This window comes from Petaurus breviceps, unplaced genomic scaffold (assembly GCF_028583685.1).
Source record: "Petaurus breviceps papuanus isolate PSGF00001 unplaced genomic scaffold, PetGlider_PUasm1.0 90740, whole genome shotgun sequence".
Taxonomy (NCBI): domain Eukaryota; kingdom Metazoa; phylum Chordata; class Mammalia; order Diprotodontia; family Petauridae; genus Petaurus; species Petaurus breviceps.
The window spans coordinates 9,071,695-9,199,192 of NW_027187330.1; the positions used below are offsets into that span (position 1 = coordinate 9,071,695).

A 127,498-nucleotide genomic window follows, 5' to 3' on the forward strand; every position below is an offset into this window, starting at 1 on the left:
CCAAGAATACAGGAATGGTTCAATATTAGGAAAACTCTTAGCATAATTGACCATATAAATAACAAAACCAACAAAAATCATATGATTATCTCTATAGATGCAGAAAAAGCTTTGACACAAAACACTGTTCATTCCTATTAAAAACATTAGAAAGCATAGAAATAAATGGAGCTTTCATTAAAATAAGTACTATCTCTATTTAAAGCCATCAGCAAGCATTATCTGTAATAAGAATAAGCTAGAAGCCTTCCCAATAAGATCAGAGGTGAAGCAAGGATGCCCATTATCACCACTATTTTCAATATTGTACTAGAAATGCTAGCTATAGCAATAAAAGAAGAAAAAGAACTTGAAGGAATTAAAATAGCCAATAAGGTAACAAAATTACTGTTCTTTGCACATGATATGATAGTAAGAGAGAGAATCAACTAAAAAACTAGTTGAAATAATTAACCACTTTAGCAAAGTTTCAGGATATAAAATAAATCCACATAAATTATCAGCATTTCTATATATTATCAGCAAAATTCAGCAGCAAGAGATAGAAAAAGAAATTTCATTTAAAATAACTGTAAACAAGAGTTTACCTGGCAAGATAAACCCTGGAAATTATATAAACACAATTACAAAACACTTCACACGAATAAAGTCAGATCTAAAATTAGAAAAATTCCATTGCTCATGAGTAGGCCAAGCCAATATAATAAAAATGATCACCCTACCGAAATTAATTTACTTATTCAGTGCCATACCAATCAGACTACTAAAATTATTTATAGAGCTAGAAAAAATAACAACTAAATTCATCTGGGAGAACAAAAGTTAAAGAATATCAAGAAAATCAGTGAAAAAAATTTGAAGGAAGGTAGCTTAGCAGAACCAAATTTCAAACTATATTACAAAGCAATAATCATCAAAACAATCTGGTATTGGCTAACAAATAATAAATGGATCAGTGGAACAGATTGGATCTACAATACACAGTAACAAATGACCATAGTAATCTAGCATTTGATAAATGCAGAAATCCAAGCTTTGAGGACAAAAACTCACTATTTGACAAAAATTGATGAGAAAACTGGAAAGTCGTTTAGCAAAAACTAGGTGTAGATTGACATCTCACACCACACAGCAAGATAAGGTCAAAATAGGTACTTGAATTTAGACAAGAGGGTGATACCATAAGCAAATTAAGGAAGCATGCAATAGTTTACCTGTCAGACCTATGGAAGAGGGAATAATCTATGACCAAACAAGAGATAGAAAGCATTAAAGGATATAAAACAGATAATTTTAATCACATTAAATTAAAAAGGTTTTGCACAAACAAAACCAATGCAGCCAAGATTAGAAGGTAAGCAGAAAACTGAGGTTGGGGAGGGGGTAGTTTACAGCAAATCTCTCTGATAAAAGCTTCATTTATCAATTATATAAAGAACTGAGTCAAATTTATAAAAATGTGAGTCATTGCCTCAATTGAGAAATGGTCAAAGGATATCAAAGCTATCTTTATTCATATGAAAAAATGCTCTACATCACTATTGATTAGAGAAATGCAAATTGAAACAACTGAGTTCCCACCTCACATTATCAGATTGGCTAATAAGACAGAAAAGGAAAATGACAAATGTTGAAGGGGATGTGGGAAAAATGGAACAATAATGTACTGTTGGTGGAGTTATGAATGGATGCAACTATTTTGAAGGACAATTTGAAACTATGCCCAAAGGGCTATAAAATTGTTCATATCTTTTGCCCCAACAATATTGCTACTAGGTGTGTATCCCAAAGAGAACAAAAAAAATAGGGAAAGAACCTATTTGTACAAAAATATTTCTAGCAGCTCTTTCTGTGGTGACAAAGAATTGGAAATTGAGGGGATGTCCACCAACTGGGGAATAGTTGAACAAGTTGTGGTATGTGATCGTAATGGAACACTATTGTGCTATAAGAAATAATTATGCTAGACATAACTGAACAAGATGCCCTCAGAAAAACCTGGAAAGATTTATTTGAACTGATGCAAAGTGAAATGAGCAAAACCAAGAGAACATTGTACATAGTAACAACAATATTGTAGTGACAATCAACTGTGAATGATTTAGCTATTCTCAGCAACACAATGATCCAAGACAATTCTGAAGGACTTATGATGAAAAAAGGTATACACATCCAGAGAAAGAACTGATTGAGTCTGAATGCAGATCAAAGAATACCTTTTTTTTACTTTGTTTTTCTTGTGTCTTTTTATTCTTTTTAGTTCTGCAACATGGCTAATGTTTTGTATGACTACACATGTATAATCTATATCAAAGTGCTTGCCTTTGGTGGGGGTTAGGAAGGGGGAGAAAGAGAATTTGGAACTCAACATTTTAAAAAATAGAAGTTAGAACTGTTTTTATGTGTAATTTAAAAAAATAGAATAACCTTTTAAAATGACCTCACCTTGAAGTCGAGATTTTATAGTTCATAACCTACCTCTGATACTTAGCAGTTATCACCATGTAATTTCTCTGAACTTCAGTTTCCTGATCTGTATGATAGGGATAATACTGACCCTATCTGCTTCACAGGGTTATTGGAAGGAAATAATTTTGCAACCTTAAGTCTCTACTTAAAGCTTGTGAGCAGTGACCAGGTCTAGGACTCCCTGAGATACAGGACACTGAGCTTAGCAAAAAGGAAGGGAGAGTCAAACAGTGGCCAGGAGCTCTTCAGGCTCTTTCTTTCCATCTGTTCTCTCAGGGACAGACCTAAGAGGATACTCACCAGTTGGGATATCCCAAAAGTCCCCTTTTGCTGGGACTTGGGCTTTGATAGTTTAGGTCATTAAAAGGAAGGAACTAGGGGCGGCTAGCTAACACAGTGAGTAAGAGCACCGGCCCCAGTGTCGGGATGACCTGGGGGATCAAATCCAGGCTCAGACACTTAACACCCACCCAGAAACACCTGGCCGTGTAACCTTGAGCAAGTTACTTAACCCCAATTGCTTTAGAAAAAAAAGGAAGGAATTAAAAACTGAAATCCCAGACTCATTCAATTCAAAGTAATATTTGTTAAAAGTGGCTTCTGTGTACAAGACACTACGCTAGACATTGGCATTACAAAAATAGCTACCATAAACAATCTTATGTGAACTCAATCTTACATCACCCAATCTTACATGAACAAAAGATGTTTGAGGTTCAGCTGGGATACATCTCCCACAGTCTTGTCATAACTAAAGATCACTACCCCACTTTTGGTGGGATACCAGGTTCATCAAGCTGTCTGGGTGAACATTTCTTCATCCCTAGAGATATGAGCCCCTACTATGCCAGACAATTCCCCAAAAAGCTATTACTAGCAGAGTTAGCAGAGCTTTGCCCCAGGGTGTGAAACAGCTGAAGGAGATACTCCTTTCCCTTGAGGAACCATCTCCACTGTGACTATCATCTCCATGCCTTATTTTTTATCCTCCAACAGCCATGCCACCATGTAAGCACCATTCTTGAGTCACTCTCACCCACCCCTGCCCAGTTTCCATTGTCCCGGTGTCTCACAGGGTCCCCTTCCCCCACAAACCCCAAGAGAGAAAGAACCAAACCATCCCTCTCTGGGGTGGCCATGCCTTTGGTCTGCCTGTCCCTTCACCCTCAATCTGCCCATTCCTCTTCTCTGCCTCCAGGCTGGGCTTCTTCCTCCTATGCTTATCCTCTTGTCCCGCCCCCCTTCAATGTCCTCATTTTTCCATTAAACTAATGCCTCATCATGGTGTGATGGTCACCACAGGGCTCCTGAGTTGAAAGGAAGCTCCAAAGGCATTTAGTCAATGCATACCTGAGACAAGAATGCCCTCTATAACCTAGAAGTGAGTAGGTTCAGCCTTTGCCTAATGCCCTTCAGTGAATATCCAGTTTAATATATCCAGGATTCAGAATTTTAACCCACTACAGCCTATATTCTCTTTTAGGATAGTCCCAACTGAGAGGAACATTTTCCTTGTCTAAAACCCAAATTAGCCTCTCTGTACCTTACATCCAGTGCTCTTAACTCTGTCTTCAGGGACCAGGCAGAATAAGTTCATATGATAACCCTTCAAATATTTGAAAGAGCCAAGATCTTGGCTGGGCCATTTCCTAACTATGGGATCCTAGGCAAGTCTTTTCACCTCACTGGGTCTTTGGCTATGTGACATCAGAAATCTTGGGTTCAAATTCAGCTATGATACTTCCTAGCTTGCTTGGGCAAGTCTACTCCCAACCCTTCCACTCAACTGGTTTGCCTCCAGAAAAAAATATTCCCAGTTACATGTCAATGTTAGACAATACATGAAGCCAAATTACAGGGGATTTAATTAAAACAGGATAAAAAGGTAAATACAGGATCTGAATCAGGTAATAACCGTGGTCCTCAGCCCCAAAATGACTTCTATCCCTAAATATTTCCTAGGAGCATAAAGCAACTCCCCAGTGAGTCCTAGTGTTTTCTAATACCACAAAAGAACACAACCAGATCACTCCTGGCTTTGATGTTGAAGATTAGTCTGAAACCACAGTACTTCTGTAATCTCAATCTAGCAAGTTTCTTTCTGCATGACAGTGAGGGGACCAACTTCTCAGATACATGAGTTTCAGGACCCTCAGAGCCAGGTCTATGCTGACTATGTCAGTGCCAGGCATCAGCGTGGTTTAGATGCAGCTGCCCTTCCTTTCTATCCCTCCTATATTTACTGCTACCCACATTTCCAACCACCTGGCTCAAACAGCCTTTTATGGGGTTCTTACAGTGCTTTTTTAAGCCTTCCCATCCTGAGAGCATTCCTCATCCAAAGTATGCATTGGGTAATGGTACCACACCAAAGGCCTTCTGGGAAATGCAACCCACATAATATCCCCACTGTACGTGAGGTTCTCTTGGCCACAAAGGTTAAAGGAACATAAAGCCTATGGACATGGCCCTCTATATAAGGAGACAAATGATCTCACCAGAAGGAACTCAGAGGCATTGCTGGTATTATGAAGTCCTGGGCAAGAAACTTAAGACCTTAGGGGAAAGCAGCTGGTATTTTCTTCACTGCTGCCAATTAAAGGTAGAGGCTTAAAAATAGAAAAGAAAACTTCAGAAGTGAACAAATGGTTAAGAGGATGTTTTCTAAGAACAGGATTTGGATTTCTCAACCCTGGTTTTAAATACAGGAGTGATGATGGGCTCTTGGCCAGGGATGGAATCTATCTAAAGAAGGCTGATAAAAAATATATTTGCCTAGAAGTTTGCAAATCTCATCAAGAGGGCTTTAAATTTTAAGTGGAAGATCTGGGATTATCTAGCATAGAGATTTATTGGTGGAAGCTCAGATCTTTAGATATGAGCAATGCTCACCCAAATAGCTCATGAGCCTGACTATAGGGAAGAGGGTGTCACATTTACATGCAACATATAAATCTCCAGGAGTGGGTATTGGTCTTCAGTTTTGACAAGTCTCTGGTGGCTCTGGGAGATATGTTCTAGGAGAACCCAAGACATCTTTTGCTCATGTAAAATTGGGTCATGTAAGACTCAGTTCATATAGAGTTGTTTATGCAGATGGAATCTGCTGTCTATTTTTGTAACCCCCATGTCTGGCACAGCGTCTTGAACACAGCTTTGTTGAGTCGTTTCAGTCGTGTGATCCCATTTGGAGTTTACTTGGTAAAGATACTGGAGCGGTTTGCCATTTCCTTCTCTAACTCATTTTACAGATAAGGAACTGAGGCAAACAGGGTTAAGTGACTTGCCCAGGGTCACACAGTTAATAAGTATCTAAGACCAGATTTGAAATCAGGTCCTTTGAATCCAGGCCTAGAGCTCTTTCCACTGAACCACCTAGCTGCCCTACATTGCACACGGTAGACACAGTTAATAAAAATTACTCTGAATTGAATGGGGATGGGATTTCAGTTTTCAATGGGATCCCGTTGGTATGGTAAAAGTCAGCTTGAGGTGATAAAGGCCTGCACCAAGTAGCAATATCAGAGGAAAGAAAGAGGCATATAAGAGATATTTCAAAGGTAAATGCTACAAGACTTAGCAACATTTTGGAGGGGGAGTGAGGAGTTGAGGATAACAACTAGGTTGTGAGTAGGAAGATGGCATTACCGTTGACACCACTAGAGAAGTTTGGAAGGCAGGGAGAGTTTAGGGGAAAGTAACAAGTGCACTTTTGGACTTGTTGAGTTTAAGGTGTCTAAGAGACATCCAATTTGAGATGTCTGATAGGAAGTTGGAGACAAATCTGAAGGTTAGGAGAAAGGTAAGGGCTGGACAAATAGATCTAAGATCATCAGAATAGAGATGATAATTGAAACCATGGGGGCTGATGGGATCACTAAATAAAAAAGTATAGAAGGAGAAGACAAGAGGGGTCTGGGGGATACCCACCTAGGTGAAGATGCAGCCAAAGAGACTGAGAAGGAGCAATCAGACAGGTAAGAGGAGAACCAGAGTCATGTCAAGGAAACCTAGAGAGAAGAGGGTATCAAGGATAAGAAGGTGATTGGCAGTGTCAAAAGCTACAGGGAGGTCAAAAAGAATGGGGCTTGAGAAAAGGTCGTCAGATCTGGCAATCATGAGATCATTGGTAATTTTGGAGAAAGTACCTTCAGTTGAATGATGAGGTTAGAAGCCAGACTACAGGAATTTAAGAAAATGAAAGGAAAGGAAGTCAGTTATAGAGGATCTCTTCAAGAAGTTTAGCCACAGAGGAGAGATTTGGGACCATAGCTAGCAGGGATGGACAGATCGAGTGAGGTGGGGTTTTGAGGATGGTAGACATGGGCAAGTTTGTACTCCTATCTCTGAGATTATCAGCTTCCATACTCTAGCCCATCATTCCCCTCTCTGTGCTTTCCATCTCAGCCACCTCAGGAATTGTTAGAAGATGCAGAAATTATGCTCTTAGATGTACTTCTATAGGAGGCAACTGAGGCTTTGACTGACATCAGACCCCAGAACTGTGTCCATGGGGGTGCAATCACCATCCCATTCCACAAGACTCCATTTGCCTATGAAATGAAAGAATTGGGTTAAATAATCTCCAAGATTTCTTCTAATTCTAAATGTTATAATTCTATAGCTCTTCACCCATAATGCATCACTTAGCCCATTCCACTTTCTGATAGCACTAATTATTTGGAAATTTTTCTTTATATAGGCTTGAAATGACTCTCTGCAACTACCCATTGTTCCTAGTTCTGAGGCCATGCAGAATAAAGCTAATCCCTCTTCCTCAGAACAGACCTTCAGATACTTAACAACAGAGATCATGTTCCCTGTTCCTTCTACAGGAACTCTTTTTTCTCAGCCAGGCATCCTCAATTCCTTTCATTTTTGTCTAAATGATAGGACCTCTGAGCCATTGGGCACCCCTGCTTGCTCCTATGGACATGCTTCCTTTTTATCGGTGTCTTTCCCAAAATGCAGTGCCCACATCAAAGACAGAGACAACATTGAGATAACATAGCAAAATTTTAGAATGCAGCCAGAGCAGCCCCAGGGAAAATTTTATATTGTTAAATACATTCAACAAAACAAAGAACAAAACAATGGACAGAACATGCAGCTAAAAGCAATGTAAGGTCATAACGACGCACACATACAAAAATATCTATAACAACTCTTTTTTTGTTATAGCAAAGAATCAGGAAGTAGATGTCCACCAATTGAAGAGTGGCTAAACAATTATTACGTATATGAATGTGTAACTAAATTTTGACATATTCAATATGAATGTAAATGAATATTGCACAATATCTAATGAAATGGATGATTTCAGAGAAATCTGGGATGATTTTTACAAACTGGTAAAGACTGAAGTAAGCACAACCAGGAGAACAATTTATACAAAAACAACCATGTTGTAAAGACTTTGTCAACTTTGAGAACTCTGATTTATGCAATGATCAATCACAATTCTAAAGGACTGATGATGAAGCGTGCTATCCACCCACTGACAGAGATGACAGACTCAAGAGTGCAGAATGAGATGTTCATTTGAGAACAGCGCCAATAAAGGAATTTGCTTGTCTTGCCCATATATATTTACTATGAGGGTTTTTTCTTTTTTTTCTATGGGATTGGGTGGGAGGAAGATAGGGATAGGGAAAGAGAAGAAAAAGGAAAAGAATTTTTAAAAAGGTCATTGAAGCATAATTGCTTTAAATGTACAGAAAGAAGACCTGAAAAAAACACAAGACAAATAGAACAATTTTGAATGGGCTATGTGAATTTATTACATATTATTATGTATTTTTATATACTTTAAAAGGAAAGCAAACTGTTCAAAATAGAGATTCTCAGTTTCATAAACAATTCTCTTCTGTTGTATCATACATATGGAAAGATCCATTTTGTTTGGTGCTTTAAAAAGGAAGAAAAACCACTGAGAATTCTAGAGAACATACAATAAAATATATACCCTCCTTTATGGCAGAGAGGTAGAGCACAACAGAACAGAATATTTTATACAGTGTCAGAAGCAGTCAATATGTTGAATGTTTTTGCTTAATAGTTTTTTTCCTTGTCATGGGGAGGACTCAACCTTGAGAGGCTGAAATGATTGTGATCTATAAAATTTATTTTTTAAAAAAACTTCCATAAAAAAGATAAGTAGTCTGTGTGGATGTCTATTTTATTTTTCAGACTCAGCTTGTTACATAAGTCGGGATGCGGCTGTTTTTGTTGCATACTAGATCTTCTCATTCTTATTCTTCTAATATAATATTGATTTTGATCTTAGCTCAATAGTCTGACTGCACACAGGCAGCTTATTCAGAAATGACTCCCCTATCAGTCTGCTTAAGATAGCATCAATTTCATTTCTTGTGATGTTGGATGTTTTATCACCTAACATCTCCTGTCTCTCTTCTGGAAGAAAGTGTTCGTGGATGGAGGCATGAGGTTTCTGGGTAGTACACAAGTCCTTTCTCATTTCTTGAGCCTAAGCCATATTTTATAAGTGATTTTTCACTGTCTTTTTTCCTGCAAAAATTTTTTTTTTGCATTGAAGTCAGTGAATAAGTATATGTTGATTTCATTTGGAGAGTCTGATCAAATTCTGCAAAGAATGTCTTTGCCTCCTCACCTCTGAAAAGAGCTGCGATTTTATCCATGTATTTTTTGTTCTTGGCTGGGGCATGATTAGCTCTCCCTCCCTCTTCAAGATATTTTGTTCATGTTGTCTCCCTTTCCCCTCCCAGGGAATGTTTTCTTTCTCTCTTCATATACCCAGCACTCAGCACAGTGTCTAGCCTCAAGGAGGTACGTGATAAATAATAGTCTAGTTTTATTTAATTAAACTTCCCCACAGATATTTTTCCATACTAGGATTGGTTGGCTAGTGTTATCATCCTCCACCCCTAACATCCCCCACTTTCTGGTGACATCAGACAGTGATCTCCTTCCTCTGTACCCACAGTATTGTTGCCTTCTCCCCCAGGGCTTAGAACACAGAACTTTTCGCCTTTATTTAGCCTTGGGCTTGGAGTTGGGAGACCCTGGCTGTGTGACCATGGGCACATAGTTTCCCTGAGCTTCAGCTTCCTCATTTGTAAAATGGGGAGAATGTCACTTGTGCTATCCTACCTGACAAGGTTGTTGTAAACTTTCTAACACTGCAGAAACATGAACTGTTGTTTTTTCTCACCACTTTTTGCTGCTCTGACTACAGTCACAGTGGCAGACACCAGACCCACAGAGACCAGGGTCCAGCTTCTCCTTGGATACAAACATAGTAACAAGGATGTGCCAATAATAATCACTAAAACTAACAACTAATATTTATGTTTACATAACAATTTTTATTTAACTAATTAATATTTATATAACACTTTAAGTTCTACAAAAGGTATTGCATATATTATCTCATTTGATTCTCCCAACAACTAGATAAGGTAGGTATTATTATCCCCACTTTACAGATGGAGAAACTGAGTCTGAGAAAAGTTGTGAGGTACCTAGGGTTGCCCAGTTAGTAATGAAGTCATAGTTTTAATTTAGATCTTTCTGACCACAGGTCTATTGGTCTATCCACTATTCCACACATAATTAATTAGGATGCATGGTTTAGGAGCCCACACCAACTCAGAAGAGAGTTCTCAGAGCTGTTCCTCAAAAAACGTGATAAAGGAAGAAAATGTAAGCCGTCCCCATTTTTCATTGAAATGTCTCCTTGGATATAGCATCAGAAAGCAAAGTGGCAACAACCAAAAAGTATTCCCAAAATGTTGTCGTCTTACATTTGACAGCTATGGCAAGATTTATTGGAACTTTACAAAGACATAGACCAGGTGGACAAAAAGGAAAACAGGCACATCTTAGAAGATGCATACACTATGCCCCTAGAAGTCACAGAAAGACAGGATTGCCTTGATTTAGTCACCAAATTGCATGCCTTAAATCTTTTTTTTTTTTAATTTTCCTTAACTATTCTAATAAAAAAAAATGTGCCCCCACTGCATCAGAAAAGGTGGTTATATGCCAGGGAGCCATGAACATGAAGAAGGCTTAGCTCACTGGGGGAAGGCTCTCGTATTTAGAGTTCCCTTGGGAAGCAACCAAACCCCTCCTCCCCCCCCAATAAAAACATCCAAAGCCTTCTGCTTGGAGCTCCAGAGCCTGCAGAGTTCCACAGAGCTGCCTGGTCTGATGGCAGACATCTCTAGGGCAGGTGATGAGGCTGGAATGTCAATGAGAGAGGATCTGTACACATGTAGTAAGGCTTCTCCTGACACGTCAGGTCTGATCAGCTCAGCAGGGTAAGTCCCCACAGCAGCTACTTTGCAAAGCACAGGGTCACGTGTTGACATTGTTGCTGAGTCGTTTTCCTCCTTACCGATACTTTTGCTTCTTAACTAGGCTCCAGAGGAGAGCATCAGTATGTCTCCCAGGTGGATGTGGTCTAGAGCATCTACTCAAAGTGCAATCTCAACATGAGCAAAGTCCCCAAGACTCTTTAATATATGCTCAAACCTATGCAGCTAGCCTGTATCTCTGCACATACATTGGAAAGTCCTCCAACCTCTTCCCAGTCTCCCTGGGTCCCAGCAGTCCCAATTTAGGATTTAAAACGTAAAATCATTACCATATGATATTGCATGAATATATCACAATTGGTTAGTATTCCCATTTCCCATGACATTTTTAACTTCTGGAGGTGCAAATTGGTCTAGTCATTTGGGAAAGGAATTTGGAACTGTGTCTAAAGAGTTACCAAAGAATGAAGATAAGAACCCAAATGTACAAAAATATTTACAGCAGCTCTTAGTTTATGGTGGGAAAGAACTAGAAACTAAAGAGGTCTCCAACAACTGGAAATGGCTTTTAAAATTATATATACTATTGTGCAATAAGAAATGGTGAAAGAAACCTAGGAAGATTTGGCTGAAGTGAGCAGAACCAGGAGAACAATTTATACAATAAAAACAATGTTATAAATATACACAACTTTGAAGGATTTAAGAAGTCTTATTAGTGCAATGACCAGTCACAATTCCAGAGGACTGATGATGAAGCATGTTATCCACCTCCTGACAGAAAAGTGGTGGGCTCAGGGTGCAGAATATGTGTATGTGCATAAATGATGCATGATTTATAGATTTAGATATAAATGTGTACATGTAAATGATTAATTGTATGTTATATAAATATATTTTGTGCTTGTGTGTGTATACACATAATACATATTTATGTGTGCGAATGTGTATAAATTATGTACATGATTTATATATTTATATACACGTGGATGTGTGTGCTGTGCGTATACATACATAGGTGCCCATATACATTCATTTGTATATATGTGCACTTACATGCATGTATATATGTCATATATAATTTATAGATGTGTGTGTGTGTATGTGTGTGAGATAGCAGCACAGGTCTGGAATCAGGAAGTCCTCATTTCAAATCCAACTCTGACACTGTGTGACTCTGGGCAAGTCATTTAACCTCTGTTTGTCTGTGTCCTTGTCTATAAAATGGGGATAATAGCACTGACCTCCAGGGTTGCTGTGAGAATCAAATGAGATAATAATTGTGGCGTGCCTAGTACAGTGCCTGGCACACAGTAAACACTATATTAAAAAAATGTTACCTATTGTTATTATTACACGTATTTGTTACAAGGATTTTCTTTTTTTTTTTTTTAATGGGAGAGGTAGAAAGGAAAGACAATTTTTAAGAAAAATAAACAAAATTTAATTTTTAAAAATATTCTTATCTCTTTATTTCATGTAACCCAAAAGAAAAACACGCAGAATACATTTACTGTTTGGAATCTGAATTTTAAAATACACATAGAAATTTAAATTCTTTGCCACTTCTCACCCTAGAAAAGATCTGAGAACCTTCCTTAATCTGTCTTCATCCAGGCTTTACCAGAGCACCCAAGGGCCTTTTAGGGCAGCATTCCTATGGAGAAAAGAGAGAAAGGAATTTTCCCAACTTCCCTGAAGCTCCTAGTGGTTTGGTTAGCAGTTCATCAGGAATCCAAGCAAAGAGGGCTGCTTGTTATCTGCATTCCAACCATCCCCAGTCTTTACACTCATCTGCTTACCTTGCCACCTCCATCAGATCTTTTTTGGTTTTTGTTTGTTTGCTTGCTTTTTTGGAGGGGGGAAGGTAGGGCAATTGAGGTTAAGTGACTTGCCCAAGGTCAAATTGCTAGTTTTGTGTTAAGTCTGAGGTCGGATTTGAACTCAGGTCCTCCTGACTCCAGGGCCGGTGCTCTATTCATTACACCACCTAGCCACCCCTCCATCAGATCTTGCTGGTTTCTCTGCTATCTGAGAAAATCTATATGATCACAGAATATTCAATTGGAGATGTATAATTCGGAAACTGCATGTAGGAGAGAGATTAGGATTGAATGCATAGATTGGGAAGTCAGCAGCAGAGTTCACTGAATTTCTAAAAACCAATGAGATCAGTCGAGAGAAGTGAAAGAAGAGAAGCCAGTTCAGTCCCGTGGAGGACATCCAAGTTTAGAAGGTATGAGACTGATGATGAACCAGCAAAGGAGATTTGGAAGGAACAATTTAACAGGTAGAAGAGCCAGGAGAGAGCAGGGCTATACAAGCCAAAGAAGGAAAGTCTTTTGCAGAAAAGGTGATCATCAGTGTTAAAAGTTGCTGAAAGGTCACTTGGGGTACTTTCTCTGACGTGGGCTCTCAGGAAAGCTACCCTTACTTTAGGGTAGTCTATGGCCACTCTACCCTACCTCTCCCCACCCAAAAAAAAACTACAATTCATTAATCACCCTGATAGTGTTTATTTTTACCTGCCTGCTAGAAGACAAGTAGGGTCTAGAGATGGAATTGTAGATAAGAAGGGATTGGAGGTGAACTTGAATAAGAAAGAAGATATTGTGAAGGTGATTTGAAGGCTTTTGAACTCCTAATAAGTCCAGAGATTGAATTGGGGGAAGGAGAGAAATTTTGGAGAACTTGAAGCAAAGGATAACAATATGAGCTGTAGGAAAAAAATGATTAAGATGAAAGGAGAACTTAACTGATAAAGTAAGGAAGGAAAAGTCAGTAAAATGCTGTAACTGGAGATCCAAGGTCTGGGAGAGAAGGGAAAGGAGGATGGGTGTGAGTCTGAAGTCACTGAGAGGTGATAAAAGGGAATTAAAGGGATGAATGTTAAGGAGGTTCATTAGAACTTTCCTGGAAATACCCCCGAGCACTTAAAAAGATTAGGACAGAAAACTTTAATCAATATGGAGAGGCAGGGAAATTTGTCAGTGACTTGCTCCGGGAATGATAGTTAAACATTTATGCCATATCTAAGTGACCACCACCTTTGTTCAATGTGTAGACTTGGTCTCCCTTCTGAAAGAGGTGAAGGCACCCAAGGAATGCTTCAATGCACACCAGGTCAAAATAAAATCCCTTAAAACACTAAAAAGAGGGATTAAATGGGGAGGGAGAGGGGAGCAGAGGGATGGTATCTAAAGATCCCAGAGGAAACCAAATCTGTGTCAGGAGGTTAGAATATGGGGAAATGTCAGGCAAAGGAGGAAAGGAACAAAAGACCGCAGTATACTTGGAGATGAGAAATAAATTTGAGGCTCTTCCTTAAAAAGGATGCTGGGTGCTCTGAGCAGGAAGTAGGAGCTCATTCTCTAAAGAATAAAATGTATATAGAATAAGATGTAAATAGACCTGTAGATGTTATCTTGTGAGAGATAATCTAGTAAAGGTCAGAAGAACACCAAAAAAAAAAAAAAAAGTGGTGGCTGTTGTGATTTCCTGTTAAAAGGTTTTTAAACCTTGTAATAACAACAGAAAGGTATATTGCCTTCCTGAGATTGGTGTCCAGTATATAAGAGACTTGTCCAAATAGGTGAATACTACTCAGTTCTTATCCACACAAATGGCCAGAAGCAAACTAGAAAATACTAGCAATGATTACAAAGTCTCATGGGAAGACACTGAATGCCATGAAGCCAAAGATAGTGTTTCCATCTTTGCTTGCCATTGAAGGAAAGGGATAAAGGGGAGAGAAAAACTGTTTTGGTAAATGAACAACTGGCCAAGAAGATGCCTGAGAAAGGACTGGATTTTTGGACCAGGATCCAATCTAGGAGTAGAGTATACTTAATAAAGCTGATACAAATGTATTTGCCTGGTGGTATTTAGCCAATATCTAATCAAAAGAGCCTTAAAAAAAAAATAGGAGAGAAGAGTGACTATATGAAACCACCAGGCTAGATACTATAGAGAGTGGCTACAGAGTAGGGAAGAAGAATATCAAAAGTTCACAGGAGACAAAAATCCAAAAAAGGGAGCCACAAACAGACACAGTCTCAAATATTTTAAATTACTCAAATGCTTTAAGTTTAGACAGCAAGCAAGGTATACTAGAGGTCCTAAGGTAAAGAGCCAAATTTGTCTTCATGGGTATTACAGACACTTATTGGGATTAAGAACCACAACTAGAATGTGGCCCTGGATGAGTATATCTTATTCAAAGAAATAGAACAGGTTTTAAAAAGAAGAGGGGGTAGCATTATATATTTTTAAAATGTGCTCATGCTTAAATTAAGAAACTAGAAGGGAAAATCGTGTTGGAGAAAAACTGGATGAAGATCAGTGGCAGCAGAAGCAACGTGACCAGAGTATACTATAGGTCACCTAGTCAGAAAGAGAAATTAGATGAAGAGTTTGGAAATACTGATCCACAGCTCAGCACAAACAGATGCCTCTATAAGGGAGAGGGAACTGTGTAGGTGAGTGGGGCAAAGAGCTTCCTCTCATTATGAAAATCTACTTTGGCATTGAAATTAAACTACAAACTAGGGGGAAAAAAAACCTAGGTGAGGAAGGCAAGGTTTTTTTTCCTCCAGCTTCTGAAAATCCATGATCTTGTCTTTATTAATTATTTATATTTCTCTTGGTTCTTATAGATCGAATCTTCTATTAAGTTCAGGATTTTTTTTAACAAAGTCTTGAAAGTCTGAGAGTTATCAAATGTACTTTTTTTTTTTCATTCAGGATAATACTTATCTTTTCGTGGTATGATATTTCTGGTCAGAGCCCCAGTTATTTTGCTCTTCGATATGTTGTGTTCCAAGACCTGTGGTCCTTTAAGATGTCTCTGCTGCTAGGTCTTGTGTAATTCTAATTATGGCACCATCATATTTAAATTATTTTAATCTTGATGCTTTTAATATTTTATGCTTGAACTGGGGGTTTTGAAATTTGACTATAATATTCCTATGAGTTTTTCTCATAGGATCTCTTTTAAGTGGTGATCAGTGATTTTTTTTTTCTATTTCTACTTTCCTCCCTTGTGCTAATGCTTCAGGACAATTTTCTTTAATTATTTCTTATATTATTGTATCAAGATTTTTTTATTGTAACTTTCAGTTAGTCCAATTATTTTTATATTTTCTCTTCTTGATCTGTTCTACAAATCTGTTGTTTTTCTTATGTTTCACTTTCTCTTCTATTTTTTCATTATTCATATTTTTAAAAATTATTTCTTGATCTCTTATAATTTCACTGGCTTCACTTTACCCAATTCTAATTTTCAAGGTATCATTTTCTTGCTTAAGATTCTGGATTTCCTTTTCTAATTAGTTGACTTTCCTTTCATACCCTTCTTGTTTTTCTTGGATTATTCTTATTTTCTTCTTTTAGTTTTTACTCTATCTCTGTCACTTGATTTTTAAAGTCTTTTTTAAGATCTTCTATGCGTTCTTTTTGGGCAGGTGACCATTTGATGTTACTCTTTGGGGGTTTCTTTACTTCAATATCTTCCTCTGAAGATGAACCCCAGTCATCTCTATTCCCATAATAGCTTTCTGTGGTTGAATTCTTTCTCCTTCACCTGTGCACTTTTTTTGGTAATAGCTTGACTTTTGTAATCACCTCTACCCCTGGGATATGGGAAATTGTGCCTCTTGCCCCAGATCTCCAGTTCTTCCCTCTAGCATGGAACCAAAGTCAAACCTCCAACCTCCTCTAAGTGCCCACAACCAGGGCTTTCTGTCACACTGTTTCTGCACTTATTGGGCATGTGCTGGCTCCTTCTCGCCCCCACCACTCTTTGCAACACAGCTGGCTCTGGCATTCCTGGTCAGTAGAGATTCCCTAGAGCTTCCTGGGCTCAGATGCCCAACTCCTCTCACTATCCTGGGGGTAAAAGTTCTAGGGATTGGGGCCGAGGCAGCTGGTGGTACTTTTTAAAATAATTTTTACTACCTATTGTTTTTAGGTCACCTGAATTTTCCAATGTATCCCTCCCTCTTTGTAGTCCCTTCCTAGAAAGCCTTCATAACTTTTATTTACATAAATCCTTTATAACTTCTATTTGGTGTTCAAAGTCCTTCATAACCTACCCCGCTCCTGCCTTTCCAATCTTCTTACACCTTCCTCCCTGAAATATACTCTCAGACACTCCACCTCTCTGCTCTGGGCAACCAAATACTGACCTCCCCGGAGGTTCTGAGGTCTACTGGGTGGTGGAGGGGTCTCAGGCCCTCTCTCACCAAGAACCAACACAAAACCAAGAGTGCATGGCCCTTACTGTCTCTATGGTGTCTATTTCCCCCTATTTCTAGGTAAAATAGATTGTAATGGCTATGACCAGCTTTTCTTGAAAGATCAGCAGAGAAAGAATTTCACTCAATGAAATGTATGCAAGTACAGCATAGGAGAGGAACAATGTTCAAGATTCAGTCAATTGGTAGCTGAGATACAGAATCATCCTACAGCTATGTTATGTTTGGACATGAAGTTGGTAGAATTATGTTAAAAGTCTGAGTCCATTATCCCCATGAAACAAGGTGGTTTAGAGAGAAGTGTCCTCTCCCCCACTACACACACAAGTGTTGGAGGAGAAATACTTGCATTTCTGTTCTTGTTATATCTTCACAGTAAATATTTCTTTGTAAAAGGTCTTGATGTTAATTGATTCGATGGAACTGGGATGTTAATTACTGGTAGTTATCAGTGGGGAGGGCATATCAGAATTCGTGGCTTAAATAATGCCCCAAATGCTCAAAGTTTAAACACACCAAAAGGATTAGAAGTCCTAACCTAGGAAGCCAAATTTTACCTTATCACTGATACTTGGTGCAATAAGACATGAATATAATATTGCTCTGGATGTACATATTAGAGGAAAATACCTGCAGTGCCCCAGGGAGGTGTAAACCTTGAGAGAGGAAATGTAGGAAGACTCACTCTATAAAAGTGAGTACAGAGAATTGCTACCTAACAAAGAGTGAAAAAGAGAAAGAAAAAACCCAAGTCCATCAAAATTAATCAATACATTGGGAAAGTTGGTATTATCTATAGTCTTCCACATCCACAATCCTCAATTTCTACAAAGAAGAGAGGAGGTACCCTCATACATCTTGAATAGTTATGTGGTACAATGGACAGTATTGGGCCTAGAGTCAGGAAAACTTACTACCTGTGTGACCCTGGGCAAGTCATTTAACCTGTTTGCCTCAGTTTCTTCAACTGTAAAATGGGGATATTAGCATTTTATGTCCAAGAATTATTGTGAAGATCAAATAGGTAATAATTATAAAGTCCTTAGCATAAAGTCCTGGCACATAGCAGACACTTAATAAACACTTGTTTTTTACATTGGGGCCAAAACTAATCACTATGATTTCATAATATTGTTTAGATTGTTTTGATTCTTTTCATTTTCACTGTTGTAATCATTTGTATAATTTTTTTATATTTTAAAAAATATTTTCTCTCAATTACCTTTGAATACGATTATTTTTATTTTTTGCTTTTTGGAAGGCAATTGGGGTTAAGTGACTTGCCCAAGGTCACACGGCTAGTTTTTGTGTTGTGTCTGAGGCCAGATTTGAACTCAGGTCCTCCTGACTCCAGGGCCTGTGCTCTATTTAAATACAACTTTTAACATTTTTTTTTATTTTGAATTCCAAATTCTCCTTTCCCCTTTCCCTTCATAGAGAAGACAAGCAATATGATATAGGTTATACAAAAGCAGTCATGCAAAATATATTTCTTTATTAATCATGTCATGAAAGAAAACATGGAAAAAAACAAACAAGAAAAACAGAAAGTGAATGCCTTAAAAAGCCGAATTTGCCAGATGGAAAAAGAATCTCAAAAGCTCAATGAGGAGAATCATTGCTTCAGAATTAGATTGGAGCAAATGGAAGCTAATGACTTTATGAGAAATCAAGATGCTGTTAAACAGATCCAAACAAATGAAAGAATAGAAGGCAATGTGAAATATCTCATGGGAAAAACCACTGACCTGGAAAATAGATCCAGGAGAGATAATTTAAAAATTTTTGGACTACCTGAAAGCCATGATCAAAGTAAGAACCTGGAAATGATCCTCCAGGAAGTTCTCAAAGAAAACTGCCCTGATGTTTTAGAACCAGAGGGCAAAATAGAGGTTGAAAGAATCTACTGATCACCTCCTGAAAAAGATCCAAAAAGAAAACTCCTAGGATATTATAGCCAGGTTCCAGAATTCCCATATTAAGGAGAGAATATTACAAGCAGCCAGGAAAAAACAATTTGAATACTGTGGAAACACAATCAGGAAACACATGTGATCTGGCAGCTTCTACACTGAGGGATCAAAGGGCTTGGAATATGATATTCCAGAGGGCAAAGGAGCTGGGATTAAAACCAAGAGTCACCTACCCAGCAAAACTGAGTATCATGTTTCAGGGGAAAATGTGGTCATTCAGTGGAATAGAGGACTTTCAAGCATTCTTGCTAAAAAAAACAGAGTTGAATAGAAAATTTGACATTCAGATACAAGAAGCAAGAGAAGCATGAGAAGGTAAACAGGGAAAATAAATCATAAGGAACTTATCAAAGTTGAACTATTAACATTCCTTCATGGAAAAACAATAATTGTAACTTATGAAACTTTTCTTGGTAGTTGAAGGGAATAGGAATATATGTGTGTATATATATATATATATATATATATATATATGTCTATATATGAGGGAATATGGGCATATGAATACATATGTGAATGTGTATATATGTTTACAGGTATACATAGATAGAGGGCACAGGACCAATTTAACAGGAAGGAATGATACTTAAAAGGTGAAATTAAGAGGTGAGAGGAATATAATGAGAGGAGATGGGGAGAGACAGATTGGGGTAAACTATCTCAGACAGAAGAGGCAAGGGAAAATGGTTACAATGGAGAGGAAGAATAGGAAGGCAAAAGGGAATGGGTCAACCTTATTCCTATTGAATTTGGCTTGAGGAGGGAATGAAATACACACTAAATAGGATATCTCACCCTCCAGGAGAGTGGGAGGGGGAAGGGGAAGAGAGAGGGGATGATTGAAGGGAGGGCAGGCTGGGGGCGGGGGGGAGGGAAGTTGGAAGCACCCACTTTTGAAAAGGGATGGGATCAAAGTAGAGAATAGAACAAGTGGGAGGTGGGATAGGAGGGAGGGAAATATAGTCAGTCTTTTACAATATATCTACTATGTTATTGTTTTGCATTAGCCACACATGTACAACCTATACTGAACTGCTTATCTTCCCAGTAAGGGTGGGTGACAAGAAAGGGAATGAATCTGGAATTCAAAGTTTTAAAATCAAATATTCAAATATGCATATATGTATATATATATATATACTATTATTAATACTATTTTACATGTAATTGGGAAATAAGATATACAGGCACTGGGGCATAGAGATCCACTGGAAAAGTCGAAAGGGATATGGGAGAAAATATGGGAGAGAACAGATTGGAGGAGGGGATATCCTGTGGGACTGCTATTTTGGGACGGTGAATGGGGGAAAAATGGGGAGAAAATTTGTAATTGAAAATCTGGTGGAAACAAATGATGTAAATCAGAAGTTAATAAAGCATTTGAAAAATAAATAATTAATTAATTTTTTTAAAAAGAGAGAAACAGAAAGTTTTTTTAAAATGTTTCAATCCACATTCAGACTTCCATCAGTTCTTTCTTTGGAGATGGATAGCGTTTTTCATCATGGGTCCTTTGGAACTGTCCTGGATCATTGTATTGCATAGAAGAGCTAAGTCATTCAGTTGATCATCACACAATATTGCTGTTACTGTATACAATGTTCTCCTGGTTCTTCTCATTTCATTTTGCATCAGTTCATAGAAGTCTTTCCAGGCTTTATCTGAGAGCATCCTGCTTGTCATTTCTTATTGCACAATAGTATTTTATCACAATCATATACCACAACTTGTTCAGTTATTCTCCAATTGATGGGGATCCCCTCAATTTCCAATTCTTTGCCACCACAATCAGAACTGCTATAAATATTTGAGTACAAATAGGTCCCTTTATTTTTTAAAAATCTATTTGGAATATTGTACATTGTTTTTATGTTTCCATTTAATTTACTTTATATCAGATCTCACAGCTTCCCATACTTCTCTGAATTCAACATATTCATTCTTTTGTTTACACAGTCAGGTAATATCCCATACCATTGAGATACCACAACTTTTTAAGCATTATGCAACTGATTCGTACCTACTTTGTCCCCAATTTTTGCTACCACAAAAGTTCTGCTATAAATATTTTTGTTATGTGCATTTTTTCCTTTTATCACTGACCTCCTTTAGGTTTATGCCTAACAGAGGAACCTCTGGATCACAAGGTATGGAAATGTTAGTAGCTTTCTTTTTTTTTTTTTAAAGCAATTGGGGTTAAGTAACTTGCTCAAGGTTAAACGGCCAGTTATTTCTGGGTGTGGTGCTAAGTATCTAAGCCTGGATTCAATCCCAGGTCATACCGACTCTGGGGCCAATGCTCTTACTCACTGTGCTACCTGGCTATCCCAACTTTCTTTTAATATTTCCAAATAGCATTCCAGAATGGTTGGACCAATTCACAGCTCCACCAATAACACATCAATGTATTCATCTTTCTATATCCCTTGCAACATTGACCATTTTTATCTTTTGTCTTCTTTGATAATTTGATGAAGGTAAGACATTAAGAGTTATTTTGATTTTTTTTTTGCTATTTGGAGGGGGAAGAGAGGGCAGTTGGGGTTAAGTGATTTGCCCAAGGTCATACAGCTAGAAAGTATTAAGTGTCTGAGGCCATATTTGAACTCAGGCCCTCCTGACTCCAGGGTTAGTGCTCTATTCACTGCACCACCTAGCCACCCTGATTTGCCTTTTTTCTTATCTGCTATCTGTAACATTTCTTCATATGGTTGGTGGCCTGAAATTCTTATTTTGACAAGTATCTGATGATATTTCAGTGTCATGGTGCTCTTTTGCCGAAAGCTGGTTATTAACATAGTAGGCAAATTGAACTTTGTTGAACAAGAAATGGCTGGGATGTCTCCCATTGATAGAACCATAATTCACATTTTCAGGTCTTCAGTGGTCCCAAAGCAGAGATGATTGTCCAATTGTGATTACATCAAATTGATGTAACCTATTCTGTAAAATCATTAATTCCTCAGGGGCACCTAGTTTCTAGGTACTTCAAAAGGAAATATAATTTATTACAGATTTATGATATCACAAATAATAAAAAAGCATAATCTATAATAGCAAATTATAATATTTTAGCTCTAAAAATTTGATGAAGTAGTAATTCTGCTAATTTTTTTTTACTCATCCTAAATCCATTCAACACCTCTTGAGGGTGGTCTGCCATTTGTACGTTTTTCATTCACTATACTTCAGTTCCAACATGTCCATTATTCCTCAGTCACAGAGGACTCAGAGGCAAATGGACCAAATTGGGCCAAAGTGTTGCCATGGTGGATAGTATTCACTAGATCTTTAACAAACACTGACATTGTATGTAAACAGATCTTGACTTAGGAATACTTTGATTTTGAAATGTATATAGAGGGGCGGCTAAGTGGCACAGTGAATAGAGTACTGGCCCTGGAGTCAAGACGACCTGAGTTCAAATCCAACCTCAGATGCTTGACACACTTACTAGCCATGTGACTTTGGGCAAGTCACTTAACCCCAATTGCCCTCCAAAAAACAAAAGAAAAAAAATGTATATAGAAACATGTGACCTATGGGGAGCATTGAAAAATGGAAGAAAAGCTTGGAAGAGTTGAATTTAGGATAATGGAATCTTAAAGTAGGAAGGGGCCTTAAAGAGCATCATGTCAGACCCCACCCTCAGTTCAGGAATCCCCTCTTCTGCCTCTTTGGCAGGTGGTCAGTTAATTCAGTCTTTGCCTACATACTGTATAATGAGAAATTTTCATGAGACAACCTATTTTATTGTTTGGCAAATCAATTCAAACTTTTGCATTGACCTAAATACTGGATGGGGGCAGCTAGGTGGCCCAATAGCGCATAGAACAATCGGATCTGGAGTCAGGAAGACATCTCCCTGAGTTCAAATCTGGCCTCAAGACACTTACTAGCTGTGTGACACTGGGCAAGTCACTTAATCCTGTTAGCTTCAGTTTCCTCATCTGTAAAATGAGGTGGAGAAGGAAACAGCAAACCAATCTGGTATCTTTGCCAAGAAAATCCCAAACAGAGTCATGAAGAGTTGGACATGACTGAAAAGGACTGAACAAAAAATATTGGATAGTTTAGCTTCCTAGAAAATTCTCCTCACGTTGAGCCCAAATCTGTCTCCCTCTATTTTCAAATGGTTGCTTTTAGTATTACTCTGGAGCTACCAGGAATAAGTCTAAATCTTCTTTAATAAAAGAGCCCTTCAAATCACTGAAGACAGTTATCATGTCATGAAAGGTAGCTGAGTGAAGGGTTGACCATAAGAGTCAGAACTTGCTGGGTGACTATGGAGAAATCATCTAACCCTGCAGTGGCCCTGCAAGTCTAAGACTATGAGCTATGTTGGAATTACCGATCTAAGGTGGTAGGTTTCCATATCAATAGTCTATTTCTGGTTAAACCATCTCATTACCGTGTTTCCCCAATAATAAGACCTATCCTGAAAATAAGCCCTCCCCTTACTGTGTAAGATTCTTCTAAAATAAGCCCTCCCCCGAAAATAAGCCCTATTGAGATTGCTACTGTAGTGAAGGTGATCCCCTGCGCTACACGCTACATTACGGCACCCTCTGTATGCACCGGTCCCCCCCACCGTGAAACGCATGCCGCGCTCCAAGCTGCATCCAATCAGAGCTGCAGCAGTGAGCGCGTCATCCTGTTCTTCCCCAGTGATTTGCTTGCTGGCACCATTGAGAGCAGTGCCCCGGAGGAGAGCTGAGGCAGGACAACATAAGCCCTCCCCTGAAAATAAGCCCTCTGGTGTTTTGCTTTCAAAAATAATAAGACAGTGTCTTATTATCGGGGAAACACAGTACTACTCATCATATAGTTTAATATATTTTACCATCCTGATCACTCTCCAATTTGCCCACTTCTCTCTTCAAATGTGCAGACCAAGTCAGGACACAGTATTGTATCTGCAATCTAACCAGTTCCCAGTATAAAAGGCCTATGGCCCTCATTCTGGACACTGTTTTTCCACTAATTCAGCTTAGACTAGAAGATAACATTAACTGTTTTGGTAACCATGTTACACCATTGATTTGTAGTAAGCTTGTAGGTCACTAAAACCTTGGTAGCTTTCCCTCACAAACTAGTCCTATGACAGCAGCAACCCCATCCTTCCCCCAAACTACCAGCCCTACTTCTAGACAAGCCCTGGTGGCCAGCATCTAGGAAGTCAATCCTTGTAGTCTGCAGGTTCTATAGCCCTTGACTCTGCAGCTACAGCTACTACTGGGAAAAGAGGTTTTGCCACCAAGGTTCTGTCAAATGGTTCAACATTAGAAATGGTTATGTTTTTATCAGCAGCTGTAATATGAAAGAAAATACAATTACATCTGCTTTGTCACACCTAAAGGACCAGGGGATCTTCCCATTTGATTTGCAATTGATGTGTTGTTTCCCCTATTAGAAAGTGTGAGGTTCTTTAGAGAAGGGACTGTAGCAGCAACCACACTGGCATACCCAGGATGGCTATTAGCACAGGTTCCTAGATCTGCTTTACTAGAAAAGATTGCTGTTTAAGGGGTCAATAACCTTTTTTTAAATTACATTCCTTAGTTCAGGGGAAAAATCAGCAACCTGAACTTCAGAGAAAATCCAAAGAAAATAAAGAAAATACAAGCAGAGAAATAAAGACGAAGAGACAGGGCTTCTGAGAAATTACCACAGATCAACAGAGATCCAACTGTCTGACTAAGGCAATACATACAGTTCCCAGAGAGAGAAGGACCAACATCTGGGTTTTTCAAAGCCTAGGGGCTCCTTAATGGCTACCCAGAGGCTCATCTGGTCAATCACAAGAACACTGTTCCAATAAGTGAGCCCCAAAACAAAATGCTAACCTTAAGAGTATACATACTCTTTCTGGAGCCAGAGGACATCACAACCCTCATGGCTTGGTGCCTGATTAGAAATTAATAAAAGGTGTGAAAGCCTTCCTACAAACTTCCCAATCAAGTTTTCCATAGCTCCACTGGAGGCCTATTAACTAATGGGAGGGGAAGATCTTAAATCCCATTAGCATTACAGGGACTGTCTAGCTTTCCTATCCATTTCAACACTTAGTACAATACTTTACACATAAGGGCTAATAAATGCTTTTTCATTCAGTTATTCAACACATCAGCTATCCCTGTTTTTTGTCTTAAAACGTTTGATCGCCAAACATGCCTTCAATTGTCTTCTTTTGAGCTAGGGAATAAAATGTTGCATCAGGGCAGGGCCAAGGACTCATGATATATGTCATTAAGAGATATCTTTAGGTTGATGACAACATACTAATAAATGTCATTTAAGTAGAGTTATTCAATCAGTTATAAATTTAATTGTTACATGAGATTGCTTTGATGTATGGGTTGGACTAGTGCTAAAGTTCCTTCAAACTCTCAAATTTTGTGTTCAAGTCACGGCAGGAGTTATAGGATCATCTATATAGAGGTCCACAAAGGTCTTGCTTTTTTGATTTTTAATTGTCAAGACAGAGCACTCAAATCAAGGGGTCTTGGCTGTCCTTGGATCACAGTTTTTCAGATAGAGAAGACACCCTGCTCAGGCTAGGTGTTGGAATATAGAGGGCTGAGCCTCGAGTCAGTAACGCCTGAGTTCAAATCCAGCTCAGTCACTTCCTGTGTGACCCTCAGCAAGTCATTTAATGTTTGCCTCAGTTTCCTCAACTGTAAAATAGGGATATTAATAACATTTACTTCAAAGAGCTATTGTGAAGATAAAATGAATTAATATTAGCAAAGCTTGGCACAGTGAGTGCTATATAATTTTTTTTCCTTATTCTATCATAGTATGCAGCCCCTGAGGTCACAAGCACAGGTCCCAAACCAAAGAGGTCCTGAAAGAGTAGCAGAAATGTCCAAGGAATACAGCTAGTTAGTCACAGGCCATTCCTGAAACCCCAACCCCAACAACCAACAGTCTTAACAGGCTTTAGAAATTCTTTAGAAATCCCAAATCCTTAGAAAAACAAAACTTCTCTGAACAATCTACAAATGTCTTCAAGTAATTAAAATCAACACCTAGAGAATACAAAACAGATCAAATCCAATGGTCAAAGTTGACACCCTAATACTAAAGATTGTTTCCCATCCTTATTCCTTATTCTTGCTACAATATTTTTGGCCTAACTGTCCTTTTCCTGCTTTTTATCTCTTTGGGGGTAGTAAACCTAGTAGTATAGCTGGGCCAATGAGTAGTCAATTTAGTGACTTTTAGTATGGCTATACCAATTCTCACCTGTCAACAGATCAGTGGGTTTTCTGCACCCCCTTGAATAATCATAATTTCCTTTTTGTGATTATTGCCCAGACTGATGTATGAGCCTTAAATGAACAAAAGATCAATTTAAAACATAGATCTGATTAAAAGACTCCCTCCCCTGCTCAGTCCTCTGGTCTCTACCTTCCATGCTTCCTACACATTATTCTCCTTCACACAACCCCAACAGACCAACTAAATCTTCCTTGCAATGCTTCCTTCACTTTGGCTGTTTTAAATTCTTTTTTTTTTTTTTTTTTACTTTTTGGAGGGGGAAAGGCAGGGCAATTGGGGTTAAGGGGTTAAGTGATTTACCCAGTCACACAGCCAGTGTTAAGTCTGAGACTGGATATGTCAGGTCCTCCTGACTCCAGGGCCGCATTCTATTCACTGAGCCACCCAGCTGGCCCTAAAATTCTTTTATAGCCTTGGCTCATTCCATCTTTTTATCCAATCTTTCCTGACTTTCCCATTACTTTGGAGACTATATTTACTAATCTGTGTACATGTTCTTCACTCTTCTAAAGATTACTGGTTCCTCGAGGGCAAGAATTGTGCAACACTGGTGAGAAGAGTGAATTAGTCCAACACCCAAATGTCTTGTGAACAGAATATTGTTAGGAAAGGAGTCCAGAATAGGCTACACTTTTGAAGAACCCCAGATCCAATATTCTGCATCAACTCCCATGAATATAATCAACACTTTGCCAACTGGGTTGATTTGGATTAAATTTAATTTCCTTTTAAGGAATTCAAGAGTCCTTGGGGCTAAAAAGGAATAGCACCCCCTGCAATTCAATAGCAGAGTACTACAATCAGATTTATCTGGCCATGGTCTTTTGCTGGGAGGTGAGTGGAAGGTATAGAGAAAGAAAAAAGCATTGGGAGTATGAGGCTAGAGATGTTAAACTTCACCTGCCTGGGGTTACATGTCAATAAAGAGATTCTGAGCAAAGTCACAACTGCACAGTTTACACAACTAATTCGATGGTCATAAATTGCATATGGAAACCTATTTTGAAAACCCAAACTCTCTCCAAATGTAGGCTAGCACATGATGAAGCATTTAAAAAACAAGTCAACACAATGGGGAGTTCTCAAGTTTATTGGAAAGAAGGCAAAAGTAAATATTAAACAGCTCCTCTTGGTGTTTTGAAGTTCATCCCAACTGTGGGCTGGGTAACTTGCAGGTTGGACAAACTACCAAAGTCCTGGAATGATGAGAAAAAACATTTCTAAATATGATGAAATCTTGATTCCTTAAGACATACCCAGAGAAATCTCAGGAGGTTCAGGACCAGCCAGTGATCTGTGACTCCCTAGTCCAGACCGCCACATTTTCCTGTCCTCCATGTCTGTTACAGGCATAGTACAAACCTGTTAGAAACTTTTCTCAGCGAAGTAAGTGGGACCCTGGGGTAAGGGCAGAGTTCTGACAGGGTTTCACTTAATTCTTTCTCACACCAGTTACAGGATTAACAGAATCTAAGGATTAGATGACCCATAGATGCATTATGTTCCAAAAAGTTTTGTTCTCTCACCCACTGTCCCCTGCAGAGATCCCATAAAAGCTTCAACCTCAGACCTCTATCTGGTTACTGGTTCTTAGTCTCCAGTATTACCAGACCAGAAGTTCAAGGTTATACTCACCAGGAGTTTCAACATTTCTTTGGTATCAGGGTCCACTTCGATGATTTCCTGATCCAAAGCAGAGACCTAGAAAAGAGGAATGAGATTGGTCACTCACTAACAAGGAGACTAGATTTTCCAACACATTTCCCACGTAATTCTCCTTTTCCCTCTATCCAAATAAAAATATCATTTCAATTCACCAATCATCAATTAAATACCTCCACGGTATGTGCCATAAAGTTACCCATGAAATGGTTAGAGAAAGCAGGCCTCAAGAGTTAAGACCCAGTTCAAATTCCTGCTTCTTTCTCATAGGACTGGGTGAACCTTAGGTAAGACACTGAATAGTCGGGACCCCAGAAGCTCTCAAATGATATTAGTTGCAGACAGTCACTGCTTTAGGAGAGATGTTTCCACTCCATAGTGCAGGTTTTCCCCCTGTAATATGCCAGGTACCTTGCTTCTCAATCAAGTCTACACTGCAGTTTTGTCTATCCCAAATCACATTTTCCCTAATTCCAAAAATCTCCAAAAGATGGCGTCACTCAGAAAAGTTGCTTTCTCATCCTGTATAACTCTTGTCCATGTCCTTCCATAAAACAAGAAATACTGTTCTCTGTACAACAGATAATCAGGCTTTGCAGTTACTAAAGAGGAAAATGGAACTTAGAGAAGGGAAGAAGCACCAATACCAAAAATGCTTCTTTGTGAACTCTCAACTCCCCAAAAGGCACTTTCTCATGAGTACACCACCCTCTACATACACTACAAGCACAGCAGGAACTCAGCAGTGACTGGTCACAGCATAGTGGAATCTAAAAACCCAATTTCAATTCTAGCCCTTTGTTTAACAATGTGACAATTAGCAAGTCACTGTAATGGGAATGTAAATTTAAAGATCTTCCCTTCCCCTAGGCTAAAGTGCACCTGGAGCCTGGGGTGGGAGGCTTGTTTTTCAGTAGATACTTCTTGATTGGCCAGTGAGTCAATAAGGTCATTACATTCTCTGAGCCAGGAGAAGGCTATATATAAGCCCAGATGTGTAGCTTTGTTTTGGGGCTCACTTTGAGAAGTGTTCTGTGATTTGATCATGAGACTCTGGGAAGGCGTTGGTTGTTGAGCCACACACCCCCCGCCCCCGCTTTGAAAAGCCCAGATGCTGATTTGGTATGGATGTAATGGTTGGACAGTTTGGAAAGCTGTTTACTTGATCTGTTTCTGTCTTGATAATTCTGTCTGTATATTTTGAAGTTCGGGGTGCTGACCTTTTTCCCCCGAACGAGGTAAACGATACATATTTGACTGATTAAAGTAAGCTTGTTAACCCATTTTGAGTTGCTTTCCTTTAACAAAGCAGATCTAAGAACCAGTGTTGGTAGCCACCCTGGGGACGCTGGGGTGCTTGCTGCTAGTCACCTAACCTCCCTGGGCTGTTATCCTTTTCTGTAAAATGGTCCTCCCTTACTGAACATTCTTAGCAGCCCAAAGAACAAGAGTCAGGAAAAGGGGGAATGGCCTGTGTTCAGCAGGCAGAAAACATGTTTTTGTTCCAGAGGGTAAAATCAAGATCAATGGACAGAAGTTTTGGGTCCAGTGCAATTACCAACAACAGAACGAACACCTTCAAAGTTAAGTGTTGTTCCATCGCGAGAGGTCATTGATGGAGGTGATCGAGAAGGCTAAGGGATTTAAGGTCCTTCCCATCTCTAAGACTCTATGAGTTAACCTGGTGGCTCTATACCACAAGAATCCAGACAATTGGTACACATGTCCAAAAAGCCAGAAAGGTACCTGTACCTTTCACCTCTGCACCCTTCAGCATGGGGTCTCATACACTATGGGGATTGTGTTTGATGGATTCAAAAGCTAAATATCAGCATGCCCCCAAGCAAAGGCTGACTAAGCATCTGCAGGAGAAAACAATGCCTTGGGCTAGTTGGAAAGCTAAGTCAATGCTCAGGTCCTTAATAGTGTGATCTGAAGTAGCTCAAGAAATCACTCAGATTTACAGTGGAGAAACCTAGGAAGAAAAAACTAGACAAGTACCCAGCAATGACAGCAAAAAGTCAAGCATGCTCAATGCTGAGGGCTTTCTTACAAGCAGGACTAGGGCCTGAAAAGGATAGAAGAACAAAGTAAAATCTCTTTAGAAAAGTCTCAAGAGTTTCTGCTTGTTTAACTTCAGAACTTATTTAGAAAGGCTTATTCTTGCTGCTCTGGAACCCATACCTACTGCCCAACAGGAAGAAAAGAATCAGAGATTGAGGGGTGACCAAGCTTACCTCAGGGACATAGTTATCCCTCCTTTCTCTTTCTTCTTCCTGCAGTTTGATGGAGATACCTCTCACAGGGCCTCTCTGGATCCGCTTCATCAGATGAGTAACATATCTATAAACCAACAGCACCAAACCCAATTTCTAACACCACCAGTCATCAGTTGTAGCATATCTGAACAAAAATGAGCAAAGCTGGAGGCACATTAACACACAGCAGGGAAAAAAAAAAACCGGTGGTGGGAAACCTAACGGCCCAAAAGCTTCATTCCATTTCACTTTAGAAATATTAGCTCTGAACTAACTCACTGTGTGTAGATTTGTTTTAGACACATTCCAAACTAACTAGAAAAAAAGATATCAGCTAAGCTACCCACTGCTGATCCCAATCACCAAAACAAATGTCACCAACACTTCACTAAGCTGCAGGTCCTGGGGTCCATTAACACTAGGGCACAGCTCCCAGGGATTCCACTGCAGGTAAACTCTGGCAAGAGACACAAGCACGTGAACGAGAACACTTTGTTGATGGCAGAGTGAAGGACTGAACTAAAACAAGTGGTTGGACACCTGCTGATGTGGAGTTGTAATGAACAGGAAATCCACTTCACTTGGCTCAGTGGGCAATACCAACCCTGTCAGCCTTCAAGTAAATCTCAACTGTCATTTGAGATTGTGTCATTTAAGCGTTCATTCTGTTGTTGGAGGTCAAAGTCATTTTTGTGATAATCTCTCACTAAGCAGTTAATGGATTTGGAAATTAACAGATAATAATGCTCCGTTCAGAGCACTTCTTCCCCAAGTTCCTCAAAAAAAAAAAAAAAACTTTTTGGGGTGGCCAGGTAGCACAGCGAGTGACAGCACCGGCTCCAGTGTTGGGATGACCTGGAGATCGAATCCCGGGCTCAGACACTTAGCACCCACCCAGAAACACCTGGCCTTGTAACCTTGAGCAAGTTGCTTAACCCCAATTGCTTAGGGGCAGCCAGGTCGCTCAGTGAGTTAAGAGCTCCGGCTCAAGTGTCAGGATGACCTGGAGATCAAATCTGGGCTCAAATACTCAAGACACTCAGAAATAACTGGCCGTGTATCCTTGAGCAAGTTACTTAACCCCGACTGCTTAAAAAAAACAAAACTTTTTACTTTTCTGTTTGCATCCCTAGCAACTTGCAGTTTTTGGAACACGTCAAGTGCTTAACAAATGCTTGCTAAACAAATCAGTATGCAGATACAAGAAAGGAAAAAGGGCTCCTTAATACAGCCAGAAAACTTTCCAAATAGGTGAAAATACCAGATTGATTAACCAATCAGTCAAGGAGTTCAAGGACATAAGATGTTCTTTAACGAAAAAACATCTTCATGCTCACTATCTCAAAAGCCAATTGAGTAACATAAATGTGAATATTCTAACCCTGGCAAAAAGCTAGACTAAATCTTAAAATGATCTAAGATTGTGCTTGCACATACTACTCTTGAAATGTCATATCAGTTTGTAGATAAACCTTCACCTTTGAAACCAGGGTAGGGCAGGGTTTCAGACACCATACAACAGGATACCTTCAAATGTATTTTGCCTAGTTCAACTTTTCACCAAATTTGTACATAATTTATTTCTCTCTTAATTTTAGTCAGATAGCAAGTAAAAGCCAATATATTAAATCAATAAGATCCTCAAGCCTGCATTCTAGGGATGGTTCATATATAAACGGTCTCAATTTTTAAATCTGTAAAATGGGGACACTATCTGCCTTGCATACTTCTAAAAGTTGTTGAAATAATAACCTCCACCTGATTCTGCCATCTCTCTCCTTGTAGCTAACCTCCTTAAAAATGGTTGTCTATGATGGGTGCTGCCTCCAATTCCTTTCCTCTCTCTCTTAATTCTGCAGCTTGGATTCCAGGCTCACCATTCAACTAAAACTGGTCTAGACAAAATTACCAAAGATCCACGTAATCTTCAAACCCAATGTCCTTTTCTCAATCCTCACCCTTCTCTGCAGTCTTTAACACTGTCAATCACCCTTTTCAATTTGATGTCCTCTTCTCTTTAGGTTTCTGTGACAATTCTGTTTCCTGGTTCCACCTGTCTAACCTACTCCTTCCATTGTCTCCTTTGCTGGATCTTCAACCTACCACTAACTATGGGGATGCTCCAAGCCTCTGTCCTAGGCCCTCTATCCTATTTTATTTGATGATCTCACAAACCCAAATGGCTTCAATCTTCATCCCCTTTGTCCAGCCCTAACCTCTCTCCTAAGCCCCAGACTCAAATTTCCAATTGCATATTAGATAACTCAAAATGGAAATCCTGTTGCTACCCTTCCCCCTCCTCTTTTTAGAGCCCTCACCATCCTGGTGCAGATACTCATCACTTCACACTTGAGCTATTGCAACAGCCCACTGGTTAGCCTCCTCACCAAGTCTCTCCCCTACTTCAGGCCATCTTCACTTCAGCCATCAAAGTGATCCTAAAACACTGATATAATCATCACCAAATTCGATAAAATTCCAGTGGCTTCCTATCTCCAGAATCAACTACAAAATCTTATGGTTGGCTTTTAAAGTTCTTCATAACTTGGCACCTTCCATCTCTCCAGTTTTCTTACACCCACTTTCACATACTGTGTAATTCAGTGACCCTGGCGTCCACGCTGGTTTTTGCATATGACACTTATCTCCCACCTCCTCACACTCCAGCAACCCCATATACAATCAGCTATTGTGTTTCTACCTGCCTTCCTCTTACAATGCCAGGTCCCCATCATCTTATGCCTGGTCTATAGCACTGATAGCCTGCCAGTCTGTCTCCCTTGACCTTTCCCCAGCTATTAAACTGCTCTCTCTTAAACTGAAGATCTGGTCATGTCAGCCTCCTTCTTAATAAACTTAAGTAGTTCCTTATTAACTACAAGGACAAACCTAGAATCCTATTTCCTACCTTGCCCAAATCCTTACATTCTGCAGCTCCCAGTTTCAATGACAATGGCGTCCTTGCAGTTCTTCAAACATGAAATTCCATGCATGGTCACTGGCTATACCCCATGCTTGGAACTCTCCTCCTTAACTCTACCTTCTGGCTTCCTTCAAGTCTCAGCTGAAGCACCACATTCTACAAACAGCCCTTCCCAGTCCTCTGCTTACTCAGAATGCCTCTCCTGAGATCACTCCTAATTTATCCTGTCTAGAGCTTGTTTGCACATTGGTATCTGCATGTTTTCTCTTTGTTAGGCTGAGCTCCTCAGGAGTTTGACTTTTTCTAACTTTCTTTGTATTCTCAATGCTTAGCACTGCTGATTAATGGATTAGCTAAGGTTCATTCTAGAAAAACCCATTGGAAATATAAAAACTTCAAAAGCCATACAACCCAGACTATAAAGCCCTTTTCTAGATCTCTAGGAAGTCTATAGTTTCTACCCAGCAATAGAATATACCATCAATGGTCAAAAGTATCACTGTCCTGGGAAATCAATTTATACCACTAGAACAAACTGCCTGTCAGACCTAACTCAAAGGGTTGCTCCCTCAAAAATCTCTGGCAATTTCTCACTATTTACCACATTTCCACAGCCCTCAGTCAAATAACCATGGAAAGGTTACTTTATCTCCTTGCCCCCATTTTCCTAGACCATCAAAGGCAGGAATTTTATGTACCCCAGTCACTTAATAGACCCAAACAGAAACCTATGAAGTCAACAATCATTCATTTAGGAATCACCCCCTCCATGCCAGGAACACAAAGGCAAAAACAGTCCCAGCTCTCAGTGATCTCAGTCTAAAGAGGGAGACACCACACAAACACTAGGAAGATACAACACAGACATAGGGTGAATGGGAGGTCACCTCGGAGGGCAGGCACTGAGAGCAAAAAAGCTAGGAAAGGGTTTTGGCAGAGTGGGACACTCAGATCTGAAGGTCAGGAGGGAAAGAGGACGTGTTTCAGGCATGGGGACCAGCCAGTGGGAATCAAAGCTCAAAAGGAGCCAGGATGCCAGTGTCAGGGGATCAGAGCATGAGAAGGGGAAGCCCCCCAAAGCAGGAAGAGGCCAGGGTAAGAAGGGCTTCCAAAGCCAAACACAGGACTTGATCATCGATCCTGGAGATTACAGGGAGTTGTTGAAGGGGGTTTTAGGGGAAGAAACAGTCAGATTTTCAGGCTCAAGCCAGGAGCTACACTGACAGACCTTATTCTGCTTCTGGGCCCCTACATTCCAAGCAACACCATCTCCTAATGCCTGGAATGCCACCCCATCAAAATATTTTACCCTTCAAGACGCCTCTCTTTTGGAGCCTTTCTCTAGTGCATCCCCCGAATCTTTTCATGCTATTACTTAACAGCTCCTGAGCACTCCCCATAACCACCCTTCCAGACTGCATCAAGTGTTTTGTTTATTCGTAATGACTGAGACCAAGTGGCCTAGAGTAGCCAGGAATGTTCCTATAAATTCAGAGTGTAAAAAGAGTATCATGGCACCCGCTCACTCAATGAACCTCTGTGACTCCCTATTACCCACAGGATGCACACCAGGCCCTTCCTTATTCTCCCAGCCCCCTCCCACGCTCTAGGGTCCAGCAGCCCTCCACTCCTTTCCCATCCTCCCTGCACCTTCCAACCTCACCTGGGACCGCCCTCCCTCCTCCTGTTTCCCTTCAGGACTCCACTCAAACCCAGGCGTGCTGCGGGAAGTGCCCCCTCCCCTTCACGAGGGCTGGCACATATCCCCCGATTGAGCCTAAGCCTGTGGAGGGCAGGGAGGGATCCCGCTGCCTCCCTGCGCCTCTCGGCACTCCGCACACAGCAGCCCCTTCCCCTTTCTGGGCCTCAGTTTCTCCTCCTGTAAAACGGGGAAGGCCAGCTAGCTCATGCCCAGACTGTTTCCCCTAGCTCCGCAGCCCTTTACGGCCCCGCAGGGGGCGCACCACCGGGGAGGGGGGCAAAGGGAGAAGCGGCCCGGCGCCGGCTCACCCCGCGATCTTGTTGCGGAGCTTCTTGCTGGGGATGATGGCGATCTCCTCGCACACGCGCTTGTTGGTGTGGAAGTCATTGCCTAGGCGGGTGTAGTACTTTTCAATGATGACTCGCGCCGCCTTCTTCACGGTCTTGGTCCGAACGCGACCCTAGGGGCGGAGGAGAGTGAGAGGCCGGGCCGGGCGCTGGGAGATGGACCCCTTCCCACGCCGCCCCCGCCCGCCAGGCCCCGGCTCGGGCCAGGCCCGCCGCGTCCGCGCCCCGGCCCCTCTGGAGCCCCGGCGGCAAGCCCCGCACACGGGACCCTGCCAGCCACGCAGCCCCAAGGGAGCGGCGGCTCCCGGGCTCGCGGCTAGCTGCGCGGGCCTCAGGGGAGCCGAGGATGGCGGCGGATGGCGGTAGGCTACGGCGCTCAGCAGCACCTACCATGTTGGCTCCGGAGGGTGAAGGGAGCAGAGGCTGCCGGGAAAAGGTCTATAAGGAGGCGGCAGCTGCGCGACTTCCGCCTGAGCCGGAGACGCGAGCTAAACACCACAGCGGCCTCCGGCGGGCGGGAGGGCAAGTGCAGCATCCTGCGTTCCGGGCTCGAGCCTCGGTGCGGAGGCGGAGACTGGTGTGGAGGGGCGGGGCGAGTGGGGGGGAGCCCAGGCGGCCGGGGTCGCGCGCGCCTTCGTTTGCATACAGGTACGCACCCAGGGATTGGGTGGGGGGAAAGGCTCGGTTCCTGGCCGCTAGCTGGTGCTTACTGTTTTTTAAACTGTCCGGGGCGTGCCCATGCTGGGGGCCAGGCAGGGCGGACCTTGGCGCAATCGTTACTTTTTGTTGGGCCACTCTCCTACACCGCCCCCCCCCCGCCCAAGGGGCGAACGAAGGGGAGTTACTCAGCCCTCCCCCCATCCTCAGGTGGCTACCCACGGGGCCAAGTCCCGGAAGAGAAGCCCTCGTTAAGCACCGGGGAGTGCATTGGCCGGGGCCGAGACGGGCAGGCACAGGGCACGTAAGGTCTGTCATTCTTGGGTTGTTCTGGAGCCGTGGCTGGAGGGTCATGAAACCCTGGGCACGTGCTTTCCCCCAGCCTTCAGTCCGCATTTCTATCCCAGGGGTTGTGGGGGGAGCAGGTGTTTTCAGCGCCTGCTCTTCAGGCCCAGAACCACTTATGGATGCGGGAGCCCTCTAACCCAGCAACCCTTTCAAGTATTCTCTTGACATTCAAGGTAGGGAAAAACTGCTTCCTCCTTTGGTCTTTGCCTCTCCTCAGCATCGGACCCATTTAACTCATGTTTCCTTGAAGGGTGGTGTAGGATAGACACCCAGCTCCTAATCCTGCATCAACTAAGAAGGTTTGAAAGTGTTTTCCTCCTTCCTTATGTTTCCCTAGGTGAGACAGCTTTTTTGTTCTACCTTATTGTAGTGCAATTTGAGAGCCAAATGAACAATTTCCCTTCCACATGCCTTCTCTCTCAGCTGGCCATTCAGGAGCTTAGGCCCTCCTCAGGTTAGGCTTTGCTCCAGAAGTATTCCCAGAGCCTAGACTCAACTCTTAAGTCCTCAGGCAATGTCACATCCCTACTTTGCTACCAGGTATGAATTATGCCTGAAATCCACCCACTATGCTTAGCTAGAATTGCAGGGACAGCCTGCCAAGTAGGGCCAGGGAAATGAGAAGAAAACCTGGGGGACCTATGGCCCCAGGGCAATAGGGAATAAGTAAAAGGGGCCTACAAGACATCAACAAAGAATGTCATTCAGGACTTGCTCCTCCTAGATCCACATAAAGAACCGGTAGCCACCGTTAATTCCTAGGCCAAAACTTGATCTGGCACCACCAGGAGTAAACTAAAGCAATGGGAGAGATGAGGGTAGGCAGCTCTCTGCTCTCCTGACACCGGAGGAAGAAAATGCCTCACCTTCAGTATCAGAGACTATTAAGACTATTAAGGAGAGTTCAGAGTCTATCCCAGTTCCTCATCCCATCCCTTATCTTTCCTTTTTACTGTACCTCTGTATTCATCGAGACTCTGGGTAAATCAATGCCCCCAGGGGCTTGGGATGAGCTCTGAAAGAGGAATGGCACAAGTCATGATTTCCTAGGACCAATTCTAACAAGCTCTAGCGTGACAGATATATCCTTTATTCTTTCCCCTCTATGAGAAGATTGCTCCTAGAAGAAGCTGCCTATAAGAATTACCAGAGCTTTCTTTCTTCACTTTCTTCATTAACAGAATGTCCCTTCTTCATTATCTTTGCAAGGGTTGGTACCTGTTCATTTCTCCAATCCCTAGCTTCCTGCAACATTTCACTCAGCTCAAGGCCCACCTTATACAGGAAAACCTTTCCTGATCTCCCTCCTCAGTCACAGACATTAGTGCTTCATCCCTTCCCAGAATTACCTGATTTGGTATATGCTCTCATAGCGTACATTGTCTCTCCCATTAGAATGTTAAGTTCTGAGTGCAGAGGCCATTTCCCTTTGGTCTATGCACCTTTTAATACCTGGCAGTGTCTAACCTATGTAAGGCTCTGAGATATCCAGTGACCCAAGATCCCAGTAAAAAAAAAAAAAGAGTCAACTCAAACATTTATTGAGCACCTATCATATACACAGATAACAGGAGTGAGATTTTTGGTAAGATTTTGTAAGGTGCCAGTAAGGTTGTAACACACAGAGGTTATCTATAATATAAGACAAATTTGTCAGAGAAGGGCAAAATGCTACATGACATCTAAGGGCCTCCCCAAGGAAGTAGCCTTTGAGTTGGATTTTAAAGAATGGGGAGAAATTCAAATGATAATTGTAGAGGATTAAGGAGGAGGAAAAAGGGACAATCCATGCTGAGGTTAAAGTGGGAAAACAGGCAGTTAGTTTCCTTTCCCCTCTTTATAAGTTCTATTCCTCTTTAGATTTCAGTATTTCTTTTGTATCTTTTAAACATCAACTAATGCAAAAGAGGTCAGTTCTCCATTTTTAAGTTCATTTGGTAAGCTCTTCAAGTATCACCCCCCCACCCCTGCCACACCCACCCACACACCCCTTAACCATATTGATATTTAGTTTGCAATACTTGAAATGGACCCGTTGGAAATGAAGAAGCAAGATGAGCCATACAGAATTTTTTTCCCTTTGGCTATTTTTTTTAACCTGCATACATACCTCCAATTTATATTTATTTCCACTGACCAAAACTGTATTTGCCTCTCATGGTAACCAGATAGCTCAATGACTTTATCTAAGGCTCACTTCCACAACACAATCCTAACCTCCTTTTGGGTATCACCAAAGTTAGGAATAAAAGTATCTGAGCTAGAGTATCTCAGTTACCTTAGTGCAAAACAGCCTATAAATGTCTGGGGTAGAGAAGGAATTATAATAACTATATATCCCAAGAAAGGTATCTTGCCTTCCTCCCCCACAATCCAGAGTTGGAAAGGTCAGGCCACAAAGAGCTGATGTTCCTAGGAAACACCTCAAAGAGTCCTATAGTTCTCCACATTTCATGCAGATGCTCCCAATAGGACACGCTGAATGAGCCACTTCAGGTGTTGAACCACAAATAAGTCAGAACTTCAAGCCAACATCTAGACCAGGGGTGGGGAACCTGAGGCAACATGTGTTGCCCTCTAGATCCTTCAGTTCGGCCCTTTGACTGAATCTAATCTTCACAGAACAAATCCCCTTAATAAAAGGAATTGTCCTGTAGAACTTAGACTCGGTCAAAAGGTCACACCTAAAGACCTAGAAGGTCACATGTGGCCTTGAGGCAGCAGGTTCCCCACCCCTGGGCAAGGGGCTCATTGGGTAGTAGACGAAATGGCTACTAGGAAGAAGTAAAGACTTGCAAAGGTGAGAACAGGGTTAATGTGTGGATGTCACGGATTTAGAATTAAGTGTGGATTAAAACATGCCCAACCATTTTCTTCCCATTCCCTACATACCTGACTCAACCTTCTTCCCCCACCATGACTCTGGTGGGAAAGGGGGACACAACCAGTATAACCAAACTTGTTTATGTGGCCATATAGTTTCTGAATCTCATGAGTTCATTCTCTAGTCCTTTAATGGGACCATCACAATTCTATTAGGGACAAACTCATAACCTGACTCCAATATGATAATAAATAGTATTTCAGTATTATCTCTTAGAGAAGGGACCAAGGTGACTAGTGAATGGCAGTTGCCTTTAAGGCCTGAAACTTTCATAAAAATCTTATACCAACAGACCTGATTCTTCTGACTTTAGACCTTCATTAGGACAGTTGCATAGCCAGATTCAGTGACCTGATTCCAGGACACTTATTTTCCATTTCTACTATAGGCTTTAAGGATTAACATACAAGATATTAACTTTATGGGGTTATCCTAGCTGGAAAAAAAGGAAGTAAAGGATTTGTAGGAATAAAGGGATTAAATCCTCTGCCTTTAAATATTTTTCTGTATGGGAAGTCAAGGTAAGTTAGGTCTCCTGGATACCTCTAAATACTTTCCTAAAATAACTCTCCCTGTGATGGACATGTAATGACAGTCTTTGGGTCCTGGAATGAAGAAAAAATGGGGGGAATGGAAGAAGAATGGACACAGAGTCTGAAAGCGAAAAAAGATCATACTAGAAGCAACCAGAAAGTTTATCTATGCCTAGACTTGGACTGGAGTTCTTGTTACCCCACACCACCCAGGAAAACCAGTCCTACTCCCCAAAATTACTCCAATATCTATTTCCCATTACTGATAAGAAAAGGCCATCCTTCACAGCAGGAGTCCGAAGAGCTTTAAACACTTCAATTTTCAAGGTCTTCAAGGCTAGGGGCCCAAAGCCTAAGGAGTTGCATGGGTAGGGTATATGCATGTAAATCCACCTTGTGAGACTAGGCCTTAGACCGAAGTGCCAGGGCCTAATCACTGGAAGTCGCCACTTGACTTTCTCACCACCTAGGGACCAACCCACCAAGATGCTCCCACCCACTATTATCAGTATTAATGACAGAGACAAACCCAACACTGCTGCAACGTGTTTATTATGTGCCAAAAAAACTACACCACAGCTTACTCCACACATCTGCAGGAGAGTGCAGTCTTGCCTGCATGTACTACAATGAGGTAGGGACTTCACACACAGATTCACAAAAACCCACACAGAGCAGCTGGGATACGCAACAACGCAACATCGGCTCAGCGGGAGGGGAAGGAAAAGGAGGGAGGATTATGACACTGGTTCTTTGGCACACAGCTTCCCGTAGAGGGGCAAGTTCTATTTTCTTTTAAAAAAAAAAAAGTCAAGTTTTCAAATCCCAGCAGCATCAGCCAACTGCCCTGTTGCTTCATACATTTTTTTAAACGGAAAATAAAAGAAAAAAGGGAAAGGTACTTGTCCCCTCTAAGTAAAAGGGCTCCTGTGAACCTTCATCTGCCCCCATCAAAAAGCAGCCCTTTTTAGCTCAGTTACAAAAAAGAAAAAATTAAGTCCTGTGACTTTGTGATTAAAAACCTCTATCAACCCCCCATTTAAGTGCAACTTAAGAAAGTGCAAGAAAAGGTTTAAAACTATGTACAGCAGCTCCACCATTGTTTATCCGGTCCAGTTTTAAATTTGAAAATCTTGTCTTTTTCCTGGTTGCAAACGCCTCTCCACAACTGTGAGAAACCCTAAGCCGCAGTCCCCAGACACAAATTTGCATTAATGTTAAAAGCTGCCAGGAAAGAAAAAAATCTCTTGTTTCAAACTACTTAAAAACTGTTTTAAGGAGTGTAAAAAGGAACCGGTAAAAACCCTCGAGCGTAAAATATGAAATATGATTTTGGTTTAAATGAAGAGCAAAGTCTCCTTGTTGTTACAGTAAAAAACACCAGCTGAACTCTCAGTTTATGCCGTTCAGGTGGGGGTTAAATAAATGGAAAGGCACTGTATGGCAACTGCAAACATGGAGCCACTGAGACCTGCGTCATTACCATCAGTATTGCGAGGAATGTAAAAAAGCGCTTTTAATAAATAAAAAACCTAGACGAAGGCATCTGCATAAACACCTTCTCAACACGTGGTCCTTTTTTGCTTGTCATCAGCAAACTGAGGAACTAAAGTCTGGGAAAACTGCAGAGTCACTTGGGGGGTGACTGGGGGGCCCTTCCCCTTAAAACACCCCCTGAAAACAAAACCCGACAAAACTCACTGTGCATTAGTGCAGAAACAAAGACAGATCAGCAAGTGCAAAGGTGAATGTAAGATTTTCCTCATGTCCTTTGGAAGTGTGCTCCCAGCCTGGGCCTGAGGCTGATAGCAACACTCCAGCTCTCACCACTCAGGTTAAACCAGCTTCACCAGGGGCAGATGGACACCCACCACCCCTCTAGCTGGACTCTCGACTCTTCTGGTTACGCATCAGAGGACGATGATGACGAAGGCCCTCGGTGCTATGTCGCCAGTGCCAGCAGCTTCGGCAAAAGTACTTGAAGCAGACCTGTGGGGCAAGGTTATGTAAATAAGAAGGGCAACGTCAGCTCTAGCATGATCCATCAGCCAGGAGCAACCAATTTCTGAGAGAAAAATCAGTTTTTAACAATTCCAAGAAAGGAAGGGGGAGAAAACAGTAAAAGTCATGAACAATGTCAGCCTTAATGGATTGATAATTCATTACAGTCAAAATCTTGTCCCAAAAGATCACCTCTGGGGATCCATTTACTCTGTACAAAGAACCTTCTAAACTCTTTGCCCAAGGCATCTTTGTGGCCTGACATGTAGGAAATTTTTCAGCATTTTCAACAATCCCTATTCATATCTATGTATGAAGCACTGATAAATCAGTAAGTCCCCCCCCCCTCCCCCCCCCCCCCCCCCCCCCCCCCCCCCCCCCCACAACCCCCCCCCACCATCCCCCCTTATTTTTTCATCCCCCCCCCCCCCCCCCTCCCCCCCCCCCACCAGACCCAGCTCTCAAAGAGCCTGTCCAATTGTCCTCATTGTTGTATCTTGGGCACCGCTCCGCCCAGCTGCTGACAGAATCCTACACAATCTTTCTTCCCCATCGTGATCTATGTCTCATCCTCATCTCACGGCTCCTGCAACATGCTGCCCTGTGTGTCAGTGGAGGCTATGGTATAGTCATATTTCCATAAAGTTAAAGTTTTGAGAACTTGAGAGTCTACCATAGAGCCAGGTATCAACGATCAAAAGCAGTAGTAGAGGCTAGTAATTAAGCATCCTCCTGGCACAAAAGTCTGGCAGTCATGACTGCTACCATCTGTCTCGATGCCAAACAGTAGAGATGCTTTAAGCATTTCACCTTCAGGTCTAAAAAAGGGAACATGTTTCTTCAGTCTGTTGATTAGTGGCCATTTTATTTAGAAGTCTATTTTAGTGTTTGGATAGTTCGGTAATTCCTTCCCTGTTGAATGATCTGGATCAGTACACCAAGGAGTTTCCAGAGCCTGACAAAGAACTAAAGGATAAATGATGGGACCTGCCTGGCTCCTTCCTGTAAGGACTCCACAGGACCCAAGTTAGAAAACAAGGACAAGACAAGGAAACAGAAGAGAGAAGAAGCCAGATGATACTTTTAGGAGTATTCAAGTCTTCTTCTCCTGAATAACCATTTGTCTCAAATCTCACTTTAATTTAAAATAACAGTACTACCTGACTAAAGACTTAGGAATATAACATCTTTTCTTTCACTTTGATCTCAGATGAAGAGGTTTCCCTTCTTGTCAGGGTCAACTTCTCTGCAAGTACCACCTACCTTATTGCAGCCTAGCCCTGCCCCCAGAGTGTTATCCAGCAGCAATTTTCTGGCTCATTCAGGCTCCTTCCCTTGGCCTACCACCTCACACAGACCTCCTCCACCCTTAAACTCTCCACTGTGACCTTACTATTTACCTACTTTTTTACTACTAGCCTACTTTTTTTTTTATCTCTCCTCCATTTCTCAGCTAAACTCCCATAAAAAGCTGATTATACTTAGGGCCTGGCCTCCTCTCCTTTCTGTGACTCACTCAATTCAAACTCTCTCCCAAGTTACCAATGATTTTGCAATCATTAAATCTAACTATCTTTTCTCAGTGTTCTTGTTCATCCTTCCTGACTTCTACATTGCTCAACACCATTGACCCCCCCCCCAACCCCAGATCTAATCTACTCTTTGGGTTTGGTTTGTTTTTTTAGTATCTATGTATGAATGCTTTGTGTCAGAGTCTTCTGTGCTGGACCTTCATCAAGGACACAACCACTACTGTGGGCATCCCCAGACAGGACCTTCCCCTGGGTCTTCTTCTTTCTTGACTTTCACACTTGGTGATCTTACCAGCTTCCCAAATGTTCAATTTTCTCTATGCAAATGATTCCTAGATCTTTATATTCAGCTCTACCTCTCTTCTCCAGACCTCCAATCCTGAAGTCATTAACTTCCTATTGGACATTTAAAAAATGAATTTCTGCAGGTGTCTCAAACTGAACATGTCTGAAACAAAACTCATTGCCTTTTCTCCCAAAGCCTCCCCTCTTTTCAACTCCCCTATTACTGTCGATAAACTTTCAGGTCATTCACATTCACAACCTGACTGTTCACTCTTACTCTACCTATTCAAATGGACAAACCTTGTCATTTCTACTTTCACAGTATCTCTCACACATGGCTCTTTTTTCTGTACTAACAAACAAAACCCAGTTCAAACCATTCTTTCTCCCTCAGATTTTTGCACTAGCCTCCTCACTAGTCTCTCTTCCTCAGGTCTTTTCTCTCCTACCTGTCCATTTAAGTGCCAAGTGATTTTCCTAAAGTAGTAAGTCTGACCATCTTAACTTCTACTCCAAGTCCAGTGAACCCTCTAGGATCAATTATAAGCCTCTGTTTGGCATTTAAATCTCATCATTCTGGTCCCTTTCAGTCATCTTGTATATCACTGTCCTCCCTCTATGATCCAGACCAGCTAGAATGGCCTACTTGTTACTTGTGTACAACACTCCATTCTCTCCAATCTCTGTGCTTGGCAATGGCTACTCTGTGCCTGAAAAGCTCTCAGTTTCTATAAGCTCTGCCTCTTGGATGCTCTGGATTCCTTCAAGATTCACCCCCAAAAATCACATTCTGCAAGCGGCCTTCCCAGGTCCCTCCAGTTGCTAGTGTCTTCCCTGTTAGGTTAGCTTCCATCTATTCTATATGCAGCTTGTACATAACCTAATTATTTACACACCATCTCCATGAGAATAGAGAAAATTTGGAGTCAGTGCAGCTATATTCCATTTTATTTTTTTAAATTTGTTAAATATTTCCCAAATCTATTTTAACCTGTTTCTACCACACTAGGAGTACTGGGGACAACCTAAGCATTTGACTCCTCTGCTCTACAGGATTTAAGTGAGATTTAAACTGGGTGGGACAAGAAGACTCACCTGATCTCGACAGAAGAACGGACCTGGTTGAGCACTGCAGATGTGACACAGAGAGTCTTCTAAGTAGGGGTCAATCTGAACCTGTACAAAAGCAAGTTACAGATGAGCTATGTCCCCAACATCCATGGTCAAGAATGGGAGGGAGGGTAGATTATTCTGCACTGAAGGACACATGTCCTTCAGGAAGAGTTCTGACAGGGCTCCTTAAGGAGAGAGGTAAATTATCACAGCCGCAAATGGTTTCCTACTGCCCCCCCCCCCCAAGCTATATAGACTATGTTCAAGGAGTAGGTGGATAAAGCTTCACACCCTTCAAGCACTGTTTTAGAGCTTCACACATATTGCCAAATGGCAACAGCTGAGTGCTTTGGACAAAATTTGTAATGCATAAATCCTATTTGCTAAGTAGGAAGAAATAAGGGATCAAAATTTAGATGTTATATTGAAATCACCAAGCCTACTCTACTCACTTTTATACTGTGTTGTATTTTATTTAAGTTAATCCTCTCAAGTCTCTGGTCAAGTCATGGTATCTACATTCAACAGATAGCACATACCTCCAAGAATCAAATCTTTAGTCTTTATCTGCCATAACTACATAACCCACTGGTGTACCCTCACACCCATGGCACTGCCTCAGACTACAGCTGTGAGGCAAACTGCTTCGGGACTCTTTGGTTCAATTAGTTGCTATACCATGGGTAACTCATCACAGGGTGATATCAAGATGCCACAAGAGGGACACAAGTAGTACCCATTCTACTCACCTTCTTTGTGAACTTGGTAGTTTTGATCTCCACAAAAGCAGCACTGACAGCCTTCAGATAACTGCGTTGATTGTTAAAAGTCACTCTGCCTGACCCTGAGAATCACATGAACATGGTTCATACCAAGGGTGAATAATATACTCTACATGAACGCAAATTCTAGTCCAGAACAAGAGAGAAGATAGTATGCTAGAATGGAGAAAGGGAAGAGGAGTTTCCTTAGATTCAATTTGATGCTATAAACGGTCCATACAAAAGAGCAAAAGAACAAATTAAAGAGAGGAGTAAGGGAAGACTTCAATTGACATCAAATTTCTCAGTAGAGGACAAAGCAGAACATCTTCAATGCTCCAATCGACCAGACCCACCAGGCCCAATGCCTGTCACTTCCTACTTAAGTCTCTGAAGTCTCAAATTTAGAATCCACATTCCATGAGCACTCAGTGTTTGTTTCTAGCCTCATAATGACTCCAGGGACATGAAGAGAAGACAAACCCATGTTCTAATTAATCTGTCAAAGTATGTATACTGTTTAAGGGAAAGGTGCCCGTACATCTCCTAAGGGCATCAACCCAACCTCCCCATACTCAGCATCAGCACCCCCAATCAACAGTCACTGCTCAGTCTGACTGCTGGAGAAATGGGGAACAACAAACTTTTATTAAAAACTCTGGGTTGGGACGGATAGCAAGGAAGTATTACAGCCTTCTCAACTGGCTCCCAAATCTTCCCTCCTACTTCTGATTTAGTTGAACTCCAGTTGCCCCCCGGGCTCACCCTCTACAGATGGCAAGTAGGTGAAAATAGTTGTCTCTCCAGGCTCAGTTGAGTGTGAGTGTGTGAGAGAGAGACACAGAGAGAGAGAGAGCACGTTTGCAAGCACAGGGTGGGGGTGGGGGTGGAGAATGGCAGGCTAGAACTCTGTAGTATAGTACATGGTCCATCAACTGCCCCGTCTTATCTAGTGAAGTAAATAAAATGATTTCTCTTAGAAGAGAGCCACCAAACTGGCATTCATAAAAGTAACTTTTCCTTCCTTGTTGGAAAGAACATGCCCTCCCACCCCTACGGGGGGGGGGGGGGATCACATACATAGTTTATAGAGTCTACTGACCAAAAGGTTTCTCCTACTTATGAACCAAAGGTCCCTAAGGAAAAACAGCCCCATTTCTAACCTCAATTATCATGTATTCCTGCTAAGAAGATGACACTCACCAATAGGATACTTGTGCTTATCCGTGTCAATACCAGCATACACTACTCCTCCAAACAGATCATTTACAATTGCAGCCAAGGCCTCTGCGTTGAGCATCCCATGCAACGCCCCAACAAAGACAGTTCTGCTGGGATCCAGTCTCTGTGATGGGCTCCGAACAAAGTTGCTATCAGCCAAGACCCAGGGGATAACCTGCACCTGAAACCATACAGAAATCAGCTCGTGAGGGAGCTAGCAACATGTTCAGGTGACTGAAGAGCTCATTTCCTTACAATGTTCACCACTGGCCAAAGGCTGTGGCTATATCACGTGGACCAGTATCACAGTAAAGAAGATGAGGCCTTCTCATGCTGCTCAGAACACAAAACAGTTGATTACTTCCCATCTGTCCTGTTTGTATAGATGTTCGCATTCTGTCTTCTCCATTAGACTGTGGGCTCCTCAAAAGCTCAGAGAATGCCTTACCTTTCTCTGTGTTCCCAGAACTGACACAGTGCCTAGCACATAGTGAACCAGACACCTATGTTTGCTCAACTGAGTGTCACATAACGTGACAAATACAAGGAGATCTGGGGCATCTTGGGCATCTAGCCATAAAGCAACAAAGACTTAGGCAATATGAGGATTACACTGAAGGCTTCCGAGCATGATTCATAAATGCCTCTATCAGATACCTTCTTCTCATGACTTCGTAGACAGGTTTCCTGAAGAGACCTAGGCTGCAGCTCATTAAGCCAATAGGAAGCTGTGGGGAAAAATGAGCAGTCTCTGGCAACGTTCCTCTGCTTCCCAGATCATCAATCATCTTTCACACAATCCACAACCTGAACATGGCCAAGTGACACATCATACTGTGTCTCCATCCATTTCCACAAAGCTTCAATGGGAAGATAGCTCAGGAACCATGCCACACCATGATCCTAGAGAACTGAATGTGAGTAAATCCAACTTTGTGAACTGAGGTTTAGATAGAAGTTTTATTTAGTCCTTCCAAAGCCTGAAGGATAATAGTATGGTCCCAAGCACTTACAGTTTTTAAAATAGACCATGTGCCAGGCATTATGTTTGGTGCTAGAAGATGTGAACACTTGAAGGGTAATACAAGAAGAGTCTGCAATTTCTTCAGTGAGAGAACTCCCAGAGTGAGAATTCCCTTCATTAATGTAGATAGCAACTCATCTCTTATAACCTAAGTTCCAGAGGCACAGAGTAGTGAAATCATGCAGTCATATTTGAGAGATGAATCTTACCTTAGATTGAATCTAACACTATCGATTATATCATGTTGCTTCCTATAAATAATGCCAGGAATATAAAGACAAAACCAAAATGAACTCTGCCTTTAAGAAGCATCTAGTCAACCGAGATATAATTTTCATCTTACTGCAAATTTAGCACTGGGTATAAAAGGTTATCGAGTCTAAGTCCTGGTCTGATAAGGAATCAAACAATATTTGTTGGCAATGATAGCATTATATGATGGCAAGATAAAATAGTGAATTGTGAGGGATGGGCAGAGTATTTTTCTCAATAAGTTAACAATACACTTTGGAAATGTAAAAAATCAGTCTGAGAATCATCAGTAACAGTTTCAAGGTGGTCAAACCAGGTCTCAAAGGTCAAACCAGGTCTCAAAAGACTGATAGGATCCAAATATCCACATAAAGTTTAATATTGAGGAACTGATAAAAAAAACACATAGATAAATGGGATGGACAGGGTATAGAAAGACAGAGAAAATGCTTGGAAATAATAAACCAAGATCAGTCTGGCAACTACATATACAATGAAAAGCTGGGGAAAGAAACCCGTGGCTGGGAAGAAAGCACAGTTGTTTCCATTTGGGATGAAGTCAGTTTAAGGTATCATAATGAGTCTAGCATGGAAGGAGCAGATATAAGACAATGGGATGGAGCAATCAAGATTTTGGTGACTGAGTTCAATGGGTGAAGAAGGGGCCATAAATGGTTAAGACATGTTAAGCCTTGAAGAGGGTAATGACAGAAATGGCAAAGTATGAAAAGTGAGTTGAGGGCTTTGTTAGGAGAGAAAGGAGAGCTGTAAGGTTGAATAGCTAAGGATAAATTTATAGTTTTGTATGAAGTGAGTTTAAGACCAGTAGCACAAAACAGTGATGTTCTAAAAGGTAACAAAGTATTTTTCAAATGATGACTGAACTGATCATCAAACACAGGAGATTAAAAATAAGAGAAGTTTAAGAGTCAAAGAATGCACCTAAGGGAAAGAAAAAAAACAGCCAGGGAAGACAACCAAGAAGGAATGGTCAAAAGAGAACCATGAGAGTACAGCACACAAGTCAAGGGAGGACCAAGTCTCAAAAAGTGAATGGGTCACTATCAAATGCTATGGAGAAGCCAAAGATCGAGCATGGAAAAAAAGGTTAATCAGCTGTCACTTTCAGGTGATCACTAGTGATCTTTGAGAGCATTGTTTCATTACATCAAAGTTACGTCAGATACCATAATGTTAAAGATGGAATTTGTTATAAGTAAAAACAAGTCTCAGAATTATTAAGGGGAAAAAAAACCCAACTGTAAAAGGTCATCTAGATCCAAGGGGGGAAGCACCTGATAAAAAGAACCATTAAGAGGACACTATGGAGAAAGCAGTGGATCTTCTGTACCATGGACTTCTGTGAAGATCAAGAAAGCTAACCATTTAACCACTGCTCTCTAGAGAATGGATAAGAACCTTCACACCCTTCATGCCTTTTCAGGCACTGAAAATTGACTAACAACAAGGCAAGGACCAGATTGCTACCAAGGAAAAACAGTTACAAAAAGGTCAATAAGAAAGCATCATAGGATAATAGATTTTGAGTTACAAAGTATCTTCAAAGTCTTCTAGGTCAATCCCTTCATTTTATAGGTCAGGAAAATGAGGTTCAGAGAGCCAGGGCCTAAGTCAAAGGCAAGATGAAACTCAAATCTAAAATCAACACTCTCTCCATTACACATAATAGAAAGTTCAAAAGATTGAACACATAACATAAAGCCAAAGTAGGGAGGACTAAACTTCTTAAGTATGAGTTTGTGAAGAAACAATGAATTAACTTCATTTGAAGGATAAAAAGTCTAGGTCAGAAATGCGGACTATGAATAACATGGACAAAAGCAGCACTGGATACTGTGAAATAAAGTACACAAAACAGCAGAATCCCTATTCATGATTATCTTAGAATATTAGAGCTAGAAGTAGACTGTAATAGCCACACTTCAACCTCCTCATTTTATAAAAAGATGGTCACTGATGCCAAGTGCCTTGTCCTGTTCCTAGAACATGGCTAAGTGGAAGAGCTGGGACTCAAATGCAAATTCTCTTGATGTGAGGTCAGTATTCTCTGCACTGCCTTCAGGAAAACAAGGCAAATGCACTAGACTTCAGAATTTTCACATTCTGTAACCAAAGGTCACTGAACCAAAAGGTTCCCTTCCCAACACTGAGGTAAATTCTTAGTGTGTGTGCTTGTACATGTGTGTGACAGACTAAAGTTCCACTCACCCCCAGGAAGCTCTAAGAAAATTGAGTCAGTCTCATTTAGATCATGGCTTTATTCACAGGAAGCACACTGCTGCCAGAATTTTCAGCCTTAGAAGTCAGAAGGGAATTAAGCTAGGAAGAATCAACTAACCTCCTTACAACGCATCCTGCGGCTGGACATCTTGAAGTAGTACTCGCTCAGGCCATCTGGACTTAGTGGATCTTGGGAACAAGCTTGGAGCAGGGCCCGTACAGATTTCTCCAGTTCAAACACCAGGTACACATACCCTGTTTGATGAGGGGAGGGGCAAGAAGACCAAGTTAGCACATCCTTATATGATTGTGTCCTTGACCACATGACCTGAAACACAGGCTGGATTTTTTTTTTTCATAGGCCACTTGGAAGGGAATTATTTCTGTTTAAAACAGCTACTGGGGCAGCTAGGTGGTGTAGTGAATAGAGCACCAGCCCTGGAGTCAGGAGGACCTAAGTTCAAATCCGAATTCAGACACTTAACACAAAAACTAGCTGTGTGACCCCCAACTGCCCTACCAAAAAGAAAAAAAAAGAAAAAAGACACAGCTACTGCTATATCTAAAAGATCTTTTCTTGAATATAAGTTACTTCTATGCCAAATATCCGCAATGCCAAGAAAATAGATATAGTAATTATGCCACCAATTTATTTACAAATCAAAGAAATGGCAACTTGGAAAAGTGGCCATTAGAAAACAGAGAGCTGTTTAACCAGACAGAAAAGATGGCCATGTCTAAATCAAAGCAGTCAAAGCCAACAATACGAAGGGGTAAGACTAAGGTAAATTTAACTAGGTTCCAAAGATACTCATTAAAATACGAATAAAGTCACTAAAATGCTCCTTCATTTGCTTTCTTTAGTGAAGGTGAATGAGGTGGAATCGACACCTGATTTCTACGGGGATGGGACTTCAGACAATTCAGGAATAGAATCCCAGAGCTCCTTAATCCTGACAACTCCCTCCGGAGCTCAGAATCAGGCCAGCCTCTGAAGAGAACTAACTCGAAATGGAGTAAAACAGCCAAAGAAGCACATCTGTGAACACTCATTCCAAAGTAGGAAAAGCTCCAATGGGCTGAGTTTCACTTTAAGTTCACACAAATAAGTGATCTTTACAATTGCTGGGTTTTAAAACTAGCATAAGACACAGCAATTCAGAGTCCAAATGAAAATGAGAGTAAAGCATGTGCTGGATCCAGAGGAGGTGAAAGTGAGGTAGTCTGCACCCTGGAGTGCTCTCACCAAGTTACCAACATGCAGCTGTGACATCCCTGCAGCCCTCAGTGTGGTCACATACCAGGGAGGGAAAAAAAAAGTGGTCCTACCATGTCTTTATTACCTTTAGGCATATTACCTTTGGGAGGGCAGCGGGGGTGTTTGCCATCCTTACCAGGCCATTCCACACTCAAAGAGCCAAAAACACGGAAGGTGTTAATCAAGCCAGCTGCAGATAAAGAGGAAAGAATTGTATGGAGGCAGAGATAAGCAAATGCTTTAGAGAAAGAAATTCTCTTCCTGAGCCTGAGAGATCAGCTACCTCTACCCCACAAAGAACCATCTTAGAAACTATACACCAGACTGGATAGTTAGACCCTCTCTCTAGCTCTCACTAGCACAGAGCTGGGAATTTAGCTTTCCCTTTATTTTCAAGCCCCATACAGTAAAAATGCTGAAGCTACTTATCCCATAACCGAACATCCCAAACAAGGAACAAACTGCTGGGACTAACTCACCTTCCGTGATGTCCCAAGGAACTCCTCCTAGAAACACCTTACAGGAATAGATAGGGTTCTTGTAGTTTCGAGGAGGAAGCTGACCACTCCAGGTGCAAGTGGCTTCATTCACAGCTTCAAAAGATGAAAAGTGAGATGTCATAGAGTCAACTAAGTTGTGATCTTGCAACAGTGCTTTCCTAAGTAAATGGCCAGGCCACAAACATGCTGCTTTAGGGAACTTCAGAGGATTTTTGCCCCATTCAGATTTTATAGTTAAGGATTTATTCTACCCTAATGCATATGGCATTAGATTCGACAGGCATTTTTGATAAACATTACAAGAGATACAAATCAACATAAATAAGACTGTAGGAAGAGCAATGTGGGACAAAAATTCTCTTCAATCACCTTCAAAAAGTTGATAATGCTCTTATGTCATATTCTTTTGTTTATAATACTTTAGCTAAAAAAAATCGGAAATCGAGGGGATGGGGATGTTCATAAACTGGGGAATGTCTGAACAAGCTGTGGTATATAATTATAGTGTAATATTATTATGCTATAAGAAATGACAAGCAGGATGATTTCAGAAAAAAACTGCAAAGACTTACACAAACTGATACAAAATGAAGTGAGCAGAACCAGGAGAACATTGTGCACAGTTAATAGCAAAATATGGTACAATGAGCAACTGTGAATGACCTAGCTATTCTCAGTAATACAATGATCCAAGACAATCCCAAAGGACTCATGACAAAAAAATGCTATTCACCTCCAGAGAAAGAACTGACATCTTGAATACCTACTGAAACATACTATTTTTCACTTTTTTGAGTTTTCTTGCACAAAATAACATGGAAACATTTTACATGATTGCACATGTATAACCTATATAAGACTGCTTACTGCCTCAGGGTGAGGATGGGGGGGCGGTGAAGGCAGGGAGGAATAAAATTTGGTACTCAGAACTAAAAAAAATTAAAAAATTTTACATGTAACTGAGAAAAATCTAAGTAATATTTTAGAAATTAAAATTTTAAAAACAAAAAAAAACATTAGCTAGTATTTTTACTGAAAAAGGTCTTGCTAGCTTGAATAGACAGGCCTACCCACCTCACCCTCAATCTAGCTTACAGAAAAACCTGAAAAGGAAACAAAGATGATAGGGCTACATAATGCTCTTAGTAATTTGAATAGCAAAAGACAACATCATACTAATAAAAACAGCAACATGAATCGAGATTTTTTTTAACTCAAAGAAAAGATGTTTTACATTATAACATATAATCTTTTCCCAATTAGCCAAAATCTGTGAGTTTTTAATATTCCTTTCTGCTCCTGGACTAAAGTTACCAATCTAATACACAAATTATGAATAAAACTGCTGCCAACAAAATATATATTCATCAACATACAAATTACTCAACTATTGCAGATCTATAAGCTACCTAATCTAGCAACCTGATATCAATACTAAGATATTCATTTTTTCTTGAGGTCAATGTCAAAGTGAGACAAATCGGTCCAACTTTCTCTAAGTCATAACCATCAGAGAGCTTATTAAACTTTGACAGAAATTAAGTTCAATCTTCATCACTCCTTCAAATAATGCATTTTAAAATTTCGCTTAACCTATATTTTTCTACCAAAAGCCTCAACTCCCACCCCACCCCCACACAATCACCTACTTATAAAATGTTGAGATGTATGCAACTTCTTCATTCCCATATTGGCTGTTTAGACATTAGTCATAGCCTCTTTTAGTCTCTACCCCTGGTGTTAATTTTCAGCTTTTCTTCTTTGGAATTTTTCTAGCATAGTTAGTTGTGTCTCTTTTAAGACCACATATACCTTTTACAGATGATTTGCACCATCTAAACCTAGTTTAAAAAACTTCCCCAAAGACCATGGACCAAATGTGCTAAAAGTTTGATATCCAAAAAACGTTAAAAACCAAGTAGAAAGCAGTATTTTGCCTGTGTTTAAAAGCAAAAATTGGTGTGGTATACAGATTAAGACTCAGAGAAAGGTTGCTAAAATGATCAAAGGGATGGGGCAGCTCCTATTTATTTTAGGATAGATTTTCAAAGATAAAAATTCTTCAAATCAGAAAAATGGAAGAACAGAAAGGAGACCACACCTAAGATGCAGCAGCATAGGGGGGTGGGAAAAGTACTAGATGATCAGGAGGATGCAGGAAGGAGGGGTGGGGTGGGAGGTTGAGTTCAATTCCTATCTCTTCTTGGATAAATTGTCTTATTTGAGTCTCAGTTTCTTGAATTATAAAATGAAGGATCTGTAAAGAGATGCAAAGGTCCTTTCCAGCTCTAAGTCTTTCATAATAAGAGAATGAATAGTGCATATGAATTTGTTAAAGCCTGGACTGCAAGAATTAAAATGTATCAGAATCACATAGAGTTAGAAGGAGTCTTTGTGAAGAAACCGAGTCCCAGAAATGTCAAGTAAGTCACCCAAGGTGACGAAGGTATCAAGGGGCAGGACTGAGATGTAAATTCAGACAGGCCAACTCCAAAGTCAGCTCAACTCCAAAATCAGCTCTTTCCAAGGCATCACATTGCCTCAAGCCGAGGAAGCAAATTGAGGGAAAATATATGTAAGCTTGATTTTATACAACAGGTTTATCTTAGAAACTCATCTCCCAAAGACATGACACAGACCAAAAGTACTCAAGAATGAATTAGATAAATTAATTGATGGCAGAAGCTAAAATCGATTAAGAAACAAAAGGACTGTTTGCCATCAAATTTGACTCTAGGGCACTCATATTACGTACTTTGGTATTTTCTCTCAGAGACAGAAGCCTAGGCCATAAGGACCAATGGGCTCCTATGTTCTTGAAGTACAGAATTAGACTCCACTAATTGTGTAATTCTGTTTTAAACATGGAGGACACAAAGTCAAAGAAACAGTCCCTGCCCTCAATCAGATTATACTCTATTCATTATGATTTGGCCTAAAAGGAATAGAATGTTTTCTGTTTTGTTTCCAATAACCTCCTTGACGACCAGCAATGTTCACTTTGATAGTTATAGCAGCACACTGGACCTCTTACTTAGCCTCAACCTAGTTCAAACTCCATCATCCATAAATATAGTCTTCAAACACGTGTTAATAGGATGTTAACAAAAGCCTCAGAAGTCTTTACTCCTGCCTTGTCTGAGACTACACAGTTATCTATTACTATTCCCCCCCCCACAACCCTGAGACATCATCCTGTAGTTCATCCACATCTGCATGGCACTCTGCTACCCTGAAAAAGAAAGAGTCAGCCAGAAAACTTTGTAATTTCACTGGGTAATCCTTCTCCCAGATCTGTAAGCATATTCAATAGGTCTATCTCCTGGAACTAGACAGCTTGTACTCTCTCTATATAATAGTCATCTGCTTACCAACAGAGCTCAGCTATAGTCCCATCCAATTAAACAAGCCTTTACTGCACACTGTGCCACACCTGAGGAGAAATGAAAAGGAAAAACATGCCCAGCCCTTACCTGCAGCTTGTCTATGGAGTCTGGCCTCCCTCTCAATACTAAAAGGATCCTCTGGAGCTTCTAACAAGTCCCAAGAAGGCCACACAGATGCTCCAGGCCATCTCTTTGATGCACTGGTAGGAGAAGGAGTTACTGCAGCTAGAGCAGCCTGGTCTTGGTCCAGCCAGGACCCAACTCCCATCTTTAAAGGGTCTCTGGGACCAGCCCCAAGGGGCAGAAACGGCAGAGGAGGGGAGATGCGAAGGCTGGACTGCAAAAGGAAACAAAAGGATATGAAAATAAGGTTTTAAGGAGGCAAGGCATGATTTTTTTTTTCGTATTTTGAAAGCTAATTCTCTAGTCCATACTTCTACTTCACTAAAGACTGGGTTTTGTTCAATAATTTCAGTCGTATCCAACTCTTTGTTACCCCATTTGGGTTTCTTGGCAAAGATACTGAAGTGGTTTACCATTTCCTTCTCCAGCTCATTTTCCAGAGGAAGAAACTGAGGTAATCATGGTTAAGTGAATTGCCCAGTATCATACAACTAGTAATTGTTTGAGGGCAGATTTGCTCCAGACTTGGCACTATATCTACAACATCACCTAACTGCCCTAAAAACTGGATTTAACCCGTATTACTTAGTATTATTAGTATACAACTCTCCTTAGTATTGGCCTAAATAACAGGTGACAGAACATATAAATTAAGTCTGTCACCTTGAGCTTTAAACAAAGAGTCATGACAAAGTTTAGGTAAAATCAAGTAACCTCTCTGAGCAAAAGCCAAACTGGGCTTCCACCATCCCAGCAAGACAAATCTGAGCCTCTACCAGTATTACAATGAAAAATGACACTGAAAATTGCCTACACAAACCAAGTTGATTTTAAAAATAGACAACCTCCAAAGTATTCAGATCTCATGCTCTGGAAGTTAGTCTTTAAAGTAAGAAAATTAGCAGGCTATCCTAATAAAAAGTATTAATTAGAAACCTGTAAGTTCTGACCAAGCATTTTTCCAAGGACAGTCTCATGGACAGGATAAGTTCATAAGGCAGAGGCAAACCACAGGAAAAGACTCATCATTAACCACCCTGTAATGGTAACAGAAATGTGAAGATCTTCCCTGCCCCTTAATAAACCTAAGGACCTTTCCTGATTTGAAGACATACTCTGCCCCCTAATAGGCTGCATGTGCTCACCTGGAACCTGTGAGGAGGCTTGTTTTTCAGGAATGCACAACTTTTGTTACTTCATAGTCAAGTGGGTCATGAGGGTTGTGATGTTCTCTGACCCAGGAGAAGGCTATATATACCTTAATGTGAGGTTTTGCTTTGCAGCTCACTTTGGGAAGAGTTGTGTGATTTGACCAGATGAGACTCTGGGCAGCCGTTGAGCCCCCGGGCTTTGAAAACCCACACTTTTGTGCTTCTGTTTCTGATGACTAACTAGGTATGGATGTAACGGTCAGACAACTAGAAGCCCTGTCTGCTTAATTGTGTTATTTTCTCTTGTAACTTCTGTTTGTATTCTCTGAAGTTCAGCATGTTGACTTTTTCCCTGAACTAAGTAGGTAAATGATATATGTTTGATTAAAGTAAGATTGTTAACCTTTTTTAGTTGCTTTCCTTTAGAAAAGCAGATCAAAGAACCTGATGAGCTAGCAGCCATCCTGGGTGCACTAGGGTGCTTGCTGCTATACACCCCCTATTTTTAGCCCCCACCCCTTCAAATTTTTCTAGGGCACTCAAGATGAACTACGGTACATTCTCTTGATCATTTTCTACCTCAAGAGGGATGAGGTATTTCTGGACTATGGGTGGTAATCACTTATTTGGACCCTTCAGTCTAATAAAATACACATATAAACCAAAATCATTCTCAACTGCTCTCTGTGTAAATATCCCCTACCTCCCTGATATATAAAGCCAAATTCCAAGTTTTCCAAAGATGAAGCATGGCTCCTGTACATTCACTGAGGATATTTCAGAGGTCCCAACCACTTCCCCTGAAAGCAAATTACGTACAATTAAATCCGAGAGATGGTCTGATCCAGAGCTGAACCCACTTGTATCTGAATCAGAGGGGCTGCTGGAACGAGAATCCAGGACAGGACGGGCATCCAGGCGAGATCCTCTCAGAGACGGCGTTGGAAACTTTTCCACTAAGTCAGAGTTAGTAGGGTCCAAGGGCAAGAAGCCCAGAGGAGGTTTTCCCAGTACATTTCCCAGTGGGTTATTGAGCATGCTCAGTACTAGGAAGGAAAAAAAAAGTAACCTAATTTAAAATCAAAGTTTTTCTTCTATCCTGGCTATCTCCCTTCCTTCAAAAGGTCATTGTCAGTTTAAGACCAAACAGAAAAGCTTGTCTGTTTTGTTGTTTTTTTTTAAAGGCATCCAAAGCAAAAACAAAACAAAAACAAAAAACCACTTGCCCAATAGTATTTCTGTTCAGCAAAAGCTTTATCAAGAAGCTAACAGCCTATTAGAAAACAAACTCTACAACTCAAGCAGCTGTAGAAATTCCCTAGTCATAGCAGATACCCTAGCTGACTTATATTACAATTCCCCTGTGACTTGGGCTACTCCGATTTTAGTTAAGGCCAACTCTTACAGCTCTGAAAACTGAAACTTGGAACTTGGTTAAATGGCTGGCCCATGCAATTAGGCAGCAAAGATGGTATTAAAATCAAGGACCTTCAACTCTAACCCAAGTATGTATCACTGCTTTCACTGCTAAGGAGTATATCAGAAGTTGAATTTACCAGACTTCTCTTCCTCTTTTGCATTACCCTGTGATGCCAAAAAAAAAAAAAAAACTATTTGGATCCTAAACCCATAATCTCTTTTCATCTCTACCAATCCAATAATGGCTAACAGGGACACAGTACTTTAAAGGCTTTCTAAGGGGCTTTCATATTGCCTCTCATTGGGTTGCTAACTGACAAATACAATAGTGAATACCAAACTTTTGGGAGGCCAATGCATTGAGCACTGGCCCCACAGTCAGGAAGAACCAAATTTAAATCCGCCTCCACCCTGCACCAATCACTTAACCTCTATCTGTTTCAGTTTCCTCATTTATAAAACCCAGATAATTCTAGTACTAGCTCCCTCCTATGATTGTTGTGAGGATCAAATGGGATATTTGTAAAAATGCTTTGTAAATCTTTAAGTGCTATGTAGATACTAGCTATTAGTATTACTGTTCTATCATCCAACCACAATTCTACATAGCTCAAAAAGATTATTTGGCACCCATTAAGATTTGGACAAATTTGGGGTGGCTAGGTGGCACAGTGCATGGAGCATCAGCCCTGGAGTCAGGAGGACCTGAGTTCAAATCCGACCTCAGACACATAACACTAGCTGTGTGACCTTGGGCAAGTCACTTAATCCCAACTGCCCTGCTTCCCCCCCCCAAAAAAAAAGATTTAGACAGATTAGCATTTTGAAATTTTCAGGATTAGCTAGACCAATCTTCAAAGAATCTTCTAAATTATAGAGTTGAGAGTATCAGCTGCATAAAATGAGGTCCCATTTCAAAGCACTCTTCCATGCAATCAAGGGCCAGAGCACTCATAGTTAGGCCCAAAGGACATTGCCATAATATTTCTTAATGCCTAAGTCCTGTTAAGTTTGAACTTTTCTATTACTCTTGGTAAAACCAAATGCCATTTTTATTTATTGCAACTAATATGGAAAAATCATGTCCACAAAGCAGAAGACCTTTTGCCCTCTCCCAAAGGTACTTGGGCTCCAATTCTTGGCCACAAAGATTGATACAGAATACTTCTGAAAGAACCGAGCTGCCTAAGTTTTTACCATATGAAAGCCTACATTGTATTATTTATGGAGTATTTATGTGCTGGGCAGCAAGATAGGCTAAAAAATAAATGTGCTAAATCATGTTTTCAAAGAGTTTACAATCTAGTTGCCAAGATATAACTAGAACTTATGAAAGCATTAGGGACTAAAAGAAGTAATATGTAACCAAAGGTTAGGTCAGGCACTCCTCATGCTTAGTGTTACGGAGGAGAAATGAAGGAGGTCTCAAAGAAACAAATGAGATTGCCTGCCAAGTCCCAATGAAATCTCACCATCCCCACCAAGGCCAAGTATTCACTTAAGTAAAGTACATACCCATGATGAGCACACCCCACAACACAGTGTAGTTCAGGGCATGGGATCAAAAGACTGGCCTAGCTGGATTCCTGTAAGAATATTCTGAGATTTGTAGGTCATAAAGGACCCTGAATGACAGACAGGAAGTTAGACTTGATATAAAAAAAAATCAATTATTGATTCTTAAGTGGGGAATGACTGGCCTGGCAACCAAAGGGGAAGAGATTAGAGCACAAAGACTAAAATGCCAGCTAGAAGGCTGTTAGAAGAACCCAGACAGGAGGTTAAAGGTCTTAACTAGTTTATCTTTAGCAGAAACTATCTGTCCAGGCAGGACAACTGTCAGCACCATTCATATGTGGTACTCACCTGTGTACATATGTCCTATCTCCTCTACTAATAAACTTCTTAAAACAGGACATACTTTACAGTATTTCTCACAAAGCAAGCCTTACAAAGTCTTACCCCTAGACAACTCTCAGTCAACATTTATCAAATCAACAAGAATTGTTAAGTTCTTCTTTCCTACTTCAGAAACATAAATGAGATATTGTTAGGGAAATCTGCCAACTACATCGGAATGTGACCTTCTTGCAAAGTGTTTATTAATGTGGATTGTGTTCCCACATCTATCAGAGCTAGGACTGCCTTCCTTCAGTGACAATCAGAGCAATTCAAAGCTACCTCTTCCAAGCAACATTTGATAAGGCTCCCTTATCTAATATATCAAATAAGCATATGCTTATTATTCAACTGTCAGGAGGTGGTAAATGGGACAGTGACACTAGCAGCTGAGCAGACCCTCCAAAAAAAGCCTTTGCATCCTGAAGTCTGCTAGGCTAAACCACTCCCTCCCAAACCACTGAGTATACATCACAGTCATTGCTTGTGTCCCTTAGAGGGAACTAAGATGACTTCTCATTGAATCACTTTGGAAAGAAGAGTGATGCTACTGGGTCACCATGAAGTTGCACTGTATTAGCGCCATTTCCAAGCTATTTTTTCAAGGGCTTTAGGAAGTTAACTGTGGTGCCCAAAATAAACCAAATGGGTAGAAATGAAACAGCCTCAGGCCTAGATCAGCTTGTAAGAAATTTCTCACCAGTTCTTAAGCAAGTCTCACACAATTTTGGCAAGATATTAAAAGCCACAGTTACGCTTCTTTTATGGCAAGCTCCACTGGATTTAGGATAAAAAGGCCTAGATTCAATCAGTTTTCCTTGCTCCAAAGGATGCTATACTCACAAAGTAGGCACTCTTTAAACCAGGACTTCTTAAACTTTTTCCCACATGGGGTCTTGACCCACAGTTTAAGAAGCACTGCATCTAAAGCCTTTGGTTATATATTAAGGATACATGAGGAATGAATGCCTGATGTTCTGTTTGGCTCTAACCTCATACATTTGCCATGGACAGCCTCAGGTATCTAGCAAATCCAGCTACCTTTAGCTGTTCACACTCCACCTTTTCAAAAGTGGATGAACAAAGACAAAACTACTCAGCTGATATTCATTCCCTGTCTTTGTCATGACAAAGACCAAAAGCAACACTCTGTAACAAGCAGTTGCTTCACTGAACCATAAGCTACAGTTGGATATAGATAAATTCCCTCTTAAAGAAAACCAATTAGCACATTTGTGTCATTTAGATTAGATGCATTTTTAGGACACCTGTTTGTATCTGGAGCTTGCAAAGTAAGGAGGACTGTTGGGGTCTGGCACAGTTTTAGATCTTAAAATATTCAGTCCACCAGGACTAAGTCTTCATTCTCATTGATAAATTCATTCTGCAGTCCCACAGGCCTAAACACTCCACTCCCTGCAGCAGTCAGCCCTTCCCAGAGAACACTAGTATATGCAGACACTGGTCTAATCTAAACTCTTACTGAGCTCTATTGAAAACCAGGATGAAGAGACTCTTAGCCAGGATGAAATATCGACTGAGCTTCATATAAGTGCCTTAGAGTAGAAAAAAATCCCAACAGCCATTCCATGCCTCTCATCACCACTCTGCCCCCCTTGCAAAGACGAACAGATGATAGTCCCCCTTTACTCACTATTGATAATCGTATAATAGAGGCATAAGCATGCAAAAATCTTCACATCAAACTGTAAGAAACCAGTTACTGCTAGAACTCAGCTGAGACCAAAAACCCTCCAGGAACCTCACTGTTTAGAAAAAATTCTTACTTTAATCCCAGACCACAATGTACCTTTAAAAGTACCTCAAAATGAATGCAAAACAATTTAAGAGGAAGCCAAATAATCAGCTATTATCACACTGCTTGTTAAGAGCTGAAAATATTTTTTGGCCAAATAAATAAAATACAAGGGAAAGAAACAACAGCCTCCTATAATCAAAAAAGTCAGCCTACAAATCTAACCAGATTTCCTAAAAGTTCTATGTCTGCTGGCATGACATTTTGGGTCAGCCCAAATGGGGAGAGGGAGGTAAGAGATTTCATATGCAAATTCCAAAACAATTCTGTCTGTATCTTCTCCCCCTGTAAAGTATCACTTCAAGTAAAAAACTCCAATTATCAAAGCTAATGTCAATACTGACAATAAAATGAAACAGTCCCAAAAAAGACTGATTTAATATCTAAAGAACTCCCTTCCCATAAGGAAAAGGAGGACCTTCTTCCTGGAGGAATTCAACATGTACAATCCCATCTCATTTTCCCCCAAAACCTAATCTTCCTAGAACCCTGGTCCACAAACTCGAGGTTCTATTTGATTCTTGCCTTCCTTACATCTCATGTACCATTACCAAGTCCCTACAGATCCCAGCTCAGCCATAACTCTCTTTCCACTTTCATTACTCCAGCACAGTGGCTTTCAATGTGGTCTGGGGACCTCTGGAAATGAATACCTGAAACCCTTTGATGGTGTCCACAAAGTCAAAATTATTTTCCTAATACAAAGTCATTTTGATTTGTAATAGACTAAAAGTATCTATCTACATATGTGTATATATATATGTGTGTGTTTACATAAAAATACATACATACACACATACATGTGCATATAAAATACAAACAAAGGCTCTTTGGGGAGGCTTCAATTTTTAAGAATATAAAAAGGTCAGGGCGGCCAGGTGGCTCAGTGAGTAAGAGCACCGGCCCCAGTGTCGGGATGACCTGGGGATCAAATCCGGTCTCGGATACTTAGCAGCACACCCAGAAATAACTGGCTGTGTAACCTTGAGCAAGTTACTTAACCCCAATTGCTTTAAAACAAAAAAAGGAATATAAAAAGGTCTTGAGAATTCCTTTAAGGAGTTTTTGAAAGGCTGCTCTAGTACATTCCCTAATTACCACCTGCCTGGACCTCCCTTATAAATCACTGCACCTATACTTTGCCTTTCTCCAATCTACTGCCAAGAAAATCTCAGTAATGATCATGTAATTCCTCTATCTCACTATCTTTCTGGCTCCCCACTGACTCCAGGTAGAGTCTCTGCCAAACAATGAGAGCCCCACACAATACCTCCCAGTACCACCCTTTTTCAATACTGCTTTCTACTCTAGACACATCTCATTCCTGCTTCTATGCTTTGGCTCTCTGTTCCCTATGCACCAGGGCCTTCACTTCATTCTCTATTCAAAAGCCTACTCATAAACTCACAAACCATTTCTTCCAGAAAAATCACCCATATCCCAGTAGTAATAACTTTCCTTCCTTAGAGCCCACACACCATTTTGGGAGGTAATTTTCTAATGAAACTATGTAATATTGTAAAATCTTTTTTTTTTTTTGCTTTTCTGGGGAGGGCCATTGGGGTTAAGTGACTTGCCCAAGGTCACATGGCTAATTTTTGTATTAAGTATCTTGAGGCCAGATTTGAACTCAGGTCCTCCTGACTCCAGGGCGGGTGCTCTATTCACTGCACCACCTAGCCGCCTCTGTAAATCTTATTTTTAATGGCATTTTTTAAAAATCCCTTTACTAGACTAACCTCTTTGAGGAAAGGGAAAATTTTATATGAAGTTTTCATTTCCTCTCAACCCTTCCACAATAGGTGCTAAATAGTTTATATGCTATAGAAGCAGAATAGTATACAGTAAGAATGTCAGACTGGATTTCAAATACCTGCCAGAACCATTGCAGTCTTCTTACACGTTTGCTCTCTATGCTAAGATCCAGCTACACTGACCTACTTGCGGACACTCCATCTCCCTAATTCAGTGCTTTTTTTATCAGTTGTTCCCCTCCCCATCCTCCTCACTTAAACATCACAGTCTTCCTCCAAGACTTAACTCAAATGCCACCTTCTGCAGAAGGCCCTTGGCTGGTCCATCCTGGCTACCAGTGCCTCAAGATTACTTCTTATTTAATACAAACACACAGAGGGACACAGCTATTTGCTTGCTGCCTCCTCTCTCCCCACCCCCACTTCCTTTCAATGTGAGCTCCTTGAAGCAGGGATCATATTTTTGTCTTCTTTTAAATCATCAGTACTTAACGTGTTGTATCCTAACACCTAGCAAGTGCTTACTGACTGACTGAACCTAGTCTCAAACACTTACTAGCAGAATGATCTTAGGCAAGTGTAGCAGCAAGCACCCTGGTGTCCCTAGGGTGGCTGCTCACACAGGTTCTTGGCTCTGCTTTGATAAAGGAAAGCAACTCAAAATGGGTTAACAAGCTTACTTTAATCAGTCAGATGTATATCATTTACCTAGTTCAGGGGAAAAAGATCAGCACCCCGAACTTCAGAACATACAGACAGAATTATCAAGACAGAAACAGATCAAATAGACAGTTTCCAGACTGTCCAACCATTACATCCATACCCAGTCAACATCTGGGTTTTTCAAAGCTGGGGGACTCTCAACAACGGCTTCCCATAATCCAGATCAAATCACAGAACACTTCTCAAAGTGAGTCCCAAAACAAAGCTACACATCAGGGCTTATATAGCCTTCTCCTGGCTCAGAGAATATAACAACCTTATTGACCCACTGGCCAATCAAAAAGTATCTACTGAAAAACAAGCCTCCCAACCCCCCAGGCTTCAGGTGCACTTTAACCTAGGGGCAGGGAAGATCTTCCAAATTTGCATTCCCATTACAGCAAGTCATAAGTTCTCCGAGCCTGTTGTCTCATCTGTAAAACAGGGCTAAGCACTACATTTATGAAGAAGAATGAGATAATGGGCTTAAAATACTTCAGTGCTACTGTCTGTTTTGTGAAATGCTTTTCAAATAAGATTCCCTCCCAAATTTTTCCAGACAGTTCCCATGCCATGACCCTGAAGCAGTCTTTACAATACTATATACCCCAAAGCAAGAGATGGCAGGTAACAGTTAACTGTTACCAGGACATTTTTTTTTTTTTGCTTTTTGGAGGGCAATTGGGGTTAAGTGACTTGCTCAAAGTCACATGGCTAGTTTTTGTGTTAAGTGTTTGAGACCGCATTTTAACTCAGGTTCTCCTGACTCCAGGGCTGGTACTCTATTCACTGTACCACCTAGCTGCCTGACATTTTTTTTTTTGCAGTATCCTACTGCTTTTGGCCACATGAGAAAAACAACTGGGCTCCCTCGAGGACAGAACTCTGTCAATGCCCTCCCCTGCTCTCTTCCATCTTCTCCAGAAAAGCTGATGCTCTGCCTTCAGTTCTTAGGAGAGACCCATAGCCAAAATCTAACACTAGTCTATAATTTACCAAATGATCACAAAGGATCACACTGACAATGGATCCAGTCACAGCAGAGCTAATCTACTCAACAATATTAAGCAGTACTATTGCATGTGTAAGAATCTACCAGGATAAAAGTGCCAACTGCTAAGGATCAGAAAAAGGACAAGTTAAGGCAAAGAACAAGAATGACTTGGCAAAAAGTACTCAATTCCTTAGCTCCAAAACACCCCAGGAATCCAACTTCTCAGGATCAGAGGCAGAGAGAAAGAATGATGGGCAGTTACAATACAAAAGACAGACACTGCCATGGTCAAAGACCCCAAATGCTTAAAGTTAAATACTACCAAGGGCTAAGAAGAAAGCTCTGCTGGGTACAGCAGAAAAGAAGTCATTCTTAAAGGTTAGAATGTGGCAAGCAAAGTAAGATAATGAGATAATTCTACATCCAAAGGAAATTTCTCTATGACCTATTTTCAATAGTACACTCTTCTGTTTTAGTAGAGATGTCAGATGTTCAAGTCCCGCAGCCGTATAAGACCCCAGTTCTCATGCATCAAAACAAAAGGGAAAGGACAAAAATCTCAGCACAAAATCCCCAACGTCTTTGGATCTGCACACCATCCTGCCTGAGCTTATCCTCTGAGCCAACACCTGGAGAAGTAACACATTTAGGCAGTATAAAGCTATTCAAATCTAAAAATGAATGCGTTCACTAACTTCCTATACAGCAGAAGTTCTTAACCTACGGTTCATGAATTTATTTTAAGTATATATGTACACACATATTTCTTAAAACTATTTCAACGTAATTTACTTTCTTTGTAATTCTATGTATTTTACTTTTTTGCATTTAAAAACATTCTGAGAAATAGTCCATAGCTTCAAACTTACAAAGAGGTTCCATGACGCACAGGAAAAAAGGTTAAGAACTCTGAACACAGAGAGATGCAGCAGCAATAAAGAAGTTTTGATAGAAAAAAAACAGTCCAGTAGAAAAAGTAGAAAATAAAAGCTTGTTTTTGAGGTTTGGGGACAGTTTTAAGGAAAGTGAAAGAAGTCTTAAGAAGACATAACACATGGAGGAAAAAAAAACCCCAAGTATTTCACAATTTTGTCAATGGCAGCCCTTCCCCATAGCATCTTTTTAGGTCTATAAGAAATTTTAGTTGACGCCTTTCAGGTTTCTCCTCTCTATCTTCCCCCTCCAGCCTAAGCTATAGCTATATAGTATGGGCAGATAGTCCTTCCAAGATTTTATCCTGGGTATCTTATTTATAACACAGTAACACAGACTGGTATGATATTCTGCAGCATCTTAGTCCTTTGCAGAGCCTTCATCTTAAGCAGGAGTTCTTAGTAACTCTGCTTGTTTTTAACATTTTGGTAACCATTTCTAATATAACTGGATTCTTTCCTAATCCTATTTTATTTAAAAAATTATTTTGAGAAGAGGGCAAAAGGCTTCAGACTGTCAAAGGTATCCATGTTACATTAAAAAAAATGTTAAGAGCCGTTGAGCTAGAGAATAACTGTACCTTTTTACTCATCAAAATGTTCCTGCTTCCCTGTGAACCTACACCTCCTGGTAAACTTCCTCTTTCCATCAAGAAGGCCACCCTCTGCACAGTCTAGGTATAAAGGCTAATAGTGCAGCAATCTGGGAGAGCAAGGAATAGTTTGCCTGTCAGATTTATGGAGAAGGGAAGGTTTTATGATCAAACAAGAGTTAAGAAAGCATTAACAAATGCAAAATGGATAATTCTGATTACATTAAATTGAAAAGGTTTTGTAGAAATAAAGTCAATGTAACCAAGATTAAGAGGGAATTGGAAAACTGAGAAAGAATTTTTACAACCGGTGTCTCTGATAAAGGCCTCCTTTCTAAAATATACAGAGAACTAAATCAAATCTATAAGAATACGAATCATTCCCTAATTGATAAATGGTCAAAGAATATGAGCAGATAGTTTTCAGAGAAATTAAAGATATCTATAAGCATATGAAAAAATGCTCTAAATCACTACTGATTAGAGATGAGGTACCACATCTCACTGGTTAGACTGGCTAAGATGACAAAACAGGAAAATGATAAATGCTGGAGAGCATGTGGAGAAATTAGAACACTAGGGGTGGCTAGGTGGCGCAATAAATAGAGTACCAGCCCTGGAGTCAGGAGGACCCAAGTTCAAATGTGACCTCAGACACTTAAATCTTACTAGCTGTGTCACCTTGGGCAAGTCACTTAACCCCTGCCCTCCAAAAAGCGCCCCCCCCAAAACAATTTAGAACACTAATGCATTGTTGGTGGAGTTGTGAACTGATCCAGTCATTCTGGAGAGCAATCTGGAACTATGCCCAAAGGGCTATAAAAAAGTGCATGCTCTTTGACGCAGCAATACCACTTCTAGGTGGTATGATTCCCAAGAAAATCATAGAAGGGGAAAAGGACCCGTATGTACAAAAATACTTATAGCAGCTCTTTTTGTGGTGTCAAAGAATTAGAAATCGAGGGGATTCCCATCAATTGGGGAATGGCTAAACAAGTTGTGGTATAGGAATGTAATGGAATACTACTGTGCTATAAGAAATGAAGAGCAGATGGACGTCATAATAACCTGGAGAGACTTATATAAACTGATAATGAGTGAGAAGACAAAACAAGAGAACTTTGTACACAATTACAGACACATAATATGTGTGATAACTAACTTTGATAGACTGGACTCTTCTCAGCAATGCAAGGCTATAAGACAACTCCAAAAGACTCATGATGGAAAGGGATATCCACATCCAGAGAAAGAACTACAGAGTCTGAATGCAGACTGAAGCAAACTACTTTGCTTTCTCTCTTTTGTGTTGTTTTGTTTTGTTCCTTCTTTCTCATTGTTCACTCCATTGGTTATAATCCTGTACAACTTGACTAATGTTCAATGTGAAGGTACTTGTAGAACCTATATTCTGATTACATGCCATCACTGGGGGGGTGGGAATTTGAAACTCAAGGGATTGTGGGACTGAATGTTGTAAACTAAAAGTAAGTAAATTTGAAAAAAAAAAAATTCCACCCTCCTTGAAGTCATCCCTGACTCTTCCCTCTGCCTTGCTCCACAAGTGCAGACAGTTTGTCAGGTCTTACTGATTTCTCCCTCACATAGCCTGGGCCTCAGTACTCTTTTCTTTTTTTTTTTTTTTTTTTTTATTTAAGCAATCGGGGTTAAGTAACTTGCTCAAGGTTACACGGCCAGTTATTTCTGGGTGTGGTGCTGAGTGTCTGAGCCCGGGATTCGATCTCCAGGTCGTCCCAACACTGGAGCCACCTGGCCGCCCCTATCAGTACTCTTTTCTCCACAAAAAGTCACCATCTTAGCTCTGGCCCTCAAACACCACTTATCCACACTATGGCAACTGCCTTAACCGGTCTTCCTCAAAAATCTCTCCAAAAGTGATAAAAGTCTGGACTGACCATATTACTTAATTGCATGATATACTCCAATATCAACCCATTTGCCATTTAAATACCTTCAACCTGATTCTATAACCATTCTATGTTTTTTTTTAAAGCAATTGGGGTTAAATAACTTGCTCAAGGTTACAAGGCCAGGTGTTTCTGGGTGGGTGCTAAGTGTCTGAGCCCGGATTCGATCCCCAGGTCATCCCGACACTGGGGCCGGTGCTCTTACTCGCTGTGCTACCTGGCCGCCCCTATTCTATCTTCTTTATGCATTATTTTCTTTCAGGTGCTCTAAAGTTCAAAGGCCTTCTTGTTATTCTTCATTAACCATATTCCATTTCCCATCTCTATGCCTTTGCAGAGTTATCATGGTAAAAGAGTAACAGACATGGTTTAGCAGCAACAGCCTCAGTCAGGAGGACCTAGGCAAAAAAACAGCTAGCAAGCATTTATAGCGAGCGTTACAGAATGCTTCAGAGTTTGCACATCAGTTTACAAATATTATCTTCTTTGGTACTCACAACACCCCTAGGAGAGATAGGATCTATTATCCACATTTTACAAAGGGGGAAACTGAGGCTGAGAGAGGTTTGGTGACTTATCCCTGAGTCATGTAGGTAGTATTTGATGCAGGATTTTAACCCAAGTCTTCCTGATCCAAGTCCTATACTCTATCTACTATTCTACCTAGTTCCAAAAGGACATTTGACATATCTCAGTTTTGGAACCTTCGAAAATGAAGTCATTTAAACTTTTGGTCCTCTAGGCAACTCATAAAGACTAGGTTGCAGAGATAGTAAGATGAAATTCTTATTTGGTGATTTTCCTTTAAGTCAATAAAATCACAGGTCCAATCTCCATCTCATTCCTTTGTACAGCATGTCCTCCATGCCTAGAATGTCCCTCTTTTCTTCTTCCTCTTAGAATCAATCCCTAATTTCCTTCAAAACTCAGTTTAAATGCTACCCACCCACATGATCTGAGGCTAATAGTGCCTCCCTGCTGAAACTACCGTGTATATGCTTTGCATATCGTTATGTGTGTGTATACACACACACACACACACACACACACACACACACACACACACATCTTCCTCACTATAATACAATCTAAGCTTTTTGAGTCCAGAGGTCCATTTCATTTTTGTATCGTTAGGGCCTAAACTAGTTTCCAGAATGTTGGAAAGGTTTTGCATGCTATGTAAACATTAACTATTGTTAATTACAGCAACGATTATTACTATCAGATGACTACTTCTTGCACAAGCACTTAGCTTTGCTGAATTCTGAGGCCACAAGGCTATTCCTGTTACAGGAATAAAGGAGGTGGGGGAACTAAAGTTCTTCCCAACTTCTGTGGCCAGATACTATCCTAAGGATACAAAGGCAGAAATGACAGCAACCCTGCCTCCAAGAAGCTTATACTTCACCAGGCTAAGTCCTACATTCTATCACTCCATCCTAGTGTCATAAAATGCTAATCCCATCTCAGCTGCACTCTTATTGCACAGGATTCTCTGCTCTATGGCATGGCTTTCCTAGCAATTACTTAAGCACTCCACCCAGTTGCTCATGGGGCACCCCCCCACCAAATGTTTAAGATCTACACCATTAGGACACATCATGAGAAGTTAGAGCTCTAGGACCCTGCCTGACAATGCCAATTCTCTCCTTTATCAGAACCTTGTAAAATGCCATCAATACTGCATACTTACCAATAATTTCAGTGATATTCTTGCTGACATCCAAGAAACCCCTGCCATGTGATCTTGCTAATCAGCCCTAAATAACTCATTCAGTATTTGGTCCAATCCCAGGCTACTTGAAGCTTCCAAAGTCACAAAATGATGATATGGAATGAGTCCTTGACCTTCATGGAAGCCATCTTTTTATTCTTCACTTGACTATATCCTACTTCCCACAGCAACTGTTTAAAGCCTCTTACCTATACCTCATTTGTACAACGTTGTAAAGTTTGAAAAGTACTTTACAATCACAACAGTTCTGTGTGGTATGTAGTATAAGCATCACCCCCACTTTTCAGATATAGAAATCTAGGCCCTCAGGAGAGTAATACATTCGTGATCACACAAGTAACATCAGACTCTACAGAATCTCGGTCTCCTACCTCTATGTCCATTTTTATATATTCAATATGCCACAAATACCTTAAAGTCCTGAGACCAGCCAAATAACCCTCCCTTTCCAGAAATCCTTTCCTCCTAACTCTAAAGATCATCTAATATAAGTTCCCTTTAATTTCCCTCCTCCAAATTTCCCTGCATCTTTCTCCATTCTTCCTTGTCTCAGCAGACAAATTATCACATATTTGCAAAGCATCCCCCCCACCACCACCCCTGCCAATCTCTTTCAGGAATCCACTCTATAATTATCTGCTTTTATACCCTGTAAGTAACTTGAATCTGATGAGTCAGCTTCCATGAGTTTACTGGTCATCTCTTTGCAGATGACTCCCAAATCTACATATCCAGGTCCAGCCTCTCTCTTGACCTCCAGTTCCAGATTTCCATTTGCCTACTGGACATTTCAGACTAGATACTTAAGAGATATCTTCAACTTAACATGTGTAAGAGACTGAACTTTTCCCCAAAACCTCTCATTTTCTCAAACTTCATTATTTCTAAAGGTGCCATAATCCTTCCAGTGCCTCAAATTTCCATTTTCAGCACTATGCTCAACTCTCCTTTTCCCTCATCCCATATGTCCAATTATCTGCAAAGTCTTGCCCTTTCTCCCATCTGACTTGTTCTCTCCACTCACACAGGTACCATTTTAGGTCAAGCCTTCAGCCATTACCTCTTACCTAGACTGCTGCAACAGCACTCCAATTGGTGTCCTACCTCAGACCTCTCACCATTCCAGTTTACCTTGCATGTTGCTGCCAGATATAATATAAACTCATTGAGAGTGGGGATTGTTCTTTGAATTTGAATCCCCAATGTCTAGCACAACACAGAGCACACAGTAGGCACTTGCAATACTTACTGATTGATTATACCTTTATTCCTTTCATTTCCAAGGTCTAAAAACCATGAATAGACTTTCACATAAAAAGAGAAAAAAAGTCTGCTCTTAAAACCTTATATACCCTAAGCAACAGGGCCTCCTTTCATGATCAAATTCTTGAGCTCAATGTTTCTACTTCAAGATTAACTCACGGTTAAAAATTTGGTTTCTATGCCTGTCACACTACTAAAACTGTTTTCCAAGATTAATGGATATGGAGGTCTAAACATGTTTTTAGACATCAGAGATGGAAGGAATAAAGCTATATTGGATATCAAGAGAATTATGCAAAAATATTATACAAAAATCAGCTATCGTTACTATCAACTTATGACATTTCTCACTTTTTTGCTTTATACTGTTGTGTACTAAAAAGCAACTTGAGACTAATATACTATGTCTAACAAGATTTTGGTTATCTTTGTAGGATGCTTAGCATGGAGTCCAACCTGTAAGAGATACTGACATATTAACTGAATGATTGTAAAATAGCATTAAAATGCTTCAGGCAGGTAGGCAAAAGAGGCCTAAAGCCTTTATCCTTTTCTATTATAAATTACCTAGTTACTGTAGATCAACGTAATTATATAGTTTAGATACAACTATTGCCCAAAACAGGGCTTTTAACTACTCCTTCTGGAAATGTTGGCTTATCTGATGTGGTACATACATAACAAAGCAATGTGACATACATCACCATGGTAGGCAATGGAAAGAACCAAGTGGAATCTAGCAACATTCAACTGAAGTAGCATTCATAATTCCCAATTACTCAGGACTTCAGTCTAAGCACATAGGAAAGACCAGACAGATGAAAAATGGCTTCTATTAGGACAAGGATATGACATTGGAGGCATGACCTGTAGAGCTTATTGCTAAGTATATTGACTCAGGCCCAGGGCAGGATAGATTGCCTTTGAGAAATCTGGTTATCTTGTGTGATATAAATCAAAATACTTAGTATTCAAAGAATTGATGCCAAGGATCACCAATTGACGAAGAAAAGTACAGTGATTGCAAGCAGGCTGTACACATTACAAAGAGCTACTCAGTAAAAACATTGTAGTGAATGCCCAAGAAGTGTGTGATAAAGAAAAAAAAGCTAAGTGGGTCATGTAATAAAAGTAATAATTAACAGGTACCCTGATATTTCATTAGTATCCACAGGTTGTTAAGAGAATTGGAGCAAGGCCCCAGCAGCAAATTTATGGAAAGACGTGGACAAAAGTGAACACAATGAAGAATCATAAATGGGTTTTGATTTATACTGCTGTGGGGTATGCACACCATTAGTGACATTAGAGATCCATGTGGGCATTGCAACATTCATCAAGATGTCTAGGTACTAATTCTAGCTCTGCATTGGACCAAAACCTCTAGGACAAGTCCTCACCTCTATGTTTCAGTTTCCCACAAACAACGGAAACAACCGTTAATAGAACAGAACTGGCAAGTTATAAGGAAAATACAAGTGAAGCAAGATTTTTCTAGCCAAAAGTAAAAGCAACCTAGAATTTTTAAAAAGAGGTTATCCTACTTTGGCCCCATTCATGCATGATCAAAATGCCCAAGGAAGCCAAACCTCTGGGCACCAGCTTAATGAAGTATAAGGCTTCATAATATGATCAATGTTATTAACTCCTGCAAAGTAACTGGCATCTACATTCAAACAAGTAACGACAAGGATTCTATTCCTGTACCAAGATTTTTTGTTAGGATTAAGTATTAGGTAAATTATAATTCACATTAGGTTTAGACTTCTATAGGAGTCAAAGAAAAAGGGTCTTCTGAAGTTCTTCCCTCTGTGGGTGAAGCCCATCATGATCCTGGCTTATAAAGATCACTGCATGGAGTCAGGGCCATGCTGGATAGTGTGGTGTTGTGCTGAACACTGACAACAAAACCTTTTTCATCCTCTGACCTTGTCCTTTTCATCACTTACAGAAAGGGTTAGGGAATACCTGACTTCTGGGGAAAAGAGCCATACTTCCAACATCTCCCTGACCTGGATTCTGGATGTGGAATATTCCATGTCAGATAAATTACAGCCAGTGAAATTAGCAGGTCTCTCTTACCACAGTAGGCAGGGAAATTCTACCACTGACAGATGTCACAGCTGCTACTCTTACGATCCCCCTTAAGCAACCCTGCCAAGATCCTAAGGAAGCAGTGTTAGTTGGAGGAGTTGGCGAATAATACAACTGACATGTGCCCAAAGGTCTCCATTGCCACTTGTTTCCATTACAATTGTAAAGCACAGTAGAAAAGTGACTACATTCTAGAATCCACAATTGCAAAAGCTACTCTCTCATGTTCCAGATTCTCAAGTCCTACAATTCTATCTCAACTGAAAGGAACTTAACATGCTAGAAAAGTTCACTTTAAATTTACAACTTAAATCTAATTTTAATAACTAAAAATCAGCTCAACTCCTGCCTGATGTGACCAATGAAAAGGAACCTGTGCACCGTTGTAGAGGAACTACTGTCTCTGTTTATATCCAGCCTGTGCCTGGCAGGGGCTGCAGATACATCTCAGGCAAGTCATGGTGAGCTAAGTGCCTAGAACAGGATTGCAGCTCATTAATACGATAGCACGGAGGCTGTGGGAGACCAAATCAGCAATAATATTTTTAGACTAATTGTTAACTTTCTCTACTTTCATCCTCCTTTGCCAGCTCCTGTGGATTTTACAGCTGAGTCACCACCGGAACTTTCTAACGCATTCCCCAGCAGCACAAAGCCCCTAGTGTAGGGAGTGGCAGGATCAGGGTCACAGAGACAACAAATGCTCAAGCTTTTTAAAAGGCCACATTTACCCAGTCATCCAACATAACCCAATACCGTACCAGCCCAAAGCTCATGTAGATAGATGAGAATCTGATCTAAAATGAACACCACTGAACAGGACTCTCTTACCACTAATCTAGTCCATTCCCTTCCCCCAACACCTCTGCTGAACAACATTCTTCCTAACACCAATTCCTCAGGTCAGAATACTCATTCTAAATCTAGGCGAGTGTCCTAGAAGGGGAATATTCTGGTACAGAATTGAGGGTTTAAATCATTAATAGTGATTCCAGGCCTCAAGTGGGCACACTACTAGGCAATTATTTATGTAGTAATATAGGTAAAAAGGAACAAGAACATACAGTTTTTCCCTTATTAAGAGAAAGATCTAATAAAGTAATAAAACAGTATAACCTGTGGGCTCCATTTTATCCCAATACCTAAAAAAGACAATATTCAATACGTCAGGGGCAGAGTTCTGTTTTGTTTTAAATTAGATGAATATAGGCGGCACATAACTAACTCCTTCACACAGTATTAAAACTGACCTAAGCACACAAGCAACATGGTTTCTTTCCCCCAGTCTTGGGACCTGTTGTAAAACTGCTATCTTCCCACAAAATTCATAAACCGTGATCTCCAATGCTGACCTTTGTCATTCTTCTAACAGTAACTAATTTCCTCCAAGATTTCCCTAAACATGTAACTCACTCCTGCCCAACTCTTCCCCAGCCCAGCTTGGTTTCTTGTTTTTATTACTTTCTGGTCCCATCTAGCTAATTTCAAAAGTAATGCTTCTAAACCCCAGGTATGTTATAAATATGTACTTCCTATCTCCTACCCCAGTAACCTACCTCATACCTACTCAATCATCTCCCAAAGCCTCTGAATTATCTTCTTACAACATTGGCTCATTTTTTCTTCTAAGTATAACCAAAATTTAAAGCACTAAGGTCATTAAACAATTTCTCTTTTCAAGAACAGTGTTCTAATCCCAAATACTCTAAAGAATTGTTCTATTATTAGAATGACAGAAGTATAAGCAACCTTAGCCATCATAGAAACATAGATGACTATCTAAAGTGTGAATTCCATCCCATCTATACCATCCCCAACAACTACCCTAAGTTTTTTTTTTTTTTAAGATAGCCCAGGGGTGGGGAATTCACTCCCACTGAACCAAGGCAGCACACACTGCATTTCTGAATTCTAACTGATATAATAGGCCTATAAATTCCACCAATTCATGCTACTTGCAGACCTCTGAAGGCTAAAGCAGAAATGTTATCCTTCTATATATCAGGGACTTTTAACCTTAGAGTTACACAACCTGCTTTGGCAGTCTAGTGAAACCTATGAACCCCTCCTAAGAATAATGTTTTTAAATGAGTAACAAATAAAATACATAGAATTACAAAAGAAACTAATTATATTAAAGACAATTAACAAAAAAAAAATTTTTAAGCGTGGACCCCACATTATGGGGTCACCTAATTCAAACTCTTACAAACTAGGAATACAAGGCATGTACTTTTCTCAAGGTCACAGACAACAGAGCAGTCAGAGCTCAGATTTCCCCACTTTTAGGTCAATGATCTTTCCAACAAACGATGTGTTTAGACAAAAGATAAGAAAAGAATTTTTTTTTACATTTTAAAAGCTTTAATTATGTTTAAAAAATGTAAAAATCATTGTTAGACCCTGGCTGTACCAAGCATAGATTAGGCCACATTTGCCAAACCCTACTTTAGGTCCTCACACAATGGCCGCTGTTTTAGTCATAGGGACTGAAGATGCTCCTGCCAATTGATTTAAGAGCATTATTAGTGTCCCTAGTCACATTTAACATTTCTACACACAGAAAAATGCTTCCCTACCATAAGCTACACTGACCCAGTGATATACAAAGGGAATTTTCCATCCAATTGACCTGACATGATTTTAAATCAATCTGGCTTTGGAATACAGAATACAAGAATCATATAAGGCAGTGGTGACCATGATAGAGTCCAGATAAGTTAGTTAAGTAACACATACACATTATTTCTCCTCAGACCCTGAAATGAATAAAGCACACCAAAATATATAACTCAGAGGTACTTCACCTACAAGAAGAGTAACATTATCTAGAGTCCTAGAATCTAAGATGCTGCAGCAAATATTGATATGGGTTTTATTCTAATAGATTTCATGTGAAAGGCTACTTAGAAGAAACCAGAGCTGCAGCCCCAACCAAGAGTGCTGACAACTCAGCTCTTTCCCTAGTCAACTCCAGATGGCAGACACCAGGCAAGTCTGATGATAAAAGCACTAGTAGATTAACTGATCAGAAGTTGGGGCAGGTAGCAGAACCAAGAAAGTTCATTTTTAGGATCTTACAAGACACTCTTTGAGGAAAGATGCTGTCTCCTTTAAACTCAAAGGCTCCTTTATAACCTGAGAATTTTGAATCATGTTTACTAGCTATTTCTATACTAGGATGTAGGGATTACCAACCTAGCCAAATGCCAATTCCCCAGATATGACAGCTCTGTTGGTGAATGCTCCATTACAAAGATAATCCTACTGCAAGAGAAAACACCAGGTTGAATCCTCAGTTTCTGTACTTACTGACTGAGGCAAGGATGAACAGAATAGCCTTAACATTAGAAGCAATGTCCTGGGCCTCCAGGATGCCTCACTTCCTTAGAATTTTTATTCCAACTTTGAAAAATAATGAAGCTAAAGAAGGTGCTTTCCAAAAGGCTAACCTTCTCTGGAGAAGTTTGCTCATAATTAGAGTCTCCAAAATTACTTTTATATGAAACCAGACAAGTTCTATTTAGGTGGGCAGAAAAATTATACTATCATCTACTCAATGATTGTGATCATCTTCTTAAATATTAATGCCCTGAGCAAAACTGTAGACAACATCTGTAACATTTACATGTATGGTAACTGAGTATATTCAAATAGGTTCTCCATCAGTCCCACTCACCCCCCCCAAAAAAAAAAAATTGGTCCCAGATGACTTAATCATGTTACATCTTACTCAGAGCCTTAAGATCTACACAAAATAAGCCAATTTCCACAAGGATGCAATGAACAAGAAACTCTACCCAATCAATCCACCCAAGGATTTAGATAGCAGAGAACTTAGTATACAGAAACAATATGGACGTAGGTCAAGAGAAGTTCACATGGACAAATCCAAGTCAGTGCTGGGTTGGTAGAGGTGACCAGATATCCTATAGCGGCCAGCCAACAGGGAGTTCTCTTAACATATATTTGAGATGTCAAAAACAAAAACCCCCAGCTAAAAGAGTCTTGTCTTTGATTCAGGATTGCTTGAAAGGGCAATTTTTTTTTTAAAGCAATTGGGGTTAAGTAACTTGCTCAAGGTTACACAGCCAGGTGTTTCTGGGTGGGTGCTAAGTATCTGAGCCCGGATTCGATCCACAAGTCATCCCGACAGTGGAGCCAGGGCAATTTTTAAATCCTCCTAAGTTTCAATGTATCAGATTGTCATGCAAATGAAAAAGATCCTTGGAAGGTTTGAGCAAATATGAGGGGAGACAGATTAGACAAAATATCTAAAATCCCTTCTAGAGCTAAGAGTCTAATACTATTAACTTTTATTCAAAAACATTGCTGCATTCTAACCCCTTTCCCAAAAATGCCTGATTCTTGGGAGTTTCAGAAGATGGTTAAACTTAGCACAGCAGTAAGTTTCTCTTGGAGGACAAAGTTCACATCACTGAATACAGACTAACAATCAGGGGATTTTGGAAATTTGTATAGGCACAACTAAGATACTCAACTTGCTTGGAGAGTGTACTTCTAAATGCACTGTCAGATCAGATGGCATCACATGTCCAGTAATGACAACATGTCCCATACACTTTTTTCTCCAACCCTATCTTTATGAAGGAGGATGGTTACTGACCTATCAGAACTCCTACTCTCTCTAAAGAAGTCCATCTAGTCCTAGGGCTAGGGAAGCAGTGTGGGCAAAAAACGTGGGCTGAATGTTCTTGCTTTGTTGGTGAGAAAAAGATCTGGTAACGCAGCTGTGTGGTAGGAGTTTTACATCCTAATCCAAGGAGGCAGTATACTCATTGGAGGGCTACAAAGAAGGTACATAGTACAGAGATGGAAAAGAAGGAGCTGCCACCAATTTCCAAGCTCTAAGAATAAGGAATGGTGGTTTCAACATCAAATCCTATCTTGTCTATGACAAACCGAAATGTCTCACTACTAAGTACAAGGTCGTAGGCTTAACATCCATGTGGGGTTGCTCACTGTTCTACAGCCCCCTTACTAGTACAGTCATGTGTTACTGATCACAAGACTGTCTGGGTAGGAAGCATAGATTTAGGTTTAACATAAAGTAGACTCTACTACTGTTAAAATAGTTCAAACCAAAGCAACTATGCCACTGAGGCAGGAAGGAGAAGACAGAGCATACTCTACTGCTAAATACCCAAGTCAAGAGCAGGAAGGCCTTCACCATCTAGCAAGTAAGCTTAAAGCTAGAACCTTCTGTAACACAAGTGAAGACAGAACAAAAGAAAGACATGGATTCACAATATCATCTTTTATTATCTAAATACTTAATTAGCAAGGGTCACAAGAACCTTAGGCCTAAAGAGTTCACCCATCACCAATGATCCCAAATGAAGTATGATAAAGTTGCCAGTCCTCCTGAAAAGGCTGGGTACTGCACCGATTGGCTACTAAGTGCTACCTAGGAGGGAACAGAGGGAAGAGGTCAAATAATCACAGTATATCCTGTTCTTCACCCACTCAAATTTTAAAACCTCTTTTTAAAAACCCTCCCCCAATCTCCCTTTTATAATCAAAACTTTTACAAATCCACCAAGCTTTGCAAAGCACTTGAAGACATGCAATTAATAGCTAAAGCTAGGCCTGTCTCTTCCCCCTCCCTCCAAAAAAAGAGGCTAAAACAACACTGCCACATTTTTGGGGTGGGGTACTAATGGATATAATAAGAACTTTCTCCTCCACTAAAGCCACAAAGGCATAAAGGTTGTTTTCCCCACACCTTTCCAAGTCATTTTCAAAGTTCTTAAGTTTCCTGCTACTTAGCCTAAACTGGGTTTAGTTAATGATCCTTCATTGAAAGTAAAATTAGAAAAGAGAAGAAGGGTAAGGAAGGTATGCTTTCCAATCAATTGTACGGAACTGGGACCTTTAGGATGAGGGATGGAGCCCCACGTTAGGAATTTCTAATAGTCAAGTCCCCATCTCCCACTGTCTCTCTAGCTTAAAGACAAATACATTCTAAATGCAGCATGGTTGTAAGATCAGCAAGTTAAAATTCATCCCATGCTGATATTCTGAGACCATTCTTCTGTCTCTCCCCCCCCCCCTCACACACATATACACACACACACACACACACACACACACACACACCTTTACATATTAGCAAATAAGAAAGGTGAGTCTGACATAAATATTCAACCCCTCCCTCCTTCCCCTCCCCCCCACCTAAAAGTATTTTGCTACATCATCTCCAAGATGGAACTAGGCACTTGTGGGTTACTCTAATAATTTCTAGAAAAAGGACAAACATTAGTTACCTTCCTTCACTTGCCCACAGACCCTCAGAAGTATAACAATTTGGAGCATTTATAATATTGAAAGGGAAAAAAAAGGCACTCTCTACAAACACAAGCTGTTTTTCTCACATACCCATCTCTGCAAAACAACTCCATGATAACAGAGAATGAAGACAGGGAAAGAGAAAATCCGACAACTGTTGCTGCGGATGTCAGCTACATACCCCTCCTCCCCTTTCCAGGCCCCAATTCACTCACCCGATTGTGGGCTGCTCTGTGCTGCAGCATCAGAGTCCTGGGTACTCCATGGTCTGTCCCACCCTGTCAAGCTGAGGGACTGCAGGCCAAGGCACAGGTCATTTGCATCCGGGAGGCCCCGGGAAGATTCTTGCGCAGAGGTGGGGAAAAGCATCCTGCTTGTAACTGTTCCTTCAGAGTCTGGGAAGTCTGTTTTGGATAGAACAGACACGAGCCCAAGAGTTAAGGGTACTGTTTAAAAATATATATATATATATTTTTTCCTAACATATATATATAAATATATATAGCATATATAGATATATGTCTATATTTTATATATATACATATATATATATATATTAAAGAGTTTCCTCAAGGCGCAGGCTGCTTCTAATCCAAGCTGCTAGGGCACTGCAGCCACTGTCCCAGCACTTTTAGGGCGTGAGGTCTAGAGCAGTTGCCATACAACCTCCCACCCCCCACCCCACATACACCTATCCCGTCTGCATTACTGACTGGGCCAGCATGTGATCAGGCTGCTGATGCGTACCCCGCTGCCAGTGACATCAGCAAGGCATGCAATAGAGCGGCATCATCTCCTAGAACTAGAGGGGTGGGGAGGGGAGGAGAAACAGCTAGGAGACTTCCCTTCTAGAGACAAGACAGCACAGCAGACAGGAAGAAAAAAGGTGCAGTTTGGCTCAGCCAAGCCAGAAAGGCAGCACAAAACAGGCCCGTGAGCTATAGCAGAGCTGCTGCTGGCAGCCACTGGCTTGAAATCCTTTGACCACGATAACGAGAGAACACCCTGACAAAGACTGAACCCAATGCTTGTTTGCTGCTGCTCCATTCTAGTCCCCTCCCCTCCCTGAAAACCAAAAACACTTTAGTCCTGGACATTCTCCAGCTGCCGGCTTGAGCCCTGATTTAGCAGCCCAATGCAAAGCTTCACAATTCTGCTAGCATAATCTATTTGCTTCAGTTTGGCCCCAGTACCTCCCTGACTGCACTGCTTACCACTGAATAAAGTGGATAACCTTCAGAAAACCAAAATGCAAGCTCCAGATCTCAAGTACCTAATTGGGTAGGGATAGTCAAACCAAACAAGGAGAAATGTGGTCAGGGGGTCAACAACTGATACCCCTTCTCAAGAAGGATGCATGCTTGCTGTATAACAACACTCATATATCACAGGACACTTCCCTATAACTTACGTGACAAGAAAAATCCTGCCTAGAAGAGGACCCCCCCTCCTTGCTACCAATCAATCTCCTTCTTGCCCCAAATAGGGTGTACACCCCCATCAATGAATAACCACATATACACAAGACAGGTTTCCTCTCTTTTGTGACTCTCCTAGGAAGGATATACATGCATCAAAACTTAGAAAATATTACGTGTTTAGCATCCGAAAAGACAAAAACAAGGGGCAGATGCTGCAGGTTGTTAAATCCCACAACAAACAACATTCCACATACAAGTCTGAATCACTAAAAAGATACTTACTTATAAACTAAGCTGTCTAGAAAGTAGAAAAAAATAAAAATTTCTCATGTCTTCTCTTCTTAATCCAAAGGTGAACCTTCAGTACTCTATAGCTATTCCTAACTTACTCCTGCAGCAATCACTCCTTACTTTGAGGGTCCGGAAGCACAACAGGGGCAGCTATCACTACTTTTAACAAAAGGCCGTTGTTCTCCCTCAATGTCCCTTCACCTCTGTCTTTCTACTTAACCTTCACTGCCCCACCCTGCTCCCAACACTCTATGGCACAGCATACTTCCAATCTAGTGAGGTTGTCAGCCAAGAGGTATAGTCAGTCATTATGATAGCTAACAGACATAGTCAGTCCCCTGTCCAATTAGGTACCACTCTGAAGCAGGTATTTTATCTCTCATGAAAAACAACTGCCTAACCACTATCTCCCTTTCTGTCTGAAGATACTGGCCTGTGACACTGACCCTCCACTAACTCTATTCTTTTAACACAGAGTTTTTCCTATAGAAAAGAGATCTGCTGATAGAACACAATCCCACCCAAGATCCCTCACCACATAAAGCTCAGGTTGAATCCTAGGTCCAGGACAGATGTTTCTGAGGTAGCTAGATGGAACAAATGTCACAGTTAGACCTCCCTATGTAACCTACATTGGGAAGAAGCAACTAACGTACAGAGAACATCATCATGAATTCTCTCAAGCCGGCAGAGAAGGGAGAGGGAGGAAAAAGGCAAGAACAGTCCATCTCCTGCAGAAATATCTGGCACCAAGCCTCCTGCAGCACTCCCTGTGTAGGTATCTAAGCTTATGGGTTGGGGAGAAAGAAGAATCTTTGTGGCAGGCTAAGGTGCAGGCTTATTTAGGATTTAAAATCCCCATGGATTTAAAGATGGAAGGGATCTTAAGTCATCTAGTATAACTTCCTCATTTTACAGATGTGAAAGCTAAGACTTAGAGACATTTAAGTGACTTACACAAGATGACAAGGCTAGAAGCAGAGGTCAGTTGCAAATGCAGGCCTGACTCAAAATCAGATTTCTTCCACTGTACCAAAGGAGTTCCTTCCAAGATATTTAGAGGCTACTGCAATCATGTCATCCCCAGCATTCTTTTTGGCTGCTGCAACTCCCCATGACTGCAGAAAAATATTCCTCACCCTGCAATGCATTGTGTGTACAAATACACCTTCACCCACAAATATAGCATCTTTAATAAAATTCTTCTCACGTGTTTTTTCTAAAGGGCTAGATAAGATCCTCCCTAGTGCCACACCATCACGAATTCCCTGGGACCTCATTCTAAAGTACCCCCCCACCTTTAAGAAGAGTAGAACCAGGAGAAATATGTACACAATTACAGACACAACATATGTGTGACGAACAACTTTGATAGACTGGACTCTGCTCAGCAATACAGGGTTATAAGACAACCCCAAAAGACTCATGATGGAGAGAGATGTCTACATCCAGAAAAAGAACTGAGTTTGAATCCAGATTGAAGCAAACTACCTGCTCTTTTTCTTTTTCTTATTTGGTTTTGTTTCCCCTTTCCCACTGCTCATTCCATCTGATACAATCCTTCTTTATAACCTAATGTCTGATGTGAAAGTATTTGCAGATCCTATACTTGATTGTATGCCGCCATGGGGGTGGGGAGAGAGTGAGAGAAAAATTTGAAACTCAAGGAATTGTGGAACTGAATCTTGTAAACTAAAAGTAAACAGACATTAATAAAGACCAAAAAATTAAAAAACAAAACAAAAAAGAAATGGAGAATCTCCAGTGTCCTAGGAGCCACAAAATTAAAAAAAAAATTAAAAAAAGAAACATGCTGGGTTAAAAATATTCTGCTTCTACTATTCTTCTCTCTTCACAGCCACCTTTAAAATTCTTCAGTAATTCTGTTCACGAACTTATCTCCATTCATTTGCCCTCAATTAACTAGATTTGTTGTTCTTTTTTTCAACTGAAGATTTGTGAAACCAGACTATTAGTGAGCCTTGAGAAACTGAGGTTTGGACTTGCTCAGAGAGGAACCACTAAAGTGTCATCCAGGAGAATTTAAGCCACTTGAGGGCAATGGTTTTTCTGCTTTTAAAATTCAAGCACTTAGCACACAATTTTTGGCACATAGATATGCTTGCTGGAAAAAAACTTTCTCAAACTGGGGACTGCTAAAGTGAAAGTCATGTTTTATGAAAATTAATTTGGTAGTAGTATATATGAACCAGAATGAGAATTAAGAGAAAATTAGCCCTAAGGGGAAAGGGGCTCCCCAGTAAGAAAAGACTTGCAGTGATTCAGAACATGTTCAATGGGAATGGAGAACTGACATGAATTCAAATGAAGAATTTGCTACTTAAATCATTAAGATTTATATGTGGAGGGAGAAAAGCAAGAGTCAAAACATCATCATAAGTATCAAGGCTGAAGGCATGTACTGTCTTAGAGACTAGTTCAAGAGACGAAGTGGATTCAGACAAGGTTGTGGATGAAGAGAATACAATCACAAAACCATTAGGAAAGAAAAAAGCTACCTCTAAAGGAATTTAGATAGAAAAGAACATTAGACCTTTACATTATAGGAAAACTCAAATAGGAAGAGAAAAGAGGAGATTCACCCAAAAATAAATTCATCACAAAGTTACCAGAAAAGATAACAGAAGTCACAGAAAGGGTGACATAAAAGTACTGGATCCACAGTAAGAAGACCCAAGTTTGAATGAGTGCCTCAAATCCTTCCTAGTTAGGGGACTCTAGGGATGTCACGTAATTTCTCTCAGCCTCAGTGTACTCATCTGTAAAATGAATGAGAAAGTGTTTATTAGGCACTCAGTATGTCAAAAACTATTAAGCCCTGCAGATACAAATGGAAAAAGCAAGACAACCTCTGCTCTCTAGAACTGACATTAAGCAATAATGCAAAAGACAGTCTGCTTGCAGGGTACATGAAGAGGCCCAGAAGTTCTTGAGGCACAGGACAGATAAGGCAGCCTGATAGTCTTCTGTCTCATCTCATCTCACCCACGCAATGGGAGCACTCAACCAAGATAGGTTCTGGGCACCTGTAGTAGTAGGATATTATATGCCATAATGATGAGGCTAATAGCAACTACTTCACCGTTGCACTAAATATTATTACCACTGTCATAAAAAGGAGAATTATTGTCTGTGTCAAATTATCCAAACATTAATACAGAGGGAACATAGAAAAAGGCTAAAGGATTTAGTTTAAAAAATACAATGAAGTAAGAGAAACCTAAGATATAATTCCAGTAGAGTAACCTCTACAAGTATAAACAATTTCTCAGAGTCAAAAATAACTTGTCCACAAGGGCTATTAAAATAGACTAGAAGAGAAGCAAGTGATAAATGAAACCAGAATTTAAATAAGAGATCTTGAAGGAAAAACAGAAGGTGGAAAATTTTACTTAATGAGCTCCATGAAAAATAAAATTGAGCCATCACTGACTCCATTAGGCAAGAAAATAAGAAAATACAGGGTACCTACAACCAAAAACAACTGACCTTGAAAACAAATACAGCTATTTTAATAATCAGACTCCCTAAAAATCATGACCCAACCAAAAGTCCTGAATACCATGTTACCAGAAATCATAAAGGAAAATCACCCAGTAAACAAATATAAGCCCCCCTGAAAAAGGGAAATTTATGTACCACCACCTCCTAAAACAAGAAAAGCATGGCCAATTTCCAGAGCTTCCAAGAAAAAAAACTGCAAGTAATCAGGAAAAAAAATAGAAGGGAGAAGGAAAGGAGGGAGGGAGATCAAATACCAAGGAACCACAGTCAGCATCACATAAGACTTGGCAGAAAACACTATTAAAGAGAACAAGTCATGGAATATGATATTCCAAAAAGTAAGAGATAAAAAGTCTTACAACCAAGAATATTTTCCCTTGGAAAATCGAACATAATCCTGTGGGGAATGGGGGAAGAGGCCAGGGGCTTTATAAGAACAGAGTATTTTCTAGCATTCCTGATGAAAAAAGCAGTACTGAATAGAAATACTGAAATGCAAACACACCAGAATCAAAACCAATGTAAGTAGGTAAACAACATACAAGCAATTGGTAAAAGCTAAAAAAAATTAAGTGCTTACAATCTGATAGAGGAAGAAGAGGTAAGTAGCCCTTCAGAATCTCATTCTAGAGGTGTCACAAGGTAGGCAAAGTTACATACACAGGAAACAGGTAGCGGTTTTGTTCTCTTCTACTGGTTGTAGTTAAAGGGAGGAAAGAAAAGGGGGAAGGAGTAAATGAATATACCAGGAAAGAGAAAGAAGGGGAATAAACAATTATTAAGCATCTACTATGTGTAAAGAATTTTGCTAAGCTCCTAACAAATTTTATCTTGTTTGGTCCTCACAACAAGCCTGTGAGGTATATGCAGTTATGATTCTAATTTTATAGCTGAAAAAAACTGAGGCAGAGGTTAAGGAACTTGCCCAGGGTCACAAAACACTAATGTCTGAGACCAGTTTTAAACTCAAATCTTAACTCTACGCCTAACATTCTATCCACTGTGCCACCCAGCTACCTATGAAGAGGCAAGAATTGAGAAAGAAAATTATTGAAGCTCATGAAAATAAGAGCCAATGTACACAGAGAAAGGAGGATGGAGAATAGACATTCTGTAATCCTCACTCTTCACCAAAGGAGGAGTGAACACCCCCACATGTGTGCGCGCACACACACATGAAATCCAAAACAGAAACAAGGAAGGATGAGGAAAGGTGAGAGGTAGAATTTAAGAGTGAGGGCAGATTCAGGACAAAATAGTCACAAGCAAAACTACCAATAACTCTGGAGATTAAACCATAAAAAAGGATGTTTAAAATAATCAAGTAAAGAACCACCAGGTTCTTGGGCCTGCCGAAGTGAGAAGCAGAAGAATAGGAACAGACTACTTCAATTATAGATTACTAGTTTTGAACAAATAAATTCCTTCTTTCATCACCTCCTTTGAAAAAACAGAATAGAGAAAATGGAAAAATAATAAGAGAACAAGATGAAAGGTATTACACAATTAACAATTAGAGCCAGGAATGTGAATGGGATAAGTTCATTCGTAAAACTGGATAGGGCAGCAAAATAAATTAGATAGCAGACTAACAATAGTTTGTTAAAGGAAACACGTGAAACAAAAATTTGCCAAGCTAAGATGAAGTGTTGGAGAAGAATTTATTTTACCCCAGGTAAAATAAAGGAAAGCAGAAGTGTAGCAATCAATCTCAAAAGAACAGTTAAAAAAAAAAAAAGACATGATCAAAAGAGTTGAAAAACTATTATACTTAATGGCACCAAAGACAATTAAATCATTTAATAAATACACACCCATAAAATAGCACCTAAATACTTAAAGGAAAAATTACTCAAATTACAGAGAGAAATAAAAGAATTTTAATGAAGGACCTCATTTTCAGAACTAGACATCATAAAGTTAAATACCTAAATACCTTTTAGGAGGCAGAGCCAAGATGGTGGAGAAAAGCGAAGAAGTAGCCTGAGCTTCCCCCAGTTTCTCTCAGAAATAACATTAAATCAAGCTTCTAAAAAAATTCTGAAGCAACAGAATTCACAAAAACATGGAAGTCAACCAATCTTCCAGCCCAAGATGACTTAGGCTTTGAAGAAATATCCGCCTCACTTTTCTAAAAGAGCCCAATCAGTGCTGCCAATGCCTGGGCAAGCCAGCAAGAGGATTTTAACCACAGCACAAATCAGCCAAATGAGGTCCCTTGATCCCGGCTCAGCAGGCCAGTGGCACAGCAGAGTACTTGTGAGGCCTCCAGCCCCAGCATAGCAAGCAAACTGCCAGCCCCATGTAGCAGCAAGCACCCCAAGCGTCCTCAGGGTGGCTGCCCATACAGGTTCTTGGATCTGCTTTGTTAAAGGAAAGCAACTCAAAATGGGTTAACAAGCTTACTTTAATCAGTCAGACATATATCATTTACCTTGTTCAGGGGAAAAGGTCAGCACCCCGAACTTCAGAACACACAGACAGAATTATCAAGACAGAAACAGATCAAGTAGACAGATTTCAAACTGTCCAACCATTACATCCATACCCAGTCAACATCTGGGTTTCAACATCTGGGTTTTTCAAAGCTGGGGGGGGGGGCCTCTGGACAACGGCTTCCCAGAATCCAGATGAAATCACAGAACACTTCTCAAAGTGAGCCCCCAAAACAAAGCCTCACATCAGGGCTTATACAGCCTTCTTCTGGCTCAGAGAATGTAACAACCTTATTGACCCACTGGCCAATTAAAAAGTATCTACTGAAAAACAAGCCTCCCACCCCAGGCTTCAGGTGCACTTTAGCCTAGGGGCAGGGAAGATCTTCCAAATTTGCATTCCCATTACACCCCAGAACCCAGGGCACAACAAGTTCAACAAGGCTGGGTCACCCTAGCACAGTGGGCAAGCTGTCAGCCCCAATATAGAAAGCCAGCAACCAGGCCCCTGGCCCCCAGTTCAATAAGCTTGGGACAATGCTCCCCTATACCTCAGGAACAAAGCTCAACTTTTAAAAATGAGCAAAAAACAAAAAAGAGCCTTAACCATAGAAAGCTACTATTGAAACAAACTTAGAAGGGAATAACAATATCAAAATGCCAACATGCAAAGCCACAAAAGGTCCTCCTGGAAAAGCTCAAAAAGGATTTTAACAATCAAGACGGGACGCTAGATGGCACAGTGAATAGAGCACTAGCCCTGGAGTCAGGAGGCTATGAGTTCAAATTCGGCCTCAGACACTCAACACAAAACTAGCTGTGTGACTTTGGACAAGTCGCTTAACCCCAGTTGCCTTGCCTTTCCCCCTCCAAAAAGAAAAAAAAAAGAAATAAATCAGAATAAGAATTGGAAAGAGAAATGAGTTATGCAAGAAAATTATGAAAATAGAGTCAACAATTTGGAAAAGCATGAAAATTGACTGAAGAAAATAACTCTTTAAAAAATAAAATTGGCAAAATGGAAAAACAATCCACTGGGGGAAAAAAAACTCCTTTCAAAATGGAATTATTGGCCAAATGGAAAAGGAGATACAAAAGTTAACTGAAGAAAATAATTCCTTAAAAATCAGAATGGGGGCAAGTGGAAGCTAATCACTGTGAGACATCAAGAATCAGTCAAACAGGGCCAAGATACTGCAGGAAAGACAGGGAGTTGCCTAAGCTCTCCCCCAAACCTCTCCAAATACCTTTAAATATTGAATCTAAACAAATTCTAGAGAAGAACCAACAAAAAAGATGGAATGAAACAATTTTCCAGCCTAAAACAACTTGAAAGGTCAGCAAGCAAAGTCTGTTGCACCAAGGTAAGAGAGGAATGAAATCCAGCACAAGCTGCCCCAGCAGAGACCAGGCCCCAGCAAACCCAGAGCAATCCTTGGGAGTCACTGAATCATCAGCAGCAGTGGCTGCTTACAAGCTCAGTCCAGACAGTAAGGGAGTCCAACAACTGGTCAGAAGGAGATTACAGGGGTCTGGTCTCTGCTGGCACTGAGGCAGGATGGCACTGTTTTGCCCATACTTGGTTCAGGGTCATAATCCTGGGCAAGAAGGAGCACTAGCAGAACAGAGCTTATGCTCACAGTTCCAAATCAGAAAGGAGTGCTTGTGGTCAACTCATACCATGAGAGTAGTAAACACCTCTCCTTTGATCATACTTGGAAGAACGGAAAACTTGCAGGTCCCTAGAAGTATCTATGAAGACAGCTGCACAAAACTCCTGAAGCTGGGCACAGTGTGCCCTCCAGCATGAAAGCAGAGCCCTATACTTTGACAAAGAGTTAAATCAAGTAATAGGCTGGAAACTACTTGCTCTCTCTCTCTTGTGTTTTGTTTAATTATTTCTTTCTCATTATTCACTCCATTGATTATAATTCTTCTTTACAACTTGACTAATGTTTAATGTCCAGGTATTTGTAGAACCTCTATCTGATTGCTGGCCCCCATGGGGAATGGGGGGTAGGGGAGGGGAGAGGGACAGGGAGAAAATTTGGAGCTCAAGGGATTGCGGAACTGAATGTTGTAAACTAGAAGTAAATAAATTAAAATAAAAAAAAAGACTGGGAAAATGAACAAACAGAAAAAAATTCTGACCATAAAAAATTACTATGGTGACAAGAAGGATCAAAACACACAGTTATAAGAAGGTAACAAAGTCAATGCTCCTACATCCAAAGCCTCCAAGAAAAATATGAAATGGTCTCAGGCCATAGAAAAGCTCAAAAAGGATTTTGAAAATCAAGAGAGGTAAAGGAAAAATTGAGAAGATTTTAGAAATGTAACCGATGCAGGAAAATCATGAGAAACAAGTCAACAATTTGGTAAAGGAGAGAAAAAAAATACTGAAGAAAATAACACCTAGGTCAAATGCTAAGATCCAAAAAGCCAATGAGGAGAAGAATGCCTTAAAAAGCAGAATTGGCCAAGTGGAAAAAGAGGAACAAAAGAGCATTGAAGAAAATTCCTTGAAAACTAGATTTGAGCAAGCTGAAAGTTAATTAACTTCACAAGAAAACAATAAAACAAAATCAAAAAGCATGAAAAAATAGAAGACAACGTGAAAAATCTCATTGGAAAAACAAATGACCTGGAAAATAGACTCAGACGAAATAATTTAAAAATTTCTAGACTACCTGAAAGCCATGATGAAAAAAGAAGCCTATGCACCATCTTTTAAGAAATTACTAAGGAAAACTTGTCCTAATATTCTGAAACCAGAGGGTAAAGCAGAAATTGAAAGAATTCGCCAATCACCTCCTTAAAGAGATGCCCAGGCTGAAAACTAGGAATATCATAGCCAAATTTCAGAGCTCCTAGGTCAAGGAAAAAATATTACAAGTAGTCAGAAGGAAACAATTAAAGTATCATAGTCATAGTCAGGATAACACATTTAGCAGCTTCTACGTTAAAGGATCAGAGGGCTTGGAATATGATATTTCACAGCACAAAAGAGTTTGATTCTTGGTTGTAATTCTCTTACCCAGCAAAACTGAGCATAATCCTTGAGGGGAAAGAATAGACATTCAATGAAATAGAAGACTTAAGTATTCTTTATGAAAAGACCAGAGCTAAGTAGAAAATGTGACTTTTAAATGTAAGAATCAAGAGAAACGTGAAAAGGGAAACAGGAAAGGGAAATCATAAGGGATTTAAGATTAAACTGTTTACACTCCTACATGGGAAGATGATACCTGTTTAACTCATAAGAATTCTCATTCTTTTTTTTAATGCTTTATTAACTTCTGATTTACATCATTCATTTCCACCAGATTTTGAGTTACAAATTTTCTCCCCGTTTTTCCCCTACCCACCACCCCAAAACAGCAGTCCCACAGGATATCCCCTCCTCCAATCTGCTCTCTCCCATATTTTCTCCCATACCCCTTTCGACTTTTCCAGTAGGTCTCTATGCCTCAGTGCCTGTATATCTTACTTCCCAATTACATGTAAGATGGTATTAATAATAGTGTATGTATATATATATATACACACACACACACACACACACACACACACACACACACACACACACATATATATATATATATATATATATATATATATATATATATATATATTTGGATATTTGATTTTAAAACTTTCAATTCCAGATTCATTCCCTTCCTTCCTTGTCACCCACCCTTACTGGGAAGATAAGCAGTTCAGTATAGGTTGTACATGTGTGGCTAATGCAAAACAATAATATAGTAGATCTATTATAAAAGACTGACTATATTTCCCTCCCTCCTATCCCACCTCCCACTTGTTCTATCTCTACTTTGATCCCATCCCTTTTCAAAAGTGGGTGCTTCCAACTTCCCTCCCCGCCAGCCTGCCCTCCCTTCCACCATCCCCCCCTCATCCCCTTTCCCCCCTACTCTCCTGGAGGGTGAGATACCCTCTTTAGTGTGTATTTCACTCCCTGCTCAAGCCAAATTCAATGGAAATAAGGTTAACCCATTCCCTTTTGCCTTCCTATTCTTCCCCTCCATTGTAACCATTTTCCCTTGCCTCTTCTGTATGAGATAGTTTACCCCAATCTGTCTCTACCCATCTCCTCTCATTATATTCTTCTCACTTCTTAATTTCACCTTTTAAGTATCATCCCTTCCTGTTAAATTGGTCCTATGCCCTCTATCTATGTATACCTGTAAACACATATACACACATTCACATATGTATTCATATGCCCATATCCCCTCATATATAGACACACACACACACACACACACACACACATATATATATATATATATATATGTATATATATATATATATATATATTTCTAATCCCTTCAACTACTGAGAAAAGTTTCATAAATTACAATTGTTGTTTTTCCATGAAGGAATGTTAATAGTTCAACTTTGATAAGTTCCTTATGATTTCTTTTCCCTGTTTACCTTCTCATGCTTCTCTTGCTTCTTGTATCTGAATGTCAAATTTTCTATTCGACTCTGGTTTTTTCAGCAAGAATGCTTGAAAAGTCCTGTATTCCACTGAATGACCATATTTTCCCCTGAAACATGATACTCAGTTTTGCTGGGTAGGTGACTCTTGGTTTTAATCCCAGCTCCCTTGACCTCGGGAATATCACATTCCAAGCCCTTCGATCCCTCAGTGTAGAAGCTGCCAGATCCTGGGTTATCCTGATTGTGTTTCCACAACATTCAAATTGTTTCTTCCTGGCTGCTTGTAATATTCTCTCCTTCATATGGGAAATTCTGGAACCTGGCTATAATAATCCTAGGAGTTTTCTTTTGGGGATCTTTTTCAGGAGGTGATCGGTAGATTCTCTCAACCTCTATTTTGCCCTCTTGTACTAAAACATCAGGGCAGTTTTCTTTGAGAACTTCCTGGAGGATGATTTCTAGGTTCTTACTTTGATCATGGCTTTCAGGTAGTCCAATAATTTTTAAATTATCTCTCCTGGATCTATTTTCCAGGTCAGTCAGTGGTTTTTCCCATGAGATCTTTCACAATGCTTTCTATTCTTTCATTTGTTTTGATCTGTTTAACAGCATCTTGATTTCTCATAAAGTCATTAGCTTCCATTTGTTCCAATCTAATTCTGAAGCAATGATTCTCCTCATTGAGCTTTTGAGATTCTTTTTCCATCTGGCAAATTCAGCTTTTTAAGGCATTCTTCTCCTCACCGCCTTTTGGAGCCTCCTTTGCCATTTGAGTCAGTCTGTTTTTTAAGGTATTATTTTCCTCAGTCAGGCTGTTGACTCTCATTTCATAATTTTCTTGAATCGTTCTCATTTCTCTTCCCAGTTTTTCCTCCACTTCACTTACCTGCTTCTTAAGGTCCTCTATGGCCTGTAACCAGCTCGTATTTTCCTTTGAAGCTTTTGGTGCAGGAGGGTTCTGACTTCGCTGTCTTCCTCCTGTTCCATGCTTTGCTCCTTTCTGTCCCCAAAATAGGAGTCTATTGTTGGAATCTTGTGTCTGCTTTGTTTCCTTTGCCTGCTCATTTTGCCACTCAATTACTTGACTTTTGGATTTTTTTGCCAAAGTAGAACTCTGCCACCAGACAGGGGAGATTTCGTCCCAAACGCTGGGGTTCTCTCAGCTGCCAGAGGTATTAGATGGGTGCCCTCTCTGAGGTCTCCACACGCTCTGGCAAGCTGGACACACACACCCCAGGACCTCCACCCTAGACTGCAATCCAGATCCAAGAAGGTTAAAGCAAGATAGATTACCCCTCAGACTGGTGCTTGGTCCCCCTACACTCTGCAAGCCAGGAGCTGAAGCTGCCACATGGCGCTGGCTGGCTGTGCCAGCGTCTCAGTGGCTTCTCACCCTCGGGGTAAAAGCCACGCACTCCCACTTACTGGTCCCAAAGTCCGGACTGCACTGATCTCTCACTTGTCCTTTGCATCTATGTGTTGATAAATCTGGAAACTGCCACAGCTGCTGCTGATCGGGAGTTCCTCTGGCCCATGGCTGGTCAGGCCCGCCCCAGGGCTAAAGCCTAGGCAGCATGGTGCTGGGCTCCACTCCCAGAGCGCTGTGCTGGCCAATTCCTGCTGGCCTGCTGGGCTGTCCTCAGCAGGAGGGTTAGCTTCTCTGTGTCATTTTGTGGGTCCTGCAGCTCCAAAGTTTGTTTAGAGTCCCCTTTTTACATAGATTGGGGAAGGTCATGCTTCTACTCTGCCATCTTGGCTCTGCCTTCTCATTCTTTTTAAAAATTTAATTACTTTTAGTTTACAACATTCAGTTCCACAATCCCCTTGAGTTTCAAATTCTCCCCTTCCCTCTCTTCCCCATGATGGCATGCAATCAAATATAGGATCTATAAATACCTTCACATTAAACATTAGTCAAGTTATAAAGAATGGATAACCAATGAGAAAGAAAGAATTTTCTCATTCTTACAGAAGTTAGGGGGAGTACATAAAGACTGAGGGCAAAGGTGTTAAGTTGAATATCAAGGGATGATAGCTAAAAAAATAAAATTAAGAGGTGCAAGAGGAAATGTACTAGGAAAAAGGGAGAGAGAGGGGGTAAATTATCTCACATAAGGACAAGAAAAAGCTTTCACAGAGGGGAAAAGTAATACACAGGTGAGGAGGGACAGGATGAAAGTAAATGAAGAAAAAAATATAAACAGTGAAAAAAGAATGGAGAGAAATACACAGCAATCACTACTGTGAACGTACATGGGATGAATTTTCCCATAAAACAGAAATGTATAGTAGAGTGGATTAAAAACCAGAATCCTATAATATGTTGTTTACAAGAAACACATGTGATGCAGAGAGACACACAGAGTAAAGATAAAAGGTTGAAACAGAATCTACTACACTTTAGCCAAAGTTTTTTTTTTTTTAAAAGGCAGGGGTAACAATCCTGATCTCAGACAAAGCAAAAAAAAAAAAGATATAATTAAAAGACAAAAAAGGAAACTACATCTTACTCAAAGGTACCATAGACAATAAAGTAATATGAATAATAAATATATATGCACCAGGTGGTATAGCATCCAAATTCTTAGAGAAGTTAATTATAGCAAAAAATAGCTACACTATACTATTTTTTAAAACTATACTAGTGGGGAAACAACCTCTCCCTCTCAGAACTCAATAAATCTAACCACAAAATAAACAAGAAGTTAAAGAGAGGAATAGAATTCTAGAAAAAGTTAGATATGACAGACCTCCAGAGAAAACTGAATGGAGATAGAAAGGAATATGCCTTTGCTTCCAGGAGTACATGGCACCTACACAAAAACTGACTATGTATTAGGACATAATCTCACAAGCAAATGCATTAAGACAGAAATGTTAAAAGCATCCTTTTCATATCATGATGCAATAAAAATTACATGAAATAAGGACCATGGAAAGATAGATTAAAAATTAATTGGAAACAAAATAATATAATTCTAAAGAATGAGTGGGTCAAACAACAAATCATAGAAACAATCAGTAATTTCAAAAAGAATGACAATAATGAAACAACATACCAAGATTTATGGGATCAGCCAAAGCAGTACTTAGGAGAAAATTTTATGTATCTAAATGCTTACATGAATGAAATAAAGAAATCAATGAATTGGGCATGCAATTTTAGAAGCTAGAAAAAGAATAAATTAAAATGTCCCCAATTAAACACCAAATCAGAAATTCTGAAAAGCAAGGAGAGATTAATAAAACAGAAAGAAAACTACCTAAAAAAGACAAAAAAATAGAGAAAATTTTGGTTAATTTGACTTAAAAAAAAGGAAGAAAACCAAATTACCAATATCAAAAATGAAAAGGGTGAATTCACCACCACTGAAGAGGAAATTAAACAATTAAACAAATAAAACAATTCAAAACTATTTTGCCCAATTTTTGCCAATAAATCTGTCAATCTAAGCAAAATGGATAAATATTTACAAATATATAAATCACCCAGATTAATAGAAGAGGAAATAAAATATTTAAATAATCCTATTTTAGAAAAAGAAATTTAACAAGCCATTAAGGAACTCCCTAAGAAAAATCTCCTGGATCAGATAGATTTACAAGTGAATTCTACAAACATTTAAAGAATAATTAATTCCAATACTATATAAACTATTTGGAAAATAAGCAAAGGAGTCTACACAAATATGATGCTGATACCTAAACCAAGAAGAGCCAAAACAAAGAAAGAAATTACAGACCAATTTCCCTAATGAGTATTAATGCAAAAAAAAATTATATAAAATATGAGCAAAGAGATTACCAAAACCAATAAAACTCACATGATTTTCTCAATAGATACAGAAAAAAACTTTTGAAAAAAAAATACAGCACCCAAAAACACTAGCAAACATAGGAATAAATGATAAGCAGTATCTGTCTAAAGCCATCAACAAACAATTATCTGTAATGGGGATAAGCTAGAAGCCTTCCCAAAAAGATCAGTGGTGAAACAAGGATGCCTGTCATCACCAATACTATTTAATATTGTGCTAGAAATGTTAGCATGAGCAATAACAAAAAAAAAATTGAAGGAGTTAAGACTAGACAATAAGGAAACAAAACCATCACTGTTCGTAGATGAAATGATGCTATATTTAGAGAATCCTAGAGAATCAACTAAAGAACTTCCTGAAATAATTAACTTTAGCAAAGCTGCAGGATACAAAATGAACCCACATAAATCATCAGCAATTCTATATATTATCAACAAAGTTCAGTAGCAAGAGACAGAAAGAGAAATTCCATTTAAAGTAACTGAAGACAATATAAAGTATTTGGGAGTCTACCTGCCAAGACAAACACAATTACAAAATACTTTTCACAAAAATAAAGCCAGATCTAAACTGAAAAATATTAACTGCTCATGGGCAGGCCAAGTTAATATAAAAATAACAGTTCTACCTAAAACTAAATTTATTCAGTGTCATACCAATTAAACTACCAAAAATTATTTTATAGAGCTAGAAAAAAATAAAATTCATCTGGAAGAACAAAAGGTCAAGAATATCAAGGGAATTACTGAAAAAAAAATGCAAAAGAAAGTGACCTAGCCATATCAGATCTAAAACTATATTTAAATCATCAAAACTATCTGTTACTGGCTAAGAAACAGTGGTGGACCAGTGGAATAGATTACATACACAAGTAAATTACTATAGTAATATACTGTTTTGATAATAGGAATTTGAAGATCTTCCCTGTCCCCTAAATAGACTGAATGTAATCACATGGAGCCTGCGGCAGGAGGAGCTTACTGAACAGTACAACAGAGCCCACAGAAGCTGGGACTCAGAGCTGGAGGGAGGAGAGGCACCCAAGGAGACAGTGAGGCTTGTGAGTGTTTATTTTCCCCCTGCTGTAACAAACTTGTGTTTGTGGAAAAACTAAAGGATGGTGTGGCTTCCTGCTGTGTTATGATGTATTAACTTCTTTGTTGCTATGATGGATTCAGTTTCCTGGCCTCTAAATAAATGTTTTGCTTCTGTCTTTTATATGGAGAGTCTATTATGTTTTGCACTTGAGAACTATGTTGGAGTATTCATAGTCATTGTTGGCACTGTGAATATTGCATTGGCACTACAATCAGATCTAAAACTATATTTAAATCATCAAAACTATTTGGTACTGGCTAAGAAGAAATCAAGTGGTAGATTAGTGGAATAGACTACACGCATAAGTAAATGACTACAGCAATTTACTATTTGATAATCTAAAGGCTCCAGAATCTGGGATAAGAACTCACCACTTCACGAAAACTGGAAAATAGTATGGCAAAAACTAGGCATAGACCAACATCTAAATTGTATACCAAGATAATGTCTAAATGGGTACATGATTTACACATAAAGGGTGACAAGCATATTAGAAGAGCAAGGAGTAGTTTACCTGTCAAATCTATGAAGAAGGGAAGAATTTATAACCAAACAAGAGATAGAGATTATAAAATGCAAGATGGATAATTCTGATTACATTAAATTAAAAAGGTTTTGCACAAACAAAATCAATGCAACCAAGATTAGAAGGAAAGCAAAAAGATGGGGAACATTTTTTACAGCCAGTGTTTCTGATAAAGGCATCATTTCTCAAATATATAGAGAACGAGTCAAATTTTTAAAAATACAAGTCATTCCACAATGATAAATGGTCAAAGGATATGAACAGGCAGTCTTCAGATGAAGAAATTAAAGCTATCAGGGCGGCTAGGTGGCACAGTGAATAGAGTACCGGCCCTGAAGTCAGGAAGACCTGAGTTCGAATCCGGCCTCAGACACTTGACACAAAACTAGCCGTGTGACCTTGGGCAAGTCACTTAACCCCAATTGCCCTACCTTTCCCCTCCAAAAAAAAAAAGGCAAAAAAAAAGAAATTAAAGCTATCTGTTGGCATATGAATAAGTCTAAATCACTACCGATAAGAGAAATGAAAATCAAAACAACTGAAGTACCACTTCACACCTAACAGATTGGCTAATATGACAGAAAAGTAATTTGACATGCTGCCTAGGTGACTTAGGCAAGTCACAACCTGTCAGAACTATCGGCAGCTTTTCTAAGACTATGTAAGCTGCCAAAGCGTTCCACCTGCACTGTGGTAGAGCACATTTTTCACCAGAAAAACAATAGGTTCTAATCCCTATTCCTAAAAGGTCTTTGTAGAAAGGATTTAAACTTAATTTAAACTTAAGAGTCTAAATAAATGGTGGGTCAAAGAATAAATCATAGAAGACAATACATAATTTTATTAAGCCATAACAAAACTTTTGGGATTCAACCAAAGCCATCCTTAGAAGACAATTTATTTTGCTAAGTATTTTCATCAAAAGAAGAAAAAGTAACAAAATCAAAAAAAAAATTTGAAATAAAAGCTTAACTGGTAAGTAAAACTAGAAATTTTTTTAAGGGAAAGAAACTAAAATGAAGCATTAGCTAATCAAATTTTAAAAAGAAAAACCAAAATGTCAATACCAAAAACAAAAAAAGGGAGAACTTGAATAAAAAAATTATCAGCTTTTACCCAGTTACATGTAACAAAATTGATAATTAAATGGGTCAATATTTACATAAAAAATGTAATTAGATGTAGAGAATTTAATTCAATCTCAGAAAAAGAAAGTAAACAAGCCATAAAAGGAACTCCCCTCACAAAAAAAAAATTTCCAAAACCAGATATTTATCTGTAAATTTTATCAAAGAACAAATAATTCCAACATAACAAAGTACACATAAAAACAAAAAGAAGCAATTGCAACAAATTATATGAGAGAAATATAGTCCGGATAAAGGAAAGTAAGCCAAGAAAAAGCTATAGACCAGTATCTCTACTGAGCATAAATGCAACAATATTGAATATATTAGCCAAGAAGCTATAACATTAAAAAATACTACAATATAGGGGCGGCTTGGTGGCGCAGTGAGTAAAGTGCTGGCCCCAGAGTCGAGAGGACCTGAGTTCAGTTCTGGCCTTAGACACTTAACACCCACACAAAAATACTAGCTGTGTAACCTTGGGCAAGTTACTTAACCCCAACTGCCCTCCAAAAGGCAAAAAAAAAAAAATACTACAGCATGATTAAGTTGGGTTTGTACCAAGAATGCAGGTTACCTTCCATTCCCTAAATCTTGCATGCATTTTTAATGTCTTTTCGTTTTCGGTCCAATACTAGTTATTTTAATACTTACTGCCATCAAAACATTCTTTCTTCTTCCCAGCTTCACATCCTGTAAACTTTCTATCAAAATGATTTAATACTATTTTTATAGAGAGTTGGATCAGTGGAAGGTACATACAGAAGTCAACAAAAAAAAATAACCTGTCCAAGGCAAAAGGAAGCCACTGAAGCTTCTTGAGAATGGAGTGACATGATCTGGACCTAATCTCCAGGATTATTGTTTGATTTCTGTGTGCAAGATGGAGTAGAAAAAGGAAACTGGAAGCAAGGAGACCAATAAGGAGATTATGGCAACATCCCAGGCAAGAGGCTATGAAGAGCTGAAATAAGGTGATAGCCATGAGTAGAGAAGAGGGAATGATGTGAGAAATTGTGAGGTATCAACATGATTTAGTAAAATGAGTGGGATAAGGGGCTGCTGAGGAGGAAAAGTTGAACAGAACTCCTATATGTGGTCAATATGGGTAAGTGGAAGAATGGTAGTCACCCCAATGGAGGCATGGGGACAAAGATAATGAGTCTTATTTTGAATATGTAGAAATCAACATGCCTATTGGACATCAAGGTGGGAATTTCTAGACAGTATCTGAAGACAGAACTGGAGCTCAGACCTTAGGAAAGATTTGTAGGATGTATAGAAATAGTAGTTGAACCCATGAGATTCAATGAGATCACTTGGAGAATATGTAGGAAGCAAAGGAGAGAGCCTAGGACAAAATATGGTAGTATAAATTAGGGAGAAAGAACAAGCTCAAAAGAGAGAAGAGGGGTTAGGACCAATGACACAAGTAGGTTGGTCACCATTATTCTGACACTAGAATAAAGGGATAATGCTGAGGTGATTTAAAGCATGGAACTGGAAAGGAGGAGTTCACGAGACCTCTTTTTCCATGGAAATAGGATACAAAGTACTCTGCTGAGAGAATGAAAAAGGTCATTGTATAAGTGGCTTGAAGCTCTGAACTGTTAGGAGGAATGTGACAGAACAATCAGAGAAGACTGATGCTTAACAGTAGGGACCTAAATGAGGCTGAGTAACAAAATTTGTCATGAGTCAGTTAATTCAGCTGTGTGACTCTCCTGCAATGTTCAGTAGCTCACAAGAAGTAGCAGCAAAGGAACTTAAGTGACAGATATTGAATATCTCTGCAGAGATAGAGCAAGGAATTAAGAAAGGGGTGAGCCACAATGTGAAAATGGGAGGGGGGGATTCATGAGTCAAGGCATACATAAACTTGAACAGCTAAACTAAGTGTTAAGATGTTAATAAGAAAAATAAGATCAAAGAAGAATGGAGAAGGAGAAAGGGACTAGAAGTTATGGCAAGGTCAAATAGAAAGTTTAAAGAGGGATGTCCAGTTGTGGAGATGAAACACCCAGTGATGAGAAGTCAAAAGTATGAACACCCCTGCATGAGTTGGAGGTGAAGTGAAGGTGCTAAGGATGTTAAACTGGGAAGAAGAGTGATTTGATAGCAATAATTATTAAAATAACTAGTATTGGACTGAAAATGAAAAATTATTTCAACATAAGCATTATCATATGCCATGCTAGGCACTAGGGATGCCAACACAAAAATAATGAAGGAGCCCTGGCCCTTAAGAGTTCACAAAGCAATCTGAGGTAGAGGAAATAAAATACAACCAGGGAGGGAGGAGGGATTTAAGGAAAAGAGAAGGAGAGTGTGCCAAACATGATTCACAACCTATGCAAAAGCACTGAAAATACAGGGCAAGGAAAGGAATAATGTAAAAACAGTCTATTCAGTATCTACTATGTGCCAGGCGCTGCACTAAACACTATACAAATATCTCATTTGATCCTCACAACACCCATAAGAGGTAGATGCTGTTATTAACCCATTTCACAGTTGGGGAAACAGAGGCAAACAGATGTGAAGCGATTTGCCCAGGGTCACTGAACTAGAAGCAATTAAGGCCCACTCTTAATTCCAGTCTTGCAGAGTCTGGAGTCCAGTGCTCTGTGCACTATGGTACCCCAGCTTAGCAGATGAAAACAAGTCTCAATGATGCCTTTTGCTTTTCCTACAGTCATTCCTGGATGTTAGCCACATATACTCCTCCTCAGAATGGAACCCACCCTTTCAACCACAATCCCAAAAAAGTAGGCAAAAACCACCAATACAGCAACAACACATCAGACAGAGTATGCAGCATTCACCTTAGACAGAATCCAGCCTGCCTGCTGAGAAGGAAGACCACTGGATGGATCAATAAAGAGATCTTTGACAACCTTGGAAAAAGCTATTTCAATGGAGGGGTGGGGTTGGAAACCAGATTGTAAGGCACTGATAAATGAGTGGCTGCTAAGGAAGTGCAAACAATGAGTGTAGGCTGCTTTTTCTAGGAGTATGGCTGTGAAAAAAAAGACATACAGGATGAAAATATATGGGGACAGCAAGGTTAAGGGAAGATTTAAAACAAATCTGGATGTTTTTAAGGCAGGTGAGCCAATAGTTATAGAGGGACAAGCTCAGGAAAAGAATGGATCTAGGGAACAAGTAAAGGGGTCAGCCTCACCAAGAAGATTTACCTCTTCTTAGACTGGAGTCAGAGGAGAGAAATTGAACAGAGGATAAGGAGAGGCTGAAGGTTCTCACAGCGGTCTCAATTTTCTTGGTAAAATAAGAGGAAAGATCCTCTGGTCAAGGTTTGGAATAGACTGTGGAGAGTTTAAGAGGGTATCAGTCAGAAGAGTCAAAGAACTGTAAGGTAGCCACAGAAGCCCAACTGGGATCAAACAAAACGTGACTTCATCCAATATATTCAACAGCAGAGGAGGCAGTGCAAAGAAGGGGACATGGGGGAGGGCAGGAAGGAGAGGCTAATTCAAGGCTATTTGGCAAACAGCAGCAGCAATACTATAAGAGTGCAAGAGATAAGGGATGCTTTAGTTCAATCCCCTCTTCTACAAATGAGGAAATAAAGTCCTATTATATCTAGGAGTATACAGGACAACAGAAAACTAACTTGGTTTACCTTGGACTAAGAGGGAAAAGTGAAGCCAAAAAAGAAGTAACTGACTTGTGAAATCAAGGAAAGATAGAGTGAAGATAACAAATAAAGCTAAAGAACAACCACAAACTAAAAGCAAAGCCACACACACAGAAACACCAAAGACTTATAAGGCAGAAGATGGGTTCAAATCCTGTGAAATTTATTGACAGGAAAACAAGCAAATTATAACCTCTGTATCTCGGTTTCCTCATTCGGAAAATGGAAAAATAAGTATCTATTTCATAGGATAGTTTTAGCCTTTGAGTGAGATACCGTATCTCAGCACTTGTCAAATTTTAAAGCCCTAGATATAGAAATTGTCAGCTGTTGTAGTTTTGATAAAGTCAGATTACAAAATATCAAGGTAGGGTATCACTCAGTAAAAACTATTTGGAAAGTTGTAAAGCAGTATGGCTTAATAATATTAAGCTCCCATAATGATATAAACATAGAAAACATCTTTTTAAAAATAAGAAAATGGAATGACCTCAATTGTTAAGAAAATTCTCATCTATTTAACAAAAATAATTTCTAAATAACAAAAGGGTGATTAGTTTTTTTGCACAACAAAAAGAAATGAATGCAGAATAAAAAAGAAAACTGGGAATTGCTGCTATAAACATTAACAAAAATAAGATAAATATAGTCAATTCCTTATAGATTTTAAGGAGTTAGTTCCACTCTCCAATGGATAGTTGGTCAAAGGAAAATTACCAATAGCCCCACCTGAAAGACTTTTAATTCCAGTAAAAAAAAATGTAAATTAAAACAACTCTAGTACCACTTTAACACCTATCCATTTCTTACAATCTGGCTTCTGACTCTGCTGTAGAAAATGCTATCTAAGGTTACCCAAGATCTGTTGAATCCAATGGCCTCTGACCTTCTCTGTAGCTTTTTACATACTGATGACCACCCTTCTGTTGGTAAGATTATCTTATTTCCCACTGGTTTCTGTGATATTACTCTCTCCTGATTCTCTTTCTATCTGGTCATTCCTCAGTTTTCTCTGCTTAATCATGCATCTTATGCTCATGGGTGTCCCAAGGCTATACTACTAGGACCTCCTCTTCAACTCTTCTCCTTTGAGGTTCTCATCAGCAACCATGGTTTGAATTGTTTCAGTGCAGTCAATTTTCAAATCCATGTATCTATTCATTGATTTTCTTAACTCCTATCCCCACATCTCCAATTTGAATGCTAGACATCTTTATCTGGATATCCCACTGGAAACACAAAGTCATCTCTCCAAACCAACTTAAACCTGTCCTCCTCTACTTCCATTCTATTGAAGGCCACCTCCCCATTCACACAGATTTGGAACCTCAGTCATCCATGTAACATCTCACCCTCCACATAAGCAATCAATAATCAAGTCTTGTTAGCCCTATCTCCACAACATCTTCTTTGTAAGTCTATAAATAAGCATCTTTTAAGTATTTCCTACATAACAAGCACTGGGGGTACAAGTAAATCAAAATAGTCTCTGCCCTTATGGAACTCAAAGTCTACTGGGAAAACATGCACATAATAAAATACATATAAAGCACAAACAAAAATTCACAGGGGAGAAGAAATTTAAAAATCATGTAATAGATGGCACCTGAGCTGGGCTTTAAAGTCAGGAAGACTTCTCTTCCAGTACAAATCTGGCCTCAGATGCTTACTAGCTGTGTGACTCTGGGCAAGTCACTTTACCCTGCTTGCCTCAGTTTTCTCATCTGTAAAATGAGCTGGAAAAGGACATCGCAGCAAGCCACTCCAGTATCTTTGCAAAAAAAAAAAAACCCAAACAGAATCACAAAGAGTTGGACGTGAGTGGAAAAACTGAACACCATCATGTACTCTTTGGGTAAGTTATATACCACTGCCCCAGCCTGATATTTAAGGCCCATCATAATTTGGCACTAATCCCTCTTTCTAGTCTTATTTCATATTTCTATTCTTTTCACACAATGTTCAGAATAGGACTACTAGCTATTCCTTGCACTCAAAACTGCATTTCCATGCATTTGCCCAAGTGGCTTCCCAATACCTAGATAGCACTCTATTAACCTCTTGCCTCTTAAAATATTTTCTTTCAAGGCTCAGCTTAAATAAAGCCTTCCAATTCCTTGTTATTAATGTTTTCTCCCTCCTCAAATTATCTTGTATTTACTTATTTGTATACTTGTCAGTTTCTCTACTACCTGGAAAAATGTAAGCTCCTTGACTGAAAGTCAAGAAGACCCAAGTTCAAAGCCTACCTCAGACACTTGCTGTGTGAACCAAGGGCAAACCATACTGCCCTTTTCTCAGCCTCATTTTCATCATTTGCAAAATGGGGATAATACTACTTATCTCATAGGGCTACTGTAAGGCTCTGCAGCAAGTCTTAAAGTGCTATATAAATGCTACATGTTATTATTTGTCTTTGTATCCTCAGAATACAGCAGTGACTTAAAGACAGGTATTTCAAGTTTCTTTAACTTGTTTAAATGCAAGGCTAGCAAGACTACTAAAGAGTTGGCAAAATTCACATTATAATCTCCCTGAAAAAGCAATCTGGTGATACGTAAAATGAGAGCTACAGAGCTAATCATTCCTTTTCAATGACTAATCTCCCTACTCAGACTACACCAGTGATATCAAACTCCAACAGAAATGGGTGCCATGAAATCATATGTAAGGTTCCCTCTAAAGGCTGCATTGAAAAATCACATATTAGCATTTTCTATGTTTTACTGTCTTTATTTTGTTCAATATTCCCCAATTATATCTTAATCTGATTCAGGTCACACTCAGGCACGGTGTAGGCCACAAGCAGTCTGCAGATCATGTTGAGACACCTCTAAACTACTTACCATAAGGATATACAAGAGAAAATCAGATTTGGAGACAGCACTCCTGATCTCAAATCCCTGCTCTGAGCATAAGTTCCTATGACTTAAGTACACAATAAATCTCATATCAAGTTAGTAAGTATTTATTAAGTGCCTACTATGTGCCAGGCAACGTGCTAAGAGAGATACCAAAAACCCCCTCACAAAGTCCCTATCCTCAAGGAGGTCACAATCTAATGGTGGGAACAGAAATAACATGTAGAAACATGAACAAACAGCCAAAATGAGAAACAATCCAAGCGAAGATTAGGAAATGCCTGAAATATAGTATACTGACAAAAACTACTTCACCATAAAAAGTATTAATATAAATAAATTGGGGGAGACCTATGAAGTGACATAATTAGAATATATTGGGTGTCATGATTCCAAAGGACTCCAAGATGAAACATACCATCTACTCCAGAAAGAGAACTGATGGACTCAGAATATAAGATTAAATGTCTTATTTTCTTCTAACCTCAACTCTAAATATAGCAACATCAACTAATCACTACATCTAAGCAGGAAAAATCTCAGTATAGTCAGTTCTGCTATAATTCATATTTCAAAAACTCAAATTTGTTCCACTGCAATTGATATATCAGGGAAAATTTTAAGCATAAAGAATTTCAAGTTTGCTTCTGGTTCCACTTCTTTGAGAAACATCAAGGATGCAGAAAACAGCACTACTTCACAAAAATTCAAGCTGCAAACCCTTCCAACGAGCACATCCAAGAATACTTCAGGTCTTTGTCAAGTGGCTAGATTATTGTATATCTTCCGGTTCTGTAAAGTTGTGAGCTGGGGAGGAGTGGTTTGAACCTCCCCTATCCCCTTCAGTCACTGCTAATAACTCCCCCACCCAAACAAAATCACAGCCAAACTCATTGCGGTCCAAGAAGCAGGGCAAGGCTTCAAAGGCTGCCACTATTTATTTTAGCATTTAAATATTTCTTAACGTTTAACATATATCAAACTGTGCTACCCTCTTATTCGCCTCCTATCTTTCTTCAAGATGTCACTGACCCCACTTTCCCCACAAGCCCTGTGGTTTTCACTGCACCAAACTGCACAGCTCACGCTTTTGGCAAACGTCCAAGTCATAGCAGAACAGACTAGATTTTAAAACGGCTATCAAGACAGTAGGGAGTCAAGATTTGGTTGCTATGACCCTCAGTAAGTTACTCTGGGTTTCAGTTTCATTATCTTAAAATAAGGGTACTGGACCTGTAAGGGCCGTTTTACTGTTATGATTCTAAAAAATAAATTTATAAGAATATCCCCCAAAAAATAACTCAAATTTTTTAAGGAAAAAAAGTTGAGGGATTTTAAAAACTTATTTCTTGACCTAAAAAAATGAGATTTAAAAAAAATATATTATTTGGATTTTTGCTTCTTTGGCATTTAGCAAGAGAAAAAAATGTTGCATTTCAATTTTATCTACAGCAGCTATGACTTGTTTTTCCATTAAGTATTCATTTGGCTTTTTAAAAGTTGTTCTCAGGGGGCTCTTTATCTCTCCACTCTGTTCTCTAATTTCCCTATTATTGGACCACCACCTTCTCAGACACGAAGGCCCAGGCGTCATCTTTGACTCCTCACTATTTCTCATCCACCATGCCCAATCACTCAGCTAATCCTAATCCATTCTACCTGTGTTAACATTTTTCCTCTGACTCAACCACCATTCTGGTATCTCCTCACACCTCAACTATTGTTAAAAGCCTGCTGGTTGGCCTCTCTCAAAACTTTCTCCAATACAGTCCATCCCCCGCTCAGCTGCCCAAGTGATTCTCCTAGAGTTCAGCTCTGAGCATACCCTTAATAAATAAGTTCCAGAGGTTCCCCCTCTTACCTCAAGTATCAAACCTGTTGGACTTTCAAAGCACCTGGCCCCATCCTCCATATCTACCTCACACATACCCCACCCCAGGGATACTGGCCTCCTGGCTGTTCTATCTCCTGCCTCTGACCACTGTCCCCACACCTGTGTCTCCTGACTTCCTTCAAGCCTCAAATTCCCACTTTCTGCAAGAACCCTTTCACAGGCTTCACTAATCTTTGCTCAGAGACTGCTCCATTGACTGTGTGTCTCTCTAATTTCTATGTAGTTATGTGCATGTTATCGGCCCCATTCAACCGTGATCTCCTCAAAAGGAGGGACTGTTGTTTGCCTTTGCAATTCCAGTGCTTAACAGTGTCTGGCACACAGTTAAGCAAAGAAAAGAATAGTTTTAAGCTTTTTTCACAACTTGCTGAAATCAGACTTAATATTTCATTCATAAGTGGAGGCTTTGTACACAGATTACAAAATTCAATGGCTAGATTGCAAAAGTTAGCTGTTATTAGTATGCCAAAGGATTGTCAAAGTTGCCTGTTTGAAGTGTTTTCGATATTTTCAATCTCTTCTTACTTATCTTTGGCCCACAACACCTGTATGATGAAATAAACAGAAGAGAATTTTAAAGCTGCCAACAATAACCAAAAGTATCAAAAATACCTTTAGTATTTTCCAACTTTGAATGTGGTCTAAGGAAATGTTATTTCTAGGGTATCCAAAAATCAATTGTATCAAATCAAACTATTTTGCCTGAAGTAGTTTCTAGTCATTTATAGAATGAAAAGTGCAACTGGTGATAGAAAAGCAACTATAACCACCTTTAAAAAAAAAAAAAAAGGTCTCCTTCAATTGTTTCTAACATGTGAAAACACAGGGGCACACACTCTGAGGTCCTTAGGACAGCTTGTCTTGAAGGACCTCTGGTTCAGAGATCACTGAAAGCCATAACACAACTCTTAACTTTCTAAATTGAGGTATCTGGGATATGAAAAAGTAACCAACTTGGAACCGGCTAACACCACCCATTTATGACTCTAGGCTTTAGAGTAATATTACTGAGATGTCAAGATTTAGGGGCAGGCAGAGAAAAACAAATTTTCAGGTTTGTTCCATTTGCAATTTAATAGATATAAAATTTTACCATTAGATAAAGCCAAAAATAGAATTTTTTTTTGCTTTTTTAAAGATAGTGGCTATATGGACAATCAATATCCAATTGTTTAACTTCTTAAGGAGGGGGCAGGATTAGGAGGAAGATAATTTGAACTCAATTTCTTTTTCTGCTTGAATTTATTACCAGTTTTCAACGTTCGTTTCCACAAAATTTTGAGGTAAAAATTCTCCCCATCTCTCCTACTCCCCAAACATACTGAATACCCCTCCCCCAAATCAGCCTTCTCTTGTATCTCCCACCCCGCCTCGAACTCAATTTTTAAAAGAGATTGTTAACAAGAATTTTACATGTAACTAGGAAATATTTAACAAATAAAAATAATTTTTAAAACTAAAATAAAAAATAAAGATAGTGGCTATGTACTACTGGACCTTCATGGGGGCAATCTTGAAACTCAATCTCCACAGACATTTTACACATCAGCAATTTCCAAATCCAATTATACAACATCCCAGAGTCTCTTCAATAATCAAGGTTCATAATAAAATTCCCCAAAATAAAACCACTTTAATCTAAAAACCCCACATACCAATATATTATCTACAAAGGCATTCTTTAGATGTCACAACTCTATAAAGGTTAGGTATGACACATCACTGCTATACCAAGTATCTCCAAGACCATTACTCTTCAACAAATAGTTGCCTCAATACAAATAGGGAATTTTATATGAAGCTTCTACCCAACTTTGATACTTGGTGAATATTTTACTCCAGTCCCCAACTCATGAAGGTGAAAAGGCAATTAAAACTTCCAAAAGAAAATTAATATTTTTTTCCTAACTTAATGGGTCATGAGAAAAGCATTCTGCAAAACTTGAATCATCGAGACATTACCTAAAAATCTGTCAGTGCTTTTAGGAACACTCTACTTTGGGGTCTTCTAGAATGTTTAAACTTCAACACAGTTTCCATTAATAAGTGTCTCCACTCTCCCATTTGCATCCCAAAACAAAAGTTCTTGAATATTAGCACTAGAAATATAAACCTTATTTAATAGCATTATTAACAATCAACAGGTATGGCATTTCTAGATACTCATGTCAAATCCTTAATAAAATTAAAGTTAGCTAAGTATCCAAGATAGAGTACAGTGATCCACCCTACCCCTCATAACTACAAATTTCTTAGCTGCACCTGTTAACAACCCAATCCATCCCTGCTTTCAGCTACAAATCAACATCACCTGACAAGTGATCATGCCTTCCTTTTGTAATAGGTGTTGTGCAGACTCGACTGAAATCCAGAGAGTTGTCCAACATGGCGTTTATTCTACGGAAAACATCAGCATTGCTACAAGTTGAAAGTGCAGGGGCTTCAGGGCTATCCCAGCAGTCTTTGATCCTCCCTGTGTCTTCTTTCTAGTATGACAGAGAAAAGATTCTTTTAGCCCAAATTCATTTAGTTCAAAACCCACATTATCAAGTTAATTCAATAATGAACATATCTTAGTCCTTACTCAGTAGCCTGTTATCTTATCATCCATAGAAGCAGCTTTTAACTTCACAGGTCCTCTTTTGCAAGAATCAAATAAAGATCGCTGTGGAAATGCTTTGGAAATATCAAGTGGGATAGGATGCAGACCTGGGACTTCATTGATACAAGCAACTCAATGAAAAAAAAATACTCCCTTTACCAATTCATGTCAACATCTTCTGTAATTTATATCCTCAGGAAGTTGCCTGGCCCATCAAGAGGTTAAGTTGACTAGTCCAACCTCATAAAGCCAGTATGTGTCAAACACAATCTGAACTCAGGTTTCCTGGCTCCAAGACCAACTATCTACCAAATTGCCTCTCCAACTAATATTATATACATATGGGCAATTATTCATTGGAACACTTTTGTATGAACAGAAGACTATGTTAAGGTACTAAAGGGGACATAAAATTGTTGGAAAATATAGTTTGTGCCCTCAAGAAACTTGGTTTATTAATCAACGCAAAAACTATACCGCAGGATGTTATAAACTGTCAAACTAATATGAGAATACAAAAAGAAGGGAAGACATAGGAATACTTGGCAGGTCTTACGGGACATTCAAGTTTTAGTTGGGTAGAACTGGGAAGGGAAGGAATACCAAAGTAGAAGAAATTACATGGGCAAAACCAAGTTAAGGCAGAAACATGGATCCTGAGTTCTGGCAATGGTTAAGTGGTATTATATATACAGAGTTTCCACTTAAGGTAAATGAAAGGTTCCACAGACCTCCTTCTCTCCTAGTATGGCTCCACGTGACTGTGGCCTCTCCCTGGAGGCCTGCAGAAGTATCAGCCAGAGACCAGGAACTTGCTGTCCACAGGAGTCAAATTCGTATAATGCTAGTTCATTTGAAGCAAAACCTCTCTCATTCTCTAAAGAATTCACCTAAGATAGATGCTCTTGTAGGAGCAGTTATCAGGTTCTTTTCACTTCCCAACCCTGAGCCAGTATCTACCAGTCACTGAATGTTCTCACTTTCCAAATTCTTTACATTAAAGAAAAAGTAGAAGGGTTTTAAAAGGCTAATTAGCTTCTCTTCCCCACTCACCATCCTTTATCACACCAACCCTACCATAAAACTAACTTCAATTCAGACATCAGAGAATTCGGGAAAAACAAAGATCCTGGCCCAAAAAAGACAAAAAGTGAAGAAACAAACCAAAAGACCCACATGCACAGACACACCAAGGAGGGGCACAAGGTATGCCTCAAAGAGTAGTTCCAATGAAAAATTAAAACCAAGTCAGAGACTGAGTTTTCTTAAAGATCATGGGCAGTTTCATTGCTGATTCATATCCCATCTTATGCTTACTTAGTCACTAAAGGTGAAAATGGGCTTTCATTCCTTTTGTCTTTCTCTAACAATCTGTACTATAGATATTTCTATACTAGTTTTATTGACTATTTTAACATGAACTGGAACTATATTGCATAACACATCATCAACCTAACTTATAACACTCAATTTGAGCTAACAAAGAATGATGGCAAAGAATCTCTGGAGTACCAAAGGAGTGTACACATCTTGGTCCTTGAAGGAGCCCTTTGCACCTCTTCTGTGATGTCTCCAGAAAAGAACCCTGTCCCATCACAGTGGAACCACTACCACACACGCTATGCTGCTTCTGTGGGCACTAAGAAAACAGAATGCTACAGCACAAATGCTGTCATCATCATTGGACTGGATTGTCCCACAGGATCAAGTGAAAGGGAGTAGGGAGGTTCTTACAGTCATGTACTATGCTGAACTTAAATGCTCTGAATATTCAGGAGCTTTTTTTTATTATTAAATGACCCTGCATATCTCACTATAGGAAAGGCTAGTATAAAGGGAAATTCATCACACCAGAACCAAACAAGTACTACACCATTCCCAAGTGACAAAAACGCAAGGAAAAGCTTGCAATTCATTTAAAAATTGCTGTTTTGTCATTTGAATGCCTACTGTGTACAAGGAATTATGCTGGTGCTGAGGAATATAAAGAAATATAAGCCATGGTTCCTGTCCTGTCCTTATTGAATTTAAAGTCTAGTTAGGGATATAAGGGAAACATATATGGTAGCAAACTAAACCTTGAGTACTATAAAAATAAAACGGCCCAGGAGTTTGCTAGAAGCAGAAGTCACTAAGGAGTAGGGAGGGTTGGCAGAAAATGTCTAAGTTAAAGAGGGAAAATGAATAAACCAGTCTGGCTGAAAAGAACATGAATTATCTTAAGGTATTGTGTAAGACATGGCTGGAGGGATATGCAGAGGTCATACTGTCTTGGTAGACAGTTTAGAACCACTCTAAGGGAGAGGGTAGTGGAAGGGGAAATGATAAACTTTATAACTATGAAACTGGCAACTAGAAGGAGCCTGGTATATTGGAAAACACAGACTTGGAGCACTTTTATTTAGGACCTGGGAGAACCCAAGTACTTATATAGCCTCAGGCCTTTATTAAGAGGTTCATGGAAGAACATCCAAGTTTCCTTACATCATCTCTAGACACAAGTTCCACGATCTAGCAGGTTCTGAGTTATGAAAACATGCTAGAAGTGGGAATTAAAAGCAGATACAAGATGAAAAAAAATCCATATACTTTTTATGACCATGGAGAAGGACGTTTGGTCAGACAGTAGTTATTGAGGAAAAGATCTGGCATTTTAATGGAGTGCAAATTCAATGAGTCAACATTGTGATAAAGCAGCAAAAAGTCCAAAACAATCTTAGACTAAGCCTTAAGACTATGTTGAATGATATTCTGGGAATGGCAAGCAAGAGTACCTTTCTAGACTCTACCCTGACCAGAATCCATCTGGATTACTGTACCCAGTTTTAAAGTCCTTATTTTAAAAAGGTTCATTAACAACCTGAAAAAAAACATCCAGAGAAATGGTAGAAAAACCAGGAGCATAAAGGACCTCAAGATCAGGCCCTATACATAGAAACAGTTCAAGTAACTGGAGATGCTTAGTCTGAAGAATAGAAGACTCTGGGGCATGACAGCTATCTTCAAGTATGTGAAATCCTATCATTTCAGAGGGATCAGACTTTCTAATTGACTCTATGACAGAACTAAAAGCCACCGTTAAAAACTTTAAAGAAAAAAAATCAAAACTTGAAGCAATGACAAATTTCCTGACAACCGCATCTATCCAAAAGTATAAAGGGTCCCTAAGAAGGTGGCAAACTGCCCCCTCATAAGTGGTCTTCAATGAAAAGCTGAATGACCAACTCTTCACTGTTACTTAGAGATAGAATTTTGAACTGTTCCAACTCAGAATCTGTAATGATAATACCAGCTACTTACTGGCTGAAGGAAGTGCAAGAGAGACAAGGGGATAGTCAAAGGTCACTTGGATGTTAAACCTCAGGAGACAGGGAGAAGGGTGATTCTACCACATCAAACACTTATTGGAAACTAGAGGTATAGGCAATACAGAGATCAGTCTTCCCTCAAGGAGCTTACCAGTTAATTCTAATTAGAAAAATACCTACCAGGAGTGAAGCAGACAAAAATGCAGAAAACTGAAGAAGCCATTGCTTAAGATTTTCTTTTGGGGGGGGGGGGGGGAAAATGGAGGGATATTTTAAGTTCCATGTGGATATGTCTAGCAAGTAGATAGTCAGGACACTTAGGTGCAGAAAAGAAAATCAGGGCTGGAAATAGATTGGGGAGTCACCTGCAGCATGTGAATACTTAAGTTGAGAACAAATGAATGTGCTATGAAAAAAGAAGGCTAAAGACTGAGCTTTGAGTAGACCTACATGTGAGGAGCAGGAATGGGGGAGAAGCTGCAATGGAAACAAAAATGGAGCACAGGTTTAAAAATGGTGAATCATCTTCAAGGCTGCTAAAGCCAAGGTAGAAGAATCACTAAAAGGTGATCAATGTAATTAAATAGAAATAATACTAGTCAAGTTTTACCAATAAACACTTGACCTGGGGCAAGTCTCAAACTCTTTAGTTTCCTCAATTACTCAATGCTGGGGTTGAAGCAGATCCTGTATAATTGTGACTGAGAAAAATCTAATGATATGGTCACTAGGATGTCACTGGTGACCTTAAAGGAGGTTTTGGTACAGTGGTGAGGAAAAAACAAGACTGAAGGAGGCTGATTTGTCTGTGGGTAATAAAGGGAGATTTAGTCAAGACATACAATTAAAACCTTAAAAAAAACCTTCAATTAACTTCTCTGTCTTTAACACCTCTAGACTCACTTCTAAAATCCTCTCCCACATCCAAACCAATACTCCAGTTTCTGGCCTTTTGCCAAGACTGAGGAAAAAAGGTAACAATTATCCATGTTACTCCCCCAGAAACAACCTATACATATAGCTGACCAAGAAAGTCACTGCATACTTTATCTTTGAAACTAGAACTCTAGGTCAAATGTATATTGTAGAATTAAGTCCAATATCACAAAAATTAATTTTGTTTGGATGAAAATAAAATAAATTCTATTTCATTAAAGACTACCACCACAATAAGGATTCAGATGATCCCTGAACTAAGTATTTCAGTCCAAAAAAATGTGCTAATTATTACTGTTTCATCATGTCAAACCAAGGAAAAACGTAAAATCATCTCAGCAGAAGCCTGCCCCTTTATCAGTCAAGATTTCCTAGCTTATCCTTAAGAAAAAAGGAAGATCAGACACTGCATAGAAAAGCAGACCCACAGACCAGGCCTTTTCCCAGTCTCCCCCCAGTACCACCCGAGATTACTTCCCATTTACAATGCAGGTATCTTGTATGTACATAGCTGCCTGCATGTTGTCTCCTCCATTAAACTGGTAGCTTCTTGAAAGCAAGGGCTGTTTTTACCTTCTTTATATTCCCAGTTTGTAGCTGACTAGCAGCATATAGTAGGTGTTCAATGCTTTCTGACTGATGTACCCAGGTATAAGGCAGAATAGGGCTGATATCAAAATGGGCTTGATTCTTTTTGTGTCATGGACCACTCTTTGGCAGTGTGGTAAAGCCTATGAACTCTTTATTAGAGTAGGGTTTTTTATTCACAATTGAAGGAAATGCTCGATTTCAATTAGAAGTGAAAATATCGATGCAGATTTTTTTCCCATCCAAGTTCACAAACTCCTACAATTTACCTAACCCATAAATGCACTTCAAGAACCTCCATGTTAGAACAAATATTTGCCACTTTAAGTCATAATCCTTTCTTCTTCATATCTAAATCACCAAAGATAATAACCCAAACATTAATAGGTCTGCTGATTTCAACAGATAAGTACTAGAGTAATTCATTTTACCTGATAGAACTTAATGTTTGTTGAGGTAAATTCCTCCTTTTTAAACAAGTACAAGTAAAAAGTACTGTAACAAATGGTCATTAACAGAAGGAAAATGAAAGCAGTAACTGAAATAATTCTATTGGCATTGAGATTACTATTATAACAGACCTGAGAAACCAATTATATGTGGAACTATTTTAGTTACTAAATAAAGATTGAATTCTTAACCTAGTTTCTGGTTGGTAAGTAATTGACAACATGATTGAAAAGGCAGCTGAAAACATAATAGTTACCAGTTTCCAATGCTGTACCAATTACTGATTTTACAGCTTTTGAGTGAGAAAGCTATGTTAATATTTCAGTATGTATACCTCCTAGCAGAATCAGGTCAGCAAAGCTTATCACATTTCTACTACTAGCAAACTTGAGTTTGTTCTATTATTACAAACTTTAGAATGAGCCCCAGACTATTCCTGGAGGAACCCTTAACCATGAGCTGTTCCCAAAAGAGCTTACTCTGTAGTGTTGAAATTTTGATTAATCCTCTCTGGAAATCCTAACTGGTATGAGAATTATAGTTAAAGGTAAATTCTACATTTATTAAGATCCAGTCTACCTTTTTTGGCTCTTAAAGTTGTTTTAAAATTTAAGATTAATCCTGTTCCAGTAGGGAAACATTTTAATAACTTTAATTAATGTCCAACTTGCCCACTAAAGAAGGCAGGTCTCCCTTTCAACACTAAACTTTACCTACCTTTCCTGAAACTCCAGACACTATTAGATCAGCTAACTCTGCCTCCACACAAAAGGAATGGTAAATGCAAGCACATTCCTGCTAATATCAGTATTGCTGTGCCAGTGGTTCAGAACAACCATGCTGGCTTCAGCAGCTCCTAAAATTTTTTCCCAAACTGAAGAGATTTATCAGAACTGCAACCAATAGAAAGCAGGTAACTAAAAACTGTCCTATTATGTTATTTACATTAAATACACAGCCCAGCCTAATTCTCTCACCATAGAGTTGTATATAAAGTTTAATTCTATGCTGTCTTCCCTGCTGTTTATCCTTTTCCTTTTTTTCATATCTGAATCCTGGAGTCTAAAAAAGTCATTCCCTTTTTTAAATAGTTACAACTCCACTCACCAAATGTCTTATTGGTTTAACTCACTGAGAAAATAGTACACCATGAATTTTCACTCTCAAATCCTGTTTTAGTGGTAATCATACTTGTAAAGTTCACTCTCCTACTGCATATACAGTCTGCAGCCACGTAAAATTTGGTTTTATATGAAAGAGCATATGATTTTTGTCATCAGAAGGTTCAAAGATCCTGGGGGAAAAAAATGGAAGGTTTGCCTTGTAATTCGTTGCTATCTATTATAGCAGGGGTAAACACACCCTTTTTTATATCACTTTCACCCCATTCCCCTGCAAACCAAAGTTCTTCAGAGTTCTAAACTAAGATTTCGTAGGAAGCCTTTCTCCCCTCCTCCCCCCTTGACCATTCTCCTAGTTGTTAAATTTGCATCCCCCTTCAGTGAATTTTGGCTGTTAAGAAATTATCCTGAGATGCAGATTTGGTGTAGGTTCCTAGCTTTGAGGGGTTGTTTAAATAAATTACACAACCCCATTCCTAGAAAAGTCTGTTTAAACTTGATATGCACAATACACAATCATAAGTTTCCTTAATTCCCAGGTAATTAACTGGTCTAAAGTATACTTCATACCCTGAAAAAGTGCTCCACCCAGTCCAGCTAGCTGAAAAAGCTGAAAGGTCCGATAAACCTCAATGTTCTGCCTTAATGTTGTTCTCCTTAGGGGCTAGCTACAACTGAGTAAATGTCCTTTTGTCATCTAAGCTCCAGAAATGCCACAAGTTCCCTGCACTTCAATGCTTCCTCCTTTCGAAGGTGCTACCTGAGAGCATTAGAACAAAACTGGGGACATACACAATTTAATTATTTTAAGTTCATTGTAGTTTTTAAAAAAACCCTATTTCCCCAGACACTGTAGGGAATTTAATGGCAGATGGTCCTCACAGACACTATTTCTCAGTGCTTATCAACCTGCTTGTTAATATTGTTAAGAAACTCATTATAAAGCTCATGTCCTTTTAAAATAAGGGTGCTATAGTTGGGACTTTATAAAAGCTTGTAAATTTAAGGTAGTCCTGTTGCTAGAAAGGAAGTACTTGCCAAAGGAAGCCACGTTAAGCAAACTCCATTTAACTGGATCTTCGGTCACATCATCTCTTCTAAACATGCAGAGAGCACACCTGACACTTGCTAACTACCCATCCTCCTGTTTTGGCGGCTATTATTCCCCAGTGTAGTGCTTTGGTTTGGTTTTTACACACAATCACATTTCATAGCCCTGCTGTTAACCTCCAATAGAGGGATAATTCTCCTGCCACAAAAAAAAAAAAAAGAAAGAAACGAAAAGACATCCTTTCAAAAATATTTAAGTCTTTTTTTAAAAAATCAGACTATCCGAGAAAAAAGAACAAAGACTGAGGATGCCTGCTTAACTTTTGGTGAAAACCTCGTTGGAATTTTAAGTGATTTTAACCCCCCCCCCCCCTTTTCAAATTCTTCAACCCCCGGTTAACCGTATTTTGCTGTGTTGGGGGGGGGGGGAGGGTGACAAACAAACGTAGTCATTCCTACATGGAAACTTCCCTCCCGAAGTAGATTACCAGTAACCAGGGAAAAGCCAGGCTACCTCTGAGGACTGAAGCACGTTAACAGACCGTTTCTCTTGGCTAGCTCCCTGACCAACAAGAACTGGATGCCTAAGTGCAGTCAGGAGAGCTTGGGGTCTCGCCCCAACACGGGGGAGGGGGGCAGAATCAAAGCAGCTCGTGTAAAGTTATCAACCACCAAACTAATTAGTTTGGGGGCTTAGAGGCAGCACGGGCAGAAGCTGGATTCTGACCTTACTTTATAAAACTCGAGACTCTAGAAAGGTGGGCTTATATGGGAATAAGAGAGCAGTAATGAGAGGCCAACGAGGCTAGGCACACCGCTGCCTGCACTCGAGGTGACTCCACGAAGGGCACAAACACTAGGGGAAGGATCTGGGAGCTCAGCTGAAACGCGCCCCTGGACAGCAGCCCGACTCCTTCCGCTGCGCACGCTCGCGGGGGGCGTCCACCCGAACCCCCGGTACCCAGCCTTCGACCTTCGAGCATCCTCCTCCTCCTCTCCCGAGGGCCTCGCCACGCCACCCCGCCCCGCTCACCTCGGGGAGGGCCCTCCTGCGGCGGCTCCAAGACCGCACCGGCCTCGGGATCGGCCCTGCCCAGCCAGGGCCCTCCCTCCGCCACCGCCCCCCCCCCCCAGCTCCGGGCCGGAAAGAACCCCGAGGGTCTGCGCTCGCACGTGGATGCCTCGAGCCCGGCAGCTCCCCCACCCCCAGCCCCCAGAGATCTCCGTGGCGCCGGGCCCTGCCCGCCCCGGCCCAACCCGCCCAGCCCGCCCGGAGTTGACGTGGCTGCGCCCCGGCCCCACCCTACCTGGGTGGCGGCAGGGGCGGTCACTCCGGCCCCTCTTAGCCCGTTACTCAGGGACACTGCCTGCCCCGAGAAGGTTGGGCCCCTCCGAACCCCAACCGAGGCGGCGGCGGCGGCTCCGGGCGGCCCCTGGCTCCGCGCTCCCGGCGCCGAACGTGTGAACCACGTGACCCTCCCTCCTCCTTCCCCCTCCCCCGCCGGGAGGGAGGGGGGGGGAGCGCGCAGCGGCCCGAGGGAGAGGCCCAGGCGAAGCCGAACGGTCCTTAAAGGGGACACGCCGCCCCAGGGGTCGTCGGTAGCTCTCATTTTCTCACAGGCCCGCACGCGCTGACCCACCCCGGCCAGAGAGAGGAGCAGGACTCCTCCACACAGACTCAACGGTGGGGGGCTGTCAGAGCCCGCAGGGGACCGACCCAGATGGCCTGTGAAAACGCCTCCGGGGACTCTCTCCCTCCCACGAATACCCGTGGATGCCCGTCATGCCCCTGCCTCCAGGCTTTTTGCGTAATTTAATACCCGCAACCACGACTACCAACGGGAGCGCGGGTCACCTGGAACCGCGACTAGAAGACCTACCCCAGTGGGCAGAGGGCCACGGGCCGTCTGGGTTCTCCCCCCCTCCACTTTCCCTCGAGGCTCCTCCTCGAACACTATACCGCGCGCACCTGCACCCGCGGCTGCCTCCACCCCAGCAACTCGCGCTTTGCAAACGGGGAGGCCCAGGAGAACTCCGTGACCGACCCCCGAGGGATCCCCGAGGACCCCCGGCTCCTTTAAGATGAAAAAGCAACAAGAATCACGAGTAAGAGCGCTTGTCCCTTCCCTCAAACAAACACACACGAGGTTCCACGCTCGAGGACACATGACTCGCGCCCCGCCTCTTCTCCTCCCCCCCCCCCCCCCGGGAGCAGGCCTCGCTGCACCTCCGGGCGGGGCCGAGGCGGGTGCAGGGCGGGTGGGGAATGCGCCGGCAGCGCCCTGGGCGAGGTGCCACCTGCCCGCCCACGCGCCCGCCCGCCTAGGCGCGTGGCTCCCGGCCCAGCCGAGACCGCCCGGGGCAGCGAGAGCGAGGCGCGCCACGCGCCGGGCTCCGCGCGCCCTCCATCCCACCCTGGTCTCTTACCAGAGAGAACGCCATGGGGCGGCCCGGGCCCACGGCCTGGATGGACTCGCGCCGCCGCACTGCCACGGGCCACCTCAGAAGCGCTATTTTTGCAACCAGCCGCGGCGCCGCCCACCGGACGGCTTATAAAGCCCGAAGTAGCGGCCGTGCCCCCGCCCCCTGCGTCCTCCCCCGCCTGCAAAACCAACTCGGGACACCTGTTTCCCCAGGCTCTGGCACCAGCTCACAAGTGCCGTCCACCCTCGACGCGGCACTGCGCGCGCCCCGCGCCCCCGACGCCCTCCGCAGCTTCGCGTCCCCTCCCCCAGGGAGACAGGGAGGACCCCACCCAAAGGCTGGCACCTCCTACCCCTCCCACTCTGGGATACCCTTAAAGGGGACGCCGCCTCTGCCCCCGAGCGTGGGGCAGAGGTTACGGAGGGGCCAGCAGGTGGGTGCAAGAGGTCAATAGCCTGAAGCTGTGGAGCGTCGGAGCAGGCACCGAGCGGGGGTGGGGGAAGGGAGAGGAAGGAGCCCAGTAGGGCGACTGAGGAGTTCGTGCTGCCCCACCCCCACTTCCCACGCACACCCTCCCCTATTGGGGTAACCCAGAGTATTCCAGAAACCCTGAAACGACTCTGACCGAGCCTTGCTTGCTGCGGAAAAGCCCCTGGGGCTGGGCGGAGGGCGCACTCGCCTTCGCGTTTCTGCATCCGCACCGGCCTGGGCAGGATTTGAGGGGAGCAGCTGGGGCTTCACCCTAGTTAGGAGCAGAGACCCGTGTGTGCCTTTGGGGGAGCTCCGCCCACTCCCCTGGGGGCACGGGGTTGGCTGAGACGAAAACACCAGGGGTGAGAGGTTTCTAAGCCGAGATGTTCTAATAACAGAATTAGGGTATGATTTTCCAAGTCAAAGGTGGGCCAGAGGCAGCTTCCCTCTTTTGGGGCAGGAACCTCCTATTCTCTTCATTTACATAGCTCTAACTTAAGAAATGTAGAACATATGCAACACCCTCGTTTTAAGCTGAGGCCCAAAGAATGCCTTGTACAGGAGAATAAAGGGGGAGGGTAAATATGCATTTATTAAAAGCCTGCTGTGTGCTCAACGCCTTACAAATGCTACCTCATTTTATCGTCACAACTCTGGCAAGTAGGTGGTGTTATTATCACCATTTTTCTGTTGAGGAAACAGGTTAAGTGAGCTCGTTTTTATAGAATTTTCCCCACCTCTTGAGATAGGACTGAATTTCACTAGAAGACAGGAAATTCTCTTCTTGGGCATAAGAAACAACTGAGTGGGGGGAAGGGGAACCGAGGGTCAGGTATGGAGAAGGGTACTGGACGTCAATGGGCGTCAGTCATTCAGTCAGTATTTATGAAGCACGTACTGTGTGTGCCCAGCACAGTGCTTAGTGCGGGAGAAAACAGCCCTGGCCAATGGGAGAGACGCATGGAACAGCTCCGTCCGAGCCAGCCTCGTCCGGGGTCAGCTGGAAATAATCAGAGCGGAGGCGCTGGCTTCTGGCTGGAGGTGGGGATTTAGCTGCAGCTCGAGGGCAAGCGGGGAATCGGGAACCCCAGGCACGTGGAGCAGTCAGTGAAAATGCCCAAGTGCTTTGTGTGAGGGACAGCCTGGAGGCCGGTGTAGGCACCAAGTCCTCAGACAAGAGACTGCCTTTTTTTTTTTTTTTTTGCCTTTAACACACCTCTTTCTAACATCTTAACTAGAACTTCCACACCATCCTGCACCTACCTCTGCATCCCCGATCCACCTAGAATCACTTATTTGCACTCTCATATCATTGCTTCTTGAATTCTAAATCCTTTGCAGGGCCCTTGCGTTGGGGTGCGGGGGGGGGGGACAGAAAGACACAAAGAGGGGAGAAAGATACTGAGAGAGATGGAGCCCAGGAATTTATTTGGACTCTCCCTCTGGAATTGGAACTGAGTCCTCCAGCCTGCCCCCCACTCCAAACAAGAAACTGAGATGTGGGTTTTAGCTATGAAAGGAAAGATCGTGAATGCTAGAGTGTTGTCGGTGCTAGTTAAACTAATTCCCAGCTTCCCTCCTCTATAGAAGAGTTCTACTCTACTCATTGTTTATGGGCCTGTGATTGGCATCTCCGGGATCATTGAAAGGCAGTAGGCAAGCTCTTTGATCACTAGGAGTGGGTGGGTTCCTCTCAGATGATAACTTACTTGGATGGGGGAAGGCCTCCTGGTAACACTGAACAAACTGCACTAGGTAGGAGAGGCTGATAATTACTCTTTGACCCCAAGAATGATGATTTTTTTTTACAATATCCCCTTTTTAATGTTGAATGCTTGACAGTTTAACAAAGTAATTGCCAGTACATGATTTCATTTCATCATCACACAATCCTCTAAGGAAAACAGGATATTATTAACCCCCCCTCATTTTATAAATGAAGAAATTGGGGCCCAAACAAATTAATAACTCAGTTACATATTGCTTTGGGATTTTCAAGAATAATATTCCAAGGTAGGTAGTGCAGGCAAGTGTTATCAGCCTCTTTCTCAGCCCTTCCTGCTGCTGAACTATGCTGGAGAAAGTAATACAACTAAGTTAAGGGGGGGGGGTACAAAGGGATGTTAGCTAATCTCAGCTGGACCCACGATGCCCCCCAGTAATGCTTGATTTTGATTGAGCTTCTATTACACTGCAGAGTAGTTGTTCCAAACCTCTTCTATTCTCAAGCCCCCTACAATCACCCTCCTCCCCTCTATCCAAATAGAACTTCAACCCCCTACTTTACTAAGAAAATAGAGTCAACCACTAGGTGATGTGGTAGAATACAGCCAGGTGTAGTGAATAGAACACTAGACCCAGAGTTAGAAAGACCTGTGTTCAGAACCAGCTTACTAGCAACAACCTCCATGTGCCTTAGTTTCTTCAGCTGTAAAACAAGCCAATAATAGCACCTACCTAATAGGTTTGTTATGAGAATTAAATATATCCTTTTTCCTTCTTTCACATGTAAAAACTCATCGATCTATATCATTTCCCTGCCCTGTCCCCCCCCCATTATGGCTTCCTTTGATTCAACTTCTGAGGAAGGGGTGACCCTTTTTCCTTTCCAAGGCTAACATCACCACCATCACCCAACCCCATTTATGTGTTTGATCCCTCTTCTGTGATGTAGGGCTTTGCCCTATCAATCATTATCTTTCATCCATTGGCTTCTTCCCTGCTCTCTACAACCATGTCCCACTCTCCTTAAAAAAAAGGAAAAAACTTTCTTCAACCCTGCCATCCCTTTGAGTAATCAATCATCCTAAAAATCTCCCCAATGGTTACTTTGTGTTTTGTTTTTAATATGTCTTCTACAATTAGTTTTGCTATAAATTTAACTTGTTCATTCCTAAACATCACCAGACTATGCAAAATCAGAGACAATAGGGTAAAGGGCACAAAGCTTAAAAATTTAGTCAGGGGTATGAAAAAAAGGACTGGTACCTAATCAAAATGTTTTATACATGTTAATGCCTAATAAATACATAAATAGTAGCAGCATTTGGTATTCATAGACTGGCTACTGCTGGACCTGTATCCTAGTTCCCACAGAAGGGCTGGTGAAACTCTTGAAAGTTTGGCATGTAGAATCTCCAGGCAAGGGAGCCAGAGACAGTGATGGAAGGTGGTTGGGCAGAAAGAGCAGACCAGAGTGAGTAGTCTTCAACCCACAGCTCCTATCACACCAAAACATATGCAGTAAATATGGCATTTTACCTTGACAAAGACCTGAAATTTCCTTGTGGAAGGGTTGCAGCTTGCCAATTATTATAAAGTCATGCCATTTTCTTCATTTTTGAGCTTTCTTACAGTCGAAATGGAACATAAGCAAACAAAGAGTCCTAGTCATGCCCAAATTGTTCCCTAATTGAGCAAACTCACATTTTCAAAGCAAGTGTTATAGCAGAATTGACTCCATCTATACCTCTATATGTGTGTACATGTGTTATCTCCCCATCTGAATGTCCTCTTCAGTGATTATCCCCCATGAATAAAATCCTCTCTCATCACCTGTGACCTGGCTTCCTTCGAGCCTCAACTCAAATCTTCCCTTTTGTAAGAGGCCTTTCCTGGTCCTATTCTCTCTCTCCTTCCCCACCCACTTTCTAGTTCCTCCCCTCTAAGATTACATCCCATTGACACTGTATAGCTTGTATATTGTTTAAATGTTGTCTTCATCAGAAGGTAAGCTCCTTGAGGTCAAGGATGGTGTTTTTGCCTTTCTTTGTATCTCGGTTGTTTAGCAAAATGCCAGGCCCATAATAAGTGGTAACAAATGTGGGTTGATTGATTGATAAAATGTAAGCTCTTTCTCATGTTTAAAAGTATTTATAAATTGCTTTTTTTGTAATAGCAAAGAACTAGAAACTGATGGGATATCCATCAATTGGGAAGTGGCTGAACAAATTATGGTATATTAACATAACGAATTATTATTGTGTCCATAAGCAACGATGGAAAGAGTGGTTTCAGAGAAACCTGAGAAGAATTGTACAAACTAATACAGGGTGAAGTAAGCAAAGACAGGAGAACAATTTATATATCATGACTTTGTAAAGACAACAACCTAACAACTTAAGAACTCTGATCAATACAGTGACCAGCCATGACTCCAGAGGATCAGTGGTCAAGTGTGATACTCAACTCCTCACACAGAAACGATAAATTAAAGATGTAGGATGAAACATACATTTTTAGACATAAACAATTTGGGAATTTATTTTTGCTTGTGAGGAGAGAAAACAAATACTTCATATATTCAATATATACATATATGTTCAAAACAAATGTAAGCTTCTTGAAAGCAGGGATTGTTTTGTTTTTGTCTTTGTTTTCCCAGTGCTCAGCACGTAGTAGTGCCTGGCTCATAATAGGTGTTTGATAAATACTTGTTGGTGATTGATCACCCCTCTCACAAGTGAAACTATTGGGAAAGGCCGTCTACATTCACTGCCTCCATTTCCTTAGCTCTCCCTCCTTCATCTCTTATAATCTGGCTTCCAAACCCAGGGTTTCTGCTGAAGCTGCGCTCCTCAAGGTTATCAGTGGTTTCTTAAATGATAAATAGAAATGGCCTTTTCTCAGTTTTCATTAACCTAGACCCCTCTGGGCTTCTGATTGGTAAGCACTCACAATATTGATTCTTCATCCAACATGTTATTTCTCTGCATCTTCATACCGTGGTTGAGCTACACCTCAAAGAAAAAAAGAGGCAGAGATAAGGAAATTCCTAGAGTCTGGAAATAGACGATCCTGTGTGTGGAACAGAAAGGACAATTTGGCAATAGCATAGTGAGGTAGGGGCAGCACATTCAATCAGCCAGGTCAGGTATAGGGGCAGATAGGTCATCAGACAGAAATCTGCTTGATCAGTGGTCAGGCCCAACTTGCAAAGTTATAGGAGAAACTGGAAAAATTATTGCAAATGTAACCAGTCAACACTACTGTTTGCCTATATGAGGTGTTCTTTGTAGATGATTGTATATATTCACTGATGCATATGTTAATTATTGTATGTTTGTTTTATTGCTAGTGTTTATTTCCCTTTATGCTAATATCACACATATGTTGTAGTTATATTAGTCTGATAACTATGCATGATTTTGTTCCTTGTTTATTTCCTAATATGCTGCTGCTTTTGCACATTTTATTATTTCTTAGGCCTACCGATATTATGGCTTTACTTCTGTTCTGCTCTTGCATATTGTCTTGTGTTCTTGGGATATGCTCACACCGCAGCAATAACACATGCATTTGATATGCTTTGCCTATAATTTAGACCTGTTTCCCCGAAGCAGCTTTCATACATTGTACGATGTCTAGTACATGTATTTCTGATGTATATTTGCTGTGAATAGAACCTTGAGAGGCAATTGACTGGAACACTGGATTCATTATCCTTATTCTGTTAGGTACTCATGTTTATTCCAATGCTCCAATTTATAATTCAAGATGTCACATGTACCACCAATGATTCTGCAAGGAACTGAAAAATTTCTGACCCCAGGAGTGAATGTAGCTAGGCATGCCCTGGATCTGTGTCTGTCGGTGTGTATAAAGTTCCCAACAAGCCCCAGGGAGCTTGAAAATACAAGTTCCCTCTTTCCTAGAAGGAGAGTGGAGACAAATATCTGGTGGGAGTAGGGGGATAGAAGTAAGCCACTCATTTGGGAGAGGATGGAGTTCCTTTCTGGAATCTTCACTAAGAGAGATGAGAGGAGCTCCTGGGAATCAGCACTACTACTGTTGATGCTGCTGCTGCTGCTGCAGTTGCTGGCATTCTCTAAATCAGAAGGCTGAACTTACTGTATAGAAGGCACATGAAGCTGATAATAAAAGAATCTAGCTGAATTATTTTCCAAGAACAATGGTGGTGAGGCTTTCCCCTTTTCTCTCTCTCCTCTCCTTCCCAAGAAAAGTTGTCAAGCTTTCCAAAGCTTATTTCTGTCTCTTCAAAGTTTACCTTTTACATTCCTGGTCACCTGGTCTTTAAAAGTTGGTATTAAGAGAAAAGTGTATTATACCCAATGCATATATTAATTGCTCAAGGGTAGATGCCAATTAGAATATTGTCAGCTATAGACAGAAAGAAAAGGAAACATTAATTTGCAGAGATTATCCAAACATCAAGACTCAAAATGAACCATGAGGATATATGTGTGTGTATAATTGTTCATAAATATATATATATAAATATATATATATCCCCAAAGCATGAAATAAACCAAGACACATGAATCAATATTGTCATGGATTCCCTGAGTAAAGGATAATCTAAGCAGTGGTATTATGGAGAAGGTTTGGTACATAGAGGACTGGAATCACTCCTTTAGAAGCAGTTGCCTTATTGGCCTTTAGCAACTCTCCTCCTTATTATTCCATTTCTTTTTCATGGTTGAGAAAAGATGGCCCCACCCACAGTACAGTGGGGTCTGACTGAAAAACTAGCTAGTTCTCCTTGTGAGGCGGACACTTTCAACCCACAGCTATAACCCACAAACCATTGTTACATAAAGAATCAGAAAAAAGAGGATCACATATGAAACCATAAATTCCTATTATGTACAGCAGGGGGATTTTTTAATGTATAAAAATTCAATACAATAATTCCAAAACAGGCCTGATAGTATGTGTCTTACCTGAATTACCCTTTACTGTCATCTTTGCAGTTTTAAATTGTTTCATTGATGCTTTTTAATTTTTTTGGTCTTGATAATAGTACCCCACCTCTTCCCCTCCCCAAAAATAATTTTTTAAAATATACCCTTATGACATATAAGCATAATCAAACAAAACAAACCCTAACCAATAAACATTTCTGAAAATGGATATTCCACTCACTAACTCTAGTCCACCTCTTTATCAAGAGATGGGAAATATGATTCATTATCAGTGTTCTGGAGTTGTGGTTGGTCATGGCATTGATCTGAGTTCTAAAGTATTTTAGAGTTGGTTTCATCTTTAAATTAGTAGTAATTGTGTACATTCTTTTCCTGATTCTGCTCACTATACTCTGGATCAGTTCATACATGTTTTCCCATGTTTCTCTGAATCTGTCACTGTTGTAATTTCTTACAAAACTGCCTCCCATCCACCTTTCCAAACATTTCACGTTACTCCCCTAGATGAGTATAGAATGCTATATTCTAGTGAAACTGTTCATAACCTTTCCTATCCTTCCAGTCTTTTTAATCAATCTATTATTCTCTCCCCCCTCAAACTCTACAGCCCCATCATACCAGCCTACTCGCCACTATTCACACATGGCACTCCAACTCCCACTTCTTTTCTTTGTACTTGCTGCCCCCCACGCCTGAAGCACTCTCCCTCCTCACTTCCACCTCCTAGAATGCATGACTTCCTTTAGGACTCGGTTCCTAATCCCCTGCCAGCTGCAGTGCTTTCCACATTAAGATCATCTTCCATATCTTTGGAAGACTAGTATTAGAAGAAGTTGTTAGGAGGTGGTGGTGGTGTGCTACATCTGCATGTATGTTTCTTGT

At 40.4% G+C, this 127,498-nt stretch overlaps 2 protein-coding genes and 1 long non-coding RNA gene across 5 annotated transcripts; 1 reads left to right on the plus strand and 2 right to left on the minus strand.

The window, feature by feature from the left end:
• Positions 1 to 27,354: 27,354 nt before the first annotated feature.
• Positions 27,355 to 35,688, minus strand: RPS17 (ribosomal protein S17). Its single transcript, XM_069067267.1, has 5 exons — positions 35,563 to 35,688; positions 35,134 to 35,285; positions 30,180 to 30,285; positions 27,916 to 27,981; positions 27,355 to 27,476 (listed from the first exon to the last, which is right to left on the minus strand). Exons 1-5 carry the CDS (start codon positions 35,563 to 35,565, stop codon positions 27,396 to 27,398), a joined length of 408 nt encoding a protein of 135 aa, XP_068923368.1. The 5' UTR covers positions 35,566 to 35,688; the 3' UTR covers positions 27,355 to 27,395.
• Positions 35,689 to 35,692: 4 nt separating this feature from the next.
• LOC138145595 (uncharacterized) lies at positions 35,693 to 51,316 on the plus strand. Its single transcript, XR_011164263.1, has 3 exons — positions 35,693 to 35,820; positions 50,072 to 50,268; positions 50,889 to 51,316. It is a non-coding gene; the product is annotated as an uncharacterized lncRNA (long non-coding RNA).
• CPEB1 (cytoplasmic polyadenylation element binding protein 1) lies at positions 40,128 to 119,622 on the minus strand. Of its 3 annotated transcripts, none has more exons than XM_069067265.1 (12): positions 119,484 to 119,622; positions 109,313 to 109,487; positions 80,096 to 80,284; positions 57,262 to 57,488; positions 55,256 to 55,505; positions 51,762 to 51,875; positions 51,383 to 51,472; positions 50,143 to 50,279; positions 46,490 to 46,688; positions 45,275 to 45,369; positions 44,508 to 44,588; positions 40,128 to 41,583 (listed from the first exon to the last, which is right to left on the minus strand). In XM_069067265.1, exons 1-12 carry the CDS (start codon positions 119,496 to 119,498, stop codon positions 41,473 to 41,475), a joined length of 1,683 nt encoding a protein of 560 aa, XP_068923366.1. In that variant the 5' UTR covers positions 119,499 to 119,622; the 3' UTR covers positions 40,128 to 41,472. The 3 variants fall into 3 exon arrangements, with proteins under 3 accessions (XP_068923366.1, XP_068923365.1, XP_068923367.1); XM_069067264.1 differs by having other exon boundaries at positions 51,368 to 51,472; XM_069067266.1 differs by lacking the exon at positions 119,484 to 119,622 and adding an exon at positions 118,364 to 118,523 and having other exon boundaries at positions 51,368 to 51,472.
• Positions 119,623 to 127,498: the final 7,876 nt, after the last annotated feature.

What these genes read in the sequence shown, in the direction of transcription:
- RPS17 (XM_069067267.1), bottom strand. An exon ending in CTCCGCAACAAGATCGCGGG is followed by an intron (nt 30,286 to 35,133) that starts GTGAGCCGGCGC and finishes GTTGGTTTATAG; the next exon opens with ATATGTTACTCATCTGATGA. An exon ending in AAGAAATGTTGAAACTCCTG is followed by an intron (nt 27,477 to 27,915) that starts GTGAGTATAACC and finishes TCATCATTCCAG; the next exon opens with GACTTTGGTAGTTTGTCCAA.
- CPEB1 (XM_069067264.1), bottom strand. An exon ending in ACCATCTCTCGGATTTAATT is followed by an intron (nt 55,506 to 57,261) that starts GTACGTAATTTG and finishes TTCCTTTTGCAG; the next exon opens with TCCAGCCTTCGCATCTCCCC. An exon ending in CTACCAAGTTCACAAAGAAG is followed by an intron (nt 44,589 to 45,274) that starts GTGAGTAGAATG and finishes GCTTTTGTACAG; the next exon opens with GTTCAGATTGACCCCTACTT.